The 116,619-nt window shown below is 35.0% G+C and overlaps 4 protein-coding genes and 1 pseudogene across 5 annotated transcripts; 1 reads left to right on the top strand and 4 right to left on the bottom strand.

Annotated features, from left to right (window-relative positions):
• Positions 1–3,645: 3,645 nt before the first annotated feature.
• On the top strand, positions 3,646–9,796 carry LOC104908853 (ras-related protein RABC2a). The gene is made up of 6 exons (XM_010698017.3): positions 3,646–4,154; positions 5,377–5,445; positions 6,544–6,609; positions 7,332–7,453; positions 8,005–8,133; positions 9,287–9,796. Exons 1-6 carry the CDS (start codon positions 4,007–4,009, stop codon positions 9,395–9,397), a joined length of 645 nt encoding a protein of 214 aa, XP_010696319.1. The 5' UTR covers positions 3,646–4,006; the 3' UTR covers positions 9,398–9,796.
• Positions 9,797–17,483: 7,687 nt separating this feature from the next.
• Positions 17,484–44,425, bottom strand: LOC104908854 (uncharacterized). Of its 2 annotated transcripts, none has more exons than XM_010698019.4 (18): positions 44,229–44,425; positions 43,945–44,119; positions 41,694–41,829; positions 36,025–36,176; positions 32,116–32,199; positions 31,955–32,017; positions 30,835–30,975; positions 30,546–30,749; positions 29,878–29,994; positions 26,771–26,814; positions 24,682–24,844; positions 24,459–24,578; positions 23,623–23,745; positions 23,420–23,518; positions 20,136–20,225; positions 19,758–19,842; positions 18,048–18,178; positions 17,484–17,950 (listed from the first exon to the last, which is right to left on the bottom strand). In XM_010698019.4, the coding sequence occupies exons 2-18, from the start codon at positions 44,059–44,061 to the stop codon at positions 17,801–17,803; spliced, it is 2,019 nt and encodes a 672-aa protein (XP_010696321.1). In that variant the 5' UTR covers positions 44,062–44,119; positions 44,229–44,425; the 3' UTR covers positions 17,484–17,800. The 2 variants fall into 2 exon arrangements, with proteins under 2 accessions (XP_010696321.1, XP_010696320.1); XM_010698018.4 differs by having other exon boundaries at positions 44,250–44,424.
• A 4,836-nt stretch (positions 44,426–49,261) lies between these two features.
• On the bottom strand, positions 49,262–51,406 carry LOC104908855 (uncharacterized). The gene is made up of 6 exons (XM_010698021.4): positions 51,122–51,406; positions 50,244–50,335; positions 50,064–50,142; positions 49,874–49,968; positions 49,625–49,720; positions 49,262–49,539 (listed from the first exon to the last, which is right to left on the bottom strand). Exons 1-6 carry the CDS (start codon positions 51,291–51,293, stop codon positions 49,459–49,461), a joined length of 615 nt encoding a protein of 204 aa, XP_010696323.1. The 5' UTR covers positions 51,294–51,406; the 3' UTR covers positions 49,262–49,458.
• Positions 51,407–53,940: 2,534 nt separating this feature from the next.
• LOC104908857 (rRNA biogenesis protein RRP5) lies at positions 53,941–79,051 on the bottom strand. Its single transcript, XM_010698022.4, has 22 exons — positions 78,893–79,051; positions 78,546–78,692; positions 78,223–78,434; positions 75,967–76,107; positions 75,669–75,842; positions 74,789–74,888; positions 72,740–72,858; positions 72,524–72,646; positions 72,370–72,441; positions 70,835–70,927; positions 67,391–67,504; positions 67,189–67,311; positions 64,383–64,568; positions 63,354–63,428; positions 61,445–61,581; positions 58,678–60,260; positions 56,101–57,727; positions 55,434–55,530; positions 55,189–55,344; positions 54,880–55,110; positions 54,709–54,792; positions 53,941–54,619 (listed from the first exon to the last, which is right to left on the bottom strand). The coding sequence occupies exons 2-22, from the start codon at positions 78,679–78,681 to the stop codon at positions 54,512–54,514; spliced, it is 5,691 nt and encodes a 1,896-aa protein (XP_010696324.1). The 5' UTR covers positions 78,682–78,692; positions 78,893–79,051; the 3' UTR covers positions 53,941–54,511.
• Positions 79,052–106,602: 27,551 nt separating this feature from the next.
• Positions 106,603–110,204, bottom strand: LOC104908121 (uncharacterized; annotated as a pseudogene).
• Between the last annotated feature and the right edge of the window lie 6,415 nt (positions 110,205–116,619).

The following is a 116,619-nucleotide window of genomic DNA, read 5'->3' as shown; positions in this document are numbered from 1 at the left end:
GTATTTAGTCTTATTCTGAACATCAGTCACATAGAAAAAGTAAAAAGTCGGAGTTGGATCAGGTCAGATTTTTTGTAGGACCCGACTTCAACCCTCCTTTGACTCGAAGTTGAATTATTTAAAAATTAAACAGGTTTTTCTTACTTGGAGCGAAATTTTCCCCTCAAATCAGGACGAACTAAAATTGGATTCGGATTGGATGCTATTCTTAGGTATAAGTATACTCAAATGCAAAACAACAACCAAAATATTCCATCCATTTTCTTTTAATTGTTACACTTTCCTCTTTAATCCATCTTTTAGTTGTTATACTACTCCTCTTTCCTAGGTATAACTATCAACATCAACCTTTTCCATTATTCTAATTATATATCCCATATCCCGCTTTTCACTCCTATGTTATGCCTTATTCTTTTAGACTTATTTTCAGTTCACTTCAGTTACTCTCTGCATTTCAATTCAGTTCAGTTTCATTCAGTTCAATTCAGTTCCGTTCAGTTTCTTTTAATCCAAAAGAATGGGATCTTATTATCATATGGTCCCCTAAAAGAAAAAATCATATGTTATTGTCATACTTCTTTTACATTTCCCTTGCCTTCCTTCTTTTACATTATCTAATTTTTCTTTTATATTGCTATGACAAAATTCTCTCTTCTATATTATTATATTATTTTTTTTACATTTTTCAAAACCAAACATTATATTTTTATACTTCCTTCTTATTTTTTTCGACTATTTTATTATTCTTTCCAAAAAAAAAAAAATTAACAATAATAAAAAAGAAGTATTTACCATAACCCACCCACGCACGCACTATATTTTACTATTATGATTTGCATATCACAGTTATTAATTCATCATCCCTCATTCATCCATCAACCTATGACGCCTCTTTATTTTGAAAATGTAGTTAGAAGAAGAAGCTCAAACGTCACAATCAAAAAGCAGTAGAAAAAATCAGTCCTGGTGACCAAACCTGGACCCCGCCTCGAAAACAACGTTATTGGGTGATCTTCGACTCTTTGGACTTCCCATTAGAGTATATCCAGTGGTTGGTCCTCTGACAGTTTATGAGGAGAGAGAATGCTAAAAAAATAATAAACAATTAAGAGAGAGAAAACAAGGGAGGAGAGAGGGCGTTGCCCAGTTCATAAATATGAACCGTTTACAAAAGAAAAAAATCTGAAAAGCATCAATTGGGTGTGACAAGTGGCAAAGTATAAATGGTTCATGGGGATTGTGTATTTAGATCTAAAGGTTGATAATTGATTGTGATGAACGGTTGAGATTGTGAATAATTTGTTCATGCGCAAATTAGATCCGGGGAGGAGAGTAGGATGAGCCTCCTACACTTTTATTTATTTAAGCGGGGAATCATTTGATGAGGTTTAGGGGAGTCAAAAATTTGATGCTCATCCTACACCTTATAGGCTCATACCAACATCTACTAATTAATTAGAATGACCCTATCCTTCACACCGTAACTTAAATGCGCACCTCTTTCTCCTACTTTTATCACTCTTGGGACTTTTATCCATTTAATAGTGATGCTTTTACAATTACGGACTGATAGGTAATTTTTAGGAAGGAGAAAGATAGAGAAAGAAAACACAAAGGTTTATGTGATAGGAGAGATAGAGAGAAATTATTACCTAAAATGAAAGTGTAACATCTAATTTAAAACTTTATAAAATAAAAAGTGTCACAACTCAATTGGAACGAATGAAGTAAATAAGATTGATTAGTTGTTTGATATATATGGGAATTTAATTTCATAAAAAATTTAATTGCCTATGATGTTATTTCTCTTATGTAATTTTTTGGATATGAAGTTTATATGTTTGGTTGACATCAAATAATTTGTAACTCCCATGAATTGAAGTTGGAATTTTGAGTGATTAAGGAGAGTGGTGAATAAATTCTCGAGTTTTGTGGAAATTTTATTTTTCTAGAAATTTTCATTGTCCCTATTTTCCCCACTTTCTATCAATCAAATAAATTTGCATTGCCTACCTATTTTTTTATATACTAAACAACCACTCAATCTCTAGATATTTTTATATTTCCCTCACAAAACATAATATATTGCAGTTGTGTTGTGTACCATGCACATAATATATGCGAGTGTATGATATATACACTTTGTTCTTCCTCCTCCTTAGGGTGAGAATATATAGAGTCTTGAGGAGGAGACTTGAAGAGAGTCTTATGGCAAGACTCAACAAGACTCGGCTATATTTGGGTAAAGTCTTGGACAGAGTCTTGAGTTGGTTTTTGATATTTAAGACCCCTCTCAAGACTCTTGCCATTAGGGTTATTCAGACACCAAACCGCAACTCAAACCGTTTTTTTGCGGTTTGGGTTGGTTTACGGTTTTAAAATTGAGGTTTGGATTATGATTTCAAGCAAACCGCGGTTTGCTATTTGGGTCGGGTTTTAATTTTTGTAAACCGAAACCCTCATAAATCACAATTTTATATGATTTTTTTTATTTTTTTTTAAAATACACTTGACAATGTGGCATACAAGTATACAACTGAAAAAAGAAGTTTGAGGTAAAGAACTTGAACACTTTTGATAAATTATTATTTATGTTTAATTATGAAGTCAACTTCATATTTATTTGTACTCCTTATATTTATTAACATTTTTTTTATTCTTAGATTACAAAATTAATGTCGCGGAGGAAAAAATCGTTAAACTGCAAACTAAACCGCACTAAACCGTTTTGCACTGTTCGATTTGGGCATAAGTGCGGTGCGATTTGGGTCGGAAAATGTCAAACCGTATATTTGTGGTTTGGATTGGGTTACCCCCAAACCGCGAACCCGTACTTGCCATGCAAAAGGATATTTTTTTGTCCAGTAAAAAATGTCATGTATCTTCTTTTTTGTAAAGTGAGTTTGAAGAGAGTTGGAGGAATACGATATAAAATTAAAATGAATATGAAGTGAGTCTCTACTAGGGCTGGCAAAAACTGACCCAACCTGATAACCCGACCTGAAATTGACCTGAAAATTCCGGGTTTGGGTTGAGATTTTCGACCCGAAAAAAAAAAATGGGTCGACCCAACCCGACCTGAAAATATAATGGGTTAGGTTCAGGTTGAGCTTTTGAACCTGAAAACAACCCGAAATGACCTGAAATAAAAATAACATTATTGGACAAGCCCAATAAGTCAATAACCCTAATAAGGCTGAGCGTTTTTTACAGTGCCGTTGTACAATTACAATCAAAGGCTGAAAAATCAAAACCCTAGAGTAGAGAGAGACAGAGACTAGAGACTTCTCTCAAAAAAACTTTAACTTTTACATCTACAAGTGCTTTGCGAATTAAGTTGGCAGTATTTTAGTTAGATTCTTATTTCAGGTCATTTTGGGTTGGTTTCGGGTCAACCCGAAATATATAAGGTCGGGTTTGGGTTGACATTTTCGACCTGAAATATAAATCAGGTCGGGTTCGGGTTGAGGTTTTCGACCTGAAATATAAATCAGGTCGACCTGAAATTGACCCAACCCGACCTGATTGCCAGCCCTAGTCTCTACTCTTTAGAATTAAAAATTAACGTAAAACTGATATAGTATAATATGAAATTTGGAGTTGAGTCTAAGGGATAAACTCACCCATAGGAGTGAGGTTTCAGGTGCCAGGTGCTTGATGTCCAATCACGACACCTCACGCTCACATATCATCTCTCCTCTCTTCAAACAATCAAACGTGAAACTTGTTATAACGCTATCGAATTTCTCTCTCTCTCTGCAAAAGTGTTGATTAAACAGCAAACACCAGAAACAAAGCAACGAATTCTCTTGCCTTCTTTCCTTTTCTCTTCTCACTTCTCACTTCACACCCGTTTTCTTCTTCTCCGTTATCAAAAAAGATTCTTTAATTCTTCATCTTTTTCTCTCTCATAAAAGCAACCTCCTGCATTACAATTTACAAACAAACTAACAAACAAACATACATATTTTGCTAAATAATCAAAATTAAGAGAGAGAAAAGTAAAATGAGTTCAAGTTCAAATAATCAAAATACTAGTAGTAATTATGATCTATCTTTCAAAGTTTTGTTAATCGGTGATTCTGGAGTTGGCAAAAGTAGCTTGCTTGTTAGCTTCATTTCTAAAGCTCTTGATGATCTTTCCCCTACTATTGGTAATTTTTCTCCTTTTGTTTTTTGGAATTTTCTTCAATAATAATACAATTACTTGATCATCATTTTTGCCGACACTTTTTAATTTCTGTCGTTTTCTTCTTTTTTATTTTCAATATTCTGGATCTGGATTTTTTTTGTTCCTACCTTTAGTTTTTGTTGTTGTTATTATTATTATTTATAGATGAAATTATCAATAAAATAGTACTGCAATTTACTATTAATCTTTACTATCTGTTTATTCTGTTTTATTATTTTAACAGTAGGTTTATTTTTATGATTTTCTAACTTTTATTTGTTAGGTAACTGAGTTAGTAAGATACCGCCTATTTTTAAATTAAAATTAGGTAACGAGAAATCCTATATTAAAAACAGATTCTGTCCAATAATGACTAGTTTGATTTCTTTGGCTGACTAGTTTAATCCATTTGGTGATTAAGTCTATTTTTATATTAAAATTAGACCATTTTTTAATAATTTGTGTACGTAATTTTAGGCTGTGTTTTTTGTTTGGAGGAATAATTTGAATTGAATATTCTAGAAAAAAAGTATTCAACTGAATTATATTCTAGGAGTACATATTAATTGAAATTCTAATTTTCGGCTTCCATAAATTTAGGAAAGAAAGAAATAAAAGTCTCGTGATTCGCCAGAGGAAAATGTGGTATTCCTTCCTTGCTGGTGTGTTAGTAAATCAATTACTAATTGAATGAACTGGAGATAAGATTAAGATTTTTTTTTTGTACAACTAGTATTTGGACCCGCGCATAATGCACTGAGATATTTTTTTGTTAAATAGACAACTGAAGATACTCTTTTTAAGAATTATTCAATGCAATTTTTAAAAAATGTTCGTGTTCAAAATTCAATAAATTAAATAGAAATTATGAGGTTTTTTTTTATAACAATGTTGGGGTGAACGGTGGAATCAGAGATGGAAGTCAGCTTCTGTCTTTTTGGTGAACTCTCTAACTTGTACCTGAACCTTTATTTGGGAAGTTTCTTCATCTATCTTTCGGATGAAGTTACCGAGTTAGGTGATTAGGTATCTAATATTGAGCTATTTGATTTGTATTCGCATTGAATTTCTTGATTTTGGTAGGGAAAGCCATATTGGGATGAAATTTTGTGCAATGTGGCTTTCTTTTTATAGATAATTTGAATTTTGATGTTGCCAAGATGATATACATGCTGAACTTGGATTTTTATCTTAATGTTGTCTAGGAGTTGATTTCAAGATCAAGATGCTTACCGTTGGTGGGAAGAGGTTGAAACTTACTATATGGGACACTGGTAAGTGGTAACTAGTTCCACAATGCACTACTTTTTTCCTTCATGGTTTGACGTGATCTTACATCTAATTTCATTGGAGACAAGGATGTAGTTATTTTATGTTATGCATTCTCATCATTCACCTCTAATCCTAAATATATGCATACTAGTTGTGGCCCGTGAGCTATATGCCTAATTGTCAAACGGGTCAATTGGGTTGGGTAGTGGTTAATTTCAAGTTTAGATTATTGTTAAATTAGTTCCCTTTCAGGTTGGTGTGGACCGAGTTGAACAATGCTTGTTCAACATCCATTGCATTTCGGGTTGGTTTGGGTGGAGTTGAACAATGCTTGTTCAAACTCAACTGCTTTCCGGGTTGGGGTTAATCAACCTGGGTAATGGGTTTTAAAAGACAATCTATACCCAATAGTGAAAAGTGAATGCTATGTATATAAAAGCTACAAAATATAGGTCTCGTATAACAAGTCAAAATGTAGCCAAATTCAACCATATAAATGATGTTTGAGTCTACTCGTGATATTATTAGCACAAGGTATTTGTTCCGGAAGGTTATCTTAATCTCATATCATTTCATAAAATTAAATGGTTTGTAAATCGGGTGGGAGAAAACGGGGTGGGTCGAGTTTGATCTAGAATTTATTGCGTAGTTCGGCCTTGGAGAACTTGGGTTTTGGTCAGAAAATTTAGGCCAAAATCTATTATCTCTTTAGGGTAGGGTTTTGTGTTGGTCGATTTCTGATAGGGTCTAGTTGTGTAGGGAGTAGGGACTTTTAAAGATGAAAAGTTCATTAATAAGATATCAATAAGATTTTTTCCTTTTCTGTTTCCTTTTTTGCTGAAGCTTTGATAGCTTAATCTTATACAATATATCTATAGCAATATTGCACTCATTCATCAGTTGAGATAAATCTTAACCTTGTTTGTATGAAGTGATATTATATGCGTCTTTCAAAGTCTCTGTTGTGGATAATAGTCTCTTGTAGAAGTCACCTTTCTTTGTAATTCTCATTTATGTATTAATTTTTCTGCCAATTCTTTTGTTGAACTAAGCTTCAACCAGAAAGAGTAGTGCTAATTTGTGTGTTATCTCCTTTGCAGCTGGACAAGAGAGGTTTAGAACGTTAACGAGTTCCTACTACAGAGGCGCGCAAGGGATTATTCTTGGTATGCTCTGTTTATGAATATTTCCTCTTTAAAAGATTAGAGAAACTACTTCAATAAGACTATGTGAGCGTAGTTTCAATTTATAAGTAGACAAGATTAGTCTTTTCCTTCATGGCTCCCTTGTAGGATTGTGGATATATGTGTTTCTTTTCAATCAAACCATTTCTGATTCTTTTTATTGAGACTTATTCTGAGGTGCGAGGGCCGAGGGATATGTAACTCTATGTTTGGGATCATTGAGCTTCTTTTACGGTTGTTTTTGGTTTGCTTCGTCATTTGTTGGATTTTTCATGTTAGCATGACTTAGTTTGGTATGTGTCTTGAGCTGGGCACTTGACTTGTACAAGTAAGGGAAATGCTTAACTATTCAATTAATTTGGGGTAATCAAGAATAAGAACTCTTTCTTTTCCTTTGTCTTGTGCTGCCCTCTCTTCTCATCAGTTCTTTGTCAATTTTTTAGTGAATCGAATCCATGGAGAACACTGCATTTGAACATCTCATTTGGGTATATATTGCATCTTATGTTCATTTAAATGGTGAGAACGCACATAGTGTATCTGCAGCCATACACCTCAATTAGTGTTTCTGCACTTTGCAGTCAGCGTACAGCATTAGTTGACCATGTAACTTAGCTTGTCCATTTTGCTAGCATCATGCTGCAAAACTGTTTGTTTCTTTTCTGTTTTTAATTTCCTTCTTTTTTTTTTTTTTGTCCTTTTAGTGTATGATGTCACAAGAAGAGAAACTTTTACCAACTTGTCTGATGTGTGGGCTAAAGAGGTTGAGCTCTACTCTACCAATCAAGATTGCGTGAAGATGCTCGTGGGAAATAAAGTTGATAAGGTAAATCCTGTTTCTCCATGTGTGTATTTTAACTATCTAGAGCAATAGAGCATGAATTGATGATTAAATATATTCATTTTCCTAATAGTAAAGCTTGTGTTGCAAGATTTGAATACCGTGGACCATATTTTCTATACAAGTGCTTGGATCACCACATCGATACAATTTTCTTTAGTAATGGAGGCTGGTACAGTAGTTGAATCAACTGTCGAGTTCTTCAACCATAACCATTTGTCAATTGCAAAGTTGATCATTCACTTTATCTTTTTTTTTTTCTGTTTTTTTATTATTCTAGGACATTGTCTATATATTACATTCTTTACCCCACTTTTTCATGAGCTTTAGCTATCGGGAGTATGGGGTGGAACTTTTTGGAACATTAACAGTTCAAAGGAGAGACTTTTAAATTTATGGTATAGAGCTTTTTGAAAAACGAACAAAAAGGTCTTGTAGCTGAAACCCAAGATGGCTAATTTTCTGCTTTACAGTATTACATTCCCTTTGAAGGTTGACCGTGATAGATATAACGGACTCACTGCTCTTAATTTTAGGATTCAGAGAGAGCTGTGACTAGGGAAGAAGGGGTGGCTCTTGCACAACAGTTAGGTAGTCTATTTCTTGAATGCAGCGCGAAAACTCGAGAAAATGTGGAACAGTGCTTTGAAGAGCTCGCTTTGAAGGTAATTTGTTATTTTCCTACCATTAGTTGTGCTGTTATACGTGCAAGGTCTATTGGCATACCATTGTTTATGACGCCAGTGTGTCTGAAATTATTGGAAGTAATAGAGTTTATTAAATAATATTAGCAGTCCTGGATAGTTGTATATAGTTGGATGCAGGAAGTATTTTTACTCTACTTAATAGTTAGTAGAACTTCTTGAACAATTCTAATTTCTACAGTGAACCATGATACATCTGCACCTAAGTTAAATAGACTTTAGCATTGCTTATCATATAACTAAACCAATGAGTATTATGACAAAATAAACACTTATTGCCAAAAAAGATTATAATGATAATATATGTAATTTCTGGAACAAGTTCACTCTGAGCCTAACATTGATCATATATACTATACTCCTAACCTTGATTTTCTTGTACAGAAAATAGTTTGTCTTGTGAAATAAAAGATTATAATTTTTCCTTGTAAGTAAAGTATTAATTCATTATACTAGGAAAGGAGAGAAAGAAAGCAACATATTAATGAAACTTATTATGAAACTTTTGTGCATAGTTACCTGATATTTCAAATTATGAATCTATCCGCAGGCAGTAGTAGATGGGGATAATGATAATGATAATATATGTAATTTTGCTGTGCCAATGTTCATTGTACTGAAACTTAATCACCATAGACAACATTTTCAGTGCTTTTTGTCGTCTAAACAATTGCCCCGAGTTTTAGGGGGGGACTAATACACTTTTACTACCTAATAACTTGAAGCCTTGGTAAAATTTTTTTTTTTTTTTTTTGGTGAACTATCAATCCACTGTCATTCTTGATGATGAAACCAAATTTAAGTGTAGCATGTTTCTTACATATCTTCTGATCGTGGAAGGATTTGGACTATTTAACAGAAAGAAAATGGATCTCTGTTCATCTCAACCATCCCCTTCCCCATTCATCCAAATAAGGGATCATGGATCTCTCCCTCTCCTTTGTTTTCTTCCATGTATCCTCAACAAAGTCATGGATACACTTGAAAAAGAATCAATTATAGGACCAATTTGTACCACTGTGTTGTCTGTGTATGCTACAAATATATAATCATTCTGCATCCATGTTACTAGGAAAAATTATGATGAGTTTGACTTGTAGTCTACCTTTTACAGATTATGGACGTCCCAAGTCTCTTGGAAGAAGGGTCTACTGTGGGAAAAAGGAATATCTTAAAACAGAAGCAAGATCAAAGGGCGGCAGCTCCAGGTGGATGTTGTGCTTGAACCGGCGACTCAAATTTCGAACAGGAGTTCTGACTTCTGAATCGCATTTGGAAGCTTCATCATGGGCTGAAGCTTTGATAATGTTGTTGTCAAATTATGTACATGATATTTCTCTTTTACCCCTTTCTGTTGTATTGTTTGTTTTACATGGCTGATGTAGTTGTTTATGTCATTCATAGGAAATTCTAGCCCGTGAATAACAATGTTACAAGTTTGTGTATATTATTAGTATAGATTTTTTTTAGGCGTGGCTTCTCTTGTTCACATGATCTGTCACTCTGCTTGCGTTGTGAGCTTGTAAGCTTGTATGTATCAATGTATGGATCAGCTAAACAGTGTACTCATCATGTTATCACTACAAAAACATTGATTTTAATACAGAAGAACTGCTATTTTTTACATTCTCTCTTTAGAACTGATTGCTACCGCAGTCTTTTTAGTACAGATTGTTTCCACGGGAAATTAATACCGATACTTCAAAATTTTACTTAAAACAGGGTTTAGACCAGAGCATTTCGAGAAACTCCAGGTATGAACAGAGACACTGGCTATAGTAAGTGGTCAAAAAGCTTCCATATCGTTTTTTCTAATCAATCTTAAACCGAGCAAAATCTTACTTTAAGCCAACAAGTTATGAAAGTCTCTTACTCCTTACTAGAAAACTGAACTATTTTTGTTATGTGCGATGTATGTGTGTTTTATAACGGTTTGATTTTTATATTGTTCACCAACTTTACTTAGTTTATCTCTGGTGATTTATAGTTAAAAACAAATATATTCGTGTAAGATCTTGTTAAATTTGTTTCAATGTATATTTTTCATATATCTACTTTTCATAATTTTTAATTATATGTAATCAAGATATTAATGGTTGAAGCTTTTTTTTTTTTGAGGGGAAACAGGCAATAAAATTATTAATCAACCATCAAGCTCCGCCAAGGTTAACACACCTTGCGGAAAATCGTCCACAAAAACCTGTTCAACACCACCTAAAGGAAAAAGTCTAGCAACAAAGTGAGCTACACAATTGCCTGCCCGTTTAACATGAGAAACATTAAAAAATTCCAAACTATCCCCTAGAAGAGAGATATCCTCCATCATTAGATCAATGGGAGAACGACCAAACCTCCTAGCCACAATGGCCTTTGCCAAATTAAGAGCATCCACCTCGAGCTCTATCCTTCGAAAACCCCTAGACTTCGCCCACACCAGTCCACACTTCGCCGCCATGGTTTCGGCCAACAAAACATCCCACTGCACCTGCACGCGCCGCATCGCACACATCACTACTTTGCCATTCCAATCTCGGAGCACAACCCCCAAACCAACACCGTCATCCCCCAGCATAGCCGCATCAGTGTTAAGGCGATAACATCCTTCCGGTGGAGGCAACCAACTCGCTCTAGACAAGAGCAGACCACACGTCTCATTACGTCTCAATACCGTAGCAGCATAGGACGTATAATCTGTAACCAAACGCAAGAAACCAACCGCACCCACTTCGGCATTCGCCCATGGCTCACCATGAACTACGGAATTCCGGAATGACCATGCAGCCCAAGCTAAAGCCGCGAAAGATAGAAAATCTTGGTTTACTAGCTTAGACTTCACCCATAACAGCAGCTCCATGAAGGAGTTCTTCGGGCCATCAGCAACATACGTGGTAAAAGGAGAGTTTTGCCATATTTGAGCAACTAGTGGGCACTCAAAAATAGCGTGGATAATGGTCTCCCTAGTATTAGAGCATTGTTGGCAGGCACCATCATCTAAAATGTGTCTATCCTGCAATCTTCCTCTTGTAGCCATCGCTCCCACACAAGCCCGCCATAAGAAATGACTAAGTTTTGGCGGCCCTTTCAGATTCCAAACCATATTCCACGCTTCACTATTCACCCCACCCAACCGTCCAGCCCACCCTCGCAAAAAACCAAGTCGGCCAAGCCAGTAACCCGTTTTGGTGGTATACACGCCGTCCTTCGTCGGCCACCAAAACTGCATGTCAGGTGGCTTCCTCTCACTCAAGGGAATTTGTCTAATTAAATTTGCATCCTGCACAGTAAAGTGAGAGTTAAGAGCCGTGTCATTCCAACCTCCCTCACCGTCAATCAAGTCCGCAACATAAAGATCAACCGGACTTTCAATGTTAGGAGTGGGAACCCTCGAGACTGTTTCTCCCGGTAGCCACGCGTCGTCCCACACTCTAATCTTGGACCCATCTCCAACTCGCCACTTCAACCCTTCTAACAACAGAGCTTTTGCCCCCCATATGCTTCTCCAGACAAAACTAGGATCGTACCCCCTCAAGGCTTCAAGAAAAGTCCCATTCTTAAAGTAGCGAGCACTCAGCACGTTATAGACAAGAGAAGTATTATCACATAACAATCTCCACCCCTGCTTTGCTAACAGTGCTTGATTAAAGACTTTTAGATCACGAAAACCCATACCACCATGCGACTTTGGCAGACATAACTTTTCCCAGCTCACCCAGTGCATCTTCCGCTCTGTCCCCCGTGCCCCCCACCAAAATCTGGCGCACATAGAATTAATCTCATCCAAAATACCATCCGGAATGCAAAACAAACTCATCATATAAGTGGGAATCGCCTGAACAACAGCCTTCAACAACACTTCCTTTCCAGCTCGAGACAAACATTTTTCTTTCCATCCCTGAAGCTTTTTCCAAATTCTCTCCTTCAACACCGCAAACACCATTTTTTTGGAGCGACCAATAACAGTGGGAAGTCCTAAATATTTTTCATGACGCTGCACTTCCCCGACCCCAAACATATTTCGAATAGCCAACCTCCTCGTATCATCCACATTCTTACTAAAAGACACTTCAGATTTATTGAAATTAATTTTCTGACCAGATGCTCGTTCATACACACTGATAATATCAGCTATTTTAGAGCATTCCTGAAGCGTAGCTCTAGAGAATAATATGCTATCATCCGCAAAAAATAAATGAGAAACTCGAGGAGCAGTACGACATACCTGGGCACCATGGATCTCCCCATTCCTCGCTGCCTGCGCCAACATGGTAGAAAAAGCTTCGGCGCATAGGAGAAATAAATATGGGGACAACGGATCTCCCTGCCGAAGTCCCCTTGACGGAATAATATTACCTTCAATGTTGCCATTCAGCTTAAAACAATATGACACAGTGGATAAACAAATCATAATGCGCTGTATCCATCCATAACAGAAACCCATTTTCGCCATAACCTTTTCGAGAAAACTCCATTCCACTCTGTCATAAGCTTTACTCATATCCAGTTTAAAAGCCATCGTTCCCGCCTTTCCATCCCCCCTTCGCTTCATTCTATGAAAAATTTCAAAAGCCACCAGAGCATTGTCTGTAATCAGTCTCCCCGGAACAAAAGCACTCTGGTGATGAGAGATAAGATCAGGTAACCAAATTTTAAGCCTATTCGCCATTAGCTTTGAAATAATTTTGTACAACACATTACATAAACTAATAGGCCTGAACTCGGTCATTTGTTGTGGTTTTTGACATTTCGGGATTAGAACGATACAAGTTTTATTCAGCATACTAATATCTTCCTCACCCTTCCACCAGCTCTTCACAAAAGCAACCACATCTGCACCAACGATATGCCAAAATTTTTGATAAAAAAGGGCATGCATACCATCCACACCTGGGGCTTTATTTGGGTGCATCTGAAATAGAGCAGCTTGCACCTCCTCCGCACTAGGTTCGGCCATAAGGGCTATATTAGCAGACTCTGTCACCTTAACACCAATTCCCGCAGTGGCCTCTTCAAAAGCCGAAGGATTAGAAGTAGCAAAAATCATAGAAAAATAATCTGAGATTATCTTACCAATGTCGTCCACGGTATCATGCCACACACCATCCGTATCTTTCAGCTTCGAGATCATATTGCGTCGTTTTCGATGACTCGCTTTGTGATGAAAGTAGGATGTATTTTTGTCGCCATCCCGCATTTCATTTGCGCGAGCCCTGGCATGCCAATATGATTCCTGAAGACGGTGCAACTCATCCAATTCACCAACAAGCTCCCTGCATTTTTCGAGCATCGTATGGTCAGGTCTTCTATACTGCCACATTGTGAGTTCCTCCTCTTTGGCTTTGATCTTTTTTTTAATGTCTCCAAAAGTTGCTGTAGCCCATCTACCCAAATCACCCGCACAACTTGCCACCTTCTGCTCCACCGACCCCGCGCCATTCACCCACGCTTCTTGCACCACTTTTTGACAATCTGCATTTGACAGCCATAGGGACTCAAAGTGAAAAATCTTGCCCCGCCTATGCTTTTGGGCCCCTACATCCGTTTCCAACACAATCGGAGCGTGGTTCGACTTATAAATCGGATAATTTTGGACTCCATAACTTGGAAAAATATCTTCCCACCTCTCATCCGCTAGAAACCTATCCAGTCTTTCCCGTATTGCCGTGGACGGGTCATTACCCCTGCGCCATGTAAACTTGCCCCCTTTGTAACCCAAGTCACGCACTTCACAAAGATCGACAGCATCTCTAAACGCATCAATACACCTCTCTCTTCTTATTGCACCCCCTTCCTTCTCAGAAGCATGTAATATTTCATTAAAATCCCCAAAAAACAGCATTGGGAGAGAAGTAGAATTCTTTATTGACCGCATTAAATTCCACGTGAGATATTTATTTTCCATTTCGGGCCACCCATATACCCCCACTGCCACCCACTTTGGCTCTCCCTCATCATCACATATTTCAACAGCTACATGATGATCTGAAAAAGATAAAGTGTTCGCTTGTACCCCCGACCACCAGAACCCTACTCCACCAGACAAACCCACACTACTAAAACACAAACCATCAGAAAAACCGCACTTTTCTTTCACTAACTTAAGTTTTTTTCATCGATCATGGTTTCCATCAGAAAAACCATATTTGGGCGCTCTCTCCAACACCAAGTTTGGAGAGTCTTCACTGTCCTAGGGTTGCCCAAACCCTGGCAGTTCCAGCTTAATATTTTCATTGTCCTTCGCGGGGTTGGTCATTACCAACCTCCGCTACTGTCGAGGGATAAGCCTCCCCGTCACAAGCAATGTCACTTTTGAACCTCTTCCCTGCTAACTCCACATCATTCATGGTCACATCAAAACCGTCGAGCTCACAAATCCCTTCCTCCCATGTTTTCCGCTTTCCTCCCTTCGCAACACTGGTCATAGGTCCCCTCTTCCCATGATTAATCTTAATTATCTTTCGTGGTCCCTTTTTTATTTTGTGAGGATCACTGGTGCATACCCCCGTAGAGAAAGTGAGCACTACCTGTGGCTTCCCCTTGTCCTCTTTGTGCTGCTCAGGAGGTCTAACATCGTTAAAGACACCATCAACCACCCTTCCCTGCCCACCTTGTTGGTCTATAACAACCCCCACACACTCCCTCACGCCCTCTTGTGACCTCCCTTCAACCTCCCTCTCACACTTTTGTCCACCCACTTCCTCAAGCCCAAGCGTCCCAGCCGGGACAACTTGAACAGCCTTCACTCCTGCCCCCGACTCCGCATCCGAATCCACCGCACCATCCTCAGCCGACCCTTTCGAGGGCAACTTTCCCTCCCCTTCCACCTTTTCAACTGACGAGGACGTTGACTCCTTATTTTTACCCACAAACAACAGCTTCCTGCTCGCTAAGATTTGAGCCTCTTCCTCCAAATACTTCATGCGTCCCTTACGAGGCGAGGCCTTCAACCATAGCCCCCACCCCAAGGAACAATCTTCATCGTCATCAGTCAACAAAAGACAATCATTTTCACTATGCCCCATAATACCACACATAAAACAAAAAAACGGTAATCTTTCGTACTTGAAATCAATCGAAATCACATTACCATCCTTGCCTTTGATTCGTTGTGATCGACGTAAAGGTTTACGTATGTCCAGCATGAGTTTAACACGACAAAAATTATCAAGCCCTAGGCCACTAGATTCTACCTCCAGCACAGTTCCCAAAGAAGCAGTAATTGCACATATATCATCATGGGATCGACAATTAAAAGGGAGATGATAAATACGCATCCAAAAAGGGGAAAAAAACAGTGGGACTTGTATTGGTTGTTCATTACCTGACATCTCATTGAGCACCAATAAATGTTGGTCAAAGCACCAAGGTCTGCCCTCTAATACTTTCTCTTTGTCTCGCCAATGAAAAAATTGGAAAACAAAAAGATTCGCCGCCAAAGCCTTAATTACAATCCGTTTCGAAACTCCCCACGCCATAGAAATCGTTCGTTTGAAAGCTTCCAAATTGAACGACCGATCTGTTACTAATCGTCCTACTAGCATCAGGGATACCTTCGCATCGACATCCGAAGGAATATTTTCCCCTAGGTCAACAACTGATGTCTCTTCATCCGTTAGTTTCAATCTAGAGCATTGGAGCGAAAGCTCTTCTGCCATGGTAGCCAAGAAAACCCTCGTAGGGTTAGAGTCGCCTGTCTCGCAAGGGGTTTTAGGAGCCCTCTCTCGCAAGGGAGTTTTTTTATTAATGGTTGAAGCTATAAATTGGCTAGTGTAAAAGTCAAACGGTTGCAATAAAAGAAGATAGAGGAAATATTAAATAGTGTCTCGCAACTTATATAAATTCAAAATCACGAGTATGATTTACGGTAGGATATAATAGATCAAACAATTGTCAAGCTCCAAAGAGGCAGAGAACTAAGAATAAAAAAAAAAAAAAAAGAACTAAGAATAATGGATAGGAGAAATGCGTAAATCCTCAAAAACATTGGCTAGTAGACATGATCATAGCAGACTAATCTACTGTTGCCTGTTGGTCCTTTGATATACTACAGATAAGTTTGGAACTTGGAAGCATCAAAAGCCAAAAAGATGATATCAATACATGCATGTTTTACTTGTACGAACGGAGAGATAAACTACGTACTACCTAATTTACACTACATTCATGTCTACAAGCATAACTTTTAATTGCTACCTCTTTGCTCGAAAATTCGACTACGCTAACCCAAACTAGATAATAAGCATATAAACTCATACAAGAGATAACACATCACATATTAATCCACCTGCACTACTATAATGACCACATATGTCTACTATTAATCCTCCTATCACATATGTCTGCTATTGCAGCTAGTTTTTCTGCTCATCAAATGCACAAGATGCTCTGGTAATTATAGCCTGTAAAATGCATCGTTTGAGATATCATTCTTGTGGATTATCAACATCTTAGTGATGTACTGTTTTTTTCTAGGATGTTCGATTCATTTCTACTAAGAAAATAATAATATTACAAGGCATCACAAAATGAGCATTAAGAGTATAACATCAGCAAAAACACCAACCAATATATAGACGCATAGAAAAGGGTTTGGAAGGAGAAAAAGAGAGCAATGAAAAAGGCACTCATCCCTTTAAATATACTTCATCCGTTTCATATTACCCGCTATACAGCCTACATTTCTTAATTTACGGACTCCTAAGCAATTTTTGGAGAAGAGAGAGGTAGAAAGTAAAAAGAAAAGGGACCTATATGAGCGTTGAGAGATAGAGAGAGTTTATTGCCCAAAAAGAAAGTGTAGCAAATAATGTGAAACTTCACACAATGAAAAATGTAGCAAGTATTATTAAACAAAGAAAATACTATATATATGATCTTCCTCAAAACAAAGTATATTAAGTGTTCTGACAAGCCACCCAATTATGATGTTTTCTAAAGAGCCTTCACAAATCGAATTTAGAGAACATCTTACAGTATAACTAGCAGAACCCTTTTTTTCTCCAGAATTGATAACTAACAGAAACCAAAAAAATACACACACAAAACCACCGTACACCATAATAAATCAAATTTGAGTAAAACCCACCTGCCCTTCTCCCCTTCCAAGACTTCACAACGTACTTTAAATAAGAAAAAAAAAAGAAGACAAACCAACATTAAATCAAATGTCTACTATCACGTTAACCAGCTATAAGCTCAGCGCTCTCAAAATTAATTAGAAGCTAACTTAACCAGTGTTCCTGATTATTCACCTTAATCGTCGATTTTTTTCGAAAAAAGAAAATTTCACCTCTTATCCTGACCTCCATTCGGCATTCCCATAAAACTGAAGGGGGGTATTATATGACATTTGGTTAGGCTGTAAAACATTGGCCATCTCAGCTAGAATATATTATTTAGAAAGGGGCCAAATAGAGAGAAGGGAGAGACGAAAGAGAACTTATGATGACAATATACACAAATAACCTATTCACTAAATCACCTAATCTACCTATGAGATTTTAATCCCTTAGCTAACAGTTCTGTGATGATAATAATTTACAAGCTACCAATAAGCCTAATTACAATCGGTTGCTGCGAAACCATCCAAACTCAATGACCGTTGTTGGCAGCACAGATTGTTGAATTCACCTTACATCTTTCTCTGCGGGGGTGGTTTTCCTTTCTTCATGGCTCTGCTATCACTTTGGATCCTATCAGCGTACATCGGCAGGCGAATGATCTCTCCTATCTCGTTTAACAACACCTCCTCAGTTATATTGTCCTTTATACTTTTCATGACCTGCACATTGCAGTAAAAGGCATGCATGACCATGACATCACCAAGTTCGAAAAGTGCAAAAGTACAACAACGAGATAGCATGACTAAGCAAGGCAACCTTCCTGTAGGTGTTGAATTCATTCGGAGCTGACTTATCTACCCTGACTCGCATGCAAACCCACATGTTTTCCTCTGAATCATATGAGCATTCGACGATCTTACCAGCGTATGAAGCAGGATCTGCATCATCTGCAAGTGTTCAAAAATCACAAGTGTTAAATGCCTGCAAAAAACTATGGGAGACAACGCAAAGCAAAATCAATTTAATATGTAACTCAAAGATATCGCCAGCTTCCAGAATATAAAAAGGGAGCGTAAAGAAGGAAACACAAACTGCCGAAAGAAGGATATCTGGGTCACAACAGCTCAGACAATGAAAATGGCGACACTTCTAGATTTTATTATTTCTAACTAATAAATATCTTCCAATTTAAATGGTCGTAACGTCACACAAGTTCGTGATTAACATCATATTGCATGAATAGGTTTAAAACTAGTCAACAATAGAAGATTTAACATAAAATGTGCATGCAACAAAAGATTCCTCATACTAAACTTTCCTGTTAAATTCATCAGCCTTGTTATTTCCGCCCTTCACCCACTTATGGGGCGTTTGGTTCACTAGTATGTAAAGAACTAGAAACAAGAAAGAGCAAGCAAAGAAAAGCAACACAAAATACGTTCAATTTCCTAATACTAAACAAACGTCTCCTAGTTCCCCAGTAATAAACCTTTGTGAGAGATATTTAATGCCCCAAATTTACTGACACCTTGGAGTTTCTTGGTAGGTTAAAACAAATGATCCAGCCATGCACGATTCAAAAACCCCAAATTTTATATAACGGAAATTTGCCACGTCAAATTTTTTTTTTCACGTTACATCCGGTCCTTTTCAGAATTAGGCAAAAAAAATAAAAGGGTAAACATAAATTGCAACAAAAGAACGTGCACACACGCCAAAAAGAAGGGGGAAGAAATGTGATGAGGGCTTTCAGTTAGGTAATGTATATGAGATGTGTCACAACTTCATATTAGATGCAGCAGCAAGGGGAGACACACGTTTTAAGGAGTGGACGTAAAGAGGAAAAAGAAACAAAAAGGGAACCCGTCTAATGAGATAGATGGAGAGATCCTCTTTCCAAATACAGTTAAGTTGCAACTATTCTGAAATTTCCTAGAACAGAAGTGTTGTACCTAATATGCAACGGAGAATTCCGGGGGGGGGGGGGGGGGGGGGGGGGGGGGTTGATGTGCAAACCAAAAGCTTAACGTACAATATCAACGCATTTAGCAATTACTATATCGTAGTTTGTCTACTTGCAAACAGAACAGATGTGGTCAAACCACATCACATATTTCTATGCCTGTCTGCAGTCATAGAAAAAGCAGGAAAGTTAAGGCCTACACTAAGTAATACTCCCTCCGTCTTTTATTAGTTTACCCCATTTGACTTTTGACACTATTCACATACATGACTTTGACTATCTTTTGTAATTTGTATTTAAGGAAAAAAATAGTCATGTGAGATCTTGTTGGATCCGTCTCAATGTGTATTATCCAAATATCAACTTTTTGTAATTTTGGCTTATCGAAAATTAGAGATATTAAGGTTCAAATTAATATCTCGGCAAATGTGCCCCAAAGAAAGGGGTAAACTAATAAAAGACGGAGGGAGTACTTCACAATAAGTGCATGTACATCCTAGTAATATAAAAAAACCCAAAGAGCAAAGGAATATGCAAAATAAGAGATAGAAAAAGTGATTGACCTCCAAACGAAACCCTGTTGTTGTCCATCAAGCGCTTTTTCCCTCGATCATAAAGGTAAAGATTTTCAGAGCCATCTTCTCCTATCTGACAACAGAAGTGATTAAGCAACTCTACAAGGTCACCAGGTCATTCAAAATATAATTTTATTCAGTAAAGGGAGCCAGGATATCAGATGAGCCTTATTTAACAGTGAGTAAAGTTGAAATTTACTCAGCATCGAATGAAAGGCTCATCAGAATTACCTGCATTTACCAGATATAATACTCGGTTTGAATTTATAATTACTTCTGTTCACAGAGCCATTTGATGCACATGACGTCCACATTCACTAAAATTTCCTTTATATAGAAGAAAAGAGGCAGGGCTCAGGACACTACCTCAAAGAGAAAATCAACCGAGTTCATTTCAGGATATTTCCACTTTAAGAGACCTTGATGTGTCCTGGGAACATAGGGATCATCCCACCCCTAGGTGATAAAAGAACAGACATGTCAGGTTAACACTTCAGGTTGTCAGTAAACATGAAGAAAGACAAGTAAATAAAAAATAATAGGCCCTAATTTACTTGTAGAAGCTTAAGGCTGAACATAAAATGGTCCTATAACCACCCCAATTGACATATACAACAAACTCATCCACTTCTACATAGCTTGTAAACAGAAACAGCAAATTCCAGAAAAGTTAAAAACAAATAGCAGCAGTAATAATTTTGGAAGTTTTAATTATTTATTTGAAATAAAGATATAAAATCTAATAAATGAAACTTAGTTTGAAATTTGAACAAAGAAACCAAAAGCAATAAAGCTAGACTTTACTCCCAGAGGTCAAAAGTAAGCACAATTGAAACACAGGTCATTAAATCCACTAATTCAAAAAAAAAAGATGGCCCAAAATGATAAAGCGCCAACTGTATTCTAATAATCTTAGGGCGCAGCAAATGACCAGATTACTGTGACAGTTTTCAGAGCTATGCTCATCATAGACACTGTCCAAGTGTAATGCACTACCATTGCCACTCAGTTTTCATCAGCACGTACCACAAACTCCTCAACAAGCAGGCAACTGGAGAATTAGCGGGAATTGGTAAATCGTGGCAAGTTGTAATATTGAAATACCCTCCTCGACAAAAACAGTGCCAGAAGGCAGGAAGCACAAGCCACTTATATGAGAGAGACGTGAATGGAAGAATGAACGGGAGAGAGAGAGAGACTAGCTCTGCTTTGTTCACTCTAAAATATAAGTAAAGTGATTCACAATTAAGCCTTTTTTGAACATAAAGCATATGCTCCAAGCATGACCTGAAGCGCCTCAGTAGTCAGTACTTGCTGCTTCGGAGATTTCAGGAGCAGGAAACAGTTTACTGTCCCTTCAGAGATTTCAGTACTCACTGCTGCCTTTTGTATGCCTCTTCCATACTTCAGTATCTCAACAAGGCAACAATAGCGGGAAACCCAAAGAATTGGTTGTTCAACAATTCTACTTCTTCCCGACCTCATCACTGTTATGGACCTTCATCAGATGATACCAAGCACTAGAGTACCATTACAATTCACATAGCAGTGCATGACATTTATTAGAAATAGACCCAAAGTTAACTTTAAAAGCTGGATTAAGCTATGATAGAAAGCTTCATTCTCCTTACCTTTTTGTCTGTACAGGACCAGCACACAAAGTTTTGTTCTAGAGTAAAACACCTATAAATAACGTCAAATAATATTTTATACCAAAAAAGGACAGCATTCAAACTACCAACAAAAAGACTCCTATTTTATGTTGGATGTAATATTTTATACCAAGAAAGTCATTTTGGGGAAACTTTATTTCAGCCCCCTAAGGTATGAAAATATTCCACCTTGGTCACCAAAATTGGTCATACATCTACTTGAGCCAGCTAAGGTAGGAATAATAAAATGACAGATCAGTTCGATGTCAACATCAAAGAATATATGATGGTTCAGAGTATTTACTGGAAATTTTTTCTTCAAATAAAAAAGATGAAATTCCCAAAACAAACACTAGAATTAAAAAAACCACAATATTCACCAGAAAAATTTCTTAAACACAGAATTTTCTAAAGATCAAACAAGATAATCACAAAGGTTATATATCCTAGAAGAACATAAAGACTTTGCAATAGATTAGATGGACTTTATGGTAATTAGGAATTCTTATAGATTAATTCAAGATGAGTAAAATATTTACCGTCATCAAATCTTAAAGTAAATATTCAAAGCTGTCAAGTGACGAAAGGAAAGATATTATAAGTTTACCCACTAAGGTAGGAATATAATAATTGGTCATAACTCTTAGCACCGCATTAAGATCCTCTCGATCTCCTATGTTAAGAATTAAGATGATGACACCTAAGCTAGCGAAATAAAATAAAAAAGTTCCCGAAAGTTCAGCATATATTCCACCTTCCCAGCCATTAATATAAGAAATGGACCATCCATTTTTCTAGAAAAAGGAAGATCCCAACTCCTAGGCACTAAAAGAAAACTTTTACTAAATGGAGTCTGCATGACACATCCACCTTTCTAACAAAGATTCTGAAAATGTATTAGTAAGCATCGTGTGAGCATAGTTTATGTCACCACAGTCGAAAAGCCACCCATATGTATTTTCAACACAAATCAACATGGAACTCCGCCTTAAACAAAAAATTAAGAAGCCAAACAAAGTCCCCCTCTCAATACAAGAAGAAGCAGCAATCTCACATTTAATTAATGTAAGCAATAAATTGAGGGTTTATGCTTGAATTTAATGCTTAAGCATAGGCAAGATTAAGTTAAGAGATATTTTCTCAATTTAATCTTCAATTAAGATATCCTCTTTGTTCCAAACGTTGTACTAAAAGCGGCTGAGGCACAGCACCCCAAACCTTTTGGAGGCTGCCGGAACAGTGCATACAACCTTTTGTAGGTTGCTACTCGCACCACCTAATAAGTAGACATCTGCATGGGCCGGGCCTCGGCCCGCAGGCTTAGGACAATAGTGAGCCGCGCCGGGCCAAGACCATGAGTGACGGGTCGAGCCGGGCCTGAGATTTCTAGATTTTGTCTTCGAGCCTGCAGGCCAGTCTCGTGCCTCCTGCAGGCCGGGCCCATGTTTTATGTTTTTTTTGGATTCTAGGCAGTTTTAGACTAAAAAACAAAGAGAAGTGGTGTTCGGCCCGCGGGCCATATAGGCGGGCTCGTGTCGGGCCTGAAATAAAATTTCTTGTCCGTGGTAGGCCCACATAGCTGGCACGGCCCATGCCCACCTCTACTAATAAGTCAGGCAACACAATACGTTCTTATGGCTTCAAAACTAAGGACAACAAAAGCTTACGTTGCTGAAGTGTTGGATGGTTTCATTCGCAATTTTGGTGGTCCACTTGGAAACAAAGAAATCCACAATAATTTGAGGGTAGAGCATTCTCGGATCAAGATTACAAAATCTTTTTTCCATGAGGCTATTTTATTGCCCGATGAAGTGTTAAATTCTGAGAGAATTTCTTGAATTGGAGTTGGAGGGGGGAATGGGGATGGAAGAAGATGGTAACTTAAAACATGAGTGGGAAATTTTGAAAAGTAAATTACAAATTCTAGTTTTACCCTCAACTTTCTTATGAATAACAAACAAAAATATCACTTTAAAATCTCAACTGGCATCTGAGTACCTGAAAAACAAGACCATCAGCATCATGAGAAAGGTGAGGAATGAATTCTTTCAAAAGCTTCCCAACGGTTGAAAGCAACCAAAAGTCCTTCCTTCTAACCTGAAACATTTGATGAAGTACCATTAATGACAAAACAACAAGCCAAATATAAACATACAGTATTTCCTGATAATAGTATCTGGAATGTAAACTAAACTGCATACCCTGAATGGTTCTAGATCATATCTGTAAGGAGGCTTGCCATTTGTGTCCATATTACGTCGCTCTTGATTACGGGGCTCAACCACCTCTTTCTCAATCAGTTTCCAACGCTCATAGAAAGGCCTCTGCAAGGTGTAACAATCAGACCCTTAAGGTGAACATGAACAACAAAGATTTACAAGACAACTTATATGATCAAATCCCTCCTCCTGCGGTTTTAAGGTTTATATCGCAAGTGACACAAGTTCTTAGAATGAACATTAATGCATTGCAGATTAGTGTGGCAAGATACCAAGGTGCACTTTGCATCTGGAAAAATGCACTCCAGATCCTTTAGACATCATTAACCCCCAATAAAACCCCATCAAGAGTCTTTGGCACTTTTTCCATTTGGTGGGAAGGCGGGGGGGTGTGTGCTAACCATTACTTGTTTCAGTGTTCAGGAAAAAAAAAGGTTCCAGCATTGAATGACTAACAAACAGTTAAAATCCTGCTGTATACTGATGGAAATGTCATCCACAGTAGTTGCCGCTTATTCTGCTTACTTACCAAAATAAAACAAGACAGACATTGCAGAGATTCTCCGTATAGCGTTCGCTTAAAGTTTTATACGGTAAGAACATGCACATTGAGGCTTGAGGTATCCACAACACCCAAATGCATGTGTACCTCCATACTGCTTAATTTGAACAACTCGAGACTTTTCCGTTTTGTGAAAAGCAATAACTCGAAGAATGACACAACCCCTCAACCCCACCCCCTCCCACCCTCAACCAAATAAAAAGCATAAGAGAAATAAATTTAGCAAACTTGTAAAAGTTGCTATCGAAGATCAAACCTCAGCGAGAGACACGCGATTAATGGCAATCAAGTCATAGATGAGGTATCTCCTTTCCTGCCTCTGAGGACTCACAGTATCGATAATCATTTCTCCATCAAGCAATGTATACTGGTGTAGCTGACACTCACATAGAAAAAAGGGCATCAGCCTACATAATAAAAAAAAAGTTCCTCTAAGCTCAAGAAATTCTGTGTATGATGAAACCACATTCTTAACATACTTCAGTCATATTTTTGCATGGAAACCTCATCTGGACCCTCCGAAATTTAAAATTTCTATCCACAAGGTACGCCCCATCAGGACAAAGGAGCAACATATATCTTGTGCCATCAGCTTTCCATGTAGCATAGTAATACCGCTGCCTTAAAAGCTGCAAGTTTTCCCTGTAACCACAGAAGACCCATTATAAAGCAACTTGAAGTTGTCTATAAAGAAATTATACAAAAGGTAATTATAAGTTGCAAAAAATTCCACAAGTGAGTATTAGGCTCATTGAAACGATCAATTTAAGATGCAATGGTAAACATGTCATTTTGTCATAACTATCAAATAAACTACATGCTCAATATCTTCCTCTCCAACAGGCCTCTCCTCCCCAATGAACTATCAATATGTCACAGCGACAATCTCCCCATAAGTACCAATGCATGCAAAACCATTGACAGGCTTCTTACTTTCAGGATTTTGCATTTTGATGGTCAACAATTAACTTGTATAAATTTGTTCCACGGAAATGCTGATCTCGATATTTTCAGTATACAATATGCATTATTAGCAGGAAAACTTCAACCAATACCTCTGAAGAGCGGAGAGGACTTATATTTTTATCGAAGTCATTAGAACTCTGAGTTAATCTCACTTTCCATCCATCAAGTTGTACTTTTTTGTTCTGTATGAACAGAATCAAGGTAGTTACAGGAGTTTTTTCTATGGAAGTCATTAAACTCTGAATTAATCTCACTTTCCATCCATCAATTTGTACTTGTTCTTTATGGACAGAATCAAGGTAGTTACAGGAGTTTTGTTTATTGAAGTCATCAAAATTCTGAATTAATCTCACCTTCCATCCATCAATTTGTACTTTCTTGTTCTTTATGAACAGAATCAAGGTACTTACAGGATATTTGACTGGCATGCCAGGAAGGAGGTCCCGTTCTTTGTCGTGAAGCAAAAGACAATTATCATAAAGGTAAAAAGCTTAAAAGACCATAGTTTTGCCCATTTTGGTAGTTTCTCTCTTTACTTTTAAATCCAAATATTAGATAAAATGGTACACAAGTAGTAATTTTTGGAAGTACAAGGACAACCAATCCTCCGAATATAACCACCAAGAGGGAGAGTACAATTTAGTAATCTGACCCTTCTATCAGTTCTCTACAATCGTGATTCTTGTTTCTTAAGTATAAGCGAAAATGTTCAAAAAGAAAAATCAAATGCAATCAAGCAGTAATTGATATATATTCTTAAAAAAATCATGTAAGAAACTGATTTGAAAAATCGTCTGAGATTTAACTTGGGAACCTAAAAGGAAGTGGAAGACAACAAGGGGAGGAAGGGGATGCACTGATCTACCAAACTACACCTTCTTTAAGTATGCAAACAGAAGAAAGATAGAGTTTTCATCTTTTTGTTCTTGGAACAATCACCCCTCATCAAATCACAACAAAGACATTCGACTTTATTTTTAGATAATTTCAATATCTAAATTTAATCTGCATAACTAAAAATAACTCTTCTTACTCTCCAAGCTCTTTTTGCTACTTTCCCAACAAACTTCTTCTTATTTAAAGAAAGTCCCTACAATAATGAACCATTTTCCAAAATAGTAGATACAAACTGCTTGGTCACCATTACATACACATGAATGGCAATACATTAAGATTAGTTAAGAAGCACGAGAAAGGGAAATTTAATTATATGAATTATGAAGGATTGGTCACCATCAAATGAAGGCTTCCAATCAAGCATAGCACTACTGCCCTGCCTCAAGCCATTAAATGTGATGATGAAGCACATACAATGGAGATTGGAGAATGACTGTGAACATAAAAACCAAATGCAGCCCAAAACTGTGATGAATAGAACTCTTGAGTAGGAGGCTGCCACGTGTATTGTACATCTTATAACCAATATAAACTGAAGTCCCAACACTAATAACAAACTCAAGACTTGAAGTTCATGCTTAAGCTGAACTTCAAGCAGTACTATAAGCAGAGAGCACTCATGCTGTTCCTTGATGCTTCTTATTAAAGAAAAGAACAAAATCTGTTGTACACAATAGAACCTAAAAAGAGTAGCGCAAATGTCACCTGTCAAGAGACACTGGATGCGACCCAGGAAATTGGTGTCTGGCCTGTGACACAGAACATTACGGTAAAGACATAAAACACCAAAAAAAAACAAAAAATAGAAGTAAACATGGATGTTGCTTTCTTTTCTTTTAGCAAAAAAAGCTATGCAAGATAAATGAAGCATGAACGGCAAAAATGTACCTCTTTCATGTTTAGAAAGGTAAATGTGAGCAATACCGAATTTGTAATATAAAATCAGATTTTAAAGGACATAGATGTATTGCCATAACATGCACAATAATTTTAAGTCTCAGTTCTTGAAATAATACAGCAGCGCAATAGCAGAAATTGTAAGAGATCAAGAGCAATAAATTGAACATCGATAGAGAAACAAACAACTCGAAAATGCAGATCTTGCAAGCAAGAAATTGGAAAGTCTAACCAAGTAGAGATAAAAGTAAGCCACCGGCACAACAATAGTTATTTATAAACGCACATCAGAATCTATAAACGGTAAAAAGGCGGACAAAAGGTTCTCCACAAAGAAAAAAGAAACAAAAAAAATCAACAGCAAAACCGAAAAGATGGTAAACAACAAGTTGTAGCTCCCAAATTCCAACAAGTAGCGTTGTAAATTTGTAATATCGAGAGAACGGAGTAGAAAGATGAAACAACTATTAGGCAGAAAAGTAGACATTCCAAAAACAATATCTTGGAGTGAGGTGATTTAAATCATTCCTTCAAATTATCATCTATACTAATATATTAAAAAGTGTTCCTAAACAAGGAACGGTGCCACGTGGTGCTCTCCCTTAGGATGGTTTACTCCATGCATTCCACATACAATAAATAAGAACCTTAGAAATTGCATTGTATAAGATTTGATCTCGTGACTTCAATTTTGTATACTAAAGTATTAACCACAAAACCATGTGATATTTAGTGTTATCATTTTAAAGTGGAATATTAATAAATAAAAATTGTCCTTACCCGGGGCATAGCCCAGGCTAATAACTAGTTTTTGTTTCCTAATTATTGTGTAGTATTTGCATTATTTTAAAAAACATTATCCATATAATAATAACAACAGTAGTAGTATGATAATAACAACAAGGACAAGGATAATTTGCTAGAAAACGCTTTTTTAAAAAAATAAATTGACAAAAATTAACTCAGAAAGGATGTGACAGTGGCTTCCCAGAGACGAAAGTCTTTACACAGCCAAGACGCAAAGCCCATGATCTCTTTGAGAGCTTTCGTAAGGGTTGTACAAAATGGATTTTTCTCTTGAAAGCGGAATCGGACTAAAGAAAGCTCTAGCATGCCTTGGAGGATCGAACCCAGGGTTCACATTTGTCTCTGGACAGAAACTCTGTTTATGTTTGTTATTGTTATCACATATTTTTATTTATTTATTTTGCCTGATTGAGCAACTAACTCGCCAAGTGACCTTAACCTCGCTCCAGTTCATAGTGCACACAGTTCTGTTTGATTGAGATCTGCATGCCCAAATTTTCGGTTTGAGAACCATCATCTCGTAATGGACTCCATCCAACTATCCGCCAAATTGACGGAAGTTGGACAATTTCAAATTATCATAATAGTAATGCAGTTTTTCAAATAGATCGAACTTGTTAACTACTGCAGTATCAGAACCCACAGACAAGAAGTAATCGTGTTCTACAATAAGGTGAATGGACATATTCAAAGGCCCAATGCCTTTCTTTAAAAAATATTTAGCATTTCAAGGCAACTAAACAAAATTAACTACTACAAAAAGAGAGCAGTTCATACAGACTGTTCTTTCCAGTATGGCAATTGGCAAAGTACAAATGCAAATCCAAACGTCGAAATTCTCATGGAAATGCAAGTTGCATATTCCAAATATTTCAGATATGATAATAATCCAAGAGAATATCTTAGCATATTTAGCTATTCCAACAGAAAAATAAACATATAATCAAAGTACAAACAAATTAACAAAGTACATTAACACCCGATCTCTCTGAAAGGAACCCTTATTCAATCTTGGTATTGTTGATTACGGCAAACATCAGCATTTTTTGCTAATAACAATGAACTCCGGTTGCTTGTATTCACTATCCATTATCATTTTTTGTTTTCAGTTTTGAATTTACAGTGCTGTTTTATGGGATTAACAGCAGTTTCAAGTGTATTGTTGTCAGTTTTCAAATAATATTAGTATGAACAACTAGTTATAAGTTCATTATACAGCTACTTGTCTTGTGGCCCGCCGCCGGTGTCATACACGAGCAAAAAGATGTTATAAAAAAAAGTAAAAACATTATCCGTTGCAAAAATTGCTATAATCTTATTAAAATAATTACAATAATTATAAAAACGCATTAAATAATACAAATTCAAAAATTCCTAATAAAAATAGTATATACAATTAGTAATTTCAAAAGTACTTAGTTATTAATATTTGCTACTAGGTTATTTTCAACTTTGCTTATAATAAAGTTCATTTTTTCATTTGTGAAAGTAATGTTGTCCCGTCTTAGAAATAGGATAGTTTGATGATACCTCACCAGTAGAAAGTATTGAGCATCCGAACAAATCAAGGTCTTGACAAGACTACACTTAAGTACTCTATAACACTTACAAGAAAGAAAAAGAGAAAAAGCACTTAATCTGGATTCCCTATATATATCTTATGTTGCATCCTATAAGGACAGATGTGATAGATCAGATAATAATGTAATTCTCTACACAGGTTTGCTGATTGCCAAATGCAGGAGATAAGATGAAGACTCTAATCTTTTAGGGAAACCCAATCTAATGAGAGCAAGGAAAATGTACACTTAAGGAATGAGCTACAAAAAACTACAACTGGACAGTCCAAAAATACCACATTGGTCACAACCTGGAATCAAACAATATTTTCAAAACAAACAATAAACACTACACAAAAGGATCTTCCACACCCCTCACACATCTTGTACAAAGAAACTGAAATTCCAACTGAATTAATTACCTAAGAGAAGAGGGAAAAGAAAGAGAAGAAAAAGGAAGCAATTTATGTCCAAAACCAAACTATATGACCAATTAGAAACTTTTTCTTTTGGTATGTTAGAATTGCAACTGCAGTTGAAGACGGGTACCTGTCCAGTTTTGAGGATGTCGCAACAAAATCTCTGCAATTGAAATTCTTGTTGATCAGGTATTTTATCCCCCAAGACATCATCATTGGTCAGTACTAGAACATTTTCTTGTTTTTCCTGAAACAAAAACTAGATAATTAAAATGTATCTTACAAAGAAACAAAAACAATAGCTCGTATGCAGCACTACAAAAGCATTATAGCACTTTGTTTATAGCAGGAAACCATTAGTCAGCAACATCATCAGAGAACAACAAAAATGCAAGAAAAATGCGTAGTCTGGGAAAGGATACAGAAAATTTTCTAGAGCACTAAACAAATCCATTCCCCACCAGTCATACATGCGTGTTGAAATTCAAGATACCAGGTATAGCAACAAAATTAGTTCAGCAATAATTAACCAAGAACAAAGCCTAAGTCAATTAGCTGAGCTTGATGGTCATGCTCATTTATAAACTGCAAATGGAAAAGAACATCATGTCGTGCCACATAGAGTACCATTTCTGACAAGTCTGGAACACAGCTCAAGACTTAACTACCTTAAGTGATAGTGGAACATAAATTTGAGGAAAGGACAATAACATAAATATCTTACAGTTCCAAATTATGGCTTAATTTATAGTGATGTGCTGCAAAAGAACATGTCACAAACAACAAAAATATCCATACATTGGTAGAAGCATATGGGACCCCGTCATCATCTTCTGGAAGAGCTTCACCATTAAGATCAAAATCAGAGGACCTCTTCCACTCTGGGGTTGGAGGGCATATAATTAAGTCACTTCTAGTTTCATGATAGAAAGCATATAACGCATCAATATAGTCTTGTTTATAGATCCCTGGAGGCCGAACATCTGCAAATCTTTGTATAGCCTGTCCATAGTAAAATAAAGTAATGGCAAGATTTGCATCAGAGATGTATAAATTAAACACCAACTGAGAAAACGACAAGACTCACCTCGGTGACGCAACTAGCTTGTTGTGTCCGCATCAAATAATGAACTATCATGAAACCAGTTCGGTTGTGGCCATGCGTACAATGGACAAGTACATGCTTCCTCGGTTGTCTCTCGTTTTGATTGCATATAAATTGTGCAACCTGAAATTTCTCAGCAAATGAAAGATTATAAGATGCAAAGATTATATGAGTGAGCAACTTGTAGCAAAAACTTATACCCAAAATGAAGTCAAAAAGAGGAGGAAATATCCATCCACTCAAAAACATTCTTCCTCTCGTATATTTTGCAGCCACTTAAAAATTCAAAGATGAGAAAATTACCATATTTGTATTAAATTCAGTGCTCCAAAATCTTTATTGCAATAATAATCCTGATTACGTTCTTTGTGATTACTAACATAATTATTACATCATAACAATACACCATGCTAACCATTCTAAAGCAAGCTAGAAAAGAATATGCTGCAACAACTATGAAGGGAGCCATAACAAAACATTTGCTTGCTGAAAAATTTAGACAATCGATAACTCTTTCTTTTGTTCTCCAGATATATAAGAAACTACAAAATAATATGTTGAACTTCAAAAAAATCTGCAGCAGTAGGAAGGAATTGGGGTTCTCAAAGGTTCTATGACCAGACAGATACATCAATAGCTACACCCTTTGCTCCAATAAAAGTGGGATCTAGCCTAGATCAGTAGCTACACCCCAGATCTACACCTTGCCCCAGTTCACATGAATTGTGTAAAATGCATAACCAAGTCCCAAAAGAGAACTTGCACCAGAAATGGTATTCAGCAGACACAGATTACTTGTTATCGACGTCAATAATCACAAAAAACTTAAAATATCGCTACTGAGTTGATTTAGGCAAGAGAAGAACAGATGACGGCAGCCTAATGAATAATGAAAGTAACTGCCAAGTAATTGCTAAAACTATCATGTTGTATATTCACTATCTAAATATATTTGAGCATGCAGTCTCCTATATATCTAAGGAAATGAATAAATTTCCGAATAGCATCACAATCAAACATTTAGCAACAATCCTCAAGGAAAAGAAACACACAAGGAAGCATTATTATCATTTACAGAAAAAACTTGCTCAAGACTACTAACCTCAAAGACAAAAACATTTACAGCCTCGTTATCTGGTACCGCATCACGTCCCTGGCACCGAATCTATACGAAATTTTATAGGTGAAAACAACAGAATACAAAAATCAATCTAAAGATATAGTGTAATCAAGGGAAACTGTATGAAGAAAGTTTATAGGTACCTTCAAATATTTAATTCCTTCTTTCTTAAAATCACTCGATGAATAATAACGATCTGTATTTGTCAAATCAACTATCATGCCAAGCTGGGAAAAATAAAAAGCATCTACATTAGTCATTTATTTAAACAGCTTATCACCACTTAACACATCGAATGCCAGACAGGACCACAACATAAACAATAGATAACATAATAAGAAGTAAGTTCCGACTTGTATCCAGAAATCAAAATCAAAGCAGATCCTGAAATTATGAGCTGAGACATTAAGCATCAGGAAACAGCAATCTGTTTCCTGCAATCGATCGGAGTGATTTTCCTTGAGCTTCGGCACATCAACAATCTACCAGTCTATCTTTACAGAAGTACCGAACACTCTGATTTCTACCTTCTTTCAAGTAAGGCTCTCCTTACTTTCCCTTTAATTTTCCTTTCCTTTCATCATTTTTCTTACATGAAACCAAACAACGGAAAACTAATTTTGGAATTGTGTTTTCCATTGTAAATTGTTTTACATGAAAATCATTTTACACTGAAAATGTTTTACGCCCTACCAAACGAAGCCTAAGTGAGAAACAAGAAAGCCCAAGATATAATGCGAACCTGTCATCCTTTGAGCTTCAAACCTAATAAAGATTGCCAAATACCCATAGAATTTGTTATCAGCCAAACTCAGCTACCTCTGGGCTGCAAAATATGTTTTTCACTGGTGGGCAGGGGCAGATCTACTTGGGGTCCTGTGCGGCACGGGACCCCCCAAAAAATATATTTTTTTTCTTTTTTGTAAGTCAGGCATATTTAAGTAGGCGCTAAAACCAATATCACATGTAGATAATTTCATCTACAACGCTTTGGCACAACGGTTCTTTATTCCGCTTTGATCGCTTGCTCATAAGTCCCGAGTTCGGATCTTCTTTGCCGCAACTAATTTTCACAATGTGAATGTTTTTTGCCTCGTTACCAGATTTTCTAGTTGACTTCTTTACACTTTTTTTGCCTTCCTCATTTATTTCCATTTTTCTAGCTGACTTCTTTGCACTTTTGTTTTTTACTCTTCCTCTTTTCCTTTTCATTTCCATTTCTTTTCTTCCAAACTTATATAATTGCAATCTTTTCTTTTCTTTTACTTTTGTTTTTACTCTTCTTCTTTTCATTTCCATTTCTTTTCTTCATTACTTATATAATTGCAAACTTTTCTTTTATTTTATATCCAGCTTTAAGTTTCTAAGACTATAATCATGTTTCTTATATACATATGCAAATGAAGAGAAAGGGAAAGAAGTTATGTCCACAAGAACAATGTACAACCAAAACAAAGAGGAGCATTGTCAAAAAAAAACAAAGAGGAGGACGTAAGGATAAAGATTCATGTGATGACATTACAAGTTCTGCATGAAGCACATTAAGAAACCAGTTCCCCCCCCCCCCCCCGGCGGCTCTCTCTATCTCTCTGTGCTGGTTCCCTTTCTCCTAGCTCTAGCCATATCTGAGTGCAAAAATATGAAGGGTCGCACCCAAATGCCATGTCAAAGTATCATAGAATCAGCTCACTGAAAAAGGAAAATCATGATTGCTCTCAGGTTATGTGCTCCAAATTACAATGATTTAGGCATTTAGCTCACTTTGTTTTCTCTCATCTTACTCCTCTGACTATCGCCCTCTCAGTTTTCTTCATTAAACTATTGCCCACTGTATTTTCTCTGATCTTACACCTCTCACTATTGCCCTCTCATTTTTCTTCATTTAAACTCTTTATCTTTTACTTCTATTGTCTCTTCTGTCTCCGAAATGATTTATATGACAACTCATGTTAGCATACCCCAAATAATTTTTAGACTAAGGCTTTGTTGTTGAGCTAACAAAGTACATTTTCCCTTTTCTATGTTCCTTATGTCTGCTATCGATGCCGTCAGTGATCTTTACATTTATGCCCTTTACACTTCATTTAGGATACATAAAAAAGGATGTTTCCCTATCTCCCAATCCATCAACTTAACATTTGCAATCAATATTTTAGCCTACAAAACCCTCTCTATTTGTCTCTCCCATACCCTTCCATTCTTTTGTGTTGCCATCATTCGTGAGGCAAATGGAAACATTAGAATGTAGTATTCTCTAAATATCCCTTATAGATACCCATCAACCCCCCGCCCCCCTCCAACTCTGAAATTGAATGGCCATTTGATCAAATGCTGGAAGTTGTAAATCCTAAGAGCATATGGACCACGGTTTTATGTCAAGGCGAACCGTGCTGTGACGGCTGTTTTGTAACAGGAATGGAGCTTGCCAAACCAATATTCTGCGTTGTCAAGCACCATTACTCATCGAAAGATATGACTGCTACAAGAATGTTACAAGGCCGTTACCGCGTAGTATTTCCTGCATTCTTGTCAAACAACCAGCTCTCAAGTTTCCTGATTCCCGAGGAAGAAAAAGTTCCTGCATCCAGCATTTTTCTATGTCAAGTTGTCAACCAACCTATTTATGAAGAAATAATTTCTCCAAAAAAAAAATGGGGACCTTTAGCCATAGTAATGAAACCCTAATTTCCATTTTACAACCTCTTTGAGATTAATCACCTTACCCAAAACCCATCAAGTGGTTCCACTCAAAGCTAACCACGTACCATTACACTTTCTCCTTAGCTTCTTTAGTGTTGTCCCCACTCATCCTGTCCTCAAGATACTCTTCTTCAGTTTGAGAATCAAGCCATTAATCTCACCTCAATTCACGTATTACTGCATTGAGCCCAAGCTACTCTCAACATGTACCCCTCTCTCTCCTCACTCCGTGCTTTCCACTTTGCTCATACCTGAATTATCGGACTTTTCTTGTTATCTATGCCACTGCAGATAAAAGCAACTAGAGTATGGAGGACAATGAAATTAATTACAAATAATATGATATCAAAAATCAGTCACTGAGTGACACCTGGCGCTCCACGATGTTAAAGTGCATGTGAGCCTTACAATGGTCAAAATAAAATGTTTTACTGGCGCATTGTGGGACTCTGAGATGGTTTGACCCCCCCCCCCCCCTTCACCAAGATTGTCCAATCAGGAACTTTGAACTTTGAAGAACAATATACGCATTTCTCATAGAGTTCAACAGACTCTTGATTATATTTTTACAGGTATAGATAACATTTATCATTTTACGAACCTTGAAGAGCAACTATATGCATTCCTCAGGGACTGCAAAGTGCAAACGACTCTCTTGGTTAAATTTTAAGGGTGTAATTGCTAAAGTAAGAGTACATTTTTGTTGTGTAGCATTTGTCATTTTATGAAAACTCGTTGGAGACTTTAACAGCCTTCTGATAGAATTTGATACCAATCTCCCATTCAACTTTTAGATTTTGAAACTACTCGAGAACAATTATATATGGTCAGAAACAGTGACCTACGGGCTACTGGAAACATTTATAAAACATTGCTAGATCTATAGAGAAAGCCGATGATATATAATGTAGATTATAAAAAGAATCATAGACCAAAGAAAAAGAAATCCCATCCCTTCAAAAACAAAAGCCTTTCTGCCCATTAAACCTCTAGCAAAGACCTCTACAAAGACTTCATAATCAATGCTGAAACTTGCCATAAATTGACATATTAAAACCAAGAAGTTTTGTTAACATTCAATTCAAAAAGTGTCACACTAGACAAGAGATACATACAAGGAATTCCAACCTCTACTCAAATAGGGAAGATGCAATGAATCACAGCTCGATGCGAGATCACAATTTATCAAAATACATCTCATCACAAAACTATGTAGTACAACAAAACAAAACCAACTGCATTCACCCTTTAAACTAACCAAAATTCTTAAAATGCATTCAATGCTAGCTTACTGGGTAAAAACATTCACCACCCTGGAAAAAATATAATACAATTTAGTTTGAACTGCTTACTTTAATATTCTTCACTCTTAGCAGATGATATACTTGACGGAAGGCATATCTTTTTCCCGGAATGATGCAGTCATTGTAAGATTCATCAAGTGGAACTTTAGATGGAACAATAAAACCAATTTCCTTGCCAAATTTTGGACAATCCAGCCAACCTGAGTGCACAGACAGTATACCAAACATTGGTCAGATGAAGGGAAATTATCATTTTAAAAGCCAGATACACAGATCATGCAGGAAAGGTCAGAGCAAGCAGAAGACAGGCACATGTATCCTCACAGAGGTAAGAAAAAAAACTGAAGATTATAAGAAACAGTAGGCATAGGCGGGCGCACCTAGCACACAAGACAAAGAAAAAATAAATAAGTAAAAAGTTAAACAAAAATTAGAAGCAGCCAATAATATGTGCCTAAGCCTTAGTATCATGGACAATAATGAATCTAAGAGCACAATCAATGGTTACCCTATAGTGATTTTAAACAACTTAATTTCAGGAGTGATTTTAAGGGTGTTTAAGAGTCTTTAATCAAGGTTCAGGAGTGTTCTTGATTAAATTCATATCTTGGTTCGAGTTTTTACTTGTTAGTTCGAAAATCTTGGAGTTCATAAATTGATTATTAGACTTCATAGTTTAGTAATCATATCAAGTGGTATCAGAGCTAGAAGACGAATTTCGACGTGAAAATTGGTGGGCACAAATTAGACATATATGAGAGTGTTGTGTTAAAATTTCATTGAATTTGGACGAGAAACGAAGTCGCAACAGCCCTCGACATTAGACGAAAATTTCTGGCAGTTTCGCAAGAACTTAAGGTGATCTTTGAACGACTCGAACTCCCAGAATATTTCGAGTTTTTTGATGATTTTTGATCCTAAACTGGACTAAATCCTGTCTAGTTTATTGTGTTAAAATTTCACAAAGTTTTGAGGAGATTTGATATAGTTTCGAGACTCTTCTTTAAAGTCGTGCAAGAATCGCTGGAATCAAGAACAGCGATATTAAAACGAGGATTGCCAGCAATTGAGAACGAATTTGGCTACGAAATTTTAACTGGAATCTTACAATATACAAATCCAGATTGTGTCAAAATTTCATAAGGTTTGGGTTTGTTTTGAGGAAGTTACGGAGTTCTTAGTTAGGGTGATACAAAACAAGGTTCAAGAAGTGGTTATACATCCAAGATTACACTTTTTACATCCAAGAATCAATCTTTCATGTCCAAGATGACATCTTTGACGTCCAAGATCCATTCTTGAAGTTCAAGAAAGGAGTAGCAACCATCAAAGACCATTTAACCATGACATCCGAGATGGATGAGCTTGCCATGGCTATGCAAGCACTAGCAAAGTCACAAACTGAGGAAAAAGAAAACTGGGCTAGACTAATGGCGACGGTTAAAGATTTGAATGATTTGGTTCAAAAACTTCAAGAGAGACAACATGAAGAAAAACAACAACTTCCTATTGTTGAGGATGAAGAAAAGATCGAAATTTTTTCTTGTTCTAAGGATAAAGATGTGAACTTTGAAGTTTCTCATGAGGAAGTAGTGGTACCTAGTGTTGAGTTGCAGAAATATGAGCCTTTAGTTAAAATTTCTTTAACTTTGGTGCCTAGTGTTGCTGATGATCGTGATTTTCCCAAAGTTTTACATGTTCTTTTTAGGAGGGATAAATTGCAATTAGGGAAAAATCAAGATTTGGAAAGCCTAAGATGTTCTGCAACAGAAGATGGTGATGAACGACGCCACATATTCATGGTATATATGGTTGTACGCTTGATTTGGATGATTTCATGGATCACAATAAACTTGAGGACAAGTTTTTTCGAAGAAGGGGAGTATGATATGAAATGGAAGTCGTTATATAGAGTTCTAGTTCTGTTAGGATTCTATGTAAATTAGGGTTTTAATTTCAGCTTTATTTTAATTAAGTGTTTAAGTGATAAAGGAATCCTATTATACTTAGGAGTCTAATTCCTTATCAAAGTCTAATTAGGAGTATTATTTTACTAATTATATTAGTAATAGGCGTGTGATAATTATTTATCTTGATCCTTAAGATAAGGATAGATAAGATTAGGTTTATCTTATAAACTTTGATAGTTCTAGTAGGTTTAGGAAAACTTGTACTATATATATAGGTTTTCGGCCATCAATAATAACTTAGACAGAGTTTTTAGAGTTATTTTCTTTCTTCTTGATTGTGTGCTTAGTTGCTTACAATTGAAACCATTAATTATTCTTCAGGAGTGTTGAATACTTAGTGTTAAACAACTTAATTTCAGGAGTGATTTTAAGGGTGTTTAAGAGTCTTTAATCAAGGTTCAGGAGTGTTCTTGATTAAATTCATATCTTGGTTCGAGTTTTACTTGTTAGTTCGAAAATCTTGGAGTTCATAAATTGATTATTAGACTTCATAGTTTAGTAATCATATCATTGTGGTCATTAATTATTTTATTACTTTCTCACTCTTTCACCTACCCCACCATTTTTTCTCTCTCCTCCATTTCCTTCTTTGCTCCTCTTTTTCTTGGTCCATCATGAAGAGTTGGGCATCAGTTTCTTGGCCAAATTTTTTCTCTCTCTTAATAAACTAATATTACTTTTATACTCTCTCTCCTCATAACCCACAAGGAGGGCAACAGTTGGGAGCACTCTATGGACTATGCGCCATGCACCTGAACTTTGAGGATTCAAGAATAAGACATCATACTTCATGGGTATGAAAGAATCTAGGCTTTGGTTATGACCACATAATCACTCTATATTATCTTCAGTTGCCATTGCTTTGTCATAGACGCCGCAAGGATAATCTCAATATTGGATGTACAGGTTTCCTTGGAACATCATTCATGCTGTATTACATTCTCAATCTTAGATGATATGAGCATTTGGGGTTATCTCTTATTACATTCAAAAGCTTTCGCTTGGGGTTGGGCGATTAGGTGGAGTTTCATTAGTAATGTCACAAGTCTTTAAAAAAAATTAAGGGAGCTACCTACCCCTGTTATCAACAGACACTAGTGTTCATTGCCCATTTCCAGAAATTCACACGAGTCTCACGGCCAATTCTCATCTGTCATATACTCCCTCCATTATTTACTCATTCCATCCGACAATGTTCTACCCATTCTTCATTTTTGGATGTCCACCGTCTCTACACATTTCCTCTTTCGGGGTTGGGTATCACTCTCTCCACTCACATCTAACTTCTCTGTCATCAATATTAAAAATCTCCTCAACTCCAATCACAACTTTATTTTCTCTCCATCGATAAAGAGCACCCAATATCTTGAACAATATCTACTTCTCTCTGCTTAACATAAAAGTATTCAATATCTCCAATCTACATGACTCGAACTAGACTAATTGCTCACGTAGCCATGCCAACACGACACTGGTCCGGAATCTTTGGATGAGGCAAAGTGCACTTGGACACGAGTGTATGGATAAATTCATGTATCAAGGATTAAGGGAGAGAGAGGATAGGGTATTCACCCCTCAAAACTACCCAAATTCAGATTTATTTTTAACCATAGATCTACCAATCGAAAGCAAGAATAATCATAAGAACCAAATTAATGGGGCGTTCTCTCGGAGGGCTAAGGCGAGCCATATGCCAGGGACACCGTAAGTGCTCAATCCAATGGTCTTCTCCCGCTACTATTTTTTAAGTTTCTCTCTCCTCTCTTATGTGCTGGCCATGCTACTGCTATCCTTTTTGTTTCTTTCTTACTCTACTCTCTCTAAACATGACCAACGGATTGGTGTTCAGAGTGCTTGGCCTTGTTTGGTAAATTGAACATTAGGCATACATTAGAGGTTTTGACCCATTTCCGAGGATTAACCAATCAAATCCTCAAATGTTGGTGGTTGGTGGTTGGTGGTTGGTGGTTGGTGCTTGGTGTTTGGTAAAGTGAGGATTAAAAAAGCTGATTGGATCCAAAACTCTAATTTTGGAAAAGATGATGAAAGGACTTTCTTGGTGAGGGGAGATTGTACATGTTGAGATGAAATATCAATCAGGCTAAAATACAATGAGTTATTCAACAAACAATCTTCTACAAAAAAAACTAATACAATTAGCTTGACAAAACAACTAATAGCATCAGCTATAAACTAATGCAATCAGCTACCAACTAACCACTCATTATCCTAGCAAGGTCTTGTATTTTTTTACTCCTTTACTCTACCCTGTCACAGTATATTTTGAAGCTTTTAAATTAATCCTATGTTTTGAACTTCTGATCCTGCTAGCTTGTGCACAGTGCACACATCTATGTCAATGTTCCACTGTAAAGCAGGAATGTCTAATTTAATTGCATATCATGTTTATCTTTCGTAGTTTACTGCACGTTTATAAATAGTAGGAAAATATGCTGGGAACAAACTTATAGAACACTCTTTTTGACAACTACCTAAAAAATTGAGGGAATTGCGTTCTATGACATTTTGGAGGTAAAAAGGTACCACACCGGATTCCAGCCAATTCACCATCATCGTCACCTTTATTCCCACCAAATTTTCTTCATTTTTTCATATCTCTACAAAACAGCCTCAGTGGCTAGTATTGCGTTTAATAACCATTGCAGGCACTACTACAACAATACTTGCCATCAAACACCAACGCAAAACTAAGAATTATTCTCCTTTTTTCGGTTGCAAGGGAGAAATAAATAAACAAAGGAAAAATAAGGAGAAAAGGTAAAGCCAACACTCATAAATTTAATCAATTGACCAGAATCCGATGGGCGGCATCTTTTTGCCACCAAAATGTTATAGAAGGTAGTTTTCCATAAGTTATAAATAAAGTAATTTTTTACACAATGTGTTCTGGAAGGTTCTTTCACACACTTTTCCTATTTAGTAATCAAGTAGTATTTCGTAATAAACAATAACATAAGAAAATTTTTAATAACTTTAGCCAGTTCTTAGAAGTATATTGTAAGTTCTAAAAATATACTTTAGATCTTCTAACGTACAGTAGAATTGAGCTTAAATTAGCTAACAGTATTTTGTTGTACAGTGTTATATTCTAGATATACTTCTTTTATTTAATGGAAATAATCCTCAATGTAGAAGAATTCTACAAATTCTAACAACTAAGGTGGCCAATGTTAATCCTCACTGTTAAGGACTAGGAGAATAAGGTTTAATCAATGTCACCGATTAGCTTTTTGGTTGCTTTAATTTCTTTGACAGGGCTACTTTAGAATTTTTTTCACCATAATTATTGTATTTTCTCTATTCCGTATAGAGAAAATCATACACTCATGACATAAAAAATAAAGGAGGTTTAGGATGAAGAAAAATAGAGTTTGAATTTCGTTACACACAACTACTTGTAAACGGAGTAATATATTGCCAGCTCAAAACTCTTAAAATTTCACTTATCTGGCACTCTATACACCTCCACATAACCCTGTATCTTGATTAGTTACAAGAAAATTCTACAAATCTAAATGCTTTATGGATCTTATCATCTTATGCAAGACACCAAGAGTAGCACCCCATTGTGATTTTACAAACATAGTTATAAAAAGGGTTAACAATATAATCTCAGCAAAAAAAATCAAATCTAACCCCGTCAGGAACTAATAACACAACCTAAGTTCCAAAGAAATATTCTAACATAAAATGATCGGCGATCTAGAAGCTTAATATAAAGCTTACCATGAGGTAACCTGTTTCTATCATATTTAAACTTCTTCATTGCAGGACCTTCATCACGCTCCAAGGGGCGGGATACTCGCATTGGTCTATCATCTATCGGATCTCTTTTTAATCGTTCCCGCCTTTGATCTCGCTCCTAAACAATAATGATAGAACCAATATTATCGTGCTTGACAACATAATAGTATTTGGGGACAAAACATAGTCAGGCTGAATTTCAACCAGGTACCAACATAGATACATGAAAAGAATATGCCTTATAAGATTGATTAATCAATCATAGTATGCCTCACAAATGGCAAGCTCATTCTACAGGAAAATATTTGAACACAAACTGTCTTATAGACCCTGCTTTACTTATTTATGAGGTGATACAATATCAAAAGATCTTCATCAATTTAGCTTAAGGTCTTCAATTTCTTTCCCCTGCCATTAAACGATGAGCAATAATGTCAAAACAAGACTCGAAGATGAGGAAAGATTATACAATTACCACCACCAAGTAAAGATCCTGCTAAACAGCTAAGGTCACGAGAGGGGAGGACAACACGCACACAGCCTAGACTTCTTTAGGATCCTTCAAGAAATAATTTTGAGGGAAGTACACCAGCAACAACGACGACAAGAAACCGAAAAAAAAAAACATCCCTAGACTTCTATCCCCAAGCATAGTGTACATAACTTCAAAAAAAGAGTAGCCTCATTGCCTATGTTGCTCGGACTCGGATACCCATGGCCGACACGGGTGCGTGTCCAAGTGTTCGATTCGGCTATGTTTTGGCACCTTTTCAAATTTTTGGCCTAAAACGAAGTGTCCAAGTGTCCCACCCATGTTCGAGTGTCGAGGATCCGACAAGATGAAATGAAGAGTCGGAGCAACATAGCTCATTGCACACCTTATTGCCGATTATAGTCAGTGGCCCTCAACAACTCAGTAAACTATATTTAACAAAAAGTTATAGTTATCCTGTTTCTTCTAGTGATTGGACTTCAAAAATCATGGCCTGTTTGATCAAGTAAAAACTGGACAAAAAAGCAGTGTCTAAACACCCAAGAGATACAAACCAGAAAGCAATGGAACAAAAAATCTATTAGAATTCTTTGGAATTTGGAGCATACGGATTCCAAATACTAATATTATAGTACTTTTTGGCATGTAAGTAAACAAATTTCCTTTATCTTTTGGGTTGTCCGACTGAAACATAAAAACTGAGAGCCTCGTACAACTCTACAAGTAACATAAGATTCTTTAATAGTTTAATGTAGCAAACTCTTCTTATCTCTTTCTCAAGATTTATAGTTCTAGAAAGATTTGATCACATTATAGTGGAGAGAATATTACTCAGGTGTAGAACTGCAGGGCAATAGAAAGAAGTAGATGACAAAGAGGCAGCAACAGAAGAAATGAAGAACTCAATAATGTAAAGAAGAGGGCAGAGATAAAAAAAGAACACAGAAATTACTTATGAATGCACATGGACAGTAGAAAGAAAGAGGTGACTCATAATCGGAAGGACATCAAAGCACAGGCTAAGAGGGGTGGACATCAACAAACATTAATTTGGGTTGGGAATTTCAAACTGTTCTTTCAAATCATCCAATGTGTAATTTGATTTCTTACATCACACCAGATCGACTGTCATAGGACTAAGGCCTATTACCTAACAGATATTGGTCATTGAATTTCTATTACCCTTCAATCAAATTTCTTGGAAGTTCCATGTTTCCAGTTCCAGTTCCAATAACTAAACATACCATTAGCCACAAGCTTAGCACATATAACGATCTTGATACACAGCATAAACCTCAACCAAAACTCATATAAAATACAACAAAACGATTCAATTTCAGCAAGTATAAACTCCATCAATAAATAAACAACCCATTTTTACATGTTGTGAGCCCAAAATTTCTCATTGAGCTGTAAATGCGAAGAATCACAAAGAATAAACAAAGGAGGGTCACAAAGTCAAACAATATCATAGTGCACAAATACTTTGGCAAACACCCTTTGCCTTATGAAGCTGATGTTCCACCTAACATTCATTGTGTAGATGATCTTGCAAGTGACTTGGTTCCATAGATTCATTGGTCTAATTGTATAAACACTAAAATGGATAAATCATATGTTGTTCAACATTCCATATTAGTGCAGTTACAAGATATGTCTGTTTTCCTCAAAAGAAAATACTTTGAGCAAACACCATCATCTAAGACAATTTCAACCATATAAGCATAGAGTATGGCATACCCGCCGAAGAGTTTGAACTGATGTCTCTGTGTTATCATGCCGTGCTACATCTTCCTCAAAATGGTGTTCGAAATACTCATCATCTTCTTCAGGCAGTGGTGAGACATTCAAGTCCATCACACTACTCAATCAACACCAAGCAATCAACACAAACATGAACTGAATAGTTGGATATCTGCAATTACCATACACCAACAGAAAGAAAGAAACCTAAATCACATCATCAACCACAACATTAAACCACAAGCAGATGAAATTTGAAAACACAAAATATGAAATCGAACGTCTGAGATTGAAAACTAAACTCGAATCACTCGAATGAAATATGTACTCCGTAGAGAGAGAGATGGAATTCCCCTAGCAAATTCTAGGGATTGGAATTTGGAGAATGTTAGGGTTACAAGCTTTTCTTTTCTTTTTCTCCTCTTTTCTTCTTTCTTTTTTCTCTATTCCTTTCTTCGAAAAAAAATTTGCAAGTTTTCGAACAAAATCTACTTGGCAATTTTTTTTAAGGGAATAAGAGGGGTAAATTGTACGTGTAGAAATAAACGTTATTTTTGCGGAAATTATAAAAACTAAAATAATAAAATAAGTTAGAGCAATACAATGGAATTTGACGAGTAAAAACTTATTGAGCCCAACATGAATAAACAACCTTGATATTTCGGGATTTTAAACTCAACACTTCCACCAATTAGGCCAAACAACTTTGTTACAACCTAACTTTACTCTCAAGTCACTACTTGATTTCCTAAACTCAAGTTCCTGATACAAATGTTCACTTAACAGTTGTTCTTCTCAGTTTCACTCGAATTCTTCTCACTTTAACTTGTTTCACTCAAAACTTCTCTTATACGGGACTTCACTCAAAATCTCCTTACTTCAAAACCAAAATTACAATGATCAAATAAACTTAGTTAAACTCACTTAATCAGTTGGTCAGACACAAATTGAAACTTAATTAGACATATGTACGTATAGCAGTGATTAAGTAAAGCGTGGAGTAAAAACATGTGAGAGTGGATTAACCATTTTTCCATGATGCTCCTCAAAGGCGAATCTTATAAAAGAATTTATTTTCATTTATCTTTTGAATTACTCATATATATCCAATGAATTTGATTTCGCATTGGAAACTATTCTAGGAGAAGTTCGAATCCGTTTCGTTCGGATATTGATCGGTCTTGGTTTGACATGGTTTACGCGTTATTGGTTCCCGGAAGAGTTAATGGGATAGAGGAACATGTTCCATTTCCCACCCATGAACCCCACATTCTCTTTGAACGTGTGCTAAAGATAAATAATGCTTCCTTAATTTTAGCATTTACTTGTGCAACAAACATAAATTTGATTTCGTAATTATAAAGTACTTTAATAAATAAATCAAAATTAAATTCTTTTATCAAAATAACATCTTGAAGATATTTTCTTTTAAGATCGAAAAATGTTTTTTATCTTTCAATAAAGATAAAATATTTTCCAAAAAAAGATTCATTAAAATTAGATTTTTAACCAAATAAAAATGTTTTCCTAAATTTTATCCCTTAATTACTCAATAGACGTGAAGTAATTGTTGCACCATAAAATATATAAATATATAAATAAATATATTAAAAGGCGTGCGTAAAAATGTCGATGCGCCGCGTGGCACCCTCCTCCTGCCACCAGAATTTTGCCACGTGTCTGTTAACCAACAAAGTTAAGTGGTCATTATTTAAAAAATAAATATGCTAAAGTCTGGACTCAAACCCCTGATCTTATGTAAGGATTTTCAAATAATCACCATCTGATCTAACATCTCTTCGTGATCCATGTTTCCACAAAATTACAAATATGTGTCGTAATTAGTTAGCGTTATTAAACATATCCATTGCATCCTTAAAAATAAATAAATTTGCATGTTCATTAAAATTAATTATGTATGCATGATACCATTTGAAGAGCAGTGTTGACCACTACAATACTACCCTTATATTTACAGTAATACTATAAATAAAATTTGATCATAAGTCTGTATTAAATATGGGCCTAGACTGCATCCACGTCTAATATTCGAACCCACAACCTCAAGTATGAAAGAAAGAGATACAACCATCACTCCACTATACTGTTATTGCTTATTTAATCAAAATTAATGATGATGTATAAAAAGAGAACTTTTGAAATCCATATAATGAATGACATCACTTTTTAAATGAGTATGAGATGACCTATTTAACTACTACTAAATTGTAGCACTGAAAAACCCCGAGGCATTGCCCGGGCCTAAACACTAGTTTTATTTTAATTTGCCGTTGTTCCTTAGCGTAAGTTACTCGTGTATTACATAGGAACTAAAAATAAAAGTCTGATTTTGATTATTTTGCTCCAATACATCAATACATCTCCAGTATCAGTTCATTGAGCCTCTTCACTTTGTCTTCAAAATCCAAATTTGATTTATTCCTTAGACATAATATTCTCTTTGCTCAATGTAGTGATACCCTGCAAATTGCATTCACTTAACAACTTGTTAGTTTATAACTTAGTTTGTATCTTTATCCATTTGACACATCAAAATTAGGGTTCAACATAACCATTTTTAAAAATTTTAGAATCACATCATTCATTTAATGGATTTTATGATTATACACTACAAGATTTGTATATTACAATTATACTCCCTCCGTTTCCTAAAGATCTTCGCTCTTTCCGTTTAAGTGTGTTTTCAAAAAATCTTCCTCCTTTTACTTTATTTCTTATTTGGAATTTTTTTCCTTTTTACCATCTCATGTCCCTATCATATGGTCCACCATTACATTATTAATTCAGTTTTACTCCTTTTCTCTCTCCTACTTTAATCCCCTTTTATTTGTTTATTTATCTTAACCCATTTCTCTCTCCTACTTTACCCACCCCACACCCCACACAATGGATCCTCCTTGGTATCTGTAGGAACAGTAACAAAGAAGATCTTTAAGAAACGGAGGTAATATTTTTATGAGATCGTATTGTGTCGGACTCGTCCGACCATAATCTTGGTCGGACGACTTTCAGGTGGTTTCAATTTTTTTCAGGTAGTCTTCATTTTTTTTCAGGTGGTTCCAATTTTTTTTCAGGTAGTCTTCATTTTGTTTTCAGTTAGTCTTCTTTGTTTTTCAGTGGGTTTTTGTGCTTTAGTTAAACTTACTTGGATTTCAGTTGGTCTTTATTCTTTTTCAGGTAGTCTACATTTTTCTTCAGGTAGTCTTCATTTTGTTTCAGTTAGTCCATTATTTCTTTCAGTTGGCCCATTATTTCTTTCAGTTGGTCCAACTGAAAGAAAAGAAAGTCTAAATGAAAGAAAAGGAAGTCCAACTGAAAGAAAAGAAAGTCTAACTGAAAGAAAAGAAAGTCCAACTGAAAGAAAACAAAGTCCAACTGAAAGAAAACAAAGTCCAACTGAAAAGAAAACAAAACACTAACCTCTACTTTCTCTCACTTTCTCCTTCTTCTTCATTCCTCTTAGCTGATTTCTTTCTTCTTTGTTAGATAAAAAAAAAATATAACAAAACTATATACTTTCACATTAAAAAATCTAACAAACCTGTAAAGCACAAACCAAAGATGTAGAAGGAGTTGCATCCTTCTTGGATTAACCAGTCATGGAGATATTTCATCAAGAAAGCTTTAGAAATAATCTTTCCTAAAAAGCTTATATGTGGGACAAACTAACAACGACATCGTCGTTGTTGCCGCTGCCGTGGAGAGGCTATCATGCGCCAGTGGGTTTGTGGGACCCAATCCAAAAGAATACAGTATGTTGATGTGGGTATCATCAGAATCAGATGGTGATAAGGCGAGGAGAGTGTACCCGTATGTGGTGGGGTTGCAGTACCATATTAGGCCAAATCAGGTTGGGGTGTGGAGTGAGAAGTGGGGTGGCTGTAGTGGGGGTGACCTGTCCGACCAAACACATTGGGTCAGACGGTCTGACCCAATAGTTTCACTATTTTTATATATTTTTTATTAGGATAAAATGTGTTATTTAAAATTCGATCCGATAATTACAAACATATATACTTAAGTATTAACCACTAAATCAAATGGCATTTTATCAAATTTATTTTTATATATGGCTCTATATTCCATTGCTAATAGTGAAAACAAAATACATGAGGAAAGAAAGGAACATCACCCAACAAATAGAAGACGACTAGGTGATTCACATTCATCAACAATTTTTGTTTGTTTTTGTTTTATTTAAACTAACTTTTTTTTATGTTTTGACGTTTAATTAAATCAATGGACAAGGTTAGTTTATAAAAATAAATGGGTCAATTTTTAATAGTTATATAGGCTACAATAAAAGTTTAGCTATTGAACAATCAATATTTGACAAATAATTATGTCAAACAAACAAACATGGGTATCAATTAAAAAAGTTTTGCTAAGTCACACTAGTGTCACCAATAATTCCTAGCTCACCTTAGCAAATTTTTAACTTCGTTCACAACGTGATAAGAAAAAAACTTGTTACGACCAACGACATCTCAAGTGGGAAAAAAATTGCTACGATACTTCGAATGATTTTTTTTTTTTGATGCAAAAGAGGGACTAAGCCCAACAAATAGAAAGAGAACTAAATAATTAAACGAAGAGTAGCAACTCCCATAATGTCTTCACAGAGGAGAGCAGTGATCTCTGGAGGGGGAGCCTCATAAAGTCATAATACACCACGCTAACACCTTGTAAACACCCAAATTCGCTAAGCGTGACCTCCCATCCATCAGAGATAATGAGAGCTCGGCAAGCTTTTAAGAGGTGGAAACATTCCCCTCCATGGTGGTTTGCATTTTGCAGAGCTTCAATACACGCCTTATTGTCCATCTGAAATTCTAGCTTAGATATGCTTAAGTCCTTGGCCATTTCCAATCCAAGAGCTGATGCCATGACTTCGAATGATGAGTGATACTTACAATTACAATTATCTCTATATAATATTTTTATTGGATAGCTTAGTTCTTTTTTCTATAACTTGCTGTGTAGACTGTAGTTCTGATTATATTGTTGAATTTGGAATATTATGCTGTATTTGTTTTTTCTTGAATTTGGAATATAGGTAGAATAGTATAAATTATAGACAGATCCACTTTGGATCCAAACCCACAGGATCCGAATTTGGGGTCCTATTTTTCCAGACCCGTTGGATTTGGATCCAGACCCCAAAACGGATCTGGATCCAGACCTAAAAACAAATCTGGATCCAAGTCCTATGGATTAGGTCCAAATCCGACCCATCGATTCATATTTGTCCACAATGATGCTTTCTGCTTCCATCCTCTTGTAGGGATCTGAATAGAAAAATGGGAATCTTTCTTGGCATAGACAATAACAAAAAGATCTGCTATTGTCTTGTTGCTAAAAATACCGCATTCGAAAAATTCCGCCAAAATATACGGACTGCTCTAGTTGGGTGACTAAGCAAACTAGCATGTCTAGTACACAAGGAACGAAACCAAGATGTTACTACTAATCCAAAGGACTCATCAGCGATCACTGGCAGGCTATAGCATTTGCTGCAGCTTCAAGAAATCTCCTAGCTTCTGTCTCTGGTTCAGCTAGTTCAGCTGGAATCTGCACAATAATATCACCAGAATATCTGAGTTTCACATTTGACTAGAAGATACACTCAAAAACCAATAAATTAACGACATTTTACTTTATCATATAAGTTCTTCTTAGAAAGAGAAGCTCCATGAGCCAGCAGCAATCTTATTACATCCAAATGTTCACCTCGCGCTGCATGATGAAGGGGCTGCATGATTTACAAAAAAGGGCAGTTGTGAAAATTGGAAATTGCTTGAAATCAGATCTGTTAAAGATGGAACAGTATAACAACATTCATACACTTACGTAGCAAGTAATAGAGGATTCAAAGAGCAAAAAGAGGCTTTAAAGTATCACTTACAGTGTCACCTTCGACATCCATTGTGTCAAGCATTCTTCTCAGACACTCTGGATCAGAGGCTCTACTAATTAGAAGTTGAACTATCTCAGTATATCCTGCAATCAGTTGCAATAAATTGTGATGCATGAAAATTGATAATAATAAAGAGCATTTTCGCATATCAAATGGAAATCGGATGCTTTTGACCCACCCCCAGCACAAGCATCATGCAAAGGAATTGCTCCATCTTCATCTTTGGCCTCAACGGAAGCTCCTCTTTCCAAAAGAAGCTAAACAAATGCAAAGCAAAAAGCACAATTCATGAACGACTTAGATTGAACTCCGAGAAAAATAAAGAAATGACCCATACATCAAAACAACGACAAGCAACCTGAACACAAGGCAAATGACCATACAAACAGGTAAGGTGGAGAGCAGTATCTCCATCTTCAACCGGCTCATCAATGCTGCCATCCAAGTTATCTACACATTCAAGATGATAACAAAAAAAAACTTAATACATATAGCACTATCACTATCATTATCCAACTCCCAAGTTTATGAGAGATCATAACTACCTTCAAGTTTGAATTACAGATAAACAATGAAGTACCAAATCACTAAATTAGATTCGAAATAAACTTAATTGCTTTCCGTATGACATTAACATCAAAAGACAAAAACAGCAAAGTGACTAATGAGTATTCTTCTTTCCTAACCTTGATTTAATTCAACCCATAAAAAACTCAACGTTCATAAATTCTTTCTCGTCTTTTAAAATTAGGCCATAACATCACCTAGCAGGGAGATAAGGGGATCCCGATGACTAAAGTCGGGGGTGGCAATTGACAAGGATCGAACTTCCAACCTTATGGTTGCGAGGTGAGAGTTCATACCACTTAATCCTCACCAGTATTACCGAATTCCCTAAAAACACCACAAGCTACAATCCTAAAAGAAGCAAAACATTACATACAAGAGGTAATACTTTTGACTTTTGAGCCAAATTAACAAAATTAGGTAATAAATTATCATTTGTACCGTGAATTAGGTAACAACAAATTCCTTCCTCTAAATTATCATAAAAGAAATAGAGCAAACAAAAAAAAACTCAGCGAAATAACAAAGATGAAGATGAATCCAAATTGAAAAAATTGACAAGTTTTTCATCAGTATGTGAGATTATTCCTTTTTAATTCAATATAACAATTAAGATAAAAAAATACAAAGTTAAAGATGAACAATAAACCCTAGGAGAGAGAAAGATACCGAGAGCAAGGCGAAGAGCAGGGAGGTCGCCGGACTGAGAGGCGACGGCGAGGTTGCGAAGATGAGGAGGAGTGTCTGCGTCAACGACAAGACCATCTTCTTCGAAAAGACCTTCTTCAACGTCGTTGTCTTCGTCTTCCATCATCCCGTTTCTGCGCCCTGGAACTGCCATTTTTTTTTCTCTCTAAAACAAATTCTTCGTCAACTCTCAACTCTCAATTGTCGAGTGTCGCCTTAGGTCCAGTCTTGCCCGAGGTTGCGTTCTAAAAACTAAGTTGTTGGGCCTCGGCGATATCGGAAAATTAAAAGAAAATGGTCAATACTCGACAATAGGTGAAGTTTTTTTTATGTTAACACTAGCCTTAATATGCACGCGATGCGTGCGTTCATTTCAAAATTTGTTATTCTATTAGATACTCCATTCGTACTTTATTTATGATTAAACTTAAATGTGAAAAATTCAACAATTAGATGAATTTAGATATATTAATTCGCTAATGTAAAAAAATAAAAAGGTGTTGAGTGATTGTTAACATTTATTTTTTGTGAATGAATATTGAACAAAAAGAACAAAAATAATGAGTTGGTTTAACTGAATTAAAGAGTATCAAAGGTAGTGAATATTCAGACTTTTCATGTGCACGTTATGTATGCCATCTCTTTTTATAAGGTATAAATATTTTGTCCATCTAATTTTTGATTGAAGTATTTTATGCATATACCATTTTAAACTTGTTTTAAATGGCAAGTTGGAATGAGAATTTTTAAATGAGTTGCTTTTGTAATTTCTTTCATTCCATTAATTAGATCATTAAGGGTATTTTAGTCAGTTCAAAAGAGGACACCACACCTCCTCCATTGGCTTATATAATAGAGATCTTGTATGTGTAGATACCAAGTAGTACTTGATTTAGTGTTGGTTTGTAATCCATAATTTTGAGGGTGGGGGTTTTTCCTTACCATTCTTTCTGCTTTCAAGAAGCCTGCCTGTAAATTCGGGCCCGATTGATCGGTTTCGGTCTGGTTAGGACGCGTTCTACTTACCTTGAAAAAGAAAAAAAATTGTATGTGTAGATACTTAACTCGAGGTGATGTTCTAAAAACTAGTTGTTGGGTCTTGGCCCTCGTCGCTTCTTTCTGGCGACTAGCTTCTCAAGTGGGTGGCCCCCTTTTAGCGATATCCCTTTCAAGCATGAGTAGGACTTCTAGATGCCGATGTATAAAAGAAAATGGTGAATACTAACCATATTGTAGGTTAACTTTTGTAAATTGTAAGTTAAGTGCTTGAGAGGTACTCCCTCCGTTTTTTTAATTGCTACATTGTTTGCGCACGTTTTCCAAGATGTGTTTAAACCCTTAATATCTGTTATTTCCTTTAAGTAAAATTGTAAATTTTTGATATTATGAATCTACACACTGAGACGAAACTAATAAGACCACGCATGATTATATTTTTACTTATAAGAAAATCACAACAATTGGTCAAAATTGGTAGTTTGATTTCCTAAATGAAACTGTAGCAATAAAATAAAATAGAGAGAGTATTATATAGATATTTTTAGAAGTTGAGTTACAATAAAATTAACAGGCACAATATAGAAAAAAGCTATAGTTTTGATTTATCATAAGTGTTATTATTCCTAAAAATTGGGTGCCCTATTTTCCAGATCGGGACACGGCCCCAATTTTTAACTACTCGGATATGCATGTACCCGAAATATTGGGGTGCCCGATTATGAACACAATTATACTTCTTTAGTGTGCTTTTTAAATTAAACCAAACCATCTCAAAGTTTAGTACAAATGCATGTAAGATAGTATTTATAGATTTAATCTGTATTGGTACTTTCTTGTATGAAAACTTTGTACAGAGGATGTGTTTTATTAGCCTAATTTATATTCATTTGAGCTTATTAGGGCCTGTTCTCCCCAGCTTATTTTCAGTTCAGTTCAGTTCAGTTCAGTTCAATTCAGTTCAGTTAGATCAATTCAGTTCAGTTCAGACAAGTTCAGTTCAGTTCAGTTTAGCTCTTGACAATACTTTTACTCTCACATATCACTATTCATTTAAGTTCAGTTCAGTTCAGTTCAGTCCAGTTCAGTTCAATTCAGTTCAGTTCAATTCAGTTCAGCTATTTTATGCCGAAGAGAACAGTCCCTTAGTCTTGAACTCTTTTGAAAACTTGTTGAATCTAGAATTAACTTATATGAAGTGAACTTGGATAGCTCTTAATGATCAAGAACTTAACTTACTGGAATTTACGGTCATATTATCAAGAAATAAATAAATTCTTTTGTATGAGCTATATATTTCACTTAAAAAAATAATTTCTAAGCCACATATTATTTCATAAAAAGACAAAATGTATCGATCTAAATTCTATATCCTTTCAAATTAAAATTCTATATCCTTTTATATTAGAAAATTTATGCTTCTAAGAGCATCAACATTATATACAAAATTTCTGACACAATTCTTTTCTTTTAATGCTCTTTATTTATTATCCCCTCCGCCCCATAATATAATGCTTGTGTCTGTTTTACAAGGTCAACAAGATAAGCATTTGATCGATTGATATCTTCAATTCTTAATTGACGAAAAATTATAAAAATTGATATTATGAAACTACACATTAAGACGATTCTAACAAGATCTCACATGAATATGTTTTTTTTATATATACAAATGAGAATATTTCGTCAAAAAATTTTAAAGTTTGACCTCAGAGAGAGAAACAAGCATTATATTATGAAACGGAGGGAGTAATTTTTTATTATAAAAAATATCAGCATAAGATTAAGTTTCCATTCGATAAGTATAATTCCAAAATAAAATTCCATAATATACAAGGACACAAATATAAATAATTTTTTGGCAAATTACATGTACTTGGTATTTGATGTATTTGAACTCGCGGCATCCTCGGAGTGATGATTTTCACAATCCAGAAGTGAATACTACACTCCCAAAAAAACACATTTTACAAGCTCATCGGGTGAAAGTAACTTCTATCCATCCTATAAAGAAATAATAGGCTTTTACCCTATAGTAACAATCCAAAATTTATACCTCTTCATACCAACATACATAATTATAAGCCTAAATCAAGAGCCTACTCACCAATGTCTTGGTATAGAGCTCTCCGAAGCGGCCCGTATTTTCCCCAAATCCAGACAAACTTCATGGAAAAGAAGGGGGATGTCTATTGCAGCTTGGATGGATCCTTCCCTCACCACTGTACCAATCGGACTGAGTGATCTCAACCCAGTTTCCGATGATACCAATGGTGAGCACTTAATGCCTCGTATCAGTTGTCTTCATTCTGGTGAACGAACCAATGGGAGAAACCGAGAAAGGAAGGTGAAGGGAAACAACAAAATCAGTCCATCTCATGCCGCAGCTGTTTCTACGTACTCTCTGGCCTTCTGAATGACATACTGAATCCGCTTCTCATCACCAAGTGACTTTTCAAAATTGAGATATTTCTTGAACAAGAACTGCAATGGCAGATGGGAGATTAGAAAATTATGAGAAAAGATCACACAAAGTACAAGGATGGATAGTCAACAAAGAAAAAGTTAAAAACCTTCATCTTTTTTGCTGGAACACTCATACTAGTTGCTCTCTCAAACAACGCACGGATAAAGTCAACATCACCCAATCGAATTTCCTATACAAGGGAGATGAAAAACGGTAAGTCTACCTTCCCAAAAGAGTGAAAGAGTATGATATAGAACCAGAATAAACAAAAAATAACCTGATCAAGATAAACACTCCACAGGTCCCTCCTCTTCGGGTATTCACGCAACATTTTCTCAAATATTGACCGCCCTTTATCTGGAACCCCATTTTTAAACTCAAGGATAGCCACTTGTGAAAGAAACTGTACAACTTCATGCTTAGGGAGTGATAAAAGAGCACGATTCATCATCTTATCAACTTCATCAGGCTTTTGCTTTAATAGCCACTGGATTCTCCTCAGCCATACCTAAGTTTATCATAAATTCAGACACTAGGACTTGAATATCTCCTTGAAACAATGCAAGCAGAGAAGTTCAAAAAGTACCTCGCATGACTGTTTGAACTTTTTAACCATTTTGTCAAGAAGCTCGTCAGCCAATTTATGCTGTTCTGTCCTTTCATACAATCCTAATAGCTCCAAATGCAACTTTAGGTGATCGCAGTACTGCAGTGCTCTCTGAAATAGTTTTGCTACCGCCTCCTGATAGACCAGAGCAGCCGAAATATAAAATTAAAAAAATCAAGGGAAAAAAGAATTGTATATATAGAATGATTTATGCACATACACACCTCAGAGGGATTCCCATACTGATTTTCCAAATTAAGGTATGCTACCCATACGTTCAGCTTCTCATTGTCACAAGTGATGTTGATTGTTTTCAAGGCCCTTCAAACATGAAACAGATGGGGTTTCAGAATTCACAGAGCATGTAATGAATAAATGAAAACAAATTGCTAATGCATTTTTCCACCGGGAGCCTGATGATCATTTTTCTCACATCAAATGCACAAAAAATGATGCAGTGTTCTGCAATCTTATCACAATCAAAATAAAATGGCAGGATCCCTCTACGTAAAGCAAGATAATTTGGGGGCATTTGGATTGGATGGTTTCGGGATAGGGAAAGGGAATGGAAATTTTATTTACCCTCAAATGTTGTTTGGTTGATGAATTTTTGCTTTCCCTTACCCATTTTTCAGTTTCACTTTACCCCAATTCTACACCAAATCCCCCCCCCCCCCAAACAAGGTTTTGAATTCCCACATTCCTGTGCACCTTAACCACCATTGGCCATCCTTGATCACACCCTCCCTCCCCCCCCCCCCCCATCAAACTGACCCCTAACCCACCACCACCACCATAAGTGTCACTTGCTGGATTTTAGAGTGTCATTCTGTTTCAGTCATGATCTATTAATTAGTAATAGTTTGCCATGGTAATCAGAGACTATATCACCTTTCAGCTACTGATCGGGCTCCCTCGACATCGGCCATAGAAAGCATAAACTGCATGTATTTTATCCAGACGAAGCTGCTGTTGGGGGAGCTTCTAACTACTTTCTCGAACTCATCGGTAGTTCTCGGAATATCTCTCTCAAGCAAACGTTGTTCAGCAGCCATGATTTCTTGTTCCTTCTCTTCCTTGGCCTTTTTCTTAGCCTGCCTCTTGTTCTTCTCATCAATGGCACTGGAACCATTAACAATTATTTCCTTCTTGTCAGGTAGAGCAAACACTTCGTCATCCTCATTATCATCAAGAGTAACCTCCAGAGGAGGCACAGAAGCCCTTGATTCCACTTGGACAAGAGCTGATCCCTCTTCATGTTCAAATAAGAAATCTGAATGTGTAATTTGAGGCATGTCAGCCTTCGCTTGAGCCACAATTGTAGGATCGTCAACTGAATCAACCTCCATCATTCCATGATTATTACCAAGCTCATCCTCAAAATATGAAGACTTCATTCCAAGTGATATTCTGTGTTTTTCAGTATCCACTTTCAAAACTTTTGCAGTAACTCTTCCCCCTGGTCTGAAATGGTCATCAAGATTGTCAACATGGTCATCAGAAATCTCTGACACATGGCATAATCCATTCAAGTTTGTGTTATCAATCACAATAAAGAGACCAAAAGGTACGACTCGTTTAATGCTACCTTTTACAACATCACCAACACTTAGACAACCTAAATCACTCAACTCAGATCTGCTACTCTTACTATCCACCTTCAGAGTAACTTCAACACGTCCCGATAAAGGTTCGACAGAGAGGACTTTCCCCTTAACAAGTTTACCAACTGGAAATTCCTTCATAGGGTCTTCAACATACCCATCAGACAAGTTGGAAAGCTTGATTTTTGCATCAATGTGCCTGGAAAGAAGAATGAAGCATCCCTTGGGAGTAATACTCTTAACATAACCATTCACCACCATATCAAGCTCAAGGTCTTCAATCTTTTGAATACGACTGCTACGAGTGTCTCCAATAACAGCATCCTCAAAGGAGCGCAATGATAAGTCAATATGGACATTTCCATTAGCTGAGTTGTTGACATCGAGGATTTTGCACTTAACGAATTGACCCTCATGATAGCCAGATAAGGGATCAGAAACCCAGCTGTCAGTAAGCTCAGTGTAGTGAACTTTACCATACAGGTAAGGTCCTACCTGCACAAGCATTCCCCCAACACCCGGAAGAATCCTCCACACTCTACCACCACGAACACCTCCACTCTGAAGATGATGCACTTCCTTCTCATCTGAAGTATAACAGTTCTTCAGTCCACCAAATAATCCATTGGAGGTGGCAGAAAATGGGTGCATAACTAAACGCAAGGACATTTTCTCTCTATTCATGCTCAAGATGTATCCAGAGAGAGTAGCTCCCACCCGGAAACGCTTCTGAAAGTTCTCCAAATCGCCAGGTTCACATGCACTGTCGAGAATGAAAAGCTTAGCCTTCACTTGCCGAGAGACTGCTAACCAGACCCACTCTTTATCTACTTTGTAGACATAACCACTGATGTGCTGTCCTACCGAAAAGTCGAATGCCTCAGCTATTTGCACATCTTTAGTCAGACTGGAACCTGAACACAATTTTAAGATAAACCTTAGGACGAGCGGAAGTAGCGGTAAGGTAGAAAGTAAGTTCTTAAAACACATGAAGCAACCTTGACTCAGTGAATTCTTTAACCACATGAAACAAACTTAAGTCAGTGAAAATGATGGAAGAATATCATGATCATCTGATCTGTTCTTCCTAACTCTACTTTGCACCAAAATTCTTATGACATTCATTCCTTCAAGACAGCATGTTGTTGGTCCACATTAATTAGCTATCATCATTTGCATGCCAAAGTAATACATGTCAATGAAAAAGGAGCAGAAAAAGAAATAACGATTTGTTATGTCCAATTTATTAACAACAAAAAGTTCAGAGGTGGAACTGACTAATAAAATGCCATATTGATTGCATTTGTTAAAACCTCATAAGTCATATCCTTTTTACATGCAATAATTTTCAAACAGGAGCAGTTAATGCCGTATTGGCAATAAAGCAACAAACAATCAGCTAAACAAGTGATAACAATATGTAGGCATTTTAAAACTAAAGAAAATTACTTGGTGCTCTACTCAAATATGATCATAAAAGAGAATAATCACAACAGCTAAAGAAGTCTATTTCAGTATTTCAATCTGAGCTACATGTAGCATCAATGTCAGACTACAGCAACTAAGGCAAAATAGTTGGTTTTTCATTTTACTAAGCTAAGTAGGGTTGTCAATATAAGAAAAATACCTTTCCAAATTCCAAACACTTATGCAGTGGAAAAAACACAAAGTCATAGATTTTGCATGCAGCAAAAGAGAGTTCAAATACAAACTACATTTGTCTAGTTGCTACAATGTGTGATAAGAGTTCCAAACTTCCTCGTATCTGGGAATTGTAATCCTCTTCACCATTATTAATCGAGTTATTGTTCAATTCATTGATTATAAAGTTAGTTCAATCACAATAGTGACAAATGGCACTCACCTGATACCGTCGATGGTTTGATAGACAGTTCCCACAGGCTGCCTTTCTTAGTGTTCTCTGGCTTCACACAATTTGCAACAATCCTAGCAGTCAATGTCTGCCCCACTTTGTATACTGAGAAGGGATCTTCAACAACATTCTCATCATGTACCTCTGTAATGTGAACTCTCCCACGATACCCAATCCCAAACTTTAAACGTAGCTCAAGAGGTTTAATATCTGTAATCTCTGCATGGACCTGAGAGCCAATATCATATTCAGATTTCTTCTTTGCCTTCTTTGAGCTTGACGTCTCCACAACCTGGTTAGAAGATTCAAGGAGCAAAAGCAACCTGCCCGCTGTTGAATCACTTGGAAGTGCCATGATAGTTGCAACAACTCTTTGACCACTGGAGAACTGCTTCCGTTGTAACCTTTGCAAATTGTAATCAGTTGCTGCTGCATATCCTATAGTAAAATTATGCTCTGGTAACGAAACTACCAAGTAACCCTCTTTAACTATTTCAACTACAGCAGTTACTGTTTCATGCACTTTAAGTTCTTTCAGTTCTCTTTTTCTTTTCTTCTTAGATATTGTGGATTTACTAGCATCCCCTTCAGACTTCTCAACAAATTCTGGCCTCAAAGATAGGTCAACTAGGCGCTCTGACTTAGCAACATCAAGAATAACAGCTCGAACAGTGGAGCCAGATTCAGGAGTCTTTCCACGCAGCTGATACTGTGTGATGAAACCAAAAACATCAGTATATTTCTCAAAGCTGATAACAACCCCAAATTCCTTTGCCTCACTAATTCTACCCTCAACTACACATCCTATATTCAAATTTTCGGGCCAGCTAAACTTGGAGCTTCTTAAATCCGACATATGAAGCTCAGCAATCTTCTCCTCTGTTAGAAAATATGATTGGAGGAAGGAAGCATCAGTAGATGAGCAACTGGACTGCCTTAGTGACAATGTTAAGCGACCACTTTCATTGTTAATTTCAGCAATATTGCAGCGCACAGATTGTCCAACGAAAAATATATCAGAAAGATTAGTGTTCCTGTCATCTAGTGCCTTTTTCCTCGGAGAGAAGCCGGTCAAACGCCCAAGAAAGCGAACAAAACATCCATTTTCAATCAAATTACATACATAACCATTGATCACCGAGTTCAAAGTAACCTGTGTAATATCAGCAGGAAGCTGTGGTACAGCATGAATGAGAGAATATTTTGCACTAAGTATTAAATTGTTTCCTTCAATATCTAGAACCAGCAGCTCAGAAAGTTCATGGCCAGGCTTCAAGACCGACTTCATCTGAGCAGATTGTGCCTGGTGGTCAGCCAAATGTTCAGTATAAATTGTACCCTTCATGTTTCCTTTTACATTTACATGTAAGAATACGACATCTGGCATGACAAGCTCAACCACTCCAGATACCACACTACCCAACTTGACCATGTCATCCTCAGAAAGCTTTGTTGGTGAAATAATGAAACTAAGATTGATACCATGTGAAACACTTGTTACTCTGCATTTTACTACTTGATCAACATGGTATCTTGAGCTTGTGTCACATCCTGGCTCTAAACCAAGCTCAGATCTGTTGCAAGAACCAATATTAAATACTGTTTAGGGAATTGAAGCAAGAACAAAAAGTAGCACAGTCAGCAAACTGGTTCAAGAAAAAGGTATAATATCAACATTAAAAAAGTAGGAGAAAATACAATCAATGAAACATTGTCAATCAGATCAAAGGCAATGGAATTAAGGATAATTAACATCTGAGAGACGAGAAACACTATGCTCAAAGGAAATTGAATTACGAGATGGCAGAAACTAAATATATATCAGCTGGATCCACATCAATGAGTTGAAGTGAGGGCAGAGATTTTGTTAATTGTATCCAGCATTTTAGCCATGGTTTGTTGTCCTGACTGCTTTAAAAGATCCTAAACACGACAGAAAACAATACTAAGCTAAACAAAAACATATACTTCCTCCGTTTCTAAATAAGTGCAACATTTGCATAGTGTTTACTATTTACAGTTTAAACTTTAATTACCTTTGGTGATTTACATTTTAGTAAAAACATAGTCATGTGGGATCTTGTTAGATTCGTCTGAATGTGAATTTTTTTAATATCAACTTTTTATAATTTTTACTTATTGATAATTGAAGATATTAATGGTTAAAATAATGCATTGAAACAAGAAGTGTTGCACTTATTGAGAAACGGAGGAAGTAATATTTACCATCTCAGTTCAAGATTGGGGAAATTTGATTCTACAAAGTAAATCTCTCTAACTGACTAAACAAGGAGTTGTTCTTATAGAGCCACAGTAAGGTAAAAAAAAAAAAAAACGGGGGGGGGGGGGGGGGGGGGGGACCCAACTCAAAAGGAAAAAGGCACTAAGAAAATTCAGTGCAGACCGCCAAACCAACAAAATAAATTACAGAAGTACTGAACCTGACCACGTAAAGGGTATTTTGGATATTTCCTGCAATTAGAGCTAAGGTCTTCCAGGTTTAATAAAGATTAAATTATTTATAAGTTCATTAGATTAAATACATCTGTGCACAACCAACCTCTTAATTCTGGAAAAGGCACAACAAAGTGAATAAAGATAATGAAGTCAGGTATATTGACATAAATAGCAAAAGAGTCTCATAGAAGCAGCTTTCAGAACCAAGCACAGTCACCGGTTTTTCTTTTCGAGGAGTTGAACTGTGGAATTAAATTCTGGAATGAACTATACAATTAAACAAAAGAAATGAAGATGAAACCTGGGGGCAAATCCTTGAACTCCATTGTAAAATCGGACAGTGCATCCACGGTTGTCAATCTTCATAATCCACCCATGGGTTACTAACCCTTCAGTTGCATCAGCATAAGAGCTCAGAATGCTGAGTTTTGATTTCACCTGAAAGAAGCCAAGCTTCACGTAAGCTAAGGGATAGGAGATGCAAGAGAAAACACAAAATTAAAGACAAGTGTTTATTTTTTAGGGAAACTAAAGACAGAAGCTGACATATATATGTAGGGTAAGCGATCCTTAGCCCAATAATGATTAAAATAGTGACATTTATCTTTAAATATTAGTAATTATAAATGGTCAAACTTAGTTTCTATATAGTTCACAAACCAATATGATGCATCTATTAAGAAACGGATGAAGTATAGGTCAAAAAAGGACTAGGATACAAAATTGGTATAAAAAAGTCGGCTCTTTGCCAAATGAGTATAAAAAAGGCCACCGGCGACATATTGGCATAAAAATTAAAGGCACTTTGACAAATTGGTATAAAAGAACAACTCTGGTGTCATATAAGCCTAAATTTTCACCAGATTATTTTTTTCCATCCAAATTCAACATAAAATCAAATGTAATTAATATAAGTTACTATAGACATCATCTTTTGACCATTTTTGTACCTTAAAACCTTTATTATTGTTCTTCCTTAATACGCATTATCATTATAGTTATTGTTATTATGTCCTTTAAAAGGAGAAAGAGAGGAAAAACAAAGTGAAATGAGGTTTAAACTAGTTTTTGATTATTCAAGTACGAGTTTGAGTTAAATCCAACAAAAAGTTAAATCCAGCAAAAATTTAGGTAAATATGATGCCAAGCTATTTTTAATACCAATTTTTCATCGTGCCCCTATTTTTAATACCACGTCACCAGTGTCCTTTTTTTATACCAAACTGTCAAGCTCCCTCTTTTTTGGTACCAATCTGGCAATTCGGCTGACAAAAAAGATAAAAAAGAAGAAGAGAAAAGGAGAACCAAAGATTGTATCCCAAACTTCTATATGCATATACTTTGAAAGAAATGACCATTTTTTTAACTAAAAGTGGATCTGTTGTTCGGAACTGCAAGGGATTTTTTTTTTAGAAGCAGATCTCCACATAAGTAAACCAAATTTATAAGCTACAACCTCAACCCCATCCGAAGAAAAAGAACAAAAAAAAAACCAAAGAAATAAAAATGCAGGACTTTTCCCAAAATTAATCTATCATCTATGGCAATGGGGATGATAAGCATGAGTCCAATTTACAACTTATGACTAAAACTTTTAAGCTTAATTTTTCGTCAAAGAAAGTACTTCCTCAAAACACAGGCCAATCAAGTCATTGGAAATAAAATAATCAAGAAGTACAATGGTCAGCAATGGTGCGAGCTTAATGGTTCAATGCCATCAATTTTGACTAAAAGTCCAAATTGTTAATCTAGCCAATCTGTGGCCTGTATAGTGAGTTCTCTTAAGGAGGGTGAGGGTCCTTCCTAGAAGTATTGCCCACTCTTGTAAACTTTTAGGCCGTATGGTCTGTGATATGTCAATAATATGCCATAAAACTTATACTACCTCTGTTCACTTTTCATCTACATGCTTTCCCTTTCGATCCGTTTCTTTTAATCTACACACTGTTTTTTTTCTACTTCTCATAACATAGCCCATCTACTTTCTCCTCTTTTACCACCCATGTGATGCATTTAATATCACCATAAAATTTCTCTCTTCACCTTTTTAGTTTATCTCTCACACTTTTCCATTTTTCTCTCCACCTTTTCAGTTTCTCTCTCACTTTTGTACTTCCTCATTGGTTTTCCCCAAAAGTGAAGTAATTATTAAGAGAACATGGAGGGAGTAATAAATAAATAAGACGTACAAAACAGAAAAAGGCACTCACAAGTGTTTTCTTATGCGTAACAGTTATCCTCTTTGACTTGCAACCAAGAACACGAAAGATCAACTCCGCACCAACCTGCAGAACACAATCATCAATGACTTAGCCTGAAAAGATCAAAAGCAAGGAATTATGGAACTTAAGGGAGGAAGATGAAGTTTGATTGATTAATAACTCGAAAGCAGCAAAAATATAGAAAGATACAAGCTTTCGAGAAGCTTGTTTCTCTCCCAAAATGAAACCAAAAAACTCCCCTATAAGTTTAGCATGCCCTCCCTCCCCCTGATCTTCTCTATTAGAATTTCTCCCCTAATTAACTCTCTAGCTTATTTTCCAAGCTATCCATATCTAACGTATAAAGATAGTGCCTAAAGTAGTAAAAGTACCCTAGAAAAGCAAACCATATATCCTTAAACAAGATACTATTGGAAATTATTCGAAGGTTATACATATCATTAAGCAAACCAAGAGTCCACTATACTATGACATTTCATATAAAGCTAAGCTGGGATACTCTCCACAGAAAAGTCTCCAATGCGGAGTTCCAACTAAAAATTCTGCCTTGGAAGAATTTGGTTTTTTCTTTCCATCCAAAACATCTGAAAGACAGCTAGGCAAGAAGACATCCTTTTATCCTTATTAACCAATCACACTTACAAAGCTCCACTAGAGACCACAAGCAACCCCAACTGATCTCCATAATGGCATACCACCTCTTCAAAAAAAGATGCCACCCCCAGAATGGGAGAAACTAAGGCTCTCACCTCTGTGTTCCCTACAGGTCTAAGGTACAGAAAGCATACATAACTAAAAGTATTAAGGCACCAAAAATCCGTACCCCCTAAGCTCTATAAGACTAACATCGGTCTGTGATATAATTAGGGGGACTATGAAGTATACTGTACTAGTATTTAATTAGAAAAGCAGGGACATAGGACAGACAGTAGATTGATAAGCAACATTCCCTCAGTACTCTAAGCATTACAACTGTTCATAGGATTAATGCAACCATTAAGCGAAAAGATATTCAACCTTAAACTTTTTACGAGGCTTCTCGATCTCAAATTCAGACATATGTCGTAGGGGGCAAGAGGCCTTGACACCACTGTGAAATTGCACAATAGCATCTTGGCTCTTCACAGCAATGACTTTAGCCTTCACTATCATCCCAGGCTTAACATCTGCATGAGTAAAGACCGCACCTTCAAAAGCACTAGCCTGATCAAAGGAAGGAAAATGGAGCAACTTAATCAAGAATACATAACAGTATTGTTAGGAAAGAAATGATAGTACACACAATAGCAGACAAGAACAAAGTACTCATGTGTCATAAGCAACAACATATGCAAGTATGCAACACAACATTGTTTACAGAAAAACTTCTCCAACAATAGAAGGAAAAAACTTCTCCACAACAGAAGGAAAAAACTTCTCCACAACAGAAGGAAAAAACCACGACCCCATTCTCCAGAGATGAAACTTCACTCTTAGTTTTAAAAGGCACTAGGCGCAAGGCGAAGGCACGGGCATCCTGTAGGCGAGGCGCACATTTGGTACCAAAAACCTTTAAAATCAATGTATAACATTATTTTTTGCTTAAAACAACATAATAATTTATTAAAAATATAAGCTGCTATAATTAAATATTATATGCCCTGCCTACTCGTTGTCAGCTACTATAACTAAAATAACTGTGTACTTATATTTTAAGAGGAACCAGGATGGGAGCTTTATCAAGAAAAACAGAAGCAGAAGTGCAGAACAGAAAAACAAAAGGAGAGAAGGAAATAAGAGATAAGGGCACGTGACTTCTTGCAGTCACTATTTTTTTTAAAAAAAAGGGAAGTGGGTCCCTTCTACAGCTGTAGAAAGAGAAGATCGAAGTCCCTTCAAAAAAAAAGAACAGAAAGAAAGAAAGAAAGAGAAAGAGAAAAAGAAAGAAGATCGAAGAAAGATAAAAACATATTTGAAGGTTGCGCGCCGGCGAGATACCGGAGAAGTGGTGCCGGAATTCATGGTAGACGGCCCACCAGCTTCCTCTGTTATCTCCAGGGAGTGGAAGACCATCAATTCCCACCAAACCATGAATCAGGGTTTTCTCCAAATTAAGGATTCTTAATTAGGGTTCAATTTGATGAAATTCAATGCCATTAACAAAGGGCTTTTTCTCGAAATTGGTTAATTAAAGCCAAGTAAGTTTAAAATTGAAAGGAATTTTTGTTTCTTTTTGCAACTTCTCAACTCAGATCCATCTCTTGCCTTTTCTCTTCTGCGCCTCTATCCTGAAAGTGGTCAGGCGCTGTGCCTCATGCCTCCCAAAGAGACGGCTGAAAGCGCGCCTCTCCTCGCCTGACGTAATGCGCCTCGCCTGAGTCTAAGGAGGCGATTTTCTCAGCGCCTCTACTCGCCTAGCGCCTAGGCGCGAGCGCGCTTTTTAAAACTAAGACTCTACTATTAGAATTCTGCGGTATAGCAGCAATCATTAAAACAGATCCAAGCAATGTATCTACATTAATTTTATTCCGAACCAACATAAAGACTCAGCCCACACACCTATTGTCACACACTTTTACTCTCACATGTGTTTGCAGTTTGCACTAACCATTATAAACAAATTTCCCCTTCACGTTTGAGTTTTTAAACTTGCACGAACACACCTTGACCTACACCATCATGATGAGCAACACATGTGATTACAAAAAATTCTTACAGCCTTAATTTTTCAGCCAAAGTGACTTCCTTCATGTCACGGAAGTTCCATCATTTTACAAACTTCTACCAGGAGCTCACTAATTCTTACACGATACAAGTTAACATAATCAGCTAAGTCATCAATGAGACATTAAAATTTACTCTTAGATGTCAGATAAACAAGGCATATAGCACATCAAATGACAAAAATGCCGAAGCACACTTAGACCATTTTTCCTAAGCAGCAAATAGTATAATGGTCGGGATTTAGGCAGATTAATCCCAATGATTTTATCTTAAGATAAGCACTAGTCTAAATTTAATTCACAGATAGCACATTGAGGAAAAAGGTTGACTAAAATCAAAATTATACTACATTCTAAAAAGTTACATAAGATTCCAATACCATAAGATTCACATTTCAAAAAAGAGCCAGGTCATATGATTTGAGCACATTACCTGCTTCAAGAATGCATAAACCATGAGCAACTTGAAGCCTTGAGGTAACACAATAGTATTTTTCAGTATGGATATCAGATTTGAATATGAATTAGAATTTTTCCATACACATAAAAGCAAAGGAGACAAATTTCTGTTCCTTAAGAAGTGAATTTCTAGTACCTAAAATGTTTCTTTAGTAACAGCTCAAGGCAGAAAAATAGTAACTTGTTCCAGACTGTTCATAGCATGCTTCGTCTGAATTCCATTTCTAGCTGGCTATTTTGCAATTTTCCTATTCCATTCACTCATAAAGACCCAGTAGTTCAGGATAATATGTGAGGTTCTGCTTGCTGAGTTTGTTGATTGTTTCTATTTAAAAGTCTAATGCTCCCTCTGTCCCTTCCAATTGACAATGTTAAATCTTATGACGTCTCAATTCATAAGACATAAAGTAAACTAAGCATGCGTTTGTTGTGCAACGTGAAAAATGTGAGTTTTTGACCTCAATAGATGTTTCTAGGATTGTTTAAGGGGAATTTGGGCATAATCTAAGTTAGAAATAGATTGAGCTATATAATTCAAGAACTCTTAGCAGAAGAGAAATTGTCACATAAAATGGGGGAATAACCATGGAGGGAGAAGTAACCAAACAGTGAACAACAAGTTGCCAAACAAGTGTAAATAGAAAAACCATTTGAAAGCAAACCTTCATAACACCCATAGCAAGCCCATCCAAGTGCCTAAACCCAAGTATTCTTACTCGAACATCATTTCCTTCCCTAAACTTTTTCTCAAGCTTAATGCCGTCTTCATCAGCCACATCAGATATCTGTAAAAAATGATTCACTTTTAGCCTCCACACTAAACACAGATAACATCCAGAAAACTAGAGTAAAAGAGATACATACAGTCACATACGCCGGAGTGGGAGCTTGAGGGGATGGAATCTCAAGCAAAAGACCCCAATCCTTATCTACTCTGATGATTTTCGAATGTTCATATATTTCACCTATCTTGATGAGCTGCATTTCAATGTCAACTTCATCAAACAAACTTCATATTGAAAGAGAATGGACATAACAAAAAAAAAAAAAGCAAAATCTTGGCAAAGATCATGCACTTATTGTTGCACATAAATAAATGTACAAAATTTTTGAATTGCATTTCTACGAACTTATCCAATAAGTAAAATACGCGGACCTATAACAAGTGAAAACCTAGTCACTAGGTACACAAGATTAAATTTGACTAAAAAAGCAGATACGGCAAATAAGAATAAAATAAATTACAAGACGCCAGTAAGAGTTTACCAGAACAAGCATCAAACTCTGATCCACATAATATAGGCTACATTAAACGCACCAATACAGAATGAAAAGGTATCCTAAAAAAATTGCATCTTTAACAGCTTCTATTATCTTGATTACATGATTACAGCAGTGGAAAGAGCCACTCTTGAGAACTTTTCAATTTGGATTGAAGCAGATAAAATGATTGTCTCACTATCCTCTATTTTTGAGAGTGCAGGTCAATTGATAAACAATTGCCAATTCTGTCAAGTGTTGTTTAGTGATATCTTGTCAATTGTATAGGAAAGCTTACTTCTGAATTCTGACCTCTCCTTATCTGATTATAGTAGGTATCTAACCTTCTTTATATAAAGTATATGAAGCCAAATAGGTTCACCAGGAAGCAACACTTGGCACCTCTTTGGAACGCCAAGTGTCTTTATGTTTTTAAGGAAAACTAAGTATGATATATATGAAAAAAATACAATATTGCTCGCATCATATAATCTTTCAATCATTTACATGATCGTAGTAGATAAGAATTTTTAATCTGGAAAGTCGTTGAAAGTGCTAATCGTACATAGGGTTGGGTTCCTGTGAAAAATTCTTATACTTCCTCCGTTCCATAATAAGTGAAACACTTCTCTCTTTTATGTGAGAGCTTTTACAGAGAAGTGTTTCACTTATTATGGAACGGAGGAAGTATAAGAGCGTGTGAACACTTTGTAGCAATCCTCTCAATCCAATTTTGCAAATTTGTAACCATTTTCCCTCGCGAGACCAATTTAAAAAAGGATTTCATTTTCCGGAGAAAGGATTGCCATGCAATATTTTAGTATAAGGAAGCAATGGCGGCACTGTATGCCAACGCTTTGGCTATGAACGGGTGATGTTCGAAGGTGATGCATTGCTTGTAGTGAATGCTGTGAAGAACAAATGTGTAGGTGGGGCTCCATTATTTCATATTTTTAGTGACATTAATAGATTATGTTTAAACTTTGTGTCATTTTCTTTTTCTCATGTCAAACGAGGGGGCAATACTGTAGCCCATCTGTTAGCTCGTTGGGATTGCTCTAGACAATCTGAGGTTGTATGGTTTGGTTCTTTTCCCCAAAGTATTTCTACTTTGGTTGCTCTTGATTTAATATAAGCTGTGCTTTTCCCCTCAAAAAAGGATTAAATTTTTACTAAGATGGATTACTATTCACTGTTTTCACGTTCTCATATAACTCTTCTCATGAGAATTTTATTCATCATATATAAGATTCTACTCCCTCGATTCCTATATGTCCTTCCTATTTTGACTTTTTTATCTAACAAGAAGATACCAAATACGAAGAACTAATAGGAACTGGGGGAGTATAATACTTCATAATTTATGACCTATTGTTGTTTTTGTTTAATAAATTTTATAATTATATAATTTTAAAAAATTAAAATTTTTCCTATTTTTTAACAAAGAATATATACTATTTTAGAACAGATTTAAACTCATGTATGACACCAACCACAGTTCTAGTATATGTTTAACGTAATAAGATCAAAGATGGCATTATCTTTGGATTTCCACTATCTAGTATCCACATTTTCGAGAGTAGAGCAATCATTACACATCAATTTGATATAGGAATGGATACCTCATTGGGTATCTTACAATTATCTTTATATGAAGAAACACCGAAAAGAAAGTGGACTTAAAGTCCCTATAATAGGGCTGGAGATTGGAGTAACTCAAGTCCAAGTCAGACTAAAAGAATCAAGGAAAACCAAACACAAGCAAACCTATTCTATGTGGATGGGCGTCATGTCACTCAATTACATACATATACTTCCTCCGTTCTTTTTGTATTGCGTCATTTTGACGTTTACACTATTCATGTACTAGCTTTAACCTAAGTCTTTTCACTAATATAGAAAATATAAATATTAGTAAGTAAGATGTTGAATACACCTCAATTTAAAGTTTCAAAATATAAACTTTTTAAAATTATAAATTAGAGATATTAATGGTCAAAATTATCCATTGCCAACTGTGACATCCCATATGATGCAATAGAAAAAAAAAAGGAAGTATAAGCTTTGATGTCTAACATGCGCTAGTGGTTCATAGCTTATGGGTATTCATAATGATTGGCAAAGATCCCTTGGTTGAATGTAGACAACATTAATATGATGTCCCCCCCCCCCCAACAATTCTAATTAAAGTCTACTCACACCATATTCCAGACACTTGCCCTCCCCCTACACCGAAAAATAAATTCGAGTTCACTCTTGCTCGAACAAGGTAACCGGCTAGCCGCTAATAGCAAAGTAAATATGAATAGTCAAAGAGCAAAGAAAAGAAAGGGTTGAAGTTGAGGCCGAGTTAGAGACAAGGTTCTTGAAAATACTTATTACAACGACAAGTTCGAGGAGATGGGGAAATAAGGACAGTTGGAAGCAGAGAGGATTTAAACCAAACTCAAGACGTGTCTATTTTGTTGCTGCTGAGAATTTTTCTGCATCAAAACTCACAAGGGCAAGCGCAACACTCTATGGCTTTGCTTGCACTCACCTGGAAGAAACTCGTGATCATTATGCAACTATACATGACTTTATTGGCTACGTCAGTCATAGTCAGTTTTACCAAGTTCTTAGCAACTGGGGGTCATTGATGCAGAGACAATCTTCAGTAACAGAAGATTTTAGTTTTCAGCCAGATAATATATCAGAATATCTATGGGGCTCTTCCACTTGTTATCAATGGAGATAAATAGAAGAAACATAGCTACCAAAAGTGCATTTAAACTATAAAAATCTCACTATCTTTCATGTGATGAATCCATGAAAGTGATAATGGAAGTCCAATCAATGTCCTTGTACTAGTTTCTTCTCCTCAAAAAAAAATAAACTTACAAGTACTGTACTTATTTTTCCCATCTTACCAAGAGAACCATTTGTAAGTACAGAATTAAAATGCTAGCAAAATTCGCAGAAACTGAATAACCAAGAAGCATTTTAGTTTTGCATAAACCTCGAGTTTATAGCATTACAATATTCAAAAGTAGCTAAATATAAACTCACCAAAGGAGGAGCCTTGTTGAGGAGTAGATGAGGATTCATTGTCAAACCGACAGCCCTGCTAGACGGATCAATAAAGAGAATTCGAGCATTGACCTGTGTAATAGAAGATGCTTAATTGATAAAAAAATCTTAATCATCACCTTGAGCATAGAAGAAAGTATGTAAACATTTCAAGAGACTTGAACAACAAAGATCATGAGAAACAGTTTCAGAAGAGTCAATTGCAAAGATTTTGCAACGATAACAAATATATTTGACATCACTGTGGACAATAGCTTCAGCATCCAACAACACATCTACGACTGCATAGACAATTACTGCAACTAGCCGTCCCAACTCTTTATGACTGAACCATACCACAAAAAGAAAGGGGGGGAGCACAAGAAAAAGCAGGGAAACAACATATTAAGGTATTCAAATAAAACAGAGGCTTCTACATCACAGAACATCTAACTCAGAATACAAAATAGGATCACAGAGTCCTGATATCCAACGATAAGTATTTTAAGTTAATCAACATAAAGTCCATCCACCAAACCAATCCATATCATTTTATCATCTTTGAGAAGTTAACAGTCTCCAAAATCTGCACACATTCAGTTACATCAATACTACCATGGAACCTTGGATGGACTATCTCATTGAAAGCTACCTGTAAAACGGCTTTGAGGGCAAAGAAAGCTATGACCAATGTGATTATACTCTGTGCAGAGACGTATGATACCACTAACAAAGCACTAAGGGAGCAATTGATAAATCCAGATAAGCTGATAATGCTGTGGATCATTAAATAGCCAGTTCAAGCCAACACTTCAATATTTGCCCTAATTCCTCTTGCTTTTTGTTTCTATTTCCTAATTCCTGCTATCTTCTGTTTATATATTCCCTTTGTTCCCTATGTTCCTTTTTCTACCTTCCTTAAGAAGTCATAATTTCATTTCTTTGATTGAATTTATAACATTTCATCACTTCAGAATGATAGATCAATATCAGATCATTCAGAACCATTTTCCATATGACTTCGACATGCTTGGAGTGATTTTTTTAGTGTAATTACACCTGAAAAAGGTGAACCAAGTTGATTGCAAGTCATAATTTGGTCAAAAGCCGTCCCCACCATTGTTCATAGCATAAATAACGGTGACCCTTGTTATCTAAAGACAGTTCTACAATTCATTTTCGACCGATATAAAGTTATCTAACGGGTCACATCACTCTAAAGTTGGTAGATAGTCACAATAAATAGATTTAGAACCCTAGAAGAGGAAAGGTGGTCACCGAGCAATACAAGGAACATGTAAAGTTCAGTAAACCAATTAAAATATAAGCCCTTACGAATCTTTACATGCAAAGGCAACTTTGTAATTCTTAAGAGCTTAGGAGCACACTTATTGATAATGCTGAAAGCGTATTTTTACATATCACAGCCAAGAAGCCACACCAAACTTGGTCTTATATAGAAAAATTTGCACTATATCACGCATAGTTATGCTTTTCATGCATGGGAAAGACTAACTTGGCCCAAGTTGTTGTACCTTTTTATTTTTCTCATACTGCTTTTTCCAGTCAGATGCAGGAAATGCATTCTGCAGGTGAAACTTATCAACCTGTACATAGTGAAGTATGTTGCTTTAGAGAAAGATAATCCTTTCAGCAAGAAATTAAGAATGAAGAATGCATCATACATACAGTTCCAGTGAAATAAGTAAGGAATGATAACATGATCCCGTTTTCAAGGGTAGTCTGTATTCGGGCATTAACCATCATGCCTGGAACAAGAAGATCAAGTGAGATACCCTTGAGATCCTTCAGCTGCAAACAATTCAAAACGGGAACTGTCAGATAAAATTTGCACAAGATATTAAATCTATTTTAAATTAGAACACCAGCATGACAAGCTCTTACCACACATTTGGACACTATATCTCTGTCAGAAGACAGATAAACTACTTTACGAACTTTATCAATACTTTTAACAACCCCCTGCACGAGCTGCCCTGTAATCAACTTAAACTCCATAGCATCTGCAGAGAATTTTCCAGATTTCATGAGAAAACAACTGTCTATACATATATGACGCAATATAAAATTAGAATGTCACATCAGATCTTTCCACAAGGCAAGTCCTTCACTTCGATTAAATCTAGTTAATAAGCATTAGCTTAGAGGATAAAAGGAATGGAAAAAAAATCGGCAAAAAGACTGAGCTATTCAGGAGTTGGAGAGCAGATGTAAAACACATTTCTTTTAAGGAACAACCTATAATATGAACCTTTTGTGATACATATTTTTGTTTGTGGTTTTCAAAAAGAACTGAAAATCAATCCAAAAGACGATGCCAAACATTCCCGAAGCTTTTATGTGAAAAAATATACAGGGCAGGAGCATGCAGAGCATGAAATTGTTTATAAATAGAAATGTAAAAGTATTAGAGAAAGCCAGAAAGCAGTAATGATCTTAACTCTTGATCATAGGTTGTGAACTCAAATTAAATTCCTCAATTTATGATTTTCCCAAAACATGTTAGCATCATAAGCTGTTCAGAAGTAAAAGTTTGCATACTCTACTAAACTTTCCATATAAGTGAGTTCATTAAACCATTAGAAAAAATAAAAAAAGCCTCTACTGGAACATCGCACATATGCAAAACATCATGATCACAAATGACACCAACTGCCTTCAGTGCATAAATAGAGACCTTAGATTCCTCACGGGTTCTTTAGCAACCTTAATAGAATATCTGTAGAAGGAGGTTTCCCCTTAAATTAATAATGATGTGCTAATGCCTCAGACAGTGCTTTCCCTTATTTCCCTTTAGGTATGCAAATTTTTAAAAATATCCAAAGATAATATGGTATTTCTAAATCCTCTGGCTCACATGAAGCTGCGAGATTTTCGATTTCCTCCACAAGCGAAGTACAAATCCCCCTTCTTAAGCTTCTTGCTAGTCTGAGTTACTTCCTTTTCTCTTCTGCTCCCATTCTTCTCATTTACCCCAATATATCTTTATCCCACCTCTCACAAGGGTCATACATGGTAGCTTGTTTACCCAAAAATTTCTTTCCTCTTTCCAAATTTTTCACTCATCGACATTATCGATGAAGGTTACCATTGCAACTTCCAAGCACTAATGAAGGGGAAAAAGCCCAGAATTTTTCAACATGTGTGTCTCCCAACCTCTTTTCCCCTGAATTCAGATGTACAAATATCAATCCTTTCAGAAATGAACATTAAAGGAAAAGGAAGGTTATAAGAGAGAGCTGATCATGTTGAGAGGATATTAAGATATTTCTTATGTTATTTTATGATTAATTATAATTTGTAACTCATAACCAGTGGATTTATGGAAGAGGAGAGTGGTAATGTACAAGGAAACCACCATGGAAAGAGCTTATGGACTAAGAGGAGCAGAATAAAATTGAAAAAAAAAAACAGAAAAGAGCAATGAAAAACATTTTCAGAAAATTGGGTTCATATTTCACTAGCATTTGGGTAAAGAATGCCGTTTACGAGTTCTATCAACAAATTGCTTTGTGGGGGACCCCAAGCTCTTGGATCCTAGCGTAAAAAATCATAAAGAAGTTTTAACTAAGACGTGTACAAACACTTGATGAACTGTTGACAGAAGTACACTGATATCTGAACTTTGGAGCTTTTCTAGGATAAGCATTTGGCTATTTGCTCTGAAAAGGGGTCAAAAAATAAAAGATTCTATACACTTTGAAATTGAAGGAACGAAGCCTACAGGACCAACAAGCAGCATCCAGCAGACTACGTACGGATCCACGCCTAACACTAAAAGAATTATAGACCATTATAAACGGTCAGTGAATACAAGAGCCAAGGACTTTGCACCATTGTGGTATACTTCAAATCTATATATATGTACACCCTGATATCAATATATACCTTAATCTCAAGGACATGTATAAAAATAAATGTCACTAAACCAACCTTCCTCGCTTTTCTTTGGCAAAAAACCAGTAAAAGAAGGCACCCCAAAGTTGAGAATGTAACCATGATCTTCAATGCTTTTCACATTTGCAGTCAAGACCTGTTACACAATGATAAAAGTCTAATCATAAAACACAAAGAATGGAGAAAGTTGTAGCACGTGCAGAAAAGGCAACTGAAAATCTCACAATCATTAGCTTATGTGTCAACAAAGGGGCATCAATAACTGAACCAGATAAATTAGGATCAGACTACGGGAATCTACATCTGAAAACAACAGGTAATAAAATGGAACAAGAACACGCATACAAGAACCTCCATGTAGGTATGCGGTCATCGAAACAACATCATGAAACAACTGCATCAAGCAAGAATGTGCAGGTCCAATAAGTCGAGCTATCTGCTAATGGTGGGGATTTTCAGCAAAGGGTTGCACAGTCAGTTATGTACTAATATGTTCTGAAAGAGTACTAGTCAACCATCAGAATCACCATATATCCTAAGAACCAGTGCACAGTGCTATACTAAGGGGTTTTCCGATTGATTAAGCATAATGAACTTACATTTATTATATTATAATTGAAAATACACTAAGATACTGAACATAACAGGGCAAGAAGAAAGCAACCTTGTCTCAGTTTTGCTGAAGATGTATCGAAAGCTTTCATGAAATACAAAGGAATAGCTAACATATCAATAGTATTGAAAACTTCAGAAGGAACAACCAAATAGTCAAATACTGCCAATATTAAAGAATATATCATCGAGGTCAACCTCGAAAGAAGGCCAACAGTAGAGCCTCGAGAAAATTTAATAGCACAAAAACCACGTACGATTCAACAGGTATTCTATGAAATCGCCAAACAAATAAAATTATTACCATCCCTTCTTGAACTGCGTCCAAAGAGTAGCTCTTGTGCAACAGAGAAAGACGTAATGAAAGCCAAACCCTCCTCTTTCCGGACTCTTTCTTATCATCATCCACTTGCAATACTACACAAGATACTAGCTGGCCCACATGATACAGTGCAGAGAGGACATGACCCTCCAAATCCTGGTAAGCAAGGAAGTCAAGGTTCAACATGAGCATATACATGATTATTAGCTGATATAGCATCAGTCACAGCTAGATTGTCAATGAAAGTTCACAGTGCCTTAAAAATCATTGCAATAGCCACCTTAATATTATCTGCTAAAGCAGATTCAACTGCTTCACTAGCCCGAACTAATCCGCGTAAACCACCAGGAAGGCTCACTGCAAGATCTTTCTCATTAACTTCTGCAATCACTCCCCACAACTTCATCCCTGGAGAAAGATTCTGGTATGTGTACAAATGAAGTCGACTTAAATGAGTGCCCAAAATAAGAATATTACATATTCAAATTTCAAAATCACCTCAATATTTTGCGATACCTAAAAGTATTCAGCATATAAACCAAAATAATAAGGCGATCCATCAGACAGTAAAAAATACATACTAATGATACAAAAGAGTTAGTTGTCCAGTTACATCACACAAACCAACCTAAAGAAATCCAAAGATGCATTAAAATGAGGCTGGCAAAACAACCCAATACTAAAAAATCAGAAAGCATTTTCAAGAAAATTAATACTTCTCAAGCATAAAGTAAAACAGTGTTCAATGACCTTCCTTTCTTTATTCACATAACCACATATGTATCTAGTGATTCCAACATTGGTAGCTGCATATCTACCTTTCCCTATTGACCTTAATCACCAATCAGGTGGTTATTGGCAGTTGGCAGTGATAAAGTACATAGACATCATTAGATGATATGGCTTCATCAGGTGATGGGCAACTTAATTTGACGATGAATCATCTAAAGTGGCCCTCCAACAAAAGTTTTACCCTACAATGGGACTTGAACTTCCCAAAAAAATCAGTCAAAATTATATGCAAATAGGCTAAAAATATCCCACCTTAGCCTATTTAAAGAATATGTGCGTAACCCTCTCTAACTTTCAACATTCGAGAAGCTAGTTCAAAGCCAAACAGAGAAAAAATATTCCCAGGATAATCCTTCGAAAAATTGCTGCTATATCACAACTGGTCATAGAAGCATGACTTTTCTATTGTTTATTTTATTTACCTAACATTTTCCCTTTAAAAAAGGACATGAGATCATAAACCCGACTTTATGAAGCCTTGAGATTGCTCAGTTAAGTATCTCCTACTGTGATTATAAGCTACACATTTTTTGCACTATATTTTCAAAAGACTATCATCCTCAATCTGTAATCAAGAGTCAAGACTCAAGACTGCTTCATAGTTATATCAAAATGAAAAAGACAACAATAATTCAGCACACCCACCCAACAAGTCTGTAGAATTGCTTACTGTAATCTCATTGTTTGAAATGATATTAACTCACATGCGAATCCTTGTATCCATTAGGTGTATCTAGGTATGATATGACGGTCACATCACCTCAAATAGAAAGGTCATAAGTGTTATTTTTTCTATTACCCTCCATTAATAATTATCGCATCTATTACGTTATCCTAATAAAATCATCACTTCTATTTCAAAGATAATTTTCAAGTAATTGATCATTCACATAGATTGCTCATTTTAGTCAAAGAAGCATATGGTAATGGTAGATTGGTAACAGATAAAGCCATAAAAAAATCAGGGAACTTGAGATTATTATATGTGAGGATCGAAAGAAGAAGTAGTTATATTCTTCTAGGTTGAAAAAATAGTATAATTTATTTAAAATGGCTAAATCATGAATCCATAAGTTGTATGGATAATGGATGAGGCTATTAATTAGCAAATATTCCTTTTGAGATAGAGCATCATGATCTAGTCCTGTTGGGTTTAATTTTAGTGTTGTCCAGTAAAAAGAAAGAGTATGTCTAATAACATCTCCTGGGAAAGCAATATGGCTTAGGTAAAATTACCCTCGTCACAATGGTCAAAAGCAGGTATGTCCTCACAGGTATTTCCGAGACACTTGAGCAACCGCTGATGCTTACTACAAAACCCTTTATATGTTTCATCTCACTAATTTTCCTTGGTAAACTTTTGGTTGACAGGACTAAGTTTTTTAATCGGCAGTAAAAGACTCTAACAAGCTTTTTTTTCCTGTCATATCATCTACCACGTCTACACAATGCCCCAATCTTAAAATATCAAAGAGATGAACAAACAAAAAAACCTAAACAAACGACAATACAGATTACAAAGACCATTCTTATTGCAAAACATGACTATATCCCACCAAGGACAGTGAGATAAAAGCAAGGGAACACAAAGCAGAAAAATCTACACGGAGTCAAACATAGTCGTTCCTACATCTTTTATAAAACAAAATCTTTCTGTTCCCCTCATTTATCCTTATGCAAAACCATAGTAAAAGCTCAAACAAAAAGAAAGATACAAGGGAAGCACAATATCATAGTGGCATACCTTCAAAGTGATCTTATTAGCAAACCTAGGCAACTTCCCCGAAATCCCCTCTCCGAAAAGCGAACCCAATTCATCGTCATTCGATTTCCGACTCCCTTTAAAACCCTTACCTGTTTTCTTCTTCTTTGTATCTCTCCGTTTCGCATCAAACTCTTCGTCGACTCCAGCCCTAATTTCATCTCTCTCTTCCCGACTCAACTTGCTTCCCCCTCCTACAAAATCCCACCAATTACTCAGCCAATTAAGACCAAATTCACCAACACATTAATGATTTACACCACTTAATACAAAACAAGAAACTTAAAATTCAAAAAAAATTAAACCTCTGGGAAAATCAGGAACATCATCATCAGATTGAAGAGGTAAGGCCTGAGTAGGAGCAGTATCACCAGCTTTTGAAGGTTTATTTTGGCGTTGTTCTCTGGATTTCCTCTTCAAATTCTTATTAAATGGCGCCATTTTTTATATAGCTTTAAATTCAACAAAAATCAAAAAACCCAATTCAATCTATTTAGTATAAGCACAAATTCCTCAATCAAATCAAAAGTATGTACATATAATACATATATACCAGAAATAACAAAACTAAAATGAAGAAAAGTCAGTAAATTCAGCAATATAGGAAAGTGAAAAAAAAATGGTGAAAACAAAACACAAGAGAGAAACTCACCTTTTTAGAGGAGAGAGAATGAGAGAGTAAGTAAGGTGGTGAAGCAGAAAAATGGCGTCTTTTTGTAGTTTGTAGTAGAGAGGCAAATGAGAGAAAAATGGGGTTTTCCAAGGGTTTAAGAATTGGTTGATTTATTCGCTAGCAAGTAGCAATAGCATAGAGTTCGGGTTAAGTTGGGTCGTTGGGTTTTATCGGGTCATTACCATGGTTAGGGGTTTAGGGCTCACAATTTTAAAAAATCGGTTTTTAGCCCTATTAATCATGAACCAAAAAATAGTTCATGGTCTTGAACAATTTTTTTTTTTTTTGGTTAATCATGAACCAAAGAATGGTCCATACATGTGTTAAGAGATCCATGTGATACTGTTTATGAAGAAATATTTCTATGATCCTGTGCTACTTTACAGAAAACCAATGTGATACTGTCTCTGAAGAGACATTTTATGCTCTACTTTGCAGAGAACCCATGTGATATTGAAATTGAAAGTAAATCTCTTTGCTTTTCCATTAATATGTATGAAGAGGATTAGATCTCCACAATTTTGTCAAACAATCTCTCTATGGTGATTCACTTTCTACCAAAATCAGATATTCAAATTAACATAATGTTGTGTTTGGGATCAACTATTTGATTTCAAATGCTTGGATTCAATTTTAGAAATTGAAATACGTACATTCAAATTCGATTACCATGTTTGGCAAACATAAGGAATTCTAATGGTGGCATTTCAAATTCATCATAATATTTGGCAAGAATTGATTTCCACTATTTGATATCGTTTGATTGATTACATAATACAAATACAACAATGTTTGACTTAAAAACATCACCCAGAAATATTTGGGAAAACTAAAATAGTGAACCCTAACTTCTGAATTTCATGGAAAACTTATCAACAACAGCAAACAAAGTCAACACATTTTAATTTCAACCTGAATATCTTCTCTTTCTTCCTCTAAAAACGCATGAGTTCATTTCGTGTATTTTGGTTTTCTTCGAAATTTGTTAGTTAATGTTTGATTTGTGGGATGAAGAAAAACAAGCACCTCTAATGGTGACTGCCATAGTTGCGAGGTGAGGAGACAGAAAGAGGGGCAAAATATCGATACTTTTTGTTGTAAGGGTTGGGGGTTGGGGGTTGGGGGTTGGGGGTTGGGGCTTGGGGCAAGTTATGCATTTCAAATTCCATGTTTGATGATTGGATTTGAAATTCCATCAATTAGGCTTATATTCAAAAGGCTTGGATTTGAGCCAAATCTAATTCCAAATTTTAATATTATCCAAACACAACAATTAACCCAAATCCAGAATTTGAATTGAAATTCCAATTCCCAAACAGAGCATTAAGGAACTCAAACACTATTTAAATTAGGAAAATGACTTCTAGTTATGTAAAGAGATCCAAACATTAGTTTTACTCACCATTAAACTATATTTAAGCCCAATTACCTTTTCCTAAACCCACAAGGAAAACACATGTATAAATTCATTAAACCCATAATTTTACCTCATATAGTATTTTCTCTCTCCTCACTCTAAACAACCGGCCCCTCTCCACTTCCTTTCACTCTCACGGTTTTTCATTCCTTCTCTTCCAAGAAGCGATTTCTTCTTTAACAAGTAACCCCTTCCCTCCTCATCAAACCACCGCGCCAATCACCGTGCTGCAAGAAATTGCAACAAAAGAAGTTCAAACAACTGAAATCAAAAGCACGCATTCTGCAAGTTCTATGCACGAAATTGAAGTGTAAGTTCTACTTTCTTATGTTCTATTTTGATGGGATGAATGTCATATTTTATGTTCTTTTTTTTAAGATCCAATTTTTTATGTTCTAATTTGATTGAAATCGATGCACTATATCGAATGTTCTATTTTCATTACCTAGATGTTCTATTTAATATGTTCAAATTGTGTTATTTGAAGTTTCTTTTGATGTTCTATTTTTATACGATGAATGTTCTATTTCATATGTTCTATTTTCTAAACTAAATGTTCTATTTCATATGTTCTATTTTGTAACCTGAATGTTCTATTTCGTATATTTTATTTTGGAAACTGAACTATTTCCTATGTTCTATTTTGTAAACCGAATGTTCTATTCCATATGTTCTATTTCTAAACTAAATGTTCTATTTCATATGTTCTATTTCGTAAATTGAATGTTCTATTTCGTATGTGCTATATTGTAAACTGAATGTTCTATTTCGTATGTTCTATTTTTCTAAACTAAATGTTCTATTTCGTATGTTCTATTTTGTAAACTGAATGTTATATTTCGTATATTCTATTTTGTAAACTGAATGTTCTATTTCGTATGTTCTATTTTCTAAACTAAGTATTCTATTTCGTATGTTTAATTTTGTAAATTGAATATTCTATTTCGTATGTTCTATTTTGTAAACTGAATGTTCTATTTCATTTGTTCTATTTTCAGTGGCTACATCACTATAAGAAAGAGCCTCATTAGTGACAGATTTTTGTGACTAAACCAAAATCAGTTGTTAATTTACTGCGGATCCTATGTCCGTCACTTAGTTTATACTGATGAAAATTTAGTCCCAGAATAGCAACTAATGCATATTCAGTAGCAAATATCAGTCACAAATTAACTACTGAAAGACTATCGATCACTAATTAGCCACCGAAAGTTTTTCAGTCCCTAAATTGATACTAACACATTTTCAGTCGCAAATCAGTCACAAATTAACTACTACAAAAAGATCAGTCACTAATGAGCCACTCAAAAGTATTCAATACCTAAATTGGTACTATCACAATTTCGGTCTTTAATACTCTGTTGCAAATTAACAACCCAAAAAGTATCTATCACTAATTAACGACTGAAAGCTCTTCCGTCACTAATTAGGTACCAACATTATTTCAGTTGCAAATATTCAGTTGTAATTAGCTACCAAAATCAGAATTGGTCACTAATTAACTACAAAGAATTCTCGGATTTGATAGTTACGGCCCGTTTGGTAGTTGTTAATAAATTGCGGTAATGGGAATGAATTTTAAGTGTAGTTTCATTAGTGAAGCACCCTTAAAATCTCCTTGGAGAGGCATTTTTCCTCCATGGGCAAGCAACCTCACTCTTAAACTTGTGTTTTTGTCTCCAAGGGAAAGCAATTTCCATTACCAATCATTACCACCTACAAGGTGGTATTGAATGGGAATGAAAATTTAAGAAGGAAAGTGGACACTTTAGGATAAATTAGCATTACCATGGGAATAAATAATGATATTTTTCACAAATTTACACACAAATTCATTCCCATTACCACCATTTATGACCAACTACCAAACGGGTCGTTAACGTACTTGCTATTAATTAATTAACACAATTTCCATTTGAAAAATTTGCAAACGAATTTAATGATCACCAAACATCAACGTTTAATTATATCATTTTGAGATGTCTGTTAGCTGCAAATGACAAAGGGAAAATATATATGTGTTCATTAGACTTGACAGAGGAAACATATAATATAAAGACGTTCATGCATGATCTGTGAACGTCCTTATATTATGCTCGTATCCATTTTGAGTCAATTTTTCTACACATTGCCATCCCTAGTCATGTATAAAAGACTTTAATAAGTTCATAGAAGTTCATATTAGTCGATATAAAGTTTAACACCATGTAAATAAGTTTCAATAAGTTCATATAAATTCAAATTAGTTGAGATAAAGTTTAACCCCATAAAATAAGTTTCAATACCTTCAAATAAGTAAGATAAGTAAGATAACAGTCATGAACATCCATATATTATACCCGAATCCATTTTGGGTTAGTTTTTTTGTCACATTATCATCCCTAGGCAATGCAAAAGATCAGTTTGATAAGTCTTTTTAATTAGTTCATCTTAATTCAGACTAGTTTTAACATCTTATAAAATAAACATTAATAAGTTTCAATAGTTAAGTTCAGATAAGTTAAGATAAGCCCGAATTATATCTGTTTAAATAAGTTCATGAAATTTAGGTGAAGAGAAACACACCTTAATTAAGGCTTTTACAAGTCTGACGCTCTTTTTTTATTCAACTTACTTTAAATTATTCGACAAGGAGTATAGAAATAAAATATATTACTCCATCCGTTTCATTTTTTTTTTTTTGAGCGGAAAAGGTAGGCTTTGTTATTAAATAATCAAGTTCGGAGAGTCCGAAACAATCAAGTCAGCAATCCAACTAGGACCCCCTACAAGCCAAACCTCGTCACAAAAATTCGAGGTAGCCCATTTAGCAAGACGGTGGGCTATCTCATTACATTCTCGATAACAAAATGAAAATTTAATAGTCTCAAAACTAGGCACAAGATTGAGCACATCTTCCAGCATAGCCTGAATATCACCTCTGCGCTGGAGTCTTGAATTAATAGCATTGATTATAACCTGGGCGTCACTTTCCAGCACCACATTAGACCAGCCCTGTGCGATCGCTTCCTCGGTTGCCCATAGCACTGCCGCGGCTTCAGCCTTCTCTGCCGGCCAATCATGACTCATGGTGCGCGACCACGCCCGGAGCACCTGACCATTCTCGTCACGAGCAACCATCCCCAATCCCACTCGACAATACTCGCCATTGACAGCTGCATCTACGTTAATTTTAATGAAACCCGGACTGGGCAGCAACCATCGGTCCTTAGCCCTCTTAACACCCTCCCTTTTACTCCCATTAAACTTTCTATGGTGGCGGAGAATATCAATAGCCCTCTCCCACGCAAGGCCAGCAGAGCACAAGGTATTCTGGAAAATGAGTTCATTACGACACTTCCACAACTGCCATATTTTCATCACAAAAACCTCCTGTTGTTCCTTTGGAAAAAACTCAAAAATCCATGCTAGCCATTCTTTAAAATTCACCACTGATGCACACTGCCACACAGTTCCATCCTTAGCCCAAGCTTCACGTACCCACTCACAATCTCGAAAGCAATGAAGTGTGGTTTCCTCCAACCCGCATCTTATACACTTACTTTCCTCTACTGCTCGTTTCTTCTTCAAGTTGACATTGTGGGGAAGAATGTCCCATGTAGCTCGCCATAGGAAATTACTCACCTTCGGAGGAATACACAAAGCCCATATATGCTTCCATATAGGGTCAAAACCCAACGAGCTAGATGCAGTATTGTCATTCTCAATAGCTAACCTGTAAGCATCCCTTACTTTAAACAGTCCATCCACACTTCCAACCCAGCAAATCTCGTCCTCCGGGAGGCGTCGACTAAGGTGAATATTTTTTATACGTCGAACATCGACGTCAAAGAATACTTCGCTAAGCACCTCATCCCTCCAGCTCACATTTTCAGCATCAATCAAGTCTGCAACCCTCGCATCTGCTTGCAGCCCACGGATTGGGGTTATGGGACGACCCGAGCCCTCACCACCCATCCACTTATCCCTCCAAATTCGAACACTTCTACCATTTCCTATTCTCCAGCTCGTACCTTTTTTCAGCAGATCACGCGCTCCCATAATGCTGCGCCATGCATAGCTAGGCAACGTACCCATTTGCACCTCCCACAAGCTAGCGCGAGGGAAATAACGAGCCTTGTAAATTCGCGCTAGGAGTGATTGAGGTTGACAGTATAATCTCCAAAGTTGTTTAGCTAACAAAGCTTCATTGAAAGCTTCCAGGTCTCTAAATCCAAGACCTCCCTCCTCCTTGGGTCTGCACATAAAGGCCCATGACTTCCAATGAATGCCCTTCTTCTCTCCCGAATTGCCCCACCAAAATTTGCTAATAATGCTTTCGATCTCCTTACAGAAAGTTGTCGGCAATTTGAAGCAGCTCATGGCATAATTTGGGATGGATTGAGCCACAGATTTTATCATCACTTCTTTACCTGCTCGTGAGAGAAGCTTCTCCTTCCACCCTTGAAGTTTTCTCCATATTCTATCTTTTATACTAGCAAAACTCACTTTTTTTGACCTCCCAAGCAGCGTAGGAAGACCAAGATACCTATCGTGCCATTCAACTTCACGCATTTCTAGGATTGCTTTAGTTGAGTTCCGGTGATTTTCACCCAAATTTCTGCTGAACGAAATTTCACATTTGTCAAAATTGACTTTTTGACCCGAAAGACCTTCATATCTTTTTAAAATGTCTGCAATTACAATCGCTTCTCGGTCATTTGCTCGGGCAAAAATGATGCTGTCGTCTGCGAAAAAAAGGTGAGTAATCATAGGAGCTTCCCGAGCTACAGAAATGCCGTGAATAAGATTCAAACCCTGAGCTCTTTTAATCATTGCACCCAACCCTTCTGCACATAGTAAGAATAAATACGGAGAGATTGGATCCCCTTGACGGAGTCCCCGGTGCGGGGTAATAGGGTCTGTAGGCTTACCGTTCACCAAGAATGAATAAGTCACCGAAGAAACACATTTCATAATTCTATCAATCCACTTCTCCGAAAACCCCATTTTCGTCATAACTGCTTTCAGATAGTCCCATTCTATCCTGTCGTACGCTTTGCTCATGTCTAGTTTAATTGCCATATGACCTCTCTTCTTCGCATTCATATTACGCATATGATGGAAAACTTCAAACGCCACAAGAATGTTATCAGTGATTAATCGACCAGGGACAAAAGCGCTTTGTGAATCACTTATAAAGCTCGGCAGATATTTCTTAAGTCTGTTAGCAAGGACTTTAGAAATGAGCTTATAGGAAACATTGCAGAGACTTATTGGTCGCAGATCCTTCATATCAGTTGGGTTTTTCTTTTTAGGGATCAAAACCACATGCGTATAGTTCAAGTTCTCCGGCATAGCACCATTATTCAGAAAATTTAGGACTAAGGCAGCAACATTAGAGCCAACAAGATCCCAGTAACGTTTATAAAAAAGTGCAGGGAGCCCATCCGGACCGGGAGACTTACATGGATGCATATCCTTCAAGGCAGCCGTAACTTCATCAATAGTGAATGGTTGGTCCATCTCCATCTTCAACTCATCCGTCACACATTGTTCCAACATGTCCACCTCGCTACAGTCAATAGGGGGTCGAGAAACAGTAAACAAGGTTTCAAAATAATCCACAACTATAGCTTCAATCTCCTCCTTCTCTTCTCTCATGATCCCCTCCTTGTCTACCATCTTCATTATCCTGTTTCTTTTTTTCCGCTCCGAAGCCTTATTATGAAAATAAGCCGTGTTACGATCCCCGTCCCTAATAACAAACGGTCTACACCTCTGCCAAGCCGCTGTTTCTTGACTCCTTCTTAATCCCCTAAGCTCCTCTTCCACTTCCCTAATCTCATCAATGACCACCCGGGAGTGCGTCATACCCGTTAAGCGTTCAAGACGTTTTTTAAGCCACCTAATTCTCTTGGGAGTTTTCTTATAGACCTTCGAGTCCCACTCTTTCAGCTTTTCCCCACACATTTTAACACTCAAATCCCACTGACCCATCCCCAGAAGATGAGCCTCCTCCCACACTTCTTTCATGACATTATCAAAGTTGGCTTCTTGAAGCCACTTTGCTTCAAAGCGAAAACGCTGTTGCCCGGTAGAAGTAGGGGCATTTGTCTGATGTCCACCAAGATTCATAACAATTGGGAAGTGGTCCGAACCATCCCAGATCAGATTAGACACGGCAGCATTTGAGTACAAGTCCATCCAACTCTCCGAAGCTAACGCCCTATCTAGTCTCTCTTCCACAAAAGCATCATCAGCTCTTCTATTCGACCAAGTAAATGGGTATCCATCAGCTCCTAGGTCCTTTAGTAGTAACTCATCCACCACGCTTCTAAACTGTTGGACTGATGCAAAATCACATGGGTTTCGACTATTTTTCTCCGTCTCATACAAAACTTCGTTAAAGTCTCCCACTAACAACCATGCTAAGTTATTATTCTCTCCTAATTCACGCATCATCTCCCAAGTTTTCACCTTCTGACTACTTTCAGACCATCCATAAATTCCTGTAAACCTCCATAACACTCCTCCCTCCTCCTGTACCGTCACATCAATGCAATGATCACCCATATTTTTAAGAGAAATATCCACCTCTTCGGACCAAAGTAACGCCAATCCTCCAGCTCTTCCTGTTGGGTTAACCCAATCCTCCATCCGTTTCATTTTAATTTACACATTTACACTTTTCATGCATGCCAATGCTAAACTTTGAGGACATATATCTTCAGTTTTGTATTTGTAAATATTATAAAAAGTACATATTAATAAAAGAGAACGTATTGTGTCGGACTCGTCCGACACAACATTCTCATCGGACGAGCAGCACGCGCGCGCGCGTTAATTAAGACCGAAAAAATAAAAAATAAAAACAAAAAAAACGCTTTCATCCCCTTCATCCGCTTCATCCGCTTCATCCGCCATTGTTCAAAAACAAAAACAACCGAAACATATTGAACAAATCCACTTTCTCCCTACAATTAAATCTCATTTGAACATTCCACTACTCAAATCTAGTTCAACCAAGAATGTCAACCGAAGATTCGAATTCACAAATCGAAAGTTCATTACAAATTGATCTAAGCAATGAGAATACTGACAGAGATCTCACATTACAAATTGAACTAAACAATGAAAACCGTAACACAAATATCACATCAGAAAAAAAAAAAAAGAAATTACATGAAGAATCAGCTGGAAAAGAAGACAAAGAAACAGGTGTATGTCTAAAATTAATTTTCAATTGCATTTACTCATTTTCAGTTAGAATTTCGATTGTATCAGTTAGTATGTATAAATTAGCATTTACATTGCAACAAAGTCTATTTTTCACTCATTAATTCTTTTCAGTTAGACTTATTTAATACTCAGTTAGACTTGTTTATTATTCAGTTAAACTTATTTTGTTTTCAGTTAATATAGTTTTCAGTTAGACTCATTTAGTTTTCAGTTAGACTTATTTAGTGTTTAGATAGACTAATTTAGTTTTCAATTAGACTTATTTAGTTTTCAGTTAGAACTATTTACTCTTCAGTTAGACTTATTAACTCTTCAGTTAGACTTATTAACTCTTCAGTTAGACTTATTTACTCTTCAATTATACTTATTTACTCTTCAGTTATACTTATTTACTCTTCAGTTATACTTATTTACTCTTCAGTTATACTTATTTACTCTTCAGTTAGACTTATTTACTCTTCAGTTAGACTTATTTACTCTTCAGTTAGACTGATTCAGTTTTCAGTTAGACTTGTTTTGTTTTCAGTTAGACTTATTTACTCTTCAGTTAGACTTATCTAGTTTCAGTTAGCCTTATTTAGTTTCAATTAGACTTATTTATTTCTCAGTTAGACTTCTTTATTTTTCAGTTAGACTTATTTTCTTTTCAGTTGGTCCTTAATTTATTTCATTTAGTATAATGATTCTTTCATTTGATACTATTACAATTATTTTCAGCTACACTTGTTTAGTTTTCAGTTAGTGCTTCTGTTCTTTCAGTTAGTGTCCTTATTTTTGTCAATGAACTCAACAGCTGAACATGAATATCTCAAGTACATCAATGACGAGAATATCAGTAGTAGTTTAATATGGAGACATGTTAAAGATCACAAAGATGGTTACAACTTGTATCAAGCGCACTCAAGAGCATTAGGATTTAGTATTAGGAAACAAACTCTAAGGATGAGGAGAATTGATAATTCAATATACGAATTCTACTTGGTTTGCTCAAAGGAAGGAGCCTCAAAATCAACAACAAAATAACAGAACCAAAAGAAAAAGACACACAACAACAACATGTTCAGATACCAGATGTTGAGCAGCCAACCAAGGAAAGAAAGGAAAGAGCAGTCAATGAGACAAGAACAGCATGCAAAGCCATGGTCAGATTTAAGCAAGAAAAACCTGGTCAAGACTTTGTTGTAGTAGCTCATGAGTTGCAGCACAACCATGAGTTGGTAATACAACAAGAAATACATCATCTGAAATCAGAAAGGAAGATAACTGAACAAAAAGGACAACTAATAGAAACAATGGTTGAATCTGGCATAAAGCCAATGCATGCATACAACTTTTTGTGTCATGAGGCTGGATCAGAAGAAGTATGGGCCACACAAAAAGGGACCATCTAAACTATATCACACAGTATAGAACAAGATTGGTTGAAGGAAAGGATATGCAGAGCGTGTTGGACTTACTTCAGCAAAGAACGGATGATGATCCTGCATTCTTCTACAGGCTGAAATTTGGGGAACATAACAACATTGTCAGCTACTTTTGGCGAGATTCAATGATGTTGGAGGACTTCAAAGCATATGGAGATGTTATGATATTCGACACAACTATATAGGACAAACAAATATGGACTTATATGTGCACCATTTGTTGGCATAAACTGCCATTGTCAACAATGTTTGCATGTGCTTTCATAACTAATGAAAAGGAAGAGAGCTTTGAATGGCTACTAGAAACATTCAAGAGAGCAATGTGCCAACAAGAGCCAAAGACAATTTTCACTGATCAAGATAAGGCAATGGGCAATGCAATTGAAAAGGTATTTTTCAGTTAGACTAATTTACTTTTCAGTTAGACTTATTTAGTTGTCAGTTAGACTTATTTAGTTTTCAGTTAGACTTATTTAGTTTTCAGTTAGACTTATTTATTATTCAGTTAGACTTATTTATAATTCAGTTAGACTTATTTAGTTTTCAGTTAGACTTATTAAGTTTTCAGTTAGACTCATTTAGTTTTCAGTTAGATTTATTTAGTTTTCAGTTAGACTCATTTAGTTTTCAGTTGGGCTATTATTCATTTAGTCTAATGAAATTTTAAGTTAGCATTTCCACTATTTCAGTTAGACTTCTTTATTTTTCATTTAGACTTATTATTATTCAGGTACTTATTAGTTTTCAGTTAGACTTATTTAGTTTGTTTACACTTATTTCTTTTCAGTTTAACTTATACTTTTCAGTTAGACTTATTTAGTTTTCAGTTAGACTCATTTAGTTTTCATTTGGGCTTCATATTACTTCATTTTGTCTAATGAAATTTTCAGTTAGCATTTACACTGTTTCAGTTAGCTTCTTTATTTTTCAGTTGGTCTTCATATTATTTCTTTACTATTTCAATTAGATTCACAAGCATCAAATGAAAGTGATTTCTAGCATAATATGTCTATCTTAAAACAGGTTTTCCCAAATTCAAGACATAGGCTTTGCCTTTGGCATATAGAGAAGACTTTGTAAGCCACTTCGGATCCCTAAAACCAATGAAGACTTCAAGAACATGTTCAAGAACTGCTTGATGGGTGTCAAAATGAATCAGGCTTTGAAGAATTGTGGGCGAAAATGATGGAAATGTATGGACACGAGAAAAAGGAATGGTTCGACAAGTATATGATCAGAGACACAAGTGGTGCACCGCGTTAAATAAGGATATGTTTTCAGCTGGAATCTTATCATCACAAAGAAGTGAAGTCACAAATAAGGCAATATCATTCAATGCAAAAGCAACAACAAACCTGTTTGAATTCTATCATATATTTGAGCAAACAGTGAAAAGATGGAGAAGCAATGAAACTAGTGACAACTTCCGGAACAGAACCGAACGTCCCAAAGCTGTCAAATCCAAATCAAAGTTTTTGAAACATGCAGCTGATGTATACACACTAGCACTGTATAATGACTTTGAAACAGAGTATGAGTGGGCAATGGCATCCTTTTTACGAGCATTTGCAACAGAAAACTCAGAGCTGAAGTTGTTTGAAGTCTCACCAGAAGAAGATTTCACCAATTCACATACAGTAGCATACGATGAGGCTACAACAGAATTAGTGTGCTCATGTCAATGCTTCACAGAGACGGGATGCTTTGCTTTCACATAATAAGGGTCATGCACATGTTACATATTTCAAATACCACAACAATATATCCTTAAGAGATGGACAAGACTTGCAAAGTCAGCAGTATGGGAGAATGTTCAAGGTTAGTGAAATAAATCAATATGACTAACTGACAAATTAATGCAACTAACTGAAAAAATGAAGACTCCAACTGAAACAATTAACTGATCACCTGAAAGATTTACTTAGTGAACTGAAAAAAAAGGCTCCAGCTGAAAAATTAGTATAACTAACTGATCCATTAATGTTACTAACAGAAAATTAATTGGGGGTTTGTTTGTGTGTGGAGGGGGATATTAGGGTGGGGGTTTTGGGGGTGTGGGTTTAACACTTAACTAACTGAAACAATTAACAACCACCTGAAACAATTTATCACCTATCTGAAAAATTTAGTTAGTCAAATGAAATAATTGACTAAGAAACATTTATTACAGCAGACAAGGACCAAAGCCAAAATGCACTGTTGTGGACACCATGGAGACATGCAATAACCAAGAATTTCTACAACCTAGTGTCAATATGTCAATCAAATGAGGATGAAGAACATTATGTGACAAGTCTTGAAGGAATTATACAAATCAGTGAAAGAAGTTTTCAAGACCGATCAACAAAAACAACAAGAAATCGAAGACGAAGAACTACGAAGACAGACAGTTGAAAATCCTGAGGTGATAAAGACAAAAGGAAGACCCCCAAAGGGAAACAAAAGAGTAAAAGGACATTTTGAGAAGCGTAAAATGAAGACAAGGCATCCGAATGAATATGGAACAAAAACCCCAAATGTACCTGAAGTTGAATAGTTACAAATAATATTAGTTTTCAATTGTATTCCAGTCAGTAATTGTATTCAAATTTACACTTGTTTATTTCTCAGCTACTCGAAATTCAGTAATATTAGTATTTATTGTCCTTCAGTTAGACTTGTTATTTTTCACTAGTGTTTAAGTGCTTCAGTTAGACTTGTTTACTTTTCAGCTTATATTAATTGTGCTTCATTAGACTTGTTTATTTTTCAGCTAATCTTTATACTGCTTCAGTTAGACTGTGTATTTTTCAGCTAGTGTTAATTGTGCTTCAGTTAGACTTATTTATTTTTCAGCTTGTATTAATTGTGCTTCAGTTAGATTGTGTATTTTTCAGCTAGTGTTAATTCTGCTTCAGTTAGACTTATTTAATTTTCAGCTTGTTTTAATTGTGCTTCAGTTAGCATGTGTATTTTTCAGCTAGTGTTAATTTTCCTTCAGTTAGACTTATTTATTTTTCAGCTAGTATTAATTGTGCTTCAGTTAGAGTTGTTTATTTTCAGCTAGTGTTTATAGAGCTTCAGTTAGACTTGTTTATTTTTCAGCTAGTCGTTATTGTCTTCAGTTAGACTTGTTTTTTTTCAGCTACTATTTACAGTGCTTCAGTTAGACTTAAAATTTATATTTACAAATATATGTCATACACTTATTATTATGAGTTAGATTTTTCATTTTTTAGTTGGTGATTGTATTTTTCCAATTAATTTTCAAACAACTTCATTTACACAAATGTATTCCATTCAAAGTAAGTGTAAATGTACAATTCTAAAGATAAAAAATATAAAATGAGTTGTGTGCTATTTCTACTGTACATTACAAAATTTAATGGTGTGCTATTTCTACTGTAATAAAAAAACAAAAAAAAAAAAATAGTTTGGCAACTAAGAATAATGAAATTTCAACAGTTGCTCTAATTTCACTTTGTCTCCAAAATTATTATTCAACACCTCTTCTACTTTCGCCTCATGCTCCCTCCTTCGCCGTAAAACGTGTGCTTCTTTTCTATTTGTCCTCTTTGATCGATTAAATGCTAATTTATAGTCTTATCCTTCCTTAACTTCTGTCTTGCCATAGTTGAGGTTTGTTTGCAGACCAAACATAACATCATGCTTCACTTTCTCTCTCAGTTTGTTTAAAGGATGGTCCACAAGACGAAGAGCAAGCTTGCACCGCTCAAGGTTTTTGGTGGCTGCCTGAAAAATAATAATAACAACACCATTAAAAAAGTTTCAAAAACAGAAATGTAACAATTAAAAAATAAAACTAACTGAAAACAACCAACAACATCAACTAGTCTTTATAGTGCTTCAGTTAGACTTGTTTTTTTTATAAGCTAGTCTTTATAGTGATTCAGTTAGACCAGCTTGTTTTTCAGGTAGTCCTTATAATGCTTTCAGCTAGTAATGATTGTGTTTCAGTTAGACTTGATTGTTTTTCAGCTAGTATTTATTGTGTTTCAGTTAGACTTGTTTATTTCTCAGCTAGTCTTTACAGTGCTTCAGTTAGACTTAATTATTTCTCAGCTAGTCTTTATAGTGCTTCAGTTAGACATCTTTGTTTTTCAGCTAGTCTTTCAAGTCCTTCACTAACTGGCTATCATACCCTTTTCTATTAAAAAACTTTCAAAAAAGAAATCTAACAAGAAAATACTCCCTAAAAACAATAAAGTAATCATACCCTTTTAGGTCAACAAGTGCAAAATGGTTAGTATTTTGACCATCATACAGCTCCATGGTTTTGATTGCATAGACACCACAATCAAAATTGTTGTCCTTGCTTCTCCAAGGGAAATAAAGAGTTGATGTTTGCCAATGGTGGAGATGATCAAAATCACGACATCTCATATTACCTTGCATAAAAGAATCAAAAGCACGACACTGCATTTGAAGATCAAAAAGTAAACAACAATTAAAAAACAAGTAATAAAATGGAACAAAAAAAATAAATTCAAATGCTCATAAAAAGGTACGTACAAAGTATGAAAGACCGTTAAATTCCTCATGCTTATATCTATCAATGTCCTTCATGTCTGTACGATTGTCAATATTTTCAATCCTTTTAGCTTTCTTGTTCAGCACCAAGACAGTATAATGATCATCCTTGTGAACAGGAACAAAAATCTGGAAGATAAACATAAGATGCAAAAGCAATAAGTCTACCTGACAGAGACAAAAAACTAAATGAAATACTAAAAACACTAGCTGAAAAAAAAATACACTAACTGAAAGATTGAAAACAATGACTGAAATGTAAATTACTCCAACTCATTTATATACACTAACTGAACTAAAACATACACTAACTGAAAACATAAACTAGACTAACTGACAAGTAACATACACTAAGTGAAATAAAAGATACACTAACTGACATAGAAACATACACTAACTGAAACATAAACTAGTACTAACTGACAATAACATACACTAACTGAAATAGGAACATACACTAACTGAAACATAAACTAATACTAACTGACAAGTAACATACACTAACTGACAAAAAACATAAACTAAATGAAACATAAACTAATACTACCTGACATGAAACATACACTAACTGACAACAAACATACACTAAATAAAACATAAAATAATACTAAGTGAAATCAAAAAATAAAAAAATGGTTAACAATAATACAACTAACCAGTTCAGCTTCTCGAATATCATTCCCTGGAAATGATTTCACCCATGAAGAAATAGCTTCCTTACATTTCTTGTAGTATAAATCATCATCTTTTGTAACAGCTTTTTCTTCTTTTCTTCCCATTCCTTCAACTTCTGATCATACTGACTAGTGCCCTCCAGCTTTTTCAAAATAATCTCATTTTCAGCAATCTCACTCTCAAACTGAACCTTTTTTACCTTCTCAGCACACACCAATTGATATAGTTCTAAACAAAAGAAAAAGATAATATGACAAACTGAAAGACAGAAGATGACCAACTGAAAAAATAATATGACCAACTGAAAAACATAATATGACAAACTGAAAAACAGAGAGATGACCAACTGAAAAAATAATATGACCAAATTTAGTTTTCAGTTAGACTTATTTAGTTGTCAGTTAGACTTATTTATTATTCAGTTAGATTTATTTAGTTTTCAGTTAGACTTATTTAGTTTCCAGTTAGACTTATTTAGTTTCCAGTTAGACTTATTAAGTTTTCAGTTAGACTTATTTAGTTTTCAGTTAGACTCATTTAGTTTTCAGTTGGCTCATATTACTTCATTTAGTCTAATGAAATTTTAAGTTAGCATTTCCACTATTTCAGTTAGACTTCTTTATTTTTCATTTAGACTTATTTATTATTCAGCTAGACTTATTTAGTTTTCAGTTAGACTTATTTAGTTGTCAGTTACACTTATTTACTTTTCATTAGACTGAAAAAATAATATGACCAACTGAAAAACATAATATGACAAACTGAAAAACAGAAGATGACCAACTGAAAAAATAATATGACCAAATGAAAACAAACATATAAAACTAAGCAATAACAATAAACACTTACAAAGGCATAATATTAAACCAGAATCTCCTTGTTGCAGAAGGTGATTCCTCTTCTTGCCTATTGAACATGAAGGCGCATCCGTCAATAACTCCACTTGTGAGCCAACCTTGACGAGGCATGCTAATTAAGTCGAATTTGTACAACTGAACCGCATAGTTGCTATGAGGATTATCAAAATCCACAATGAGATCACTTGTTAGTTCACTTTGCATAATTTGATTTTTCATATTGACTTCTTCAGTTGCTGTATCCAATGACATAAATGCAACATCTTCATACTCATTGTAAAATAGATAATCAACCAGCAACCTCTGCTCAGGAGACAGATCACTCAAATACTTATTATATTGTTGCAAACTTCGACACAATATTATGCCATGATTGTTGACAGGAACAACATGCAATCCAGGTGTAGAAGATGAAACAACACCAGCTTCCTTCTCATCCTCTTCTTTTTTAGCCTTGTCAGAAGATGAACCAACTCCTTGACGCCAATCCTTCAATGAGGTCCTCCAAACCTTCATCGTCATAATCATCACCTGGTTCCTTAACTCTCAAACTTTCTAATTTCTCTGAAGTAGGTCATAGTCCCACCCCTTCAATAATTCAGGTGTTGAAGGAATTTCTGACTTTGATTGTTTCTGAGGTTTGTAGGATTTGTATGATGATTGATCAGAATAAGAGCCATCACCCTGCATTCAATTAAAATATCAAAAAAATGACAGATATACTAACTGAAAGATAAACATACACTAACTGAAAATAGAAACAGATACTAACTGACAAGAAACACAAACCAAATGAAAAATAAACTATTACTAACTGACAAGAAAGATACACTAACTGAAACATAAAATAATACTAACTTACAAGACCACAGCATCCAACTCTTTATTTCCTTTAGAGCATCACATTTTTCAGTTGGTCTTTGAATTCTTTCAATTAGCTATAAAATCAAAGAAACTTACTTCCTCCTTTCTCTCCATCTGCATGAACCCCAGCATCCAACTCTTTATTTCCTCCTTTCTCTTTATCTCCTTGAAGACCACCATCATCATCAGCATTGCCAGGCTTCTTATCATCTTCCTTTGGTTCTTTCTCATTATCTTCATTCAAAAACAAAAACAATAAAAAAAATATATAAATACACAATAACTGAAAAACACAAAATCAAAAATGAATCAATTCATTGACAAACTGAAACAATTTTTCCACCAGATTAAATAAAAACAAATACCAAAAGTTTCATTTGGTATTTATATGATATTCAGCTAATATTAATATTATTTCAGTTAGAATATCAGACTTTTCAGTTGGTCTTTCTATTCTTTCAGTTAGCTATTTAACTTTTTCATTTAAGCAAACTGAAACAATACAATAAGAAGAACTTACTTCCACCTTCCTCTCCATCTCCATGAACATCAGCATCCTTATCTCCTCCTTCGTCTTCATCTCCTTGAATACCAGCATCACCATTATCATCAGCATCATCATCCTTTGTCTCATTATAATTCTGGTGATCCTCATCATCACCATCATCATCATCATCACCATCATCATCATCATCATCTTTATGCTGATCACCATCAGCATTCCTTTCTTTCTCATCCTCCTCTCCTTCTTTTCATCATCTTCATTCAAAACATAAAAAAACAACTAAATACACATAAACTGAAACAATGTTTCCACCAGATGAAAAAAAAAAACATCAACTGAAAACATCAGCAATCAAATGAAAACTTAATGAAGTGAAAAAATTCATTTAGTATCATCTCATTTTCAGTGGTGTTCATATTATTTCAGTTAGACTGTCAAAGTTTTCATTGGTCTTTTTATTCTTTCAGTTAGAGTCTCAAAGTTAGCTATTTCACTTCTTCATTAAACATTTCTTTCAGTTAGAGTCTAAAATTTTTATTCCAACCAGATTACAAAACTACAACAACAAAATGAAAACAAATATAATGAAAGGAACTTACTTCCTTCTTTCTCTTCAACTTCATGAACACCAGAATCCAAATCAGGAACATTTTCATTTCTTCCAAACTCCAATTCAACAGTCCGCTTCACCAATAGTGAAATTGTAGGATCAACTTTGTTTGCACTGTCTTTCGCTTCCAAATGACACTTGCATATGTCGTCAATTTGACTCAGAAAATCTGGGTTAAATACTTCACTGTCATCCAGAGAAATACTGTCTTGAGACAGCTTCTCGCCTTCCTCCCGAATATTTGGGCAATCTCCAAGTTCACTTGACAGAATGCAAGCGCATTCCTCTTCAACTTGTGCATGTTCTTCACATATTCCTTCAATTAAAAGAGCAAAACAAAATAAACAAACAAATCAATATGATATGACACAGAAACAACATAAACAAAAATTAAGGACCAACTGAAAGAATCCAACATCAAATGAAAACTTAAATGAAATAAAAATAAACTTATTTAGTTTTCAGTTACACTAATTTAGTTTCCAGATAGACTTATTTAGTTTTCAGTTAGACTTATTTATTTTTCAGTTAGACTTATGTACTCTTCAGTTAGACTTATGTACTCTTCAGTTAGACTTATTTAGTTTTCAGTTAGACTTATGTACTCTTCAGTTAGACTTCTTTATTTTCAGTTAGACTTATTTAGTTTTCAGCTAGACTTATTTACTTCTCAGTTAGACTTATTTACTTTTCAGTTAGACTAATATAATTTTCAGTTAGACTTATTTACTCTTCAGTTAATAGTTTCAGTTAGACTTCTTTATTTCTAAGTTACACTTCTTTACTTTTCAGTTAGACTTATTTGCTCTTCAGCTAGAACTGACATTATTTCAGTTAGAGGTTAACAGTCTTCACTTAGAGTTCAAGAGTAAAAAAAATAAAAACATAAGATAAATGAAACTCACAGGAACATCAAGAGCATCTATTTCCTCATCAGTCATCAAACTATGAGGAAGATCCATAATAAGCTGCCTAGTTGAAGGTGATGGACCCTCAACCACCTTCATTATAGGAGAACCAGACTTCCTACTAGCAGCACTAACACTAGGAGCTTTTAAACTCAACCTTCTTTTTTTCACGCTTCACCGGCAGAATAAAATCCATGTTGATCTAAACTGCTTCACAACATACTCAAATCCTTCTCTTCCTGCCAATAAGTGATAAATGGCTTACTGACATTTGAATAATCCAGATTAGACACTTGAAGTTGTGAATAACAGCAAGAGTCAAAGCGCTAAGCATCCCCGAAGCTTGAATGTTACTTTCTTCTGTCCAAGCTCATTCTTCTTCATCATAATAGACTGATGACAGTCCAAAACAGCAGCACAAAGACTTCTTAATATATATCCACACAGTCATAACTTGAAATTGTAGATGCATCTTCTAAACTCTTGGCACATTTCAGCACAGGCCCTAAATCAGCTTAGGACATAGAAGCTTGACAACGAAAAGATAACAAATAACTTCTTCAAATCATCCCCGGATTGATATTTCTTAAACAAATCATCCCAATTTTTTCTACCAATGTATGGCTTCTTGGGTCAGAAATACCAAGAAACCTATGCCAATCCTTCCTGGCACTTCCAGCCTCTATCTGACTACCTTTCCTCCTAAAGGCGTCATCATCTATAACCTCTACTGGTCTATCTGACACAGGTAAACCCAAAACATCACTAATGGTAAACTTATTAAAAATCAGTTTACCATTCTTTGTTGAAAACATCATTCCAGATGCATTGTAATTCAACAACACCTCCAAATTCAGATTAGGACAAAACTTCTTTATCCTAATACCCAAACCCAATATCCCTAATGTCTCTTTTTTGCTCATCACTCAAATTACTAACCACTTCATTTAAATGGGAATAGTCTGACAATACTTGTAGACTAATTGACTTCATTTCTTGCTCAGTGAAATTCCTAACAAAAGTGAACAAAAATAAATTTAAAAAACAAAAAAAAAACAATCATATAATATAAAAGGAGAGTAATGAAAAAAACATACGATCTATCAAATGTGTCTTTCTATTCATCGGGATTAGATCTTGAAAATGAAAACTTGATTGGTGATAAATCAGATTTGCCTTTCTTCTTAGACAATGATTTATCACATCTGAAAGAAAGAAAAGTTTAATCAAACAATAAAACTAACTGAAAACAAAAACAGCATCAACTAAAGAATACAAAGATCAACTGAAGAATACAAAGTTCAACTGAAAGAATACAAACATCAACTGAAAGAAGACCACCATCAACTAAAGAATACAAAGAGCAAATGAAAGAAGACCACCATCAACTTAAAGAATACAAAGGTCACTTGCTTATTTTCCACTTGTTTATTTTTCAGCTACTCGAGATTCAGTTAGTTATATTACTATTTATATTGCTTCAGTTAGACTTGCTTGTGTTTCAGCTAGTCTTTATTGTGCTTCAGTTAGCCTTGTTTATTTTTCAGGTAGTCTATATAGCGCTTCAGTTAGCCTTGTTTATTTTTCAGTTTGTCTATATAGTGCCTCAGTTAGACTTGTTTGTGTTTCAGGTAGTCTATATAGTGCTTCAGTTAGACTTGTTTGCTTTTCAGCTTATATTAATTGTGCTTCAGTTACACTTGTTTATTTTTCAGCTAGTCTTTAAAGTCCTTCTAAGTAACTTCTTTGTTTTTCAGGTAGTCTATATAGTGCTTCAGTTAGACTTGTTTGTTTCTCAGCTAGTCTCTACAGTCCTTCAAAGTAACTTCTTTATTGTGCTTCACTTAGACTTGTTTGTTTATCAGCTAGTCCTAATTATTTCATTTACTATAATTATTCTTTCATTTCATTCTATTCCAATTACACTTAAAATTTTCATTGAAAATTTACATTGCTTCATTTAGACTTGTTTGTTTTATCAGCTAGTATATATAGTGCTTCAGATAGACTTGTTCGTTTTTCAGCTAGTCTATATAGTGCTTCAGATAGACTTCTTTGTTTTTCAGATAGACTTCTCCGTTTTTCAGCTAGTCTATATAGTGCTTCAGATAGACTTGTTTGTTTTTCAGCTAGTATATATATAGTGCTTCAGATAGACTTGTTCGTTTTTCAGCTAGTCTATATAGTGCTTCAGATAGACTTCTTTGTTTTTCAGATAGACTTCTCCGTTTTTCAGCTAGTCTATATAGTGCTTCAGATAGACTTGTTTGTTTTTCAGATAGTCTATATAGTGCTTCAGTTAGACTTCTTTATTTTTCAGTTAGACTTCTTTATTTTTCAGTTGGTCTTCTTATTATTTCATTTAGTATAATGACTCTTTATTTCATTGTTTTCCAATGAGACTAAAAATATTCAGTTACAATTTACATTGTTTCAGTTACACTACTTCATTTTTCAGTTACACTTCTTCATTTTTCAGTTACACATCTTTATTTAAAAAAAAAAGTAAAGAAAAACAAATGAAAAACACCAAAAGAAAGGTAGAAATGTCAAAATGAAACAAAAACAACATCAACTGAAAGAATATAAGAAGCAACTGAAACTATACTAGAATCAACTGAAACAATACAAGAATCAACTGAAAGAATATAAATATCAACTGAAAAACAACATCAACTGAAAGAATACAAGTAGCAACTGAAAGAATACTATAATCAACTGAAAAACAACAACAACTGAAAACATATGTGTATAATACAAAACAACAAAAACTGAAACACAAACCCTAACAACATGAAATAAATACACTAATAAACTAAAAACATCCAAAAATAGAAAAAAACAAAACAAATATCTCAACTACACTAAGAACTTGAAATCTACCTTGGATCATAATCACCATCTTTCTCTTTCTTCTTCCCAGCAGTAGACAGTGCCAAAATTTTTCCAGAAGATGCGACACTCTTCACCTTCTTCGACTTCAGGCTACATTACAATTACAACAACAAAAACGCTTGAAATTTGAAAACAAAAAAAAAATTTGCAGCAAAAATCAAACGAAATTATACCTAGAATCATCATCTCTGATCCTCTTCACCATATTTGCGATGCAACAGTATTGAATTACGAACAAAAAAACACGCCAAGTTTCAACAGCAGAGAAGCAGAAAAATTCTAGAAATAATCAGTAAATAATATATCGGTTTCTTTGAAAAGAAGAAGAATCAGTTTTAAAACTAGCGAGAATCAAGCAGATATCCAAAAAACAGTTTTGAAACTCGAAAAAAGATAATGACCTAATAACCGTTAAATGTTTTTTCTAAAAATAAACAAAGCTGCTGATCAACAAAACAAATATGAAAAAAAAGCCCGCGCGTTTTTGATGGGCTAAGCCCGTCTGACGGAAGGTATTGGGTCAGACGGTCTGACCCAATACTTTCACTTAATAAAATACATGTTATTATGAATCTAATAAGATCCCACATGACTATATTTTCATCCGCATATAAATCACAAATTATGATCAAAGTGAAATTTGTGAATAGTGTAAAATATCAAAGTGTAACAATATATTAAAATGAAACAGAGGGAGTACTAGTTTGCCAAATAATTTGTGGATCACAATGTAGAGATGGTTCAAATGTTGGTCACACATACTACAAGTCTACAATCCTAGGCGTTATCATAGGAGAAAAAAACATGTCAATGTGATGACTGTTATCTAAATAAATTGGCAGATAACGGGTAAGAACCACACCATAATCTTAGGCTATGCTCTTTGCACCTTATGTTTGTTTAACTAACTTTTTTTCTGAACCTATTTTGAAAAACTTATTTTTGTTTAACTAAATTTATGTTCTATTTTATGAACTAAATGTTCTATTCTTCTGGTATTGCTTATTTATTTCAGCAATGCTTCAAATCAAGAGATGTTAACAACACAATCTTGATCATTACATCACATACTTCAACTCTGCCACTAACTCAACCTACACAGCTAATCCTAACTGATTAGTCTCAAACAGAACCACAAGCACAATCAATAACCCAAATTCAAACACCAACATTGCTACAAACTCAACCATTAAGTGAACCAACACAACCCACTGAATCAACATCAATACCTATAGAAAAGCCAACTTAAAAACACAGAAGAAAGCAACAAAAAGAACAGATTGAAGAACCAAAAAAAGAAGAAGGTCAAGAGCACAACATAAAAATGAAGAAAACCAAAATGTGAAGCACTACCACTATCACAACCACAAAAAAAGCAATCTTACAACGTAAGACACACAACTTCAAAGTTCATGGAAGTAGCAAAACATTTCACATATGAGCAAAAGCACAGAGTGCATGAAATGGGTTTTGCACCACTATTAAACCTTGACTTCCCATAATGCAGCACAACATTCACACAATACCTTGTCGACCACTTCAATATTAGTAGATGTTCAATTATGCTGGAAAAACAAGAAGAACTCATAATAAATGAAGATGCACATTGTGTGTTTGGACTATCTATCGGTGGTCAAAAGGTAAAGGAGGTCATATCAGAAAATGTGTTGAACCACATGGAGTTTATGACACTTTTGAGACAACATCTAGGTATTAGAAGTGGTAGTCCAACCATTCAACAATTGGAGGCACATTTGAAGGTAAATGTACCTGTGACTAAGCACTTCAAGAAAGACTTCATTGTCTTTGTTGTAAACTGTCTGATCAAGTTAACGACAAATCCAAGAGTTAACACAAAATTTCTGAAATATGTTATAAATGCAGATGAAATAAGATATCTGGACTGGTTCAAATATGTTGTTGACAACTTGGTAATGTCAGTTAAAGAACTGAGGAATGATGGAAAGAGTTATTTCACTGGACCAATGCCTTTCATGATGGTAAATTCCTTTTTCTCTAAACAATTTTTATATTATGTATCATAATGTTCTGTTTTAATAGGCATGTTCTAAGTATATATACTAACTGTTTTATATAGCATGTTCTACTTTTATAACCTATATGTTCAATAGAGTATGTTCAATTGAGTATTCTATGCTCTAATTCTATAGAGTAAATGTTCTAATTTTATGAACTAATTGTTCTAATTCTATGAATGCTGAGAAAATGTTCATTTTTATGTCATGTTTGTTCTACTTAGACAATAACCTCTAAATTCCTTCTTTAATTACCAAAAGCTTTGCTATTTTGACCATGTGAGGGTTCAAAACAAGACTTTTTTAAAGAGAATTTCCAATCATATCATGCTGGAAGAAGAATATGATCAGGCAAAGAATAAGAATAGAGGAGCAACAGGGATTTGGAAAATGTCTTGTTCTAGCAAGAATTGCGCAACAACATCAAGCAGTTCATGTACTACCACATCCACCACCACCACAACCAACTATGCAACAACAACAAATTCAACATGATGTACATCAACCTGTCCAATAACAAGAACAACTCCCACCACCACCACAACAACAAGCAACAACAAGTACCCACCAAGAGAATGTTGGACAATAATATCAGCCTCTATCAAATTTAAAGGTATAAATGTTCAAACGATAAACGGATTATGTTCTATATAAAATGCATAATTGTTCTAAATGAAAATGAACATGTTCTTTTTCCATACATGTGCAATCTGAAACTGCAAATTGTTCTAAATTTGGTCTAAAATGTTCTATCCTAAGATCGTATTTTCTTCTAAATGAAATGAAAAATTGTTTTAAATGAAAATCAAAAATGTTCTTTTTAACTAAATGTTCTAATTCAAGCTATATAATATTTTAAATTTACTTCTAAAATGTTTTATCTTTAATGGTTAAATGTTCTAAATAAGGTGTACAATTGTTCAGAGTCTTATATTATATTCTTTTTAGGATTTCATAGAGGAGTTCAATAAATTGATAAAGAATATTGATTTTTAAGATGTAATCCCCCACAATTTTAAAGGATTTTATAAATATATTTAAGTATTATATATTTATATTTAAACTCAAATAAGTTTGGAAAATGATTTGACTATTTAAATAGGTTGACTATTTTAAAAGTCAAATGAAATTATTTTTCATGGCTTAATAAAATTGGAAATATTTTAGTTAAGCATGTTTTAATAAAAGTTTTAAATATTAAAGTATATTGAAAAAAAAGAAGTTTAATGGAATCGAAAATCCTAAAAGGATAAAAAGAAAAAAAGTCATATTGATGATTAAAGTCCTAAGTTGTTCATCTTATCAGTCATCAAATCTCATTAAACCTTATCTCTTTTCCTAAGCCCAAAAAGGGAAGCCTTTATATAAATATCCTAAAACCCAATTATTTTATCCCACATAATTATCTATACTAATATATTGAAAGGCGTGCGTAACAACGTCGATGCGTCACGTGGCACCCTCCTCTTGCCACCAGAATTTCGCCACGTGTCTGTTAACCAACAAAGTTAAGTGGTCATTATTTTAAAAATAAATATGCTGAAGCTTGGGCTCGAACCCCTGACCTTATGTAAGAGTTTTCAAAGAAACACCATCTCATATAACTTCTCTTGGTGATCCATGTTTCCACAGTTAATGTTATTAAACATATCCCTTGCATTTTTAAAAATAAATAAATTTGCATGTTCATTAAAATTAATTATGCATGCATGATACCATTTGAAGAGCAGTGTTGACCACTACAGTACTACCCCTAGGGAGTTTTAGTTCATGTAATCTATGTATAATAAAAATTTTTTTAGAAATTGTGTAGTATAGGGTTTGATCCCGAGACCTCAAGTACATATACTAAATTCTTGACCACTAGGCTAAGTTGTATTTATTGTTATTATCATAAAGTATTATATTAATAAATGAAATTTTTTCTTACCCGGGGCATAGCCCGGGCCTAATAACTAGTTTTCTTCATAAATCACGTCATTCACTTCTCCTTATTCCTTCGACTTTTTCTCTCTCCTCTTCGTGCGTCGTTTCTTTCGATTTTTCTCTCTCAAATCTCGTTTCTTCTTCAACAAGAAACGTCACAAGCCTTCCTAAAGTCTCTGAATTTTCGCCGCTGTGCTGCTGCCATGAGCTGTCCTTGCCGACGCCCTTCCTCCTCCTTCGTTTGTTGGTTGTTTTCTTTCTTCCTTCCTAAGATTCCATTAAAAGACTAGGTTTTTATGTTATTTTATTATTATTAATCATGGTTACTAGTTAAATTACTGTTTTTTTTATATACATAATTTCGGTTCTTATGTTATATATTATAAGAAATTTCAGATTTGTTTTATTAAGTTTATTTTTAGTTTTAATCATGAAAACAAGAGTTTTTAGGGTTTTTAATTGATAGAAACTAAAGAAATATATTATGAACTATGAGATTTACTTAGTATGTGATTTTAAATACGTTATACGTGTTTTAAGGAAGGTTATTGAATTTTAAAGATGCTGTAATTTCATAAAAGGGTTATTTAATAGAGTTTTGAGAATTTTTAATTGCTAGAATAGTAGTACTATACTAGGAATTAAAAATAACTTAAGTTTGACACTTAAAATCGATTTTAAAACGTGTTTTAAAGGAGTTTTAAATTATTTAAAGCTGCTGTAATTTTTATTTTAAGTTATTAATTTTAGTTACCTTGTTTTCTAGGCGGAGAATACATCGTAGGAGACTTTTAACGATTTAAAAGTGGCCTACAGGCTAGTATATACGAGGTACGTACATTATTTACGTGCTATGTGGCTTAGTATTATGTTTTAAGGCAGGTTTAAATTTTTAGTATCATGTATAGGAACCTGATTTGTTCGTATATGCGTGATTTCTTGAATTATTTTACATGTTTTATGCCTGTGTGCAACATGTGACATAGAATTGTTTACGAATATTGAATTATATGTTTTGTATGGAATAATTGATGCAAGCATGCCAAGTTAGTTTATTTATTAATTCGCATAAGAATTAGTATATGTTAAGTGAATCATGTAATGCATGTATTCTTTGAGAAGTATCATTTTATTATCTTATGAGGGTTGTTGACCTTATTTGGTAAGTTTACAAGTTATACCTACATAAAGGTTAGGTTATTGTTGGCTAGGTTCAACAATTAAAGGAAGTTAAGATTAAGAAGGAATTAAAGTAGTCTTGGATTGTAAGTTGTGATCACTTGTTAAATCAAAAGATAAAAGAAGTTCTGTTGTGATTGTCTGATTTTATTTATATGTTATTGGTATGTGTGTGTGTGTGTGTCAACACAAGTAATAATATGTGAATAACGTAAAGTGTAACGAGAATAAGTTATAGACTTTAGATTGTGCACGTCTAGAGTTCGACGAAGGGTTGGGGTTATGGTGAGCGTGCCAAGCTTTTCTAGGAATGGGTTGATCACCATCCCTTTTATTTCAAGGTTCCTCGATATCGCAGGTCACTCTGAATGCGGAGTCGCGCCCCATTTCATATTAGTAGGCAAGACAATTCGTCCAATAACTATTCCATTAAAGTAATAAAAAGATGTTTTGAGTTTAGTTCAGTAAAAGTTTTTGCAGATTATTACTAGTTTTAGGACCCGTGCATGATGCACGGGAGTATTAATTGCTTGATAGCATAACTAATGATCAATAAAAAGAATCAAAATAACGAAACATATTTAAATAATCATATATGAAGGCATCAAATTGTTATTTACAGAAATGATTTTTTAACGCAATCTATATGTTTGAAAACACTTCCTTGTAAACTACGTTTGTTGTACTTGTACGCACTCCGTGTTCTTTGTCAAAAGGAAGTATCTTCAGACCTTTTTTGCTCGTAACTCTGGAAACAGCAACATAAAATTGACCATGGCTAAAAACAGGTCTCGGGAGATACAGGCCTACATGAGACAAAGATTGTCCTTGACTTTTATTTATAGTCATAGCAAAACAAACCATTAAAGGAAATTGACGTCTCTGAAATCTGATAGGAAACTTGGTGGAGTCCGACGGCGTCAATGTCATTCTTGGGATAAAAACTTTTGCACCCACATTACTTCCGGAAATAACAGTAGCTTCAATAACACGATTACCTAAATGATTGACGACTAACCTCGTGCCATTACATAATCCAGATGTTTGATCAATATTACGTAGAAGCATAACGGGCGCACCAACCTTTAATCGTATGCTATGATTTGGGAGACCAGAGCATTTAATTGTATTGAGGAATTCAGTGGAGTATATTTCGTGGACTCCAAAATTTCCTTCCTCTTTGCTTATAGCATCCGAACTCAAATAGACTTTTCTTCTCCTGGAATAGTAGATAGAACATTATCATTAACAATCTCCACTATCTCATTTGTTGGGGCCAAAATAGCTCTTTCTTGAAAATATTTAGCTTCCCAAATATGTTCCTGTAGGTCTGGATACGTGCTTTCAACAATTGCTAAAATCGGATCGGCCCCGGGATCTATAAGGATACTTTTGCAATCTCGACGACGGCTTCACCATCATTAGGACCGCCAGCATTTCCATCTCCAACGCTTAGTATCCACTCTGAGAATTCTCGCAATTCATCAACAGAAGATTTTGAGGAACTTGATTGTAATCTCATATTGCGAGTAAGTGTAAGGACCTTACACGAATCCCATAAGTAAGACGAATTAACGGTGGCGAACACGATATCCTGCCTACTTCCCTTTGGTACAACTGGTAATATCTGCCTGAGATCACCTCCGAATACTACCACTTTACCTCCAAATGGTCGATGCAAGTTATCCCTATCAACAGACCTCATTATGTCCCTCAAACTTCTATCAAGTGCTTCAAAACAATACTTATGCATCATCGGAGCTTCATCCCAAATGATAAGTTTTGTCTTGATGAGAAGATCAGCTAACTCCGACCCAGGGCGAATTCCGGCGCAAGTAGAATTTTCATTTACATTCAAAGGGATACCAAATCTAGAATGAGCTGTTCTTCCACGTGGAAGGAGGAGAGAAGCAATTCCACTTGAAGCTACTGGCAATACAATTTCGCCCTTCTTTCTTATTGCAGCACATAATGTTTTCCAAACATATGTATGTTTTACCCGTCCTCCATAGCCGTAAACGAAAAATAGACCTCCTTCTTCACTCGAGACAGCATCCAATACTTCTCGATAAATCATCGACTGCTCATCAGTTAAACCTTTATACAATTTGTCGTGTTCCACGGTCATTTCCTCAATGTCATATGAAAGCTCATCTGCTATAAGCTTGTTTTGTCCTTCAAACATGATTAGTTCATCAGGAAACGGCATTTCACTGAATCTACGCAAGCTGCTACCATTACTTTGGAGCATGGTTTCAATCTCAGCCAATGCAAAAGATTCGATTTGATCATCGGTTAAATGCAGGTCTGTGAAACATATAAACAAAACAGTAACCTATATTAAGAATGCAAATTGCTAAAAAGTATGGTTTTTGACTAAAAAATATTTTCGTAGTTATTTACCTTTATTTTTTTGAAGACAACGCTGTTTGTAAAGTATGTCATCAGATAATAACTGCCATGTCTTATGCCAAACTTCCTCCGGCTTCGACATGCTACCAGATAATAGTAACATAGAGAACAAATGTCTTAGATAATACCCTGATTCTCTAAAACTTGCTTCTGTTATTGCATCGACATATTCCTTGTCATCATCAAGTAAACCCCTTGCATAGCAAGCTTCCTTGAATGTAGGACACACTACACCATCAACCGTTCTAATGTCTTCGTAGCATGTCGCGCCTTTTACAAAATTTAATAAAGTTCTAAGGTAGAACTTCTCTCCAGATCCAGGTGAGACATGGTAGATTCGTCCTATTGTGACACCTCTAGATCTTGGGGTCCACTCTCTCTGTGCCTGTTTCCAAACAAATTTTGTAGGGAACTCCACATAAGTAAGCTCCCTAGCTTCTTCATATTTTTGGTTACATTGCATCCAAGCAGGAATTTCGTATTGTCAATATGAGGTCTGTCTAGTACGGATTCACATCCCATGGTCGTTAAACAAAACGGTTTGTTCTCCCGGTAGATGAAAACTTAATCTTTCAACAGCAGGGGTTCGATAATGTATGTTGAATCCAAAAATCCTCCAAATTGCTTCACACGCCGAAATATATCGGCAATCATAGTACATCTTTATTTCATCTATTTCTTTACCTTCACCTTCTTTCTGTTTATCTTGATAAGCCGCAGCCGTAACCCTATCATATCCCTTGTTTATATATTTGAACAAATATTTAATTGATCTAGATTGATTACACCATTCAACGTTTATGTGTCCTTGATATTTACGAAGCAATTCAGCATTATATGGGACAACATACCGATTATCAAGGTGAACCCCACTCTTCTCAACTGTAGATCCATTATCTCTTCGTCTGTACACTGGATATCCTTCATCATCTACCTTAGTTGCCTCAATAAACCTCTTGGGAAAATGCTTACTGCATTGCTTGTCAATCATACACGGAGCATTTGTATTTGCTGAGCCACATGGACCGTGCATCATGTACTCGCTTACTGCTTGATATAGTTCTGGATCTTCAGATTTATCGGGCAACTCAGCACAAATAATCTTATCAATATCTGAAGCAACAGGGTATTTGTCTCCCTGATGCATGAACAACAAAATATGAGCGTGCGGCAAACCACGCTTTTGGAATTCAACTGTATAGACCACTGAAAATAAGCAGACAACAAAATTAGTTTTGATATTCAAGTTAAATAAAAGATAACGATAGCAATCCAATTAAAAATAACATATAATAAAAAATAATAATAAATAAGGACGATGTCTAACATACCAGCCCTAACCCTGCCAAATATTTTGCCATCTTTCAGATCTTTCACCAACTGGTCTAGTTTCATCTTAAAAACTCGACATATGATGTCTGGCCTATCCTCTGGCCTTAGGCCTCTTTTTTTTACAAATCTAGTAATCTCAGGCCACTTAGGATTACACGTAAATGTTATGAATAAATCTGGATAACCATACCATCTGCAAATAGCCATCGCATCTTGATAGTTTTCTCTCATATAACTATGTCCTCCTGTGAAGGAAGATGGCAATACTATACGACTTCCAGTCGAAGATCCCTCGGTTTCACCTCTCTCGACAGCACCTCTTAATTCTTGACATTAGCAGCTCTCAAGCTTTGTTGGTTGTGTCTAAGAAAAGACAACCTTTCAGCTTCAATCATTGTGTAAGCATCAACTATGAATTGTTGTAACAACCTTCGAGATAATAGTATTGTTGCCGCCTCCAGAGCTCGGTCTTGTATTCTGTATGCAAAAAACTCACGCATTGTGAGTTTAAACCTCTTTCCTGTTGAACCGTCTGATGGAGTCTTATCCCTGTGCATAATATCTGTTCTAAATCCATCTTCTCCGTATGGAAATAATAGTGGATATTGCATAGCGAGGTAAGAAGGATGAAGTTCGGAAATTTGTTGTAGCTTTCCACCCTTGTTTCGATAATTATATCTCTTTTGTCGGCACTATCAATATCTCCTACATAAGTGCAGCTACTTCTGATGTTGTTGGCAAATTATAAGTTCTGCCATCAGCCTCTCTTTTGCCAATAAGTTTTAATTTCAAATTCTCACACGTGTTAGATGCAAACCTATCCCTAGCCATTCTAAATTATGAGCTAAAGGGTTATTATGATCTAACATATCTTGTAATTCTGCAACTAAGCGATCTTCAAACTTGTCTGGGTTTGATGTACTGGTACACATAATGAATAATAAGTTAGGATTTGAAAAGGAATATATAAATTAAACAATTAAAGTTACAATGATACTTAAATCCATTTACTATGTTGTACCTTGCAGCTGTTTTCCTGTTCTTTATTTCATCCTCAGTATCATATATGTACAGCTGAGAAAACTTTGGTCGTGCACCATCAGCAGGCAATAAAGTACCTATTAAGTGATGATTTTGACCACCAATTTTATAATTATATGGACCTCGACCTTTAGATGTAGGTGCAATAATCCTTCCACCCATTGATGTAAACGAATACATCATATTATATCCTCTTATATTTTCAAGAAAATGGTTGCTTCTATTATGTTTCTTCTTCAATAGATCATAAATAATTTGAGGTGGATGTTTTAGCAGAGGTAGCTGAACCTTCCCTTGCATGCAACACAACGAAAACTTTGGCTTGATGTTTTTGGATTTCTTGTTAGCTCTCTCATTGAACCACATTTCCGCGCCACAAAACTCACATACATGTGTTGGGTCTCCTAAATCTGAGTAGCTCTCTGTAAAAAACAAAATCATAATAAATATGAGATATAAACATAATTAAGAAGACAACACAAAAATCATAATAATAAGTACGACATTTCGCATGATATGCAATAGTTATTACAAATTATATGCCAACCTGTAACGATATCCATATAATTGACGTCGTTGTCACTATCGTCTTCTGTAACACAGTCATCTTGAACGGTAGTATTTGATTGGTCATGAGAACTTGATGCAATATTTTCATCTTTATATAACAGTCATAAAAAACAATACATTTTAGATACGATGTTAAAAGTACTTCAAATATTAGATACTTGTATTTAATAAGTAAGTAATAAATTAATACCATTTATAATTCTCCGTGTAACTGATTTAAGGATATTTGAACTTCGAACCACATGTCTCTTAGATCTAACATTACTATGAGATTGTGCCAATTCCAACATGTCTCCAGAAATCATAGAGCTGCCTATTAATTATTGCGTTTTAGTTAATATAAAAAAAAATCGATGTAATTATAGAATACAATCAATTCATTGAATAGTACAAATGCATACCTCGAGCTCTTTTTTCTAACATAATCTGCTTTCTATTACTTCTGGCAATATCAGAAGGAGATGGTGTGGCTAAAGTAAATGTCAAATAAATATCTTCATTAGATTTTGCATTTTAATTTTATTTAATCGTTTAATATAAATAATAATAATTACATCGAGAATGTATGTAAAGCGTATACCGTTAATAACAATGCTGGTAGGATTATTGTTAGAAATAATTGTGTTTAGCGGTTCCTCAAAAGACGACTTAGAAGATGATGATTGCAAATCTAGAAAAATAAAAATTTGTATATTAATTATCTTAATATAACATTCACATTTAATTACCATATAAAGGGAATTTATTATATATTTACCTATACGCCCCAATGGAGTAGTACAAATAATACTTGAATCATTAAATATTGTGCTTATTGACGGTGAATTAACAACGGATCCATCTGAATTATAATACGAAAAGATAAAATAAGTTTATATTTAACATACGATAATTTTTGTATAATAATAGCCTCCATAGTACACATCTATACCGTTCAATGAACGACAAAAAACATTGGAATTAAATACGGATTGCTGCGTCGCTAAATTGGCTGAAACTTTTTCACGTCTTTGCGATAATATTAGTTTTCTTTTTTGCCTTGCACATCGTTGTTCAATTTGTTTTGATACAAATTGATTTAGAGATCTTGAGGATACTGCAAACAAACAAAAACAATACAATACAAAAAGTGAATTAATATAATGACAATATAATTGCCAAATGAAAGCCAAAACAAAAAATAATTTGTTAATATACTAATTGATTAAATTTAGAATAATAATATTTTATTATGACTATATCATAAGTAATCATAGTATCACAAATAAATTAATATTGAGAGGGTTAAAGATAAAATGTTTACATATAAATTCTTTTTAAAATCCATGTTTTTTTACATTAAAATAGACTGCTTTCATTAAATTAACCTATATATTATTTGTTTTATTTTAAAAACATAGAATAACATTAGTAACATACCGTTTGACTATGTACAAATATCAAATTATAAGCTAACATGTAGTGATTATACTTAAGTCAAGACAACATTTATAAGCAACCTTTCTTATTATATTTATGATGATTCACATGCATTGCATATTAACTTCATTTCATTACAACAATATTTCCATTACTTCATTTCTCTATCTCTCTAACTTCTCTCTATACTTCTTTAAAATATCTTCATCTACTCAAAAAATTTCCAAAAAATTTACTTCATTTCTCACGATTTTGTTCTACAAATTTTCTATTCTCAAATCAAATACACAAAATCAACACCAAAAAATTTCTTCATTTCTCACGATTTTGCTTCGAATATATCGGTAGGAATATATTGGAAATTCTACATATTTCCATTTTTTCAAAGTTTTAATTCGGGAATTTCTCAAATGTTGATTAGTTATGGGCGAATTACTTGCAAAATATAGTTGCATGTCATCATCTCAACATATTCAATATGGAAATTAAAGATTTTTGGTAAGTTTTATTTTTCTTTTTTTTTCGTTTTTTGTTTATATGGTATATACTATGTGGATATGTTGTTTTATATTTTTTTTGATTTTCCTTGTAAACATATGAATAAATACAATCTTTAGTATTCGAAATTTTATTTGCATGTAAAGTTTATGATGAATAATGGGTGAATTTAAGTTAAAAAAGTTTAATAGTAAGTGACAAAATAATTTCGTTTATATTTTTTTTTCTTCCAATAATAGTATATATGATAAATCTAAAATTTTATTTTTCTTTAATTATAATAATTCATATTACTGCTTATTAATAAAAACATGAAAACACAAAAAAAAATCAGATTTTTTTGGTTCAAAATGTCTCGGTAGAAAATAATATAGAAATTCTTCATATTTCCATTTTTTCAAAGTTTTAATTGGGGAATTTCTCAAATGTTGATTAGTTATGGGCGAAATACTTGCAAAATATAGTTGCATGTCATCATCTCAACATATTCAAGATGGAAATTAAAGTTTTTTGGTAAGTTTTAATATTCTTTTTTTTTTTCGTTTTGTTAATATGATATATGTTATGTGGATATGTAGTTTTATATTTTTTTTGCTTTTGCTTATAAAAATATGAATGAATACAATAATGAATATTCGAAATTTGATTTGCATGTAAAAATTATCATGAATAATCGGTGAATATAAGTAAAAAAGTGTAATATTAAGTGATAACATTATTTCGTTTATAATTTTTGTCTTCCGATGATAGTATACATGATAAATCTATAATTTTTTTTTTAAATTATAATAATTCATATTACTATTAATAAAAATATGATTGAGTAGTTAGATTGCATGTTAATGTTATTGAAAATTAAGGTAAGAAACAATTATTTTTGTTAATTTAAACATGTTTTTTTTCGTTTATGTGTACCAAATAATTTTTTCATTATGATTACATAATTTTTTCGTTATAATTATTAATATTATTGGTTATTATTACAAATGTGATTGAGTATTTAGATTGCATGTTATATTTCTTTAAAATTAAAAGTTATCTTCAACATAATGAAAATAATAAATAAAGTCCTAATATTATTAAAACTTATAACCGTAGAATGTTGTATTTAGTGATATCATATCAAATGTTGTCTCTTTTAGTTTTCAAAAAACTAATACACAAACAAATATGACATCTATTATTACTATAACATATTTTATGTCATATATAATTACATATAGAGTAGTACAAAAAAATAACTACATTCATGAGCTTTTAACTATTTTAACATTATAATGGGAATATTATGGAATAGAAATACCATTAGATATGTCGCATAAAGGAGTTCTTTGAGTAATACAACTTATGTGACTTCTTTGAGAATGCAAATCTATTGTTGTTCTTGACTAACATTATCTGCAAAACATCAAAAAAATGTTATATTTCACATAACCAAAAATATTAAATCTATATTATAAGGAAATATGTATAGACAAATACAATGAACAATACATACCATGTAACATGTTATGATTCTTGTTACGCTTTTTATGTAATATAGATTTCCTGTTTTCCCTTGCTAATTTGTACTTCTCCCTTTGCGTATTGCCAATTCCATATATAATTGGTGAATATGGATTGTCATTTGATTGCACTTGTGTTTCAAAACTTGTCACAACTATGTATTTTAAAATTATCAAATATGTCACAACTATAAACATTAGAAAAATGATGAAATTTAAGTTATAAATAATGATAAATATCTTACCATTTGAAATATCACTTAAATGAGAGCGTTGACTTGTAAAATCCTCTGTTACTCTTGGCGACAAAGTATGGGATTGGATTTCGAGTAAGTCTGCTAATTAAAAATAGAATTTAGTAGAAGCAATACTTGTATAATTAATAAAGGAACATATTGCCATAGAATAAAATACATATACATTAGACAGTTTGATATTCCTGAAAGTTTAAAACTTCATCAATTGTAATTAATAGTCTTAAATATAATATTGTATTGAAACAATAATATTTTATTTGTTTTTTGTTTTCATGTGGATATGCATTCGAATAACATTCGTATAATCAGCCAACTTACAACACATCCACAAATATATGAAGAATTTAGGTGAGAATCCTAATACTTATATATTATACTATTATATATTATTTTCTTTGCTTTAAAAAATGATTACTAAACCGTTTATAATTAGTTTTTATAAGAAATATTTGATATTCCATCAATATCGTGAAATGTTAAATGTAATAATTAGTTATTGTAATTTGTTTATAGTTTAATTGTAATCTAATAATTAGTTATATTGTATTTATTGGGAAGAAGATGGAATATCATATATTCATATATAAAACCTAACTATAAACGGTTTGATGAATACATACCTGTATGATATGCATGTCGTTTCGAACCCCTTCCCTTCTTAACATGACCGTATTGATTTGATGCACTTGGATCATCATTTTCATTATTCATTTCGAATTGGTGAATGAATTGAAATGCTAAAAATAAATAATCATAGTATATCTTAATGTATTATTTGAATGAAAATTATAAACTATGAAAATTGATATACATATAAAATATATATTATGTAATAGGAATACATATCTACGTATAGTTGGCAAATATTTCAATCCTGATTTTAGCCTTAATTTTAGTTATCAAATATTACCTAGCTAAGATTAGGTTAAATTATCATGTAATAATATGGAAGGTTTATGCAACCTTTTAATTTTTTTTTGTCAACCTTAGAATCATAACAGATATTATAAGATAACATTACCTTAAATTAGACATACTTCCTGTTAATACACACCATTTAAAATTTTAACCTTTATTAAATATACAATACTACTAACGTATTTATATATTAACGTTGAAATAATTGAATTAGTCCTCAATATATTATATTAGTCGATTTAATAATTATTTTATGATTAGTCTAAGTTATATTGAAATAAGGGTGAGAGTAAACTATGAAAAAACGTTTATAATAACAAACATATTTCCGGTATAATAAATTTTCGAGACACAAATTTTAAATGCATTAAATCATTATATTATAAGTACGAAAATATAATTATACTTAATACATAAATGATAAAAAGAACATAAGTTCTCGATTACACTTGCAAGAATCACATAATATTCTATGATCATCTGAAACTTCGTAGTAACATTCATGATCTTCAAAAAGATTTCTATCCAGCTTACATGCTTGTTCTCTATCACATAAATAAAATCCTGATTCAAGAGACATCTTATTTTTTATCCATACTCCCGAAAAATTAGAACGGATTTTCTTCCTACATTCTACAATCTCCTTCAAATCCATTTTCATCAACGTACTTGGTATCATTTTGAAACCAACTTCCTTGTAACTCGCT

This window comes from Beta vulgaris, chromosome 7 (assembly GCF_026745355.1).
Source record: "Beta vulgaris subsp. vulgaris cultivar EL10 chromosome 7, EL10.2, whole genome shotgun sequence".
Taxonomy (NCBI): Eukaryota; Viridiplantae; Streptophyta; class Magnoliopsida; order Caryophyllales; family Amaranthaceae; genus Beta; species Beta vulgaris.
This window is presented reverse-complemented; position numbering and strand designations above follow the sequence as displayed.

Bases quoted from the DNA above. Each gene is read 5' to 3' on its own strand.
- LOC104908853 (XM_010698017.3), top strand. From the start codon at position 4,007: ATGAGTTCAAGTTCAAATAATCAAAATACTAGTAGTAATTATGATCTA. The intron at 4,155-5,376 runs GTAATTTTTCTC...AATGTTGTCTAG, and splicing joins TGATCTTTCCCCTACTATTG to GAGTTGATTTCAAGATCAAG. The intron at 8,134-9,286 runs GTAATTTGTTAT...TACCTTTTACAG, and splicing joins TTGAAGAGCTCGCTTTGAAG to ATTATGGACGTCCCAAGTCT.
- LOC104908854 (XM_010698019.4), bottom strand. From the start codon at position 44,061: ATGGACTTGAATGTCTCACCACTGCCTGAAGAAGATGATGAGTATTTC. The intron at 41,830-43,944 runs GTATGCCATACT...ATTATTGTTTAG, and splicing joins CAGTTCAAACTCTTCGGCGG to GAGCGAGATCAAAGGCGGGA. The intron at 30,750-30,834 runs GTGAGTCTTGTC...TACTATGGACAG, and splicing joins AAGCTAGTTGCGTCACCGAG to GCTATACAAAGATTTGCAGA.
- LOC104908855 (XM_010698021.4), bottom strand. From the start codon at position 51,293: ATGGCAGTTCCAGGGCGCAGAAACGGGATGATGGAAGACGAAGACAAC. The intron at 50,336-51,121 runs GTATCTTTCTCT...TTGAATGTGTAG, and splicing joins TGCTCTTCGCCTTGCTCTCG to ATAACTTGGATGGCAGCATT. The intron at 49,540-49,624 runs GTAAAATGTCGT...ATTATTGTGCAG, and splicing joins AGAAGAACTTATATGATAAA to ATTCCAGCTGAACTAGCTGA.
- LOC104908857 (XM_010698022.4), bottom strand. From the start codon at position 78,681: ATGGCGCCATTTAATAAGAATTTGAAGAGGAAATCCAGAGAACAACGC. The intron at 74,889-75,668 runs GTAATAATTTTA...ATTGTGTAACAG, and splicing joins ACGCAGTTCAAGAAGGGATG to GTCTTGACTGCAAATGTGAA. The intron at 54,793-54,879 runs GTTATTTTTTGT...TCCCTTGTATAG, and splicing joins GGAGTGTTTATCTTGATCAG to GAAATTCGATTGGGTGATGT.